Raw genomic sequence first — 139,534 nt, 5'->3', positions numbered from 1 at the left:
CCTAACCCTAACCGGAACCCTAACCCTAACCTGAACCTGACTCTGACCATAACGCTGGCCATAACCCTAACACATGTTTAACCATAAACCTAAACTTCACCAAAGCGGTAACCTAAGCCTAACCCTAACGCTAAGTCTAATGCTAAACCAACTCTAATCCTAACCCTAACTGTAATCCTAACCCTAACCCTAACCCTAAACCTAACCGTAGCCGGAACCCTAACCCTAACCGTAACCTGATTCTGACCATAACTCTGACCAGAACCCTAACATATGTTTAACCATAAGCCTAAACCTCACCATAGCTGTAAACTAAGCCTAACCTTAACGCTAAGTCTAACGCTAAACCAACTCTAATCCTAACCCGAACTGTAATCCTAACCCTAAGCCTACCCCGGACCCTGACCATAACCCTGACCCTAACCCAAACGTAATTTTAACCACAACCCTAAACCTAAACCTAACCCTAACCTAGGCCTAACCCTACTGCTAAGTCTAACCCTAAAACAAGGCGAATCCTACCCCTAAACCTAACCCTAACCCTAAATGTAACCCTAACCCGAACCTTAGCCCTAACCCGAACCCTAATGCTGACCATGACCCTGACCATAACGTTGACCAGAACCCTAACATATATTTAAGCATAAGCTTAAACCTCACCATAGCCGTACACTAAGCCTAACCCTAACGCTAAATCTAATGCTAAACCAACTCTAATCCTAACCTGAACTGTAATCCCAACCCTAACCCTAACCCTAACCGGAACCCTAACCCTAACCGTAACCTGATTCTGACCATAGCGCTGGCCATAATCCTAACATATGTTTAACCATAAGCCTAAACCTCACCAAAGCCGAAACCTAAGCCTAAACCTAACGCTAAGTCTAATGCTAAACCAACTCTAATCCTAACCCTAACTGTAATCCTAACCCTAGCCCTAACCATAACCCTAAACGTAACCCTAGCCAGAAACCTAGCCCTAACCTGAACTAGACCCTGACCATAACTCTGACCAGAACCCTAACATATGTTTAACCATAAGCCTAAACCTCACCATAGCCGTAACCTAAGCCTAACCCTAATGCTAAGTCTAATGCTAAACCAACTCTAATCCTAACCTGAACTGTAATCCCAACCCTAACTCTAACCCTAACCGGAACCCTAACCCTAACCGGAACCTGACTCTGACCATAACGCTGGCCATAACCCTAACACATGTTTTACCATAAGCCTAAAACTCACCATAGCCGTAACCTAAGCCTAACCCTAATGCTATGTCTAATGCTAAACCAACTCTAATCCTAACCCTAACTGTAATCCCAACTCTAACCCTAACCCTAACCCTAACCGGAACCCTAACCCTAACCGGAACCTGACTCTGACCATAACGCTGGCCATAACCCTAACACATGTTTAACCATAAGCCTAAACCTCACCAAAGCGGTAACCTAAGCCTAAACCTAACGCTAAGTGTAATGCTAAACCAACTCTAATCCTAACCCTAACTGTAATCCTAACCCTAGCCCTAACCCTAACCCTAAACGTAACCCTAGCCAGAAACCTAGCCCTAACCTGAACTAGACCCTGACCATAACTCTGACCAGAACCCTAACATATGTTTAACCATAAGCCTAAACCTCACCATAGCTGTAAACTAAGCCTAACCTTAACGCTAAGTCTAACGTTAAACCAACTCTAATCCTAACCCTAACTGTAATCCTAACCCTAGCCCTAACCCTAAGTTTACCTCGGACCCTGACCATAACCCTGACCCTAACCCAAACGTAATTTTAACCACAATCCTAAACCTAAACCTAACCTAGGCCTAACCCTACTGCTAAGTCTACCCTAAAACAAGGCGAATCCTACCCCTAAACCTAACCCTAACCCTAAACGTAACCCTAACCAGAATCCTACCCCTAACTCGAACCGTAACCCTAACTTGAACCCTAACGCTGACCATGACCCTGACCGTAACACTGACCAGAACCCTAACATATGTTTAACCATAAGCCTAAACCTCACTATAGCCGTAACCTAAGCCTAACCCTAACGCTAAGTCTAATGCTAAACCAAATCTAATCCTAACTCTAACTGTAATCCCAACCCTAACCCTAACCGTAACTGGAACCCTAACCGGAACCTGACTCTGACCATAACGATGGCCATAAACCTAACATACGTTTAACCATAAGCCTAAACCTCACCATAGCCGTAACCTAAGCCTAACCCTAACGCTAAGTCTAATGCTAAACCAACTCTAATCCTAACTCTAACTGTAATGCCAACCCTAACCCTAACCCTAACCGGAACCCTAACCCTAAACGGAACCTGACTCTGATCATAACGCTGGCCATAACCCTAACATATGTTTAACCATAAACCTAAACCTCACCAAAGCCGTAACGTAAGCCTAACCCTAATGCTAAGTCCAATGCTAAACCAACTCTAATCCTAACTCTAACTGTAATCCCAACCCTAACCCTAACCCTAACTGGAACCCTAACCCTAAACGGAACCTGACTCTGATCATAACGCTGGCCATAACATTAACATATGTTTAACCATAAGCCTAAACCTCACCAAAGCCGTAACGTAAGCCTAACCCTAATGTTAACTCCAATGCTAAACCAACTCTAATCCTAACCCTAACTGTAATCCTAACCCTAACCCTAAACCTAAACCTAAACCTAACCCTAGCCGGAACCCTAGCCCTAACCTGACCCTGACCCTGACCATAACGCTGACCAGAACCCTAACATATGTTTAACCATAAGCCTAAACCTCACCATAGCCGTAACCTAAGCCTAACCCTAACGCTAATCTAATGTTAAACGAACTCTAATCCTAACGTGAACTGTAATCCTTACCCTAACCCTAACCCTAACCGGAACCCTAACCCTAACCGGAACCTGACTCTGACCATAACGCTGGCCATAACCCTAACACATGTTTAACCATAAGCCTAAAACTCACCATAGCCGTAACCTAAGTCTAACCCTAACGCTAAGTCTAATGCTAAACCAACTCTAATCCTAACCCTAACTGTAATCCCAACCCTAACCCTAACCCTAATCGGAACCCTAACCCTAACCATAACCTGACTCTGACCATAACGCTGGCCATAACCCTAACATATGTTTAACCATAAGCCTAAACCTCACCAAAGCCGTAACCTAAGCCTAATCCTAACGCTAAGTCTAATGCTAAACCAACTCTAATCCTAACCTGAACTGTAATCCTAACCCTAGCCCTAACACTAAACCTAAACGTAACCCTACCGGAATACTAGCCCTAACCTGACCCTGACCCTGACCATAAATCTGACCAGAACCCTAACATATGTTTAACCATAAGCCTAAACCTCACCATAGCTGTAACCTACGCCTAACCTTAACGCTAAGTCTAACGCTAAACCAACTCTAATCCTAACCCGAACTGTAATCCTAACCCTAGCCCTAACCCTAAGCCTACCCCGGACCCTGACCATAACCCTGACCCTAACCCAAACGTAATTTTAACCACAACCCTAAACCTAACCCTAACCTAGGCCTAACCCTACTGCTAAGTCTACCCTAAAACAAGGCGAATCCTACCCCTAAACCTAACCCTAACCCTAAACGTAACCCTAACCAGAACCCTACCCCTAACCCGAACCCTAACCCTAACCCGAACCCTCACGCTGACCATGACCCTGACCGTAACGCTGACCAGAACTCTAACATATATTTAAGCATAAGCCTAAACCTCACCATAGCCGTAACCTAAGCCTAACCCTAACGCTAAGTCTAATGCTAAACCAACTCTAATTCTAACTCTAAATGTAATCCCAACCCTAACCCTAACCCTAACCGGAACCCTAACCCTAACCGTAAGCTGACTCTGACCATAACGCTGGCCATAACCCTAACATACGTTTAACCATAAGCCTAAACCTCATCATAGCCGTAACCTAAGCCTAACCCTAACGCTAAGTCTAATGCTAAACCAACTCTAATCCTAACCCTAACTGTAATCCCAACCCTAACCCTAACCCTAACCGGAACCCTAACCCTAAACGGAACATGACTCTGACCATAACGCTGGCCATTACCCTAACATATGTTTAACCATAAACCTAAACCTCACCAAAGCCGTAACCTAAGCCTAATCCTAATGCTAAGTTCAAAGCTAAACCAACTCTAATCCTAACCTGAACTGTAATCCCAACCCTAACCCTAACCCTAAACCTAAACCTAACCCTAGCCGGAACCCTAGCCCTAACCTGACCCTCAACCTGACCATAACGCTGAACAGAACCCTAACATATGTTTAACCATAAGCCTAAACCTCACCAAAGCCGTAACCTGAGCCTAAACCTAATGCTAAGTCTAATGCTAAACCAACTCTAATCCTAACCCTAACTGTAATCCTAACCCTAGCCCTAACCCTAACCCTAAACTTAACCCTAGCCAGAAACCTAGCCCTAACCTGAACTAGACCCTGACCATAACTCTGAACAGAACCCTAACATATGTTTAACCATAAGCCTAAACCTCACCATAGCTGCAAACTAAGCCTAACCTTAACGCTAAGTCTAACGCTAAACCAACTCTAATCCTAACCCTAACTGTAATCCTAACCCTAGCCCTAACCCTAAGCCTACCTCGGACCCTGACCATAACCCTGACCCTAACCCAAACGTAATTTTAACCACAACCCTAAACCTAACTCTAATCTAGGCCTAACCCTACTGCTAAGTCTACCCTAAAACAAGGCGAATCCTACCCCTAAACCTAACCCTAACCCTAAACGTAACCCTAACCCGTATCCTACCCCTAACGCGAACCCTAACCCTAACCCATACCCTAACGCTGACCATGACTCTGACCGTAACGCTGACTAGAAGCCTAACATATGTTTAACCATAAGCCTAAACCTCACCAAAGCCGTAACCTGAGCCTAACCTTAATGCTAAGTGTAATGCTAAACCAACTTTAATCCTAACCCGAAGTGTAATCCTAACCCTAACCCTAACCCTAAACCTAAACCTAACCCTATCCGGAACCCTAGCCCTAACCTGACCCTGACCCTGACCATAACGCTGACCTGAACCCTAACATATCTTTAACCATAAGTCTAAACCTCATCATAGCCGTAACCTAAGCCTAACCCTAACGCTAAGTCTAATGCTAAACCAACTTTAATCCTAACCTGAACTGTAATCCCAATTCTAACCCTAACCCTAATCGGAACCCTAACCCTAAGCCGAACCTGACTCTGACCATAACGCTGGCCATAAACCTAACATATGTTTTACCATAAGCCTAAACCTCATCATAGCCGTAACCTAAGCCTAACCCTAATGCTAAGTCTAATGCTAAACCAACTCTAATCCTAACCCTAACTGTAATCCCAACCCTAAGCCTAACCCTAACCGGAACCCTAACCCTAACCGGAACCTGACTCTGACCATAACGCTGGCCATAACCCTAACACATGTTTAACCATAAGCCTAAACCTCACCATAGCCGTAACCTAAGCCTAACCCTAACGTTAAGTCTAATGCTAAACCAACTCTAATCCTAACCCTAACTGTAATCCTAACCCTAGCCCTAACCCTAACCCTAAACGTAACCCTAGCCAGAAACCTAGCCCTAACCTGAACCTGACCCTGACCATAACTCTGACCAGAACCCTAACATATGTTTGACCATAAGCCTAAACCTCACCATAGCTGTAACCTAAGTCTAACCTTAACGCTAAGTCTAACGCTAAATCAACTCTAATCCTAACCTTAACTGTAATCCTAACCCTATCTCTAACCCGAAGCCTACCCCGGACCCTGACCATAACCCTGACCCTAACCCAAACGTAATTTTAACCACAACCCTAAACCTAAACCTAACCCTAACCTAGGCCTAACCCTACTGCTAAGTCTAACCCTAAAACAAGGCGAATCCTACCCCTAAACCTAACCCTAACCCTAAATGTAACCCTAACCCGAACCCTAATGTTGACCATGACCCGGACCATAACGCTCACCAGAACCCTAACATATGTTTAAGCATAAGCCTAAACCTCACCATAGCCGTAAACTAAGCCTAATCCTAACGCTAAATCTAATGCTAAACCAACTCTAATCCTAACCCTAACTGTAATCCCAACCCTAACCCTAACCCTAATCGGAACCCTAACCCTGACCGTAACGTGATTCTGACCATAGCGCTGGCCATAACCCTAACATATGTTTAACCATAAGCCTAAACCTCACCATAGCCGTAACCTAAGCCTAAACCTAACGCTAAGTCTAATGCTAAACCAAATCTAATCCTAACCCTAACTGTAATGCCAACTCTAAACCTAACCCTAACCCTAATCGGAACCCTAACCCTAACCGGAACCTGACTCTGACCATAACGCTGGCCATAACCCTAACATATGTTTAACCATAAGCCTAAACCTCAACAAAGCCGTAACCTAAGCCTAACCCTAACGCTAAGTCTAATGCTAAACCAACTCTAACCCTAACCCTAACTGTAATCCTAACCCTAACCCTAACCCTAAACCTAACCGTAGCCGGGACCCTAACCCTAACCGTAACCTGACTCTGACCATAACTCTGACCAGAACCCTAACATATGTTTAACCATAAGCCTAAACCTCACCATAGCTGTAAACTAAGCCCAACCTTAACGCTAACTCTAACGCTAAACCAACTTTAATCCTAACCCTAACTGTAATCCTAACCCTAGCCCTAAACCTAAGCCTACCCCGGACCCTGACCATAATCCTGACCCTAACCCAAACGTAATTTTAACCACAGCCCTATACCTAAATCTAACCCTAATCTAGGCCTAACCGTACTGCTAAGTCTAACCCTAAAACAAGGCGAATGCTACCCCTAAACCTAACCCTAACTCTAACCCGAACTCTAACGCTGACCATGACCCTGATCGTAACACTGATCAGAACCCTAACATATGTTTAACCATAAGCCTAAACCTCACCAAAGCCGTAACCTAAGCCTATCCCTAATGCTAACTCCAATGCTAAACCAACTCTAATCCTAACTCGAACGGTAATCCTAACCCTAACCCTAACCCTAAACCTAAACCTAACCCTACCCGGAACCCTAGCCCTAACCTGACCTTGACCCTGACCATAACTCTGACCAGAACCCTAACATATGTTTAACCATAAGCCTAAACCTCACCATAACCGTAACCTAAGCCTAACCCTAACGCTAAGTCTAATGTTAAACCAACTCTAATCCTAACGTGAACTGTAATCCCAAACCTAACCTTAACCCTAACCGGAACCCTAACCCTAGCCGGAACCTGACTCTGACCATAACGATGGCCATAATCCTAACACATGTTTTACCGTAAGCCTAAACCTCACCATAGCCGCAACCTAAGCCTAACCCTAATGCTAAGTCTAATGCTAAACCAACTCTAATCCTAACCCTAACTGTAATCCCAACCCTAACCCTAATCCTAACCCTAACCGAAACCCTAACCCTAACCGGAAACTGACTCTGACCATAACGCTGGCCATAATCCTAACACATGTTTAACCATAAGCCTAAACCTCACCAAAGTGGTAACCTAAGCCTAACCCTAACGCTAAGTCTAATGCTAAACCAACTCTAATCCTAACCCTAACTGTAATCCTAACCCTAGCCCTAACCCTAACCAAACCCGGACCCTGACCATAACCCTCACCCTAACCCAAACTTAATTTAACCATAACCCTAAACCTAAACCTAACCTTAACCTAGGCCTAACCCTAATGCTAAGTCTAACCCTAAAACAACTCGAATCCCACCCCTAAGCCTAACCCTAAGCCTAAATGTAACCCTAACCCGAACCCTAAGCCTAACCAAAACCATAACCTGAACCCTGACTATGATCCTGACCGTAACGCTGACCAGAACCCTAACATATGTTTAACCATAAGCCTAAACCTCACCATAGCCGTAACGTATGCCTAAACTTAACGCTAAGTCTAACGCTAAACCAACTCTAGTCCTAACCCTAACTATAATCCTAACCCTAGCCCTAACCCTAACCCTAGCCGGAAACCTAGCCCTAACCTGACCCTGATCATAACGCTGACCAGAACCCTAACATATGCTTAAGCATAAGCCTAAACCTCACCATAGCCGTAACCTAAGACTAATCCTAACGCTAAGTCTAACGCTAAACCAACTCTAATTCTAACCCTAACGGTAATTCTAACCCTAGCCCTAACCCTAACCCTAACCAAACCCGGACCCTGACCATAAACATGACCCTAACCCAAACTTAATTTAACCATAACCCTAAAGCTATACCTAACCCTAACCTATGCCTAATCTTAATGCTAAGTCTAACCCTAAGACAGCCCGAATCCTACCCCTAAGCCTAACCTTAAGCCTAAATGTAACCCTAACCTCAACACTAACCCTAACACGAACCCTAACCTGAACCCTGACCATGACCTAGACCGTAAAGCTAACCAGAACCCTAACATATGTTTAACCATAAGCCTAAACCTCATCATAGTCATAACCTAAGCCTAACCCTAACGCTAAGTCTAACGCTAAACCAACTCTAATCCTAACCCTAACTACAATCCTAACCCTAGTCCTAACCCTAAGCCTAGCCGGAACCCTAGCCCTAACGTGACCCTGACCATAACCATAACGCTGACCAGAACCCTAACATATGTTTAACCATAAGCCTAAACCTCACCATAGCCGTAACCTAAGCCTAACCCTAACGCTAAGTCTAACGCTAAACCAACTCTAATCCTAACCCTAACTGTAATCCTAACCCTAGCCCTAACCCTAACCTTAACCAAACCCGGACCCTGACCATAACCATGACCCTAACCCAAACTTAATTTAACCATAACCCTAAACCTAAACCTAACCCTAACCTAGGCCTAATCCTAATGCTAAGTCTAACCCTAAAACAACCCGAATCCCACACCTAAGCCTAACCCTAAGCCTAAATGTAACCCTAACCCGAACTCTAAGCCTAACCCAAACCATAACGTGAACCGTGACTATGACCCTGACCGTAACGCTGACCAGAACCCTAACATATGTTTAACCATAAGCCTAAATCTCACCATAGCCGTAACCTATGCCTAACCCTAACGTTAAGTCTAACGCTAAACCAACTCTAATCCTAACCCTAACTATAATCCTAACCCTAGCCCTAACCCTAACCCTAGCCGGAACCCTAGCCCTAACCTGACCCTGATCATAACGCTGACCAGAACCCTAACATATGTTTAACCATAAGCCTAAACCTCACCATAGTCGTAACCTAAGACTAATCCTAACGCTAAGTCTAACGCTAAACTAACTCTAATTCTAACCCTAACGGTAATCCTAACCCTAACCCTAACCCTAACCCTAAACAAACCCGGACCCTGAACATAAACATGACCCTAACCCAAACTTAATTTAACCATAACCCTAAAGCTAAACCTAACCGTAACCTATGCCTAATCTTAATGCTAAGTCTAACCCTAAAACAGCCCGAATCCTACCCCTAAGCCTAACCTTAAGCCTAAATGTAACCCTAACCTCAACACTAACCCTAACCCGAACCCTAACCTGAACCCTGACCATGACCTAGACCGTAACGCTGACCAGAACCCTAACATATGTTTAACCATAAGCCTAAACCTCATCATAGCCGTAACCTAAGCCTAACCCTAACGCTAAGTCTAACGCTAAACCAACTCTAATCCTAACCCTAACTACAATCCTAACCCTAGCCCTAACCCTAACCCTAGTCGGAACCCTAGCCCTAACCTGACCCTGACCATAACCATAACGCTGACCAGAACACTAACATATGTTTAACCATAAGCCTAAGCCTCACCATAGCCGTAATCTAAGCCTAACCCTAACGCTAAGTCTAACGCTAAACCAACTCTAATCCTAACCCTAACTGTAATCCTAACCCTAGCCCTAACCCTAGCCCTAACCAAACCCGGACCCTGACCATAACCATGACCCTAACCCAAACGTAAGTTTAACCATAACCCTAAAAATAAACCTAACCCTAACCTAGGCCTAATCCTAATGCTAAGTCTAACCCTAAAACAACCCGAATCCTACCCCTAAGCCTAACCCTAAGCCTAAATGTAATCCTAACCTGAACCCTAACCCTAACCCGAACCCTAACCTGAAACCTGACCATGACCCTGACCGTAACGTTGACCAGAACCCTAACATATGTTTAACCATAAGCCTAAACCTCACCATAGCCGTAACCTATGCCTAACCCTAACGCTAAGTCTAACGCTAAACCAACTCTAATCCTAACCCTAACTACAATCGTAACCCTAGCCCTAACCCTAACCGTAATCGGAACCCTAGCCCTAACCTGACCCTGACCATAACCATAACGCTGACCAGAACCCTAACATATGTTTAACCATAAGCCTAAACCTCACCATAGCCGTAACCTAAGACCAACCCTAACGCTAAGTCTAACGCTAAACCAACTCTAATCCTAACCCTAACTGTAATCCTAACCCTAGTCCTAACCCTAACCCTAACCAAACCCGGACCCTGACCATAACCCTGACCCTAACCCAAACGTAAGTTTAACCATAACCCTAAACCTAAACCTAACCCTAACCTAGGCCTAATCCTAATGCTAAGTCTAACCCTAAAACAACCCGAATCCTACCCCTAAGCCTAACCCTAAGCCTAAATGTTACCCTAACCCGAACCATAACCTGAACCCTGACCATGACCCTGACCGTAACGCTGACCAGAACCCTAACATATGTTTAACCATAAGCCTAAACATCACCATAGCCGTAACCTATGCCTAACCCTAACGCTAAGTCTAACGCTAAAACAACTCTAATCCTAACCCTAACTATAATTCTAACCCTAGTTCAAACCCTAACCGTAGCCAGAACCCTAGCCCTAACCTGACCCTGACCATAACCATAACGCTGACCAGAACCCTAACATATGTTTAACCATAAGCCTAAACCTCACCATAGCCGTAACCTAAGACTAATCCTAACGCTAAGTCTAACGCTAAACCAACTCTAATCCTAACCCTAACTGTAATCCTAACCCTAGTCCTAACCCTAACCCTAACCAAACCCGGACCCTGACCATAACCATGACCCTAACCCAAACTTAATTTAACCATAACCCTAAAGCTAAACCTAACCCTAACCTATGCCTGATCCTAATGCTAAGTCTAACCCTAAAACAGCCCGAATCCTACCCCTAAGCCTAACCCTAAGCCTAAATGTAACCCTAACCTCAACACTAACCCTAACCCGAACCTTAACCTGAACTCTGACCATGACCTAGACCGTAACGCTGACCAGAACCCTAACATATGTTTAACCATAAGCCTAAACCTAATCATAGCCATAATTTAAGACTAACCTTAACGCTAAGTCTAACGTTAAATCAACTCTAATCCTAACCCTAACTGTAATCCTAACCCTAGCCCTAACCCTAACCAAACCCGGACCCTGACCATAACCCTGACCCTAACCCAAAAGTAAGTTTAACCATAACCCTAAACCTAAACCTAACCCTAACCTAGGCCTAATCCTAATGCTAAGTCTAACCCTAAAACAACCCGAATCCTACCCCTAAGCCTAACCCTAAGCCTAAATGTAACCCTAACCTGAACCCTAACCCTAATCCGAACCCTAACCTGAACCCTGACCATGACCCGGACCGTAACGCTGACCAGAACCCTAACATATGTTTAACCATAAGCCTAAACCTCACCATAGCCGTAACCTATGCCTAACCCTAACGCTAAGTCTAACGCTAAAACAACTCTAATCCTAACCCTAACTACAATACTAACCCTAACCCTAGCCGGAACCCTAGCCCTAACGTGACCCTGACCTTAACGCTGACCAGAAACCTAACATATGTTTAACCATAAGCCTAAACCTCACCATAGCCGTAACCTAAGACTAACCCTAACGCTAAGTCTAACGCTAAACTAACTCTAATCCTAACCCTAACTGTAATCCTAAACCTAGCCCTAACCCTAACCCTAACCAAACCCGGACCCTGACCATAACCCTGACCCTAACCCAAACGTAAGTTTAACCATAACCCTAAAACTAAACCTAACCCTAACCTAGGCCTAATCCTAATGCTAAGTCTAACCCTAAAACATCCCGAATCCTACCCCTAAGCCTAACCCTAAGCCTAAATGTAACCCTAACCTGAACCCTAACCCTAACCCGAACCCTAACGTGAACCCTGACCATGACCCTGACCGTAACGTTGACCAGAACCCTAACATATGTTTAACCATAAGCCTAAACCTCACCATAGCCGTAACCTATGCCTAACCCTAACGTTAAGTCTAACGCTAAACCAACTCTAATCCTAACCCTAACTACAATCCTAACCCTAGCCCTAACCCTAACCCTAGCCGGAACCCTAGCCCTAACCTGACCCTGACCATAACCATAACGCTGACCAGAACCCTAACATATGTTTAACCATAAGCCTAAACCTCACCATAGCCGTAACCTAAGACCAACCCTAACGCTAAGTCTAACGCTAAACCAACTCTAATCCTAACCCTAACTGTAATCCTAACCCTAGTCCTAACCCTAACCCTAACCAAACTCGGACCCTGACCATAACCATGACCCTAACCCAAACGTAAGTTTAACCATAACCCTAAACCTAAACCTAACCCTAACCTAGGCCTAATCCTAATGCTAAGTCTAACCCTAAAACAACCCGAATCCTACCCCTAAGCCTAACCCTAAGCCTAAATGTAACCTTAACCTCAACATTAACCCTAACCCGAACCCTAACCTGAACCCTGACCATGACCCTGACCGTAACGCTGACCAGAACCCTAACATATGTTTAACCATAAGCCTAAACCTCACCATAGCCGTAACCATTGCCTAACCCTAACGCTAAGTCTAACGCTAAACCAACTCTAATCCTAACCCTAACTATAATTCTAACCCTAGCCCTAACCCTAACCCTAGCCAGAACCCTAGCCCTAACCTGACCCTGACCATAACCATAACGCTGACCAGAACCCTAACATATGTTTAACCATAAGCCTAAACCTCACCATAGCCGTAACCTATGCCTAACCCTAACGCTAAGTCTAACGCTAAACCAACTCTAATCCTAACCCTAACTACAATCCTAACCCTAGCCCTAACCCTAACCCTAGCCGGAACCCTATCCCTAACCTGACCCTGACCATAACGCTGACCAGAACCCTAACATATGTTTAACCATAAGCTTAAACCTCACCATAGCCGTAACCTAAGCCTAACCCTAACGCTAAGTTTAACGCTAAAACAACTCTAATCCTAACCCTAACTGTAATCCTAACCCTAGCCCTAACCCTAACCAAACCCGGACCCTGACGATAACCATGACCCTAACCCAAACTTAATTTAACCATAACCGTGAAGCTAAACCTAACCTATGCCTAATCCTAATGCTAAGTCTAACCCTAAAACAGCCCGAATCCTACCCCTAAGCCTAACCCTAAGCCTAAATGTAACCCTAACCTGAACCCTAACCCTAACCCGAACCCTAATCTGAACCCTCACCATGACCCTGACCGTAACGCTGACCAGAATCCTAACATACGTTTAACCATAAGCCTAAACCTCATCATAGCCGTAACCTATGCCTAACCCTAACGCTAAGTCTAACGCTAAACCAACTCTAATCCTAACACTAACTACAATCCTAACCCTAGACCTAACCCTAACCCTAGCCGGAACCCTAGCCCTAACTTGACCCTGACCATAACCATAACGCTGACCACAATCCTAACATATGTTTAACCATAAGCATAAACCTCACCATAGCCGTAACATAAGACCAACCCTAACGCTAAGTCTAACGCTAAACCAACTCTAATTCTAACCCTAACTGTAATCCTAACCCTAGTCCTAACCCTAACCCTAACCAAACTCGGACCCTGACCATAACCCTGACCCTAACCCAAACGTAAGTTTAACCATAACCCTAAACCTAAAACTAACCCTAACCTAAGACTAATCTTAATGCTAAGTCTAACCCTAAAACAACCCGAATCCTATCCCTAAGCCTAACCCTAAGCCTAAATGTTACCCTAACCCGAACCCTAACCCTAACCCGAACCATAACCTGAACCCTGACCATGACCCTGACCGTAACGCTGACCAGAACCCTAACATATGTTTAACCATAAGCCTAAACCTCACCATAGCCGTAACCTATGCCTAACCCTAACGCTAAGTCTAACGCTAAACCAACTCTAATCCTAACCCTAACTATAATCCTAACCCTAGCCCTAACCCTATCCATAGCCAGAACCCTAGCCCTAACCTGACCCTGACCATAACCATAACGCTGACCAGAACCCTAACATATGTTTAACCATAAGCCTAAACCTCACCATAGCCGTAACCTATGCCTAACTCTAACGCTAAGTCTAACGCTAAACCAACTCTAATCCTAACCCTAACTGTAATCCTAACCCTAGCCCTAACCCTAACCCTAACCAAACCCGGACCCTGACCATAACCATGACCCTAACCCAAACTTAATTTAACCATAACCCTAAAGCTAAACCTAACCCTAACCTATGCCTGATCGTAATGCTAAGTCTAACCCTAAAACAGCCCGAATCCTACCCCTAAGCCTAACCCTAAGCCTAAATGTAACCTTAACCTCAACATTAACCCTAACCCAAACCCTAACCTGAACCCTGACCATGACCTAGATCGTAATGCTGACCAGAACCCTAACATATGTTTAACCATAAGCCTAAACCTCACCATAGTGATAATCTAAGACTAACCCTAACGCTAAGTCTAACGCTAAACAAACTCTAATCCTAACCCTAACTGTAATCCTAACCCTAGCCCTAACCCTAACCCTAACCAAACCCGGACCCTGATCATAACCCTGACCCTAACCCAAAAGTAAGTTTAACCATAACCCTAAACCTAAACCTAAACCTAATCCTAACCTAGGCCTAATCCTAATGCTAAGTCTAACCCTAAAACAACTCGAATCCTACCCCTAAGCCTAACCCTAAGCCTAAATGTAACCCTAACCTGAACCCTAACCCTAATCCGAACCCTAACCTGAACCCTGACCATGACCAGGACCGTAACGCTGACCAGAACCCTAACATATGTTTAACCATAAGCCTAAACCTCACCATAGCCGTAACTAATGTCTAACCCTAACGCTAAGTCTAACGCTAAACCAACTCTAATCCTAACCCTAACTACAATCATAACCCTAGTCCTAACACTAACCCAAGCCGGAACCCTAGCCCTAACCTGACCTTGACCATAACCATAACGCTGACCAGAATCCTAACATATGTTTAACCATAAGCCTAAACCTCACCATAGCCGTAACCTATGCCTAAACCTAACGCTAAGTCTAACGCTAAACCAACTCTAATCCTAACCCTAACTGTAATCCTAACCCTAACCCTAACCCTAACCCTAGTCGGAACCCTAGCCCTAACCTGACCCTGACCATAACCATAACGCTGACCAGAACCCTAACATATGTTTAACCATAAGCCTAAACCTCACCATAGCCGTAACCTAAGACCAACCCTAACGCTAAGTCTAACGCTAAACCAACTCTAATCCTAACCCTAACTGTAATCCTAACCCTAACCCTAACCCTAACCCTAACCAAACCCGGACCCTGACCATAACCCTGAACCTAACCCAAACGTAAGTTTAACCATAACCCTAAACCTAAACCTAACCCTAACCTAGGCCTAATCCTAATGCTAAGTCTAACCCTAAAACAACGCGAATCCTACCCCTAAGCCTAACCCTAAGCCTAAATGTTACCCTAACCCGAACCCTAACCTGAACCCTGACCATGACCCTGACCGTAACGCTGACCAGAACCCTAACATATGTTTAACCATAAGCCTAAACCTCACCATAGCCGTAACCTATGCCTAACCCTAACGCTAAGTCTAACGCTAAACCAACTCTAATCCTAACCCTAACTGTAATCCTAACCCTAGCCCTAACCCTAATCAAACCCGGACCCTGACCATAACCATGATCCTAACCCAAACTTAATTTAACCATAACCCTAAACCTAAACCTAAACCTAACCTTAACCTAGGCCTAATCCTAATGCTAAGTCTAACCCTAAAACAACCCGAATTCTACCCCTAAGCCTAACCCTAAGCCTAAATGTAACCCTAACCTGAACCCTAACCCTAACCCGAAACCTAACCTGAACCCTGACCATGACCCTGACCGTAACGTTCAACAGAACCCTAACATATGTTTAACCATAAGCCTAAACCTCACCATAGCCGTAACCTATGCCTAACTCTAACGCTAAGTCTAACGCTAAACCAACTCTAATCCTAACCCTAACTACAATCCTAACCCTAGCCCTAACCCTAACCCTAGTCGGAACCCTAGCCCTAACCTGACCCTGACCATAACCATAACGCTGACCAGAACCCTAACATATGTTTAACCATAAGCCTAAACCTCACCATAGCCGTAACTAATGTCTAACCCTAAAGCTAAGTCTAACGCTAAACCAACTCTAATCCTAACCCTAACTACAATCCTAACCCAAGTCCTAACACTAACCCAAGCCGGAACCCTAGCCCTAACCTGACCTTGACCATAACCATAACGCTGACCAGAATCCTAACATATGTTTAACCATAAGCCTAAACCTCACCATAGCCGTAACCTATGCCTAAACCTAACGCTAAGTCTAACGCTAAACCAACTCTAATCCTAACCCTAACTGTAATCCTAACCCTAACCCTAACCCTAACCCTAGTCGGAACCCTAGCCCTAACCTGACCCTGACCATAACCATAACGCTGACCAGAACCCTAACATATGTTTAACCATAAGCCTAAACCTCACCATAGCCGTAACCTAAGACCAACCCTAACGCTAAGTCTAACGCTAAACCAACTCTAATCCTAACCCTAACTGTAATCCTAACCCTAGTCCTAACCCTAACCCTAACCAAACCCGGACCCTGACCATAACCATGACCCTAACCCAAACTTAATTTAACCATAACCCTAAAGCTAAACCTAACCCTAACCTAGGCCTAATCCTAATGCTAAGTTTAACCCTAAAACAGCCCGAATTCTACTCCTAAGCATAACCCTAAGCCTAAATGTAACCATAACCTCAAAACTAACCCTAACCCGAACCTTAACCTGAACCCTGACCATGACCCTGACCGTAACGCTGACCAGAATCCTAACATACGTTTAACCATAAGCCTAAACCTCACCATAGTCGTAACCTAAGTCTAACCCTAACGCTAAGTCTAACGCTAAACCAACTCTAATCCTAACCCTAACTACAATCCTAACCCTAGTCCTAACCCTAACCCTAGCCGGAACCCTAGCCCTAACCTGACCCTGACCATAACGCTGACCAGAACCCTAACATATGTTTAACCATAAGCCTAAAACTCACCATAGCCGTAACCTAAGCCTAACCCTAACGCTAAGTCTAACGTTAAACCAACTCTAATTCTAACCCTAACTGTAATCCTAACCCTAGCCCTAATCCTAACCAAACCCGGACCCTGATCATAACCCTGACCCTAACCCAAACGTAAGTTTAATCATAACCCTAAAGCTATACCTAACCCTAAACTAGGCCTAATCCTAATGCTAATTCTAACCCTAAAACAACCCGAATCCTACCCCTAAGCCTAACCCTAAGCCTAAATGTAACCCTAACCTGAACCCTAACCCTAACCCGAACCCTAACCTGAACCCTGACCATGACCCTGACCGTAACGCTGACCAGAACCCTAACATATGTTTAACCATAAGCCTAAATCTCACCATAGCCGTAACCTATGCCTAACCCTAACGCTAAGTCTAACGCTAAACCAACTCTAATCCTAACCCTAACTACAATCCTAACCCTAGCCCTAACCCTAACCCTAGCCGGAACCCTAGCCCTAACCTGACGCTAACCATAACCATAACGCTAACCAGAACCCTAACATATGTTTAACCATAAGCCTAAAACTCACCATAGCCGTAACCTAAGCCTAACCCTAACGCTAAGTCTAACGCTAAACCAACTCTAATCCTAACCCTAACTGTAATCCTAACCCTAGCCCTAACCCTAACCCTAACCAAACCCGGACCTTGACCATAACCCTGACCCTAACCCAAACTTAATTTAACCATAAACCTAAACCTAAACCTAACCTTAACCTAGGCCTAATCCTAATGCTAAGTCTAACCCTAAAACAACCTGAATCCTACCCCTAAGCCTAACCCTAAGCCTACATGTTACCCTAACCCGAACCCTAACCTGAACCCTGACCATGACCCTGACTGTAACGCTGACCAGAACCCTAACATATGTTTAACCATAAGCCTAAACATCACCATAGCCGTAACCTATGCCTAACCCTAACGCTAAGTCTAACGCTAAACCAACTCTAATCCTAACCCTAACTATAATCCTAAAACTAGCCGGAACCCTAGCCCTAACCTGACCCTTACCATAACCATAACGCTGACCAGAACCCTAACATATGTTTAACCATAAGCCTAAACCTCACCATAGCCGTAACCTATGCCTAACCCTAACGCTAAGTCTAACGCTAAACCAACTCTAATCCTAACCCTAACGGTAATCCTAATCCTAGCCCTAACCCGAACCCTAAACAAACCCGGACCCTGACCATAATCATGACCCTAACCCAAACTTAATTTAACCATAACCCTAAACCTAAACCTAACCCTAATCTATGCCTGATCCTAATGCTAAGTCTAACCCTAAAACAGCCCGAATCCTACCTCTAAGCCTAACCCTAAGCCTAAATGTAACCCTAACCTCAACACTAACCCTAATCCGAACCCTATCCTGAACCCTGACCATGACCTAGACCGTAACGTTGACCAGAACCCTAACATATGTTTAACCATAAGCCTAAACCTCACCATAGCCGTAATCTAAGACTAACCCTAACGCTAAGTCTAATGCTAAACCAACTCTAATCCTAACCCTAATTGTAATCCTAACCCTAGCCCTAACCCTAACCCTAACCAAACTCGGACCCTGACCATAACTCTGACCCTAACCCAAAAGTAAGTTTAACCATAACCCTAAACCTAAACCTAACCCTAATCTAGGCCTAATCCTAATGCTAAGTCTAACCCTAAAACAACCCGAATCCTACCCCTAAGCCTAACCCTAAGCCTAAATGTAACCCTAACCTGAACCCTAACCCTAACCCGAACCCTAACCTGAACCCTGACCATGACCCTGACCGTAACGCTGACCAGAACCCTAACATATGTTTAACCATAAGCCTAAACCTCACCATAGCCGTAACCTATGTCTAACCCTAACGCTAAGTTTAACGCTAAAACAACTCTAATCCTAACCCTAACTACAATCCTAACCCTAGCCCTAACCCTAACCCTAGCCGGAACCCTAGCCCTAACCTGACCTTGACCATAACGCTGACCAGAACCCTAACATATGTTTAACCATAAGCCTAAACCTCACCATAGCCGTAACCTAAGCCTAACCCTAACGCTAAGTATAACGCTAAACCAACTTTAATCCTAACCCTAACTGTAATCCTAACCCTAGCCCTAACCCTAACCCTAACCATAACCATGACCCTAACCCAAACTTAATTTAACCATAACCCTAAACCAAAACCTAACCATAACCTAGGCCTAATCCTAATGCTAAGTATAACCCTAAAACAACCCGAATCCTACCCCTAAGCCTAACCCTAAGTCTAAATGTAACCCTAACCTGAACCCTAAACCTAACCCGAACCTTAACCTGAACCCTGACCATGACCCTGACCGTAACGCTGACCAGAACCCTAACATATGTTTAACCATAAGCCTAAACCTCACCATAGCCGTAACCTATGCCTAACCCTAACGCTAAGTCTAACGCTAAAACAACTCTAATCCTAACCCTAACTGTAATCCTAACCCTAGCCCTAACCCTAACCCTAACCAAACCCGGACCCTGACCATAACCCTGACCCTAACCGAAACGTAAGTTTAACCATAACCCTAAACCTAAACTTAACCCTAACATAGGCCTAATCCTAATGCTAAGTTTAACCCTAAAATAACCCGAATCCTACCCCTAAGCCTAACCCTAAGCCTAAATGTAACCCTAACCTGAACCCTAACCCTAACCTGAACCCTGACGATGACCCTGACCGTAACGCTGACCAGAACCCTAACATATGTTTAACCATAAGCCTAAACCTCACCATAGTCGTAACCGATGCCTAACCCTAACGCTAAGTCTAACGCTAAACCAACTCAAATCCTAACCCTAACTACAATCCTAACCCTAGCCCTAACCCTAACCCTAGCCGGAACCCTAGCCCTAACCTGACCCTTACCATAACCATAACGCTGACCAGAACCCTAACATATGTTAAACCATAAGCCTAAATCTCACCATAGCCGTAACCTAAGCCTAACCCTAACGCTAAGTCTAACGCTAAACCAACTCTAATCCTAACCCTAACTGTAATCCTAACCCTAGCCCTAACCCTAACCAAACCCGGACTCTGACCATAACCATGACCCTAACCCAAACTTAATTTAACCATAACCCTAAAGCTAAACCTAACCTATGCCTAATCCTAATGCTAAGTCTAACCCTAAAACAGCCCGAATTCTACCCCTAAGCCTAACCCTAAGCCTAAATGAAACCCTAACCTGAACCCTAACCCTAATCCGAACCCTAACCTGAACCCTGACCATGACCCTGACCGTAACATTGACCAGAACCCTAACATATGTTTAACCATAAGCCTAAACCTCACCATAGCCGTAACCTATGCCTAACCCTAACGCTAAGTCTAACGCTAAACCAACTCTAATCCTAACCCTAACTACAATCCTAACCCTAGCCCTAACCCTAACCCTAGCCGGAATCCTAGCCCTAACCTCACCATGACCATAACGCTGACCAGAACCCTAACATATGTTTAACCATAAGCCTAAACCTCTCCATAGCCGTAACCTAAGCCTAACCCTAACGCTAAGTCTAACGCTAAATCAACTCTAATCCTAACCCTAACGGTAATTCTAACCCTAGCCCTAACCCTAACCCTAACCAAACCCGGACCCTAACCATAACCATGACCCTAACCCAAACTTAATTTAACCATAACCCTAAACCTAAACCTAACCCTAACCTATGCCTAATCCTAATGCTATGTCTAACCCTAAAACAGCCCGAATCCTACCCCTAAGCCTAACCCTAAGCCTAAATGTAACCCTAACCTCAACACTAACCCTAACCCGAACCCTAACCTGAACCCTGACGATGACCTAGACCGTAACGCTGACCAGAATCCTAACATACGTTTAACCATAAGTCTAAAACTCACCATAGCCATAACCTAAGCCTAACCCTAACGCTAAGTCTAACGCTAAACCAACTCTAATCCTAACCCTAGCCCTACAATCCTAACCCTAGCCCTACAATCCTAACCCTAGCCCTAACCCTAACCCTAGCCGGAACCCTAGCCCTAACCTGACCCTGACCATAACCATAACGCTGACCAAAATCCTAACATATGTTTAACGATAAGCCTAAACCTCACCATATCCGTAACCTAAGACTAACCCTAACGCTAAGTCTAACGCTAAACCAACTCTAATCCTAACCCTAACGGTAATCCTAACCTTAGCCCTAAACCTAACCCTAACAAAACCCAGACCCTGACCATAACCATGACCCTAACCCAAACTTAATTTAACCATAACCCTAAACCTAAACCTAACCCTAACCTAGGCCTAATCCTAATGCTAAGTCTAACCCTAAAACAGCCCGAATCCTACCTCTAAGCCTAAGCCTAAGCCTAAATGTAACCCTAACCTAAACACTAACCCTAACCCGAATTCTAACCTGAAACCTGACCATGACCTAGACCGTAACGCTGACCAGAACCCTAACATATGTTTAACCATAAGCCTAAACCTCACCATAGTCATACACTAATCCTAACCCTAACGTTAAGTCTAACGCTAAACCAACTCTAATCCTAACCCTAACTACAATCCTAACCCTAGCCCTAACCCTAACCAAACCCGGACCCTGACCATAACCATGACCCTAACCCAAACTTAATTTAACCATAACCCTAAACCTAAACCTAACCCTAACCTAGGCCTAATCCTAATGCTAAGTCTAACCCTAAAACAACCCGAATCCTACCCCTAAGCCTAACCCTAAGATTAAATGTAACCCTAACCTGAACCCTAACCCTAACCCGAACCCTAACCTGAACCCTGACCATCAACCTGACCGTAACGCTGACCAGAATCCTAACATATGTTTAACCATAAGCCTAAATCTCACCATAGCCGTACCCTAAGACTAACCCTAACACTAAGTCTAACGCTAAACCAACTCTAATTCTAACCCTAACGGTAATCTTAACCCTAGCCCTAACCGTAACTCTAACCAAAACCGGACCCTGACCATAACCATGACCCTAACCCAAACTTAATTTAACCATAAACCTAAAGCTAAACCTAACCCTAACCTATGGCTAATCCTAATGCTAAGTCTAACCCTAAAACAGCGCGAATCCTACCCCTAAGCCTAACCCTAAGCCTAAATGTAACCCTAACCTGAACCCCAACCCTAACCCGAACCCTAACCTGAACCCTGACCATGACCCTGACCGTAACGCTGACCAGAACCCTAATATATGTTTAACCATAAGCCTAAATCTCACCATAGCCGTAACCTATGCCTAACCCTAACGCTAAGTCTAACGCTAAACCAACTCTAATCCTAACTCTAATTACAATCCTAACTCTAGCCCTAACCCTAACCCTAGCCGGAACCATAGCCCTAATCTGACCCTGACCATAACGCTGACCAGAATCCTAACATATGTTTAACCATAAGCCTAAACCTCACCATAGCCGTAACCTAAGACTAACCCTAACGCTAAGTGTAACGCTAAATCAACTCTAATCCTAACCCTAACTGTAATCCTAACCCTAGCCCTAACCCTAACCCTAACCAAAACGGGACCCTGACCATAACCCTGACCCTAACCCAAAAGTAAGTTTAACCATAACCCTAAACCTAAACCTAACCCTAACCTAGGCCTCATCCTAATGCTAAGTCTAACCCTAAAACAACCCGAATCCTATCCCTAAGTCTAACCCTAAGCCTAAATGTAACCCTAACCTTAACCCTAACCCTAACCTGAACCCTGACCATGACCCTGACCGCAACGCTAAGCAGAACCCTAACATATGTTTAACCATAAGCCTAAACCTCACCATATCCGTAACCTAAGACCAACCCTAACGCTAAGTCTAACGCTAAACCAACTCTAATCCTAACCCTAACTACAATCCTAACCCTAGTCCAAAACCTAACCCTAATCAAAACCGGACCCCGATCATAACTCTGACCCTAACCAAAAAGTAAGTTTAACCATAACCCTAAACCGAAACGTAACCCAAACCTAGGCCTAATCCTAATGCTAAGTCTAACCCTAAAACAACCCGAATCCTACCCCTAAGCCTAACCCTAAGCCTAAATGTTACCCTAATCCGAACCATAACCTTAACTCTGACCATGACCCTGACCGTAACGCTGACCAGAACCCTAACATATGTTTAACCATAAGCCTAAACCTCACGATAGCCATAACCTATGCCTAACCCTAACGCTAAGTCTAACGCTAAACCAACTCTAATCCTAACCCTAACTATAATCTTAACCCTAGCCCTAACCCTAACCCTAGCGGGAACCCTAGCCCTAACCTGACCCTGACCTTAACGCTGACCAGAACCCTAACATATGTTTAACCATAAGCCTAAACCTCACCATATCCGTAACCTAAGACTAACTCTAACGCTAAGTCTAACGCTAAACCAACTCTAATCCTAACCCTAACTGTAATCCTAACCCTAGCCCTAACCCTAACCCTAACCAAACCCGGACCCTGACCATAACCATGACCCTAACCCAAACTTAATTTAACCATAACCCTAAAGCTAAACCTAACCCTAACCTAGGCCTAATCCTAATGCTAAGTCTAACCCTAAAACAGCCCGAATCCTACCCCTAAGCCTAACCCTAAGCCTAAATGGAACCCTAACCTGAACCCTGACCATGACCCTGACCGTAACGCTGACCAGAACCCTAACATATGTTTAACCATAAGCCTAAACCTCACCATAGCCGTAACCTATGCCTAACCCTAACGCTAAGTCTAACGTTAAACCAACTCTAATCCTAACCCTAACTACAATCCTAACCCTAGTCCTAACCCTAACCCAAGTCGGAACTCTAGCCCTAATCTGACCCTGACCATAACCATAACGCTGACCAGAACCCTAACATATGTTTAACCATAAGCCTAAACCTCACCATAGCCGTAACCTGAGCCTAACCCTAACGCTAAGTCTAACGCTAAAACAACTCTAATCCTAACCCTAACTGTAATCCTAACCCTAGCCCTAACCCTAACCCTAACCAAACCCGGACCCTGACCATAACCCTGACCCTAACCCAAAAGTAAGTTTAACCATAACCCTAAACCTAAACCTAACCCTAACCTAGGCCTAATCCTAATGCTAAGTCTAACCCTAAAATAACCCGAATCCTACCCCTAAGCCTAACCCTAAGCCTAAATGTAACCCTAACCTGAACCCTAACCCTAACCTGAACCCTGACCATGACCCTGACCGTAACGCTGACCAGAACCCTAACATATGTTTAACCATAAGTCTAAACCTCACCATAGTCGTAACCTATGCCTAACCCTAACGCTAAGTCTAACGCTAAACCAACTCTAATTCTAACCCTAACTACAATCCTAACCCTAGCCCTAACCCTAACCCTAGCCGGAACCCTAGCCCTAACCTGACCCTGACCATAACGCTGACCAGAACCCTAACATATGTTTAACCATAAGCCTAAACCTCACCATAGTCGTAACCTATGCCTAACCCTAACGCTAAGTCTAACGCTAAACCAACTCTAATCCTAACCCTAACTACAATCCTAACCCTAGCCCTAACCCTAACCCTAGCCGGAACCTTAGCCCTAATCTGACCCTGACCATAACGCTGACCACAACCCTAACATATGTTTAACCATAAGCCTAAACCTCACCATAGCCGTAACCTGAGCTTAACCCTAACGCTAAGTCTAACGCTAAACCAACTCTAATCCTAACCCTAACTGTAATCCTAACCCTAGCCCTAACCCTAACCAAACCCGGACCCTGACCATAATCATGACCCTAACCCAAACTTAATTTAACCATAACCCTAAAGCTAAATCTAACCTATGCCTAATCCTAATGCTAAGTCTAACCCTAAAACAACCCGAATCCTACCCCTAAGCCTAACCCTAAGCCTAAATGGAACCCTAACCCTAACCCGAACCATAACCTGAACCCTGACCATGACCCTGACCGTAACGCTGACCAGAACCCTAACATATGTTTAAGCATAAGCCTAAACCTCACCATAGCCGTAACCTATGCCTAACCCTAACGCTAAGTCTAAGGCTAAACCAACTCTAATCCTGACCCTAACTACAATCCTAACCCTAGCTCTAACCCTAACCCTAACCGGAACCCTATCCCTAACCTGACCTTGACCATAACGCTGACCAGAACCCTAACATATGTTTAACCATAAGTCTAAACCTCACCATAGCCGTAAACTAAGACTAACCGTGACGCTAAGTCTAACGCTAAACCAACTCTAATCCTAACCCTAACTGTAATCCTAACCCTAGCCTTAACCCTAACCCTAACCAAACCCGGACCCTGACCATAACCATGACCCTAACCCAAACTTAATTTAACCATAACCCTAAACCTAAACCTAACCCTAACCTAGGTCTAATCCTAATGCTAAGTCTAACCCTAAAACAACCCGAATCCTATCCCTAAGCCTAATCCTAAGCCTAATGTAACCCTAACTTGAACCCTAACCTGAACCCTGACCATGACCCTGACCGTAACGCTGACCAGAACCTTAACATATGTTTAACCATAAGTCTAAACTTCACCATAGTCGTAACCTATGCCTAACCCTAACGCTAGGTCTAACGTTAAACCAACTCTAAGCCTAACCCTAACTACAATCCTAACCCTAGCCGGAACCCTAACCCTAACCTGACCCTGACCATAACGCTGATCAGAACCCTAACATATGTTTAACCATAAGCCTAAAGCTCACCATAGCCGTAACCTAAGACTAACCCTAACGCTAAGTCTAACGCTTAACCAACTCTAATCCTAACCCTAACGGTAATCCTAACCCTAGCCCTAACCCTAACCCTAACCAAACCCGGACCCTGACCATAACCATGACCCTAACCCAAAATTAATTTAACCATAACCCTAAACCTAAACCTAACCCTAACCTAGGCCTAATACTAATGCTAAGTCTAACCCTAAAACAACCCGAATCCTACCCCTAAGCCTAACACTAAGCCTAAATGTAACCCTAACCTGAACCCTAAACCTAACTCGAACCCTAACCTGAACCCTGACCATGACCCTGACCGTAACGCTGACCAGAACCCTAACATATGTTTAACCATAAGCCTAAACCTCACCATAGCCGTAACCTATGCCTAACCCTAACGCTAAGTCTAACGCTAAACCAACTCTAATTCTAACCCTAACGGTAATCCTAACCCTAGTCCTAACCCTAACCCTAACCAAACCCGGACCCTGACCATAACACTCACCCTAACCCAAACTTAATTTAACCATAACCCTAAACCTAAACCTAACCCTAACCTAGGCCTAATCCTAATGCTAAGTCTAACCCTAAAACAACCCGAATCCTACCCCTAAGTCTAACCCTAAGTCTAAATGTAACCCTAACCTCAACACTAACCCTAACCTGAACCCTAACCTGAACCCTGACCATGATCTAGACCGTAACGCTGAACAGAACCCTAACATATGTTTAACCATAAGCCTAAACCTCACCATAGCCATACCCTAAGCCTAACCCTAACGCTAAGTCTAACGCTCAAACAACTCTAATCCTAACCCTAACTGTAATCCTAACCCTAGCCCTAACCCTAACCCTAACCAAAACCGGACCCTGACCATAAACCTGACCCTAACCCAAAAGTAAGTTTAACCATAACCCTAAACCTAAACCTAAACCTAACCTAGGCCTAATCCTAATGCTAAGTCTAACCCTAAAACAACCCGAATCTTACCCCTAAGCCTAACACTAAGCCTAAATGTAACCCTAACCAGAACCCTAACCCTAACCCGAACCCTAACCTGAACCCTGACCATGACTCTGACCGTAACGCTGACCAGAACCCTAACATATGTTTAACCATAAGCCTAAACCTCACCATAGCCGTAACCTATGCCTAATCCTAACCCTAAGTCTAACGCTAAACCAACTCTAATCCTAACCCTAACTACAATCCTAATCCTAGCCCTAACCCTAACCCTAACCACACCCGGACCCTGACCATAACCATGACCCTAACCCAAACTTAATTTAACCATAACCCTAAACCTAAACCTAACCCTAACCTAGGCCTAATCCTAATGCTAAGTCTAACCCTAAAACAGCGCGAATCCTATCCCTAAGTCTAACCCTAAGCCTAAATGTAACCCTAACCTTAACCCTAACCTGAACCCTGACCATGACCCTGACCGCAACGCTAACCAGAACCCTAACATATGTTTAACCATAAGCCTAAACCTCACCATAGCCGTAACCTAAGACCAACCCTAACGCTAAGTCTAACGCTAAACCAACTCTAATCCTAACTCTAACTACAATCCTAACCCTAGTCCAAAACCTAACCCTAATCAAAACCGGACCCCGACCATAACTCTGACCCTAACCCAAAAGTAAGTTTAACCATAACCCTAAACCGAAACGTAACCCAAACCTAGGCCTAATCCTAATGCTAAGTCTAACCCTAAAACAACCCGAATCCTACCCCTAAGCCTAACCCTAAGCCTAAATGTTACCCTGATCCGAACCATAACCTTAACCCTGACCATGACCCTGACCGTAACGCTGACCAGAACCCTAACATATGTTTAACCATAAGCCTAAACCTCACGATAGCCATAACCTATGCCTAACCCTAACGCTAAGTCTAACGCTAAACCAACTCTAATCCTAACCCTCACTATAATCTTAACCCCAGCCCTAACCCTAACCCTAGCGGGAACCCTAGCCCTAACCTGACCCTGACCTTAACGCTGATCAGAACCCTAACATATGTTTAACCATAAGCCTAAACCTCACCATAGCCGTAACCTAAGCCTAACCCTAACGCTAAGTCTAACGCTAAACCAACTCTAATCCTAACCCTAACGGTAATCCTAACCCTAGCCCTAACCCTAACCCTAACCAAACCCGGACCCTGACCATAACCATGACCCTAACCCAAACTTAATTTAACCATAATCCTAAACCTAAACCTAACTCTAACCTAGGCCTAATCCTAATGCTAAGTCTAACCCTAAAACAACCCGAATCCTACCCCTAAGCCTAAATGTTACCCTAACACGAAGCCTAACCTGAACCCTGACCATAACCTCAACCCTGACCATGACCCTGACCGTAACGCTGACCAGAACCCTAACATATGTTTAACCATAAGCCTAAACCTCACCATAGCCGTAACCTATGCCTAACCCTAACTCTAAGTCTAACGCTAAACCAACTCAAATCCTAACCCTAACTATAATCCTAACCCTAGCCCTAACCCTAACCCTAGTCGAAACCCTAGCCCTAACCTGACCCTGACCATAACGCTGATCAGAACCCTAACATATGTTTAACCATAAGCCTAAACCTCACCATAACCATAACCTAAGACTAACCCTAACACTAAGTATAACGCTAAACCAACTCTAATCCTAACCCTAACGGTAATCCTAACCCTAGCCCTAACCCTAACCAAACCCGGACCCTGACCATAACCATGACCCTAACCCAAACTTAATTTAACCATAACCCTAAACCTAAACCTAACCCTAACCTATGGCTAATCCTAATGCTAAGTCTAACCCTAAAACAGCGCGAATCCTACCCCTAAGTCTAACCCTAAGACTAAATGTAACCCTAACCTCAACACTAACCCTAACCCGAACCATAACCTGAACCATGACCATGACCTAGACCGTAACGCTGACCAGAACCCTAACATATGTTTAACCATAAGCCTAAACCTCACCATAGCCATACCCTAAGCCTAACCCTAACGCTAAGTCTAACGCTAAACCAACTCTAATCTTAACCCTAACTGTAATCCTAACCCTAGCCCTAACCCTAACCCTAACCAAAACCGGACCCTGACCATAACCCTGACCCTAACCGAAAAGTAAGTTTAACCATAACCCTAAACCTAAACCTAACCTTAACCTAGGCCTAATCCTAATGCTAAGTCTAACCCTAAAACAACCCGAATCCTACCCCTAAGCATAACCCTAAGCCTAAATGTAACCCTAACCTGAACCCTAACCCTAACCCGAACCATAACCTGAACCATGACCATGATCCTGACCGTAACGCTGACCAGAACCCTAACATATGTTTAACCATAAGTCTAAATCTCACCATAGCCGTAACCTATGCCTAACCCTAACGCTAAGTCTAACGCTAAACCAACTCTAATCCTAACTCTAACTACAATCCTAACCCTAGCCCTAACCCTAACCCTAGCCGGAACCCTAGCCCTAACCTGACCCTGACCATAACGCTGACCAGAACCCTAACATATGTTTAACCATAAGCCTAAACCTCACCATAGCCGTAACCTAAGACTAACCCTAACGCTAAGTCTAACGCTAAACCAACTCTAATCCTAACCTTAACGGTATCCTAACCCTAGCCCTAACCAAACCTGGACCCTGACCATAACCATGACCCTAACCCAAACTTAATTTAACCATAACCCTAAACCTAAACCTAACCCTAACCTAGGCCTAATCCTAATGCTAAGTCTAACCCTAAAACAGCGCGAATCCTATCCCTAAGTCTAACCCTAAGCCTAAATGTAACCCTAACCTTAACCCTAACCCTAACCCGAACCCTAACCTGAACCCTGACCATGACCCTGACCGCAACGCTAACCAGAACCCTAACATATGTTTAACCATAAGCCTAAACCTCACCATAGCCGTAACCTATGCCTATCCCTAACGCTAAGTCTAACGCTAAACCAACTCTAATCCTAACCCTAACTACAATCCTAAACCTAGTCCAAAACCGAACCCTAATCAAAACCGGACCCCGACCATAACTCTGACCCTAACCCAAAAGTAAGTTTAACCATAACCCTAAACCGAAACGTAACCCAAACCTAGGCCTAATCCTAATGCTAAGTCTAACCCTAAAACAACCCGAATCCTACCCCTAAGCCTAACCCTAAGCCTAAATATAACCCTAACCTGAACCCTAACCCTAACCCGAACCCTAACCTGAACCCTGACCATGACCCTGACCGTAACGCTGACCAGAACTCTAACATATGTTTAACCATGAGCCTAAACCTCACCATAGCCGTAACCTATGCCTAACCCTAACGCTAAGTATAACGCTAAACCAACTCTAATCCTAACCCTACCTACAATTCTAACCCTAGCCCTAACCCTAACCCTAGCCGGAACCCTAGCCCTAACCTGACCCTGACCATAACGCTGACCAGAACCCTAACATATGTTTAACCATAAGCCTAAACCTCACCATAGCCGTAACTTAAGACTAACCCTAACGCTAAGTCTAACGCTAAACCAACTCTAATCCTAACCCTAACTGTAATTCTAACCCTAGCCCTAAACCTAACCCTAACCAAACCCGGACCCTGACCATAACCATGACCCTAACCCAAACTTAATTTAACCATAACCCTAAACCTAAACCTAACCCTAACCTAGGCCTAATCCTAATGCTAAGTCTAACCCTAAAACAACCCGAATCCTACCCCTAAGCCTAACCCTAAGCCTAAATGTAACCTTAACCTGAACTCTAACCCTAACCCGAACCCTACCCTGAACCCTGACCATGACCCTGACCGTAACGCTGACCAGAACCCTAACATATGTTTAACCATAAGCCTAAACCTCACCATAGCCATAACCTATGCCTAACCCTAACGTTAAGTCTAACGCTAAACCAACTCTAATCCTAACTCTAACTACAATCCTAACCCTAGCCCTAACCCTAACCCTAGCCAGAACCCTAGCCCTAACCTCACCATGACCATAACGCTGACCAGAACCCTAACATATGTTTAACCATAAGCCTAAACCTCACCATAGCCGTAACCTAAGACTAACCCTAACGCTAAGTCTAACGCTAAAGTAACTCTAATCCTAACCCTAACGGTAATCCTAACCCTAGCCCTAACCCTAACCCTAACCAAACCCGGACCCTGACCATAACCATGACCCTAACCCAAACTTAATTTAACCATAACCCTAAAGCTAAACCTAACCTTAACCTATGCCTAATCCTAATGCTAAGTCTAACCCTAAAACAGCACGAATCCTACCCCTAAGCCTAACCCTAAGACTAAATGTAAACCTAATCTTAACCCGAATCCTAACCTGAACCCTGACCATGACCCTGACCGCAACGCTAACCAGAACCCTAACATATGTTTAACCATAAGCCTAAACCTCACCATAGTCGTAACCTATGCCTAACCCTAACGCTAAGTCTAACGCTAAACCAACTCTAATCCTAACCCTAACGGTAATCCTAACCCTAGCCCAAACCCTAAACCTAATCAAAACCGGACCCCAACCATAACCCTCACCCTAACACAAAAGTAAGTTTAACCATAACCCTAAACCGAAACGTAACCCTAACCTAGGCCTAATCCTAATGCTAAGTCTAACCCTAAAACAACCCGAATCCTACCCCTAAGCCTAACCCTAAGCCTAAATGTTACCCTAACCCGAACCATAACCTCAACCCTGACCATGACCCTGACCGTAACGCTGACCAGAACCCTAACATATGTTTAACCATAAGCCTAAACCTCACGATAGCCATAACCTATGCCTAACCCTAACGCTAAGTCTAACGCTAAAATAACTCTAATCCTAACCCTAACTATAATCCTAACCCTAGCACTAACCCTAACCCTAGCCGGAGCCCTAGCCCTAACCTGACCCTGACCTTAACGCTGACCAGAACCCTAACATATGTTTAACCATAAGCCTAAACCTCACCATAGCCGTAACCTATGCCTAACCCTAACGCTAAGTCTAACGCTAAACCAACTCTAATCCTAACCCTAACGGTAATCCTAACCCTAGCCCAAACCCTAACCCTAACCAAACCCGGACCCTGACCATAACCCTGACCCTAACCCAAACTTAATTTAACCATAACCCTAAACCTAAACCTAACCCTAACCTAGGCCTAATCCTAATGCTAAGTCTAACCCTAAAACAACCCGAATCCTACCCCTAAGCCTAACCCTAAGCCTAAATGTAACCCTAACCTGAACCCTAACCCTAACCCGAACCCTAACCTGAACCCTGACCATGACCCTGACCGTAACGCTGACCAGAACCCTAACATATGTTTAAACATAAGCCTAAACCTCACCATAGCCGTAACCTATGCTTAACCCTAACGCTAAGTCTAATGCTAAACCAACTCTAATCCTAACTCTAACTACAATCCTAACTCTAGCCCTAACCCTAACCCTAGCCGGAACCCTAGCCCTAACCTGACCCTGACCATAACCATAACGCTGACCAGAACCCTAACATATGTTTAACCATAAGCCTAAACCTCACCATAGTCGTGACGTAAGACTAACCCTAACGCTAAGTCTAACGCTAAACCAACTCTAATCTTAACCCTAACTGTAATCCTAACCCTAGCCCAAACCCTAACCCTAACCAAACCCGGACCCTGACCATAAACCTGACCCTAACCCAAACGTAAGTTTAACCATAACCCTAAACATAAACCTAACTCTAAGCTAGGCCTAATCCCAATGCTAAGTCTAACCCTAAAAAAAACCTGAATCCTACCCCTAAGCCTAATCCTAAGCCTAAATGTTACCCTAACCCGAACCCTAACCCTAACCCGAACCATAACCTGAACCCTGACCATGACCCTGACCGTAACGCTGACCAGAACCCTAACATATGTTTAACCATAAGCCTAAACCTCACCATAGCCGTAACCTATGCCTAACCCTAACTCTAAGTCTAACGCTAAACCAACTCTAATCCTAACACTAACTATAATTCTAACCCTAGCCCTAACCCTAACACTAGCCGGAATCCTATTCCTAACGTAACCATGACCATAACGCTGACAAGAACCCTAACATATGTTTAACAATAAGCCTAAACCTCACCATAGCCGTAACCTAAGACTAACCCTAATGCTAAGTCTAATGCTAAATCAACTCTAATCCTAACCCTAACTGTAATCCTAACCCTAGCCCTAACCCTAACCCTAACCAAACCTAGACCCTGACCATAACCATGACCCTAACCCAAACTTAATTTAACCATAACCCTAAACCTAAACCTAACCCTAACCTAGGCCTAATCCTAATGCTAAGTCTAACCCTAAAACAACCCGAATCCTACCCCTAAGCCTAACCCTAAGCCTAAATGTAACCCTAATCTCAACACTAACCCTAACCCGAACCCTAACCTGAACCCTGACCATGACCCTGACCGTAACGCTGACCAGAACCCTAACATATGTTTAACCATAAGCATAAACCTCACCATAGCCGTAACCTATGCCTAACCCTAACACTAAGTCTAACGCTAAACCAACTCTAATCCTAACCCTAACTACAATCCTAACCCTAGCCCTAACCCTAACCCTAGCCGGAACCCTAGCCCTAACCTGACCCTGACCATAACGCTGACCAGAACCCTAACATATGTTTAACCATAAGCCTAAACCTCACCATAGCCGTAACCTAAGCCTAACCCTAACGCTAAGTCTAACGCTAAACCAACTCTAATCCTAACCCTAATTACAATCCTAACCCTAGTCCTAACCCTAACCCTAGCTGGAACCCTAGCCCTAACCTGACACTGACCATAACGCTGACCAGAACCCTAACATATGTTTAACCATAAGCCTAAACCTCACCATAGTCGTAACCTAAGACTAACCCTAACGCTAAGTCTAACGCTAAACCAACTCTAATCCTAACCCTAACTGTAATCGCAACCTTAACCCTAACCCCAACCCTAACCCTAACCTGACCCTGACCCTGACCATAACGCTGAACAGAACCCTAACATATGTTTAACCATAAGCCTAAACCTCACCATAGCCGTAACCTAAGACTAACCCTAACGCTAAGACTAACGCTAAACCAACTCTAATCCTAACCCTAACTGTAATCATAACTCTAGCCCTAACCCTAACCAAACCCGGACCCTGACCATAACCCTGACCCTAACCCAAGCGTAAGGTTAACCATAACCCAAAACCAAAACCTAACTCTAACCTAGGCCTAATCCTAATGTTAACTCTAACCCTATAACAACCCGAATCCTACCCCTAAGCCTAACCCTAACCCTAAACGTAACCCTGACCCGAACCCTAACCCTAACCCTAACCCTGACCGTAACACTGACCAGAACCCTAACATATGTTTAACCATAAGCCTAAACCTCATCATAGCCGTAACCTATGCCTAACCCTAACGCTAAGTCTAATGCTAAACCAACTCTAATCCTAACCCTAACTATAATCGCAACCCTAACCCGAACCCTAACCCTAACCTGACCCTGACCCTGACCATAACACTGACCAGAACCCTAACATATGTTTAACCATAAGCCTAAACCTCACCATAGCCGTAACCTAAGACTAACCCTAACGCTAAGTCTAATGCTAAACCAACTCTAATCCTAACCCTAACTGTAATCGCAACCCTAACCCTAACCCTAACCCTAACCTGACCCTGACCCTGACCATAACGCTGACCAGAACCCTAACATATGTTTAACCATAAGCCTAAACCTGACCATAGCCGTAACCTAAGCCTAACCCTAACGCTAAGTCTAATGCTAAACCAACTCTAATCCTAACCCTAACTGTAATCGCAACCCTAACCCTAACCCTAACCTGACCCTGACCCTGACCATAACGCTGACCAGAACCCTAACATATGTTTAACCATAAGCCTAAACCTCACCATAGCCGTAACCTAAGCCTAACCCTAACGCTAAGTCTAACGCTAAACCAAATCTAGTCCTAACCCTAACTGTAATCCTAAACTTAGCCCTAACCCTAACCAAACCCGGACCCTGACCATAACCTGACCCTAACCCAAGCGTAAGTTTAACCATAACCCTAAACTAAAACCTAACTCTAACCTAGGCCTACTCCTAATGTTAAGTCTAACCCTAAAACAACCCGAATCCTAACCCTAAGCCTAACCCTAAGCCTAATGTAACCCTAACCCTAACCCGAACCCTAACCGTAACCCTGACCATGACCCTGACCGTAACGCTGACCAGAACCCTAACATATGTTTAACCATAAGCCTAAACCTCACCATAGCCGTAACCTATGCCTAACCCTAACGCTAAGTCTAACGCTAAACCAAATCTAATCCTAACCCTAACTATAATCCTAACCCTAGCCCTAACCCTAACCTGACCCTGACCATAACGCTGACCAGAACTCTAACATATGTTTAACCATAAGCCTAAACCTCACCATAGCCATAACCTAAGTCTAACCCTAACGCTAAGTCTAACGCTAAACCAACTCTAATCCTAACCCTAACTGTCATCCTAACCCTAGCCCTAACCCTAACCAAACCCGGACCCTGACCATAACCCTGACCCTAACCCAAGCGTAAGTTTAACCATAACCCTAAACCTAAACCTAACCCTAACCTAGGCCAAATCCTAATGCTAAGTCTAACCCTAAAACAACCCGAACCCTACGCCTAAGCCTATCCCTAACCCTAAACGTAACCCTAACCCGAACCCTAACCCTAGGCCGAACCCTAACCCTAACCCAAACCCTAACCCTGACCGTAACGCTGACCAGAACCCTAACATATGTTTAACCATAAGCCTAAACCTCACCACAGCCGTAACCTAAGCCTAACCCTAACGCTAAGTCTAATGCTAATCCAACTCTAATCCTAACCCTAACTGTAATCGCAACCCTAACCCTAACCCGAACCCTAACCCTAACCCGACCCTGACCCTGACCATAACGCTGACCAGAACCCTAACATATGTTTAACCATAAGCCTAAACCTTCACCATAGCCGTAACCTAAGCCTAACCCTAACGCTACGTCTAATGCTAAACCAACTCTAATCCTAACCCTAACTGTAATCGCAACCCTAACCCTAACCCCAAGCCTAACCCTAACCTGACCCTGACCATAACGCTGACCAGAACCCTAACATATGTTTAACCATAAGCCTAAACCTCACCATAACCGTAACCTAAGCCTAACCCTAACGCTAAGTCTAATGCTAAACCAACACTAATCCTAACGCTAACTGTAATCCTAACCCTAACCCTAACCCTAAACCTAACCCTAACCCAAACCCGAACCCTAACCTGAACCCTGACCATGACCCTGACCGTAACGCTGACCAGAACCCTAACATATGTTTAACCATAAGCCTAAACCTCACCATAGCCGTAACCTATGCCTAACCCTAACGCTAAGTCTAACGCTAAACCAACTCTAATCCTAACCCTAATTGTAATCCTAACCCTAGCCCTAACCCTAACCCTAACCAAACCCGGACCCTGACCATAACCCTCACCCTAACCCAAAAGTAAGTTTAACCATAACCCGAAACCTAAACCCACCTAGGCCTAATCCTAATGCTAAGTCTAACCCTAAAGCAACCCGAATCCTACCCCTACCCCTAAACCTAACCCTAACCCGACTCTGACCCTGACCATAACGCTGACCAGAACCCTAACATATGTTTCACCATAAGCCTAAACCTCACCATAGCCGTAACATAAGCCTAACCCTAACGCTAAGTCTAATACTAAAACAACTCTTATCCTAACCCTAACTGTAATCTTAACCCTAACCCGAACCCTAACTCTAACCTTAACCCTAACCCTGACTGTAACGCTGACCAGAACCCTAACATATGTTTAACCATAAGCATAAACCTCACCATAGGCATAACCTAAGCCTAACCCTAACGCTACATCTAATGCTAAACCAACTCTAATCCGAACCCTAACTGTAATCCTAACTCTAACCCTAACCAAACCCGGACCCTGACCATAACCCTAACCGTAACCCAAACGTAAGTTTAACCATAACCCTAAATCTCAACCTAACCCTAACCTAGTCCTAATCCTAATGCTAAGTCTAACCCTAAAACAACCCGAATCCTACCCCTACCCCTAACCTATGTTTAACCATAAGCCTAATCCTCACCATAGCCGTAACCTAAGCCTAACCCTAACGTTAATTCTAACACTACACCAACGCTATGGGAGGTAGACCTGGGGTCCCGGGGTGGTGGGTATACCTGAGGCCCCCGGGGTGGGGGGTGGACCTGGGGTTCCTGGTGGGGGGGTAGACCTGAGGGTCCTAGGGGGTTTTGGGGACCTCCACTTAGCTTTCAGAGTGCCAAGGGACCGAATCCATCTTCAACAGAGGAAAACGCCACGTGCGCGAACGGCCGTCTTCCTGCATCGCCAGGTTCACAGAATCACAGAATCAACTGGGTTGGAAAAGACCTCAGAGATCATCGAGTCCAACCCTTGGTCCAACTCTAGTCTGTTTACTAGATCATGGCACTAAGTGCCATGTCCAACCTCACTTTAAAAACCTCCAGGGACGGCGAGTCCACCACCTCCCTGGGCAGGCCGTTCCAATGCCTGACCACTCTCTCTGTAAAGAATTTCTTCCTAATATCCAGCCTAAATTTCCCCTGGCAGAGTTTAAGCCCATGCCCCCTTGTCCTATTGCTGACTGCCTGGGAGAAGAGACCAATCCCCACCTGGCTATAACTTCCCTTCAGATAGTTATAGAGAGTGATGAGGTCACCTCTGAGCCTCCTCTTCTCCAGACTAAACAACCCCAGCTCCCTCAGCCTCTCCCCATAGGTCTTGTGCTCAAGTCCCTTCACCAGTAGTGTTGCTCTTCTCTGGACCCACTCCAGCACTTCAATGTCTTTCCTGAACTGAGGGGCCCAGAACTGAACACAGTACTCCAGGTGGGGCCTCACCAATGCAGAGTACAGGGGAAGGATCACTGCCCTTGTCCTGCTGACCACGCTATTTTTGATACAGGACAGGATTCCATTGGCCTTCTTGGCCACCTGGGCACACTGTTGGCTCATGTTGAGCTTCCTGTCAATTAGTACCCCCAGGTCCCTTTCTGCCTGACTGCTCTCCAGCCACTCTGTTGCTCTTCAGTGTCTACAGGAACATGAGAAAACACACGCTCGCTAAGCCGTGCCGGCACACGGTATCGTGGGGTAAACGCCGACCCCTTCCGCAACACCCACCTCCTGCTAAGTTCCACGGCGTTCCGTTCGGCGCGTCGTGCCACGGGCGCGGTCACCAACCCCCATCGCTCGTGACGCCTAAGACGGCGAGAAGGAAAAGAACTGCAGCGCCTGGAACGAGTCGCCGGCCCCAAGGTCCTCGCCCCCAGCTCGGCTCACCGCAAATGCTCCTCCCAGTCCAAAGGGCCCATGAAGCACCTGCAAAGTGAGAAGGAAACGCTGAACCCAGTCACCAGGCAATACCGGGCTCCTCCACGCCCTCCGCCGCCTCACCTTCTCGGCTGCCGGCCAGCCTGCGCATTCGCCCCTCGCAGCTCGTCTGCGGCACCTGCAGAACCAGAGGCACGCGCTCGGACGCCGCCCGAAAACACAGGCTTCCCGCAGACGGTCCCATCTCGCCCTCCCTTACCTGGGCCGCTCACCCAGCCGGCCGCCCTTGCTTTTGCCTGCCACGCTGTTGACCACGAAGACATTCTGCTACCGCCTGTAAAACGCAACCAAAGGACGCTCAGACCTGCACCAGCAACACGGGACCTGAAACCAGCTGCCACTTCAGCCCAGCACTCCGTGTTCACCTTGCCCGAGGAGCTGCACTGCCGATACCCAGCTTTCCTCTCTGCTTCACACCTAGGAAAGAGAGAAACGACCGAGCTCAGCGAGAGCCACACGGCACAGCTTCCCTCTGGCGCCACGCACCGACCCACCTGCTTACAGCGCGCAGCTCACCTCCTCCATCGCTCTTCCGTGCCAAGTTGTCCCTCTGCATCTGAAATCAAGGTATTCAACAAGTCACCCAGGAGCTCATCAACAGCTTGACCATCCCACAGGTCTGCTTTCTATTCAGGAATCCCACCAGAATGTCTAAGTCCCAAAGAACACTGGGGAAGGGACAGTCCCCTCCCCTGCCCACAGCTACTCCATCCCAGATAACTGCACAACCTTTGCCTACGCAGTTTAACATGTCCACAGATTAACTGTGCACCCCTAGAGCTCGGTCCACCCACCCCTGACTCCACGCCTCCGGGCAGAGCAGCTCCAGCCAAATGCGCACGTGCACAGACAGACCCTCCACACAACGTTATAGACGACACCATGGCAACATTACCAAAAACGCTCTATAACAAGAACGACTCCAAACCAGAGACTGCATCGACCAAAAGAACCTGCAGGGAGGCAGCGGTGAGGCGAGGAGCCTCTACTGCGAGCCCAGAAAAAAATAAGAGCCGAACATCATGGCCCCTTAAGAGACAGCGGCGCTGGCGCACACACACACAGAGACGGCAGCGCTGGCGCAAAACACACACAGAGACGGCAGCGCTGGCGCACACACACAGAGAGACAGTGGTGCTGGCGCACACACACACAGATACGGCGCAAATACGAGAAGCTGCTGCAAGACTTAAAACCTTCAAGATGCTGGAAAGAAGTGCCACTCCCTTAGACTGGATGGGTAGAAAGCAGAGCAGCTGTTGCAGCCCAGAACTACACCGTAAAACACAACTGACCAGAAACGTTCAAGTAAGCAGTTACAATAAAAAAATCAGGACCCTGGAATTTCCAGGAAAACCCACCGCAGCGCCTCAACGTGTCCAGAGACTGTCGGTGCCAGCTCCACCAACAACGCGTCCAACGAACCCCACGGTGCTGCCGAGGCTGCGGCAGCGTGATGGAACTGACCAGAGCGCGGGGAGGAGACTCAGCCCAGCAGGTACCGCACGCAACGTGAAACACCGGGCAGCGCAACTTCATTTCAGAGGAACACACACACGGAGCACAAAGGATGTTCGACGCTCTGTCCTTAACAGTTGCACAGCAACATTGTGACTTGGAGATCTGGTGGCAAATGAGGGAGCTCCGCACGTTGCACCTTTCAAACCTGCACACGGTATCATACTTCACCCCACAGGTGACACCAGAAACTAGGAAGCCTCCAAAAAGCATTGACAACCCCACACCCAAACCAGTTCCACTCACCTCCACAACCAATCCTGCTCTACACACATCTCCTTCTCCTTCACGTACCCTTCCACAGCCAGATCCACAGCCGTCTCCTGACGGTCATTGGCTGCACTAAACGCAGTGAACGAAAGCTAAAGGAAATGTATTAAAAACTCCCTGTGGTTTTTTTCGGTGGCATTTTTGGCGTTATTTTTGTTGCGGGACACATTGGGGTATTTTTAATTAAGGAAACTGCTGTTTGTTGAAATAAATAACTTACGCTTTTTCTATGGATAAACAACTTTTAATCCAATTCCTTAATTGTATTCCTTAAACACGTGTTCATTAGAGCACAAGCAAAACAGCGCTGGGTGCGCGGGGGATTCGCTCCGCCCAACACGCACACCTTTAAACAATAAGAGCTGTGCTTAAATACAGTAAGGTGTTACATATTCATAATGACCCCAGGAACGCCTGTACATATCCATAACCTATCCCAATTCTCATTAAAGTGAGTCTCAGAGAACCATTTCCATAGACGCTCCCCTGTTGGCCTGCGCAGTGCCACTTGGTGAATTTGAGGAGGGGTCTTTGGATGAAGCTCCTTCAGCTTCATCACAGTGAACTTTGTACCTTTGGCTCATTATGTTGAATTGACTGGGACCCGAGCGGCCAAGTCGATTGAAACCAGACTGGCGCCCCTTTTTGCTGTAAATCTTCGTTATCTTGTCTCCTCAAGTTTACAGCTGGTGCAGTAAAACTTGTTATCTTGGCATTCAATGGGGTTCTGTTCTTCTCAACACAAAGCTCTAAACTAAGCATTTATTGTGTGGCTAAGCCTTAAAGAGTTAGTTCGTTAGCAGGCACCCATTATATGTTTAGTTAACTGTCGCGGTTGAGACGGACAAACGACATGGACAAAATGAAAGAAATAGATGCCATTTATTGCTACAAGTGCATTTTCATACAATTCTACCAGTTCAAGTGTCTTTTCACTGTTGGTTACAAGTTACAGCACTAACTAATAAATCCTGCAAGAATCCATCTCTAAAATACTGTAGATCAACTATGACAGTCGTAAGTCACAGAGACTCCTCGTTTTCTCTCTGACTCTCACAACAGTAATAAGTAAGTCCCGAAGGATGGAAAACACCAGGATCGGCTGGGAACAACAACAAAGGTAGGTCAAAGAAGGTAAATGGGGGCTCTCGGGGCAATGGAATGCTTACCTGTTGATAGGGACAGATTCACATCTTGCAAGAGGGGCAACAAGAAACAGGTGACCAAGAAACTGACCAACTGTGTATAACATCCCATTCACGTGAATACTTCATACAAAAGTGGGAGATCACGAGGATCTTGTCCTCTTGGCCCTTTTTGGTCCCTTCTGCTTATGGTGACATTGGGAGAGGACCTTGCTAGTCGTCCCTGCGAACTGAGGCCTAGTGACAGACTGAATCCAGCTCCAGTTGGCTGCAGAGTCCAGTCCAGGGCTTCGGGTGCCTGCCCTGCAGTTGCTGAGACATTCGAGATTGGGTTTGTATATATTGTATGATTTTCTCTATACCTATTAGTAGCATTAGGAAAACATGGAGGAGCGCAGGATGAGAGCGCGGCGGGGACGAGAGCAGAGCCAGGACGGGAGTGGAGCGGCGGGGACGAGAGGAGCACGGCGGGGACGAGAGGAGCACGGCGCAGATGATAGTAGGGCAGCGGGGTCGGGAGCGCGGCGGCGGATACAAGAGCGCGGCGGCGGATACAAGAGCGCGGCGGTGGGGACGGGGGGAGCGCGACGGGGACGAGAGGGGCGCGGCGGCGGGGACGAGAGGGGCGCGGCGGCGGAGTCGGGAGCGCGGCGGCAGAGACAAGAGCACGGCAGCGGGGATGGGAGGAGCGCGGCTGCGGGGACAAGAGGAGGACGGCAGGAATGAGAGGAGCACGGCGGGGACGAGAAGAGCGCGGCGCAGATGATAGTAGGGCAGCGGGGTCAGGAGCACGGCGGCGGAGACAAGAGCGCGGCGGCAAGGACGGGAGCGCGGCAGCGGGGACGGGAGCAGGGCAGTGGGGACGGGAGAAGCACGGCCGGGACGGGAGCGCGGCGGCGGAGACGGGAACGGGGCGGCGGGGACGAGAGGAGCACGGCCGGGACGGGAACGGGGCGGCAGGGACGGGAACGGGGCACCGGGGACGGGAACGGGGCAGCGGGGACGGGAGGAGCACGGCCGGGACGAGAGGTGCATGATGGGGACGGCAGGACCACGGCGGGGACGGGAAGAGTGCGGCTAGGACGAGAGGAGCGCAGCCGGTAAGAAAGGAGCGCGGCAGGCACGAGAGGAGTGCGGCGGGGACGGGAGGGGCGTGGCAGGGACGGGAGGATCGTGGCGAGACAAGAGTAAGGCGGCAGGGTCTGGAGTGCGGCGGCGGGGACGGGAGGAGCGCGGCGCAGACGGGAGAGAGGCGGCGCGGACGGGAGCAGGGAGGCGGGGTCGGGAGCAGGGAGGCGGAGACTGGAGTGTGGTGGCGGGGTCGGGAGGAGCGCGGCTGAGACGAGAGGAGCACGACGGGGATGGGAGAGGCACGGTGGAAACAGGAGCGCGGCGGCGGGGACGGGAGGAGCGCGGCGGCGGGGACGGGAGGAGCGCGGCGGCGGGGACGGGAGGAGCGCGGCGGCGGGGACGGGAGGAGCGCGGCGGCGCGGGAACGGGGCGGCGGGGACGAGAGGAGCGCGGCCGGGACGAGAGTAAGGCGGTGGGGTCTGGAGCGCGGCGGAGGGGACGGGGGGCGCGCGGCAGAGGGGACGGGAGCGGGGCGGGGACGGGAGGAGCGCGGCAGCGCGGGAACGGGGCGGCAGGGACGAGAGGAGCGTGGCCGGGACGAGAGGAGCGCGGCGGGCACGAGAGGATCATGGCGGAGACAAGAGTAAGGCGGCGGGGTCTGGAGCGTGCGGCGGAGGGGACGGGGGGCGCGCGGCGGAGGGGACGGGAGCGGGGACGGGAGGAGAGCGGGGACAAGAGCGGGGCGCCGGGGACGCGAGTGGGGCATCGTGGACGGGAGGGGCACGGCGGGGAGGAGAGGGGGGCAGCGGCGGGGACGGGGGGAGAGGGGCGCGGCGGGGACGGGGGGAGCTGGGCACCGGGGACGCGAGGGGAGCGGCGGGCACGGGAGCAGAGGGGACGGGGACGGGAGCAGAGCAGGGCGGGGACGGGGGGAGCGAGGCGGCGGCAGGGACGGGGGGAGCGCGGCGGGGGGCGACGGGAACGGGGCGGCGGGGGCGACGGGAACGGGGCGGCGGGGGCGACGGGAACGGGGCGGCGGGGGCGACGGGAACGGGGCGGCGGGGGCGACGGGAACGGGGCGGCGGGGGCGACGGGAACGGGGCGGCGGGGGCGACGGGAACGGGGCGGCGGGGGCGGCAGGCACAAGAGTAAGGCAGCGGGGTCTGGAGGGCGGCGGAGGCCACGGGGGTCGCGCGGCGGAGGCCACGGGGGTCGCGCGGCGGAGGCCACGGGGGTCGCGCGGCGGAGGCCACGGGGGTCGCGCGGCGGAGGCCACGGGGGTCGCGCGGCGGAGGCCACGGGGGTCGCGCGGCGGAGGCCACGGGGGTCGCGCGGCGGAGGCCACGGGGGTCGCGCGGCGGAGGCCACGGGGGTCGCGCGGCGGAGGCCACGGGGGTCGCGCGGCGGAGGCCACGGGGGTCGCGCGGCGGAGGCCACGGGGGTCGCGCGGCGGAGGCCACGGGGGTCGCGCGGCGGAGGCCACGGGGGTCGCGCGGCGGAGGCCACGGGGGTCGCGCGGCGGAGGCCACGGGGGTCGCGCGGCGGAGGCCACGGGGGTCGCGCGGCGGAGGCCACGGGGGTCGCGCGGCGGAGGCCACGGGGGTCGCGCGGCGGAGGCCACGGGGGTCGCGCGGCGGAGGCCACGGGGGTCGCGCGGCGGAGGCCACGGGGGTCGCGCGGCGGAGGCCACGGGGGGAGAGCAGGGACAAGAGCGGGGCGCCGGGGACGGGAGGGGCGCGAGGGGAGCGGAGCGGCGGGGACGAGAGGGGAAGCCGGGGCGCGAGGGGAGCGGAGCGGCGGGGACGAGAGGGGAAGCCGGGGCGCGAGGGGAAGCCGGGGCGCGAGGGGAAGCCGGGGCGCGAGGGGAAGCCGGGATGGGTGGAGCACGGCGGGGACGAGGGCAGGTTTACCCCCCACCCCGGGGGCCCCCAGGTCTACCTCCCCTGGGGGGCCCCCAGGTCTACCTCCCACCCCGGGCCCCCAGGTCTCTCAGCAGTCTCATGGAGTCTCTAAAACACTGGGGAAGGGACAGTCCCCTCCCCTGCCCACAGCTACTCCATCCCAGGTGACTGCACAACCTCTGGCTACGCAGGTTAACAGGTTTACAGATGAACCGTGCACCCCTAGAGCTCCGTCCACCCACCCCTGACTCCACACCTCCGGGCAGAGCAGCTCCAGCCAACTGTGCACGTGCACAGACAGACCCTCCACACAACGTTATAGACGACACCATGGCAACATCACCAAAAACGCTCTATAACAAGAACGACTCCAAACCAGAGACTGCATCGACCAAAAGAATCTGCAGGGAGGCAGCGGTGAGGCGAGGAGCCTCTACTGCGAGCCCAGAAAATAATGAGACGGCGGCGCTGGCACAAACACACACACAGAGACGGCGGCGCTGGCACAAACACACACACAGAGACGGCGGCGCTGGCACAAACACACACACAGAGACGGCGGCGCTGGCACAAACACACACGGCTGCTGCACGACTAAGAACTTCTTCCCAGCATCTTGAAGGGCCAGTCCCTTAGACTGGATGGGTAGAGAGCAGAGCTGCTGCTGAAGCAGCCCAGAACGATGCCATAAATCACAACTGACCGGAAACATCCGAAATGCAAACACCATCCACACTCTCGGCTGCTGATACAAGAAAACCAGCACCCAATTGGCGCTACGTCAATTGGCACCGGTGTTCCAGATCCCGGGACGGCACCCGAGATGCCTTTCGTGGCCCTTGAACTCAACGAGACCCCAGCATCGTCTGACAGGCGCAAGGCAGGCTTACCGAACTACACAACAACTCAGACACAGGCTGGAGCTGCCCTGCCCGGCACACGGTGGCATCGCACTGTAAGGTTCTCGGGGCCCTTTACACGCCCAAAGTGGACTGTTCCTGGACGGCCCTTTCCTTTATCAGAACTTTACCCCTGTCCCTGCGATTCCAGCCCCTTGCCAGCCCCTGTGCCTCCACTTAGCTTTCAGAGGGCCAAGAGACCGAATCCATCTTCAACAGAGGAAAACATCACGTGCACGAACAGCCATCTTCCTGCATCGCCGGGTTCCTCTTCAGCGTCTACAGGAACACCTAGGAAGCAGAGAAACGACCAAACTTAGCTAGAGCCACACGGCACAGCTTCCCTCTGGCGCCACGCACCGACCCACCTGCTTACGGCGCACGCCTCGCCTCCTCCGTCGCTCTTCCGTGCCAAGTCATTCCTCTGCATCTGAAATAAAGTTATTCAACAAGTTACCCAGCAGCTCATCAACAGCTTGACCATCCCACAAGTCAGCTTCCTATTTAGGAATCCCACCAGAAGCTCTAATTGAGTCCCAAAAAACACTGGAGAAGGGACTGTCCGCTCCCCTGCCCACGGCTACTCCATCCCAGATGACTGCACAACCTTTGCCTACGCAGGTTAACATGTCCACAGTTAATCGTGGTTTCCTAGAACTCCCACTCCTGACTCTACACCTCCGGGCAGAGCAGCTCCAGCCAAATGTGCACGTGCACAGACAGATGCTCCACACAATGTTGTAGACGACACCATGGCAACAGCACCAAAAATGCTCCACAACAAAAATGACTCCAAACCAGATACGGCAATGATCAAAATAACCTGCGGGGAGGCAGCAGTGAGGCGAGGAGCCTCTACTACAACCCCAGAAAAAAAATAAGGGCCCAACATCACAGCCCCTTATGAGACGGCGGCGCAGGCGCAAACACACAGAGACGGCGGCGCAGGCGCAAACACACAGAGACGGCGGCGCAGGCGCAAACACACAGAGACGGCGGCGCAGGCGCAAACACACAGAGACGGCGGCGCAGGCGCAAACACACAGAGACGGCGGCGCAGGCGCAAACACACAGAGACGGCGGCGCAGGCGCAAACACACAGAGACGGCGGCGCAGGCGCAAACACACAGAGACGGCGGCGCAGGCGCAAACACACAGAGACGGCGGCGCAGGCGCAAACACACAGAGACGGCGGCGCAGGCGCAAACACACAGACACGGCGGCGCAGGCGCAAACACACAGAGACGGCGGCGCAGGCGCAAACACACAGACACGGCGGCGCAGGCGCAAACACACAGACACGGCGGCGCAGGCGCAAACACACAGACACGGCGGCGCAGGCGCAAACACACAGACACGGCGGCGCAGGCGCAAACACACAGACACGGCGGCGCAGGCGCAAACACACAGACACGGCGGCGCAGGCGCAAACACACAGACACGGCGGCGCAGGCGCAAACACACAGACACGGCGGCGCAGGCGCAAACACACAGACACGGCGGCGCAGGCGCAAACACACAGACACGGCGGCGCAGGCGCAAACACACAGACACGGCGGCGCAGGCGCAAACACACAGACACGGCGGCGCAGGCGCAAACACACAGACACGGCGGCGCAGGCGCAAACACACAGACACGGCGGCGCAACAAAAATGACTCCAAACCAGAGATGGCAACAATCAAAATAAACTGCAGGGAGGCAGCAGTGAGGCAAGGAGCCTCTACTGAAACCCCAGAAAAAAAAAAAAGGAGCCGAACGTCACGGCCTCTTATGAGACAGCAGCTCTGGCGCAAACGCACAGAGAAGCTGCTGCAAGACTTAAAACCTTCAAGATGCTAGGAAGAAGTGTCAGTCCCTTAGACTGGATGGGTAGAGAGCAGAGCTGCTGTTGCAGCCCAGAACTACACCATAAAACACAACTGACCAAAAACGTTCAAGATGCAAGAACCGTGCACCCTTTCGGCTGCCGATACAAGAAAAGCAGCAGTCGAATGGTGCTACCCCGATCGGCACCGGCTTTCCAGACCCCGGGATGGCGCTTGAAATTATTTTCGTGCCCCTGGAGCGCAATGATACCCAAGGATCGTCTGACAGGTGCGAGGCGGGCTTCCTGAACCACACGACAAGAGACACGGGCTGGAGCTGCCCTGCCCGGCACACGCTGGTGTGGCGCTGTAAAGTTCCCTGACCCCATTTATCTGCCTAAAGGGGACTGCTCCTGGACTGCCCTTTTCTGCCTGAGAACTTTAAAACCTCCCTGCAGTTCCCAGCCCTCGTGCCTCCACTTAACTTTTAGAGGGCCAAGGGATCAAATCCATCTTCAACAGAGGAAAACACAATGTGGGCTAACGGGGATCTTCCTGCAGTTGTCACTTTCTCCATCATCACCTACAATAAGGAAAGCAAGGACATGTGTACGATTAGGCACCCAAATAATATTTATCGGTAGTAGCCTACGAGTCATTGTTCACCTTGGCTGAGCTCCGGGAGGTACATTTGAATGATCTACCGGGGGCCGCTGCACAATGCAAAGGTCCTGGAAACAAAACACTCTTCTAGGAGAGGAGATTATATTAATAGCTATTAATACAGCAATACAAACCAAAAAACAACACTCCATCTTCATCGTGGTCAGGAATTCCTGGAAAATGCAAAGTACCTGGAACTGAATCAACAAATGAAACATAATGACAAACAACCTTTCTACTACAGCTGCTACTGAACCTTTGCCGCGCCCGAAGCTCTTACCTCAAACAGACACCTCTGCTTCTCCTAAGACATCTGCCCACGTAGCTTAAACAGCTCAAAAGCTGCCGACTGCTGAAGGAGCAGCACAGAACCAGCACTGAAGCTGTCCTGGAGCTGAATGAGCTCCCTACCCGGGGACTGAGGCTCAAATACCCTGAGCCCCGCCCACCCCTTCCCACAATCCCCTGGAAATGGGAGGGATCAATCACCCCAGGCCCCACCCACCACCCTTATCAAATTACCTGGAATCTCACTTGAAGTGACAGCACCTACACTTTATTACTGCTATTGCATCTACAATGAGACTCAGTATGGATGTCAACTTAGGTTTTCTAGGGAGCAGATAGAAAAGGAGACACAATAACCAATGCTCCATCTTCATCATGATCAGGAATTACTGGAAAATGCAAAGAACCTGGAACTAAATCAACAAATGAAACATAATGACAAACAACCTTTCTACTACAGCTGCTACTGAACCTTTGCTGCACACAAAGCTCTTACCTCAAACAGACACCTCTGCTTCTCCTAAGACGTCTGCCCACGTAGCTTAAACAGCTCAAAAGCTGCCGACTGCTGAAGGAGCAGCACAGAACCAGCACTGAAGGAGTCCTGGAGCTGAATAAGCTCCCTACCTGGGGACTGGGGCTCAAATACCCTGAGCCCCACCCACCCCTTCCCACAATCCCCTGGAAAGGGGAGGGATCAATCACCCCAGGCCCCGCCCACCACCTTATCAAATCACCTGGACCCTCACTGGAAATGACAGCACCTGCACTCCTGTCGGGCTCTGTCAGAGACTGTTGGTTTTTGTGAAGCCCTGTCAAGATCTCTTGGGGTCTGTCAGACTGTATCAGGCTTCGATGGGCTCTGTAGGGCTCTGTCGACATCTCTTGGGGCCTGTCAGGCTCTATCAGGCTTTGATGGGCTCTGTAGGGCTCTGTCGAGACCTCTTGGGGTCTGTCAGGCTCTACCAGGCTTTGATGGGCTCTGTAGGGCTCTGTCAAAACTTCTTGGGGTCTGTCAGGCTCTATCAAGCTTTGATGGGCTCTGTAGAGCTCTGTCGAGATCCCTTGGGGTCTGTCAGGCTCTATCAGGCTTCAATGGGCTCTGTAGGGCTCTGTCGAGACCTGTTGGGCTCTGCTGAGCCTGTCAAGATTTCTCAGGCTCTGTTGAGGCCCCCAGGACTCTGTCATACACATTGAGGCTCTGTCAGGAACTGACAAGATTTGTCAGGCCCTGACGTGTCCTGTTGGGCTCTGTCAAGCTTTGTCGGGCTCTGTGAGGATCCGTCAAACTCTCTCGGGCCCTGTCGGGCTTTGTTCAGGCAGTGTCGAGACCTGTCGGACTTTCTCAAGCTCTCTCGGGCCCTGCCTGGCTCTGTTGGTCTTTTGTGAGCTTTGTCTGCCCCTGTCATGCTGTCGGGTACATGGCTCAGCAGGGGAGGGGAAGAGTTGCAGGTCTATAGGCCACACCCCCTGCAGGGAGCCCACCAATGGGGGCGGAAGTGTGGGTCAAGGGGGAGGAGCCCAGCTGGGAGAGTGGTGCTTGAAAAGGGGGTGGGGCCTGGTAGGGGCACACCACTCCAGGAAGGAACATTGGGGAGAGCTTGGGAGGGGGGTGGGGTGAGCAGTGGCCATAAGTCTGAACCTCACCGTTGCAGTGACCTAAGCTTAACCCTAACACTAAGTCTAACGCGAAACCAAGTCTAATACTAACCCTAATTGTAATCCAGAACCTAACCCTAACCAAACTCTGACCCTGACCATAACCCTGACCCTAACTCAAACATAAATTTAACCATAACCCTAAACCTCAACCTAACCCTAACCTAGGCCTAATCCTAATGCTAAGTCTAACCCTAAAACAACCTGAATCCTACCCCTAACCCTAACCCGAATGCTAACCCTAACCCTAACCTGACCCTGACCCTGACCATAAGGCTGACCATAACCCTAACATATGTTTAACCATAAGCATAAACCTCACCATACCCGTAACCTAAGGTAACCCTAACACTAATTCTAATGCTAAACCAGCTCTAACCCTAACTGTAATCCTAACCCTAACCCTAACCAAACCCTGACCCTGATATTAACGCTGAACCTAAACCAAACTTAAGTTTATCCATAACCCTAAACCTCAACCTAACCCTAACCTAGGCCTAATCCTAATGCTAAATCTAACCCTAAGACAACCTGAATCCTACCCCTAACCCTAACCCTAAACCTAACCCTAACCAGAACCCTAACCCTAACCCGAACCCTAACCCGAACCCTAACCAAACCCTGACCCTGACCATAACCCTGACCCTAACCCTGACTGTAACGCTGACCATAACCATAACATATGTTTAACCGTAAGCCTAAACCTCACCATAGCCGTAACCTAAGCCTAACTCTCCCCAAACTCTCCCCCAGTGTCCCCAGGTCCATCACCAGGTCCTTCTACTGGAGCACCGGTGGGGGTGCTGCTGGTGTTTGACCTCACTAAATGTGCGTCCTTCGAGCACATCCCCGAGTGGTACCATGAGGTCATCGGGGACTGTTCCCCTGTCTTCATGCTGGTGGGACACAAGTGTGACCTGGTGGCCGAGCGCATCGTGTCAGCAGAGGAGGCTGGGGACCTGGCAGCCACCCTGGGCATGGCCTTCATGGAGACTTCAGTCCGTGGCAACCTCAATGTGGAGCTGGCCTTCCAGACACTGGCAGGGGACATCCAGTGGGCGCTGGGACAGGGGACTCTTGCCTCGCACTGGGACTGCGGTGGCATCAGGCTCATCCCCAGCCAGAGCGGCCTCTGGCCCCCAGCACGTGGGGAGCCCCAGGCATGGTGCCAGTGCCGACGGGGACATGAGACCCTCCCCTGATGGGTGTGGTTCTCTCTCCCTCCTCCTTGGGCTGCATCCCTACCCAGCCTTGAGTTTATTTCAAGCTTTAATTTGGGGGCTATGCAAAAAATAATGTCCTGTTACAAGAGTGTTTTTAATAAATCTGATGCTTTTCCATGCTAAATAAAGGTTGTGCTGAGCGCCAGACCCCTGACGACAACAAACTGCCATGCTCAGTCCATTACATGGGGGATACTCTGCTTTTGGGGGGTCGCTGGTGGTGTAAAGCTGCCCTGTGTCACATGGTAGGGTGATGGTTTTAAACTAAAAGAGGGGAGATTCAGGCTGAAATTGTTGCCCCTGCAGGTGGTGAGAGCTTGGCACCAGTTGGCCAGAGAGGTGGTGGATGAATCATCCCTGGAGACACCCTAGGCCAGGCTGGATGGGGCTCCGAGCAACCTGAGCTGGTGAAGATATCCCTGTCATGGCAGGGGGGGCACTGGGGGACCTGGGAAGGTCCCCTCAACCCAAACTCTTCTGTGATTCTATTGACCTTGTGTCACAGGGTGACCCCCTGGGAAAATGGGACAAGGCACCTCCCGAGTGCTTCCAACTGGATGAAACTGAGGAAAAAGGGAGCAAGGAGGCTCAGAATGGGCCACTCACTGCTCATAGCAGTGGGAACGCCTCCTGGGTGGAGATGCCGGGTCCTGCCTGCACATGCTCCCAGCACAGGGGCGGCAGGTCCCGGCAGCCTACGGAGGTGCCGATGGAGCTGTGGTGGCAATACCAGTTCCGGGTGATCATGCTGGGGGACTCTACGGTAGGGAAATCCTCACTGCTGCGGCGCTACACCGAGGGTATCTTCCTGGATGCTGTCAACCAGACGGTGGGGGTGGATTTCTATGTTCAGTTCGTGGAGCTGGAGCCGGGGCTGCAGGTGAAGCTGCAGTTCTGGGACACGGCCGGGCAGGAGCGGTTCAGGTGGGTCCAGGTTGTGGGGGGTGTGGGGGAGAGTGATGAAGCCAAGTGTCCCCCTGTATTTGGGGTGTGGGTGGGATGTTGTGATCTCAACCCCAGGGAGTTCCTGGGTACAGGTGTGTGTGTGTGTCCCCACCCCGTTTGTGAGGAACTGCAATGATGAGCCAAAGCCAAGGGTGTTCCCAGGAAAAGAGTCCTCGTCAGCCCTGGCTCCAGCTCCAAAGCGGGTACGGGACCCCCCTGCAAACTCCACTCTGCCCCCTCAGCTGCAGGGATCTGGGGGAAAAGACTGGGAGCCCAGTGGGAGCTGAGCAAAGCGGCTTCCCCAGCGCAGCTGCTGGGAGCCTTGGCACCTCATGGCTGGAGCTGCCACCACTGGCCAGGCTGCTGGGAACAGGAGAGTTTGAGGGACAAGACTGTGGAGATGGGAGAGCTCGAGGGACATGGCTGTGGGGATAGGACAGCTTGTGGGACATGGCTGCTGGGGACAGGGGAGCTCAGGGGCTGTGGTAGTAGGGGACAGATGAGCTTTGGTGGCTGAGTAGGGATAGAGCCACCCAGACCACTTGCTGATAGAGCCAAAGGGATAATTCTCACTCTCAGGAGCAAGGTGACAGTTGTGGGCGGGAGGAGATGCTGGGGTTGCCCTGCATCAGGGGAGATGCTGCCCAGGGCAGCACTGGAGACCCTGAGGGGAGTCTTACCCCATTTCTCTTCATGTCCCAGGTCCGTGACTCGCTCCTACTATCGCAACTCGGCGGGGGGGATGTTGCTCTTTGACCTCACCAACCGTGCGTCCTTCGAGAGCATCCGCCGGTGGCACCGGGAGGTGACAGAGACAGTCCAGCCATTCCGCATGGTTTTCTTGCTGGTGGGGCACAAAAGCGACTTGGTGGGGCAGAGGCGGGTGGGCAGGAGGGAGGCAGAGAAGCTGGCAGCCTCTCTGGGGGTGCAGTATGTGGAGACCTCAGCCAAGGACGCCAGCAACGTGGTCCAGGCGTTCCAAACACTGACGCTGGGCATCTATCAGGCACTGCAAACGGGGCAGCTGGTGGCCAGCGAGGCATGGGATGGGGTGAAGAGCAGCATCCCGCTGCCATGCAAGGCTGCAGTGCCACAGAAGGAGGAGAAGTGGAAGAGATGCTTGTGTTAGAGCTGGTGACGCTGGGAGGGATGGGACACCCCACCGCGATGCACAAGGGAGGAGGCAGAGGTGGAGCAGCAAGCGCGGCTTAAACACCCCTGGTCATCTCTCTGCCTGCCCATGTTTTCCTGAGGAAGTGGCCATGGGAAGGGTGAATTCTGCAGAGACCCAAGTGTCACCCACCTTTCCTCTATTCCCTCTACAAACCCCTTTCTCCAAGGCTCTCCCCATCCCCCAGAGAGAAACTGTGGGTCCTCCCAGCCCCCCAGGGTCCCACATCAGATCAGTCTTGACCTAAAACCCTTTTTACTCCCTGTTTTATTCGCTCAGAGCTGGTCTCCATCCCCGGGAGGTCAGGGTGGGCTGGTTGGAATGGCAGCTCTCCCCAGGCACCCTGAGCTGGAGCAGCTGCTGAACAACCCCCACATTCCTACCAGCAGTGGCTGCAGTGCAGGAACAGCCCTACCTGGGGCTGTGTTTGTGTGTGTCACGCTCCCTGGCTTCTTCAAGGAGCCAAGGGAGCCCATACTGGTGTCTGAACTGGGAGCCCATACTGGTTTCCTAATTACCTCAGCCCCAGCGGTTTCCCTCATGGATGCCAAGCAGGGAAGACAGGTCCCAGTCCTGCCTGCGGGCACCACAAGACTCCCATAGCACAGGGGTTTGCAGACCTGCTCCCTCTGCTCCATGAGAAATGACTCTTGCAGCTTCTCCGATAAAAACTGGGTAGAGCAGAAACAGCCAGCAGGACGTGGCCTTTCCTTATAGAATCATTTTGGTTGGAAAAGACCCTCAAGATTACCAAGTCCAACCATTCCCCCACCCCTGGCACTGCCCCATGTCCTGAGAACCTCATCTCCATCTGTTCAACCCTCCAGGGATGGTGACTCCACCACTGCCCTGGGCAACCTGTTGCAACACCCAACAGCCCTTTGGAGGAGAAAATGTTCCCCAGATCCAACCTCAACCTCCCCTGGCGCAACTTGAGGCCGTTTCCTCTGCTCCTGGCGCTTGTTCCTGGGGAGCAGAGCCCGACCCCCCTGGCTCCAAGCTCCTTTCAGGCAGTTCAGAGATCAGAAGGTCTCCCCTCAGCTCCTGTTCTCCAGCTGAACCCCCCAGGTCCCCCAGCCGCTCCCCATCAGAAAAATCCTTCCACTCACCCCAGAGCCCAGGGCAGATCTCTGACCAGAACAAACCCCCCACCCAGACCAGAAAAGTGGGGCTTCCTGTTTCACCAGCAACTCCCCCACACACCATTAGAAGAGCACAAGACTTTCCCATGGTTTTAGATTAATAATTTCTTTATTCATGTAAAACAAACGCAGGTATTTATATAAACACTGACATTACAAAGTACTGGAGCAGGTCAGGGCAGGAAGGAGGAAACAAAAACCTCTACAGATGCTTCTAATACTGTCCCACACAAGATCAAACACTCTCTCCCTTGGATGATCACTTACACAATAAACCACTTTCAAGTCACAAATAAAAAGCCTTTGTTTTGCATTGTGGTCTTAGAGGGGGAAAAGGAAGAGGGAGTAGAATGTTTTTGGCAGATCTCATCATCAGGTTAAGATATTGCTGCACCATTAATAAAAAATATATGCTTCTCTGTAAAGCATTTAAAAAAAAATATCCCATGGATGGCATCGTGGAGAGGCAGACATCCCAAAACACAGAGGCATCTTCTCCTGGCTCTTCCCAGGAGCTATTTCTTGGTAGTTTTGCGAATCAGTGCCATTCTCTGTAAGAAGAGAAAAACGTGGGAATCTAAGCATCTCAGACAAGGTTACTGCAAAACAACTGTGCAGGAATAATGTATCTCAGGTTCTCTCGGGACTCTGCACAGGTCTGTCAGGTCTGTTTGAATCTTAATGGGATCCCAGAGGAAAAGGGAAACGTCTGCGCTCCTCAACACCCAGGGTTGGAAGGGCAACACCGACACTAGTGAGAACAGTGGGATTAAAGAGTGCCCGGATCAAACCCCACTTCACAGCGTCTCAGCTGGTTTTCAAACCATTCCGAGCTGAGCTGCAAGTTCTGCTGCTTCCCTTAGGGTGCAGCCACCACCAGAGTGGGGCCAGAGCAACCTCAGTCCTCTCTGCACAAACAGGCGATGAGACTATGGAAGTTATTTCAAGCCCAAACCACTTAGAAGAGGCTAAAAATTCATGTCATGCCAGGAATTTGAGGCCACCCTCCCCGTATCAGGCTTCTGCCCTGTGATGCTTGGTGTTGTTGAGGGCTCCTCACCTGTTTGTGAGCTTCTGTAGTGCAGGCTTTTTTGTAGGGCCGGATTTCTTCAGAACCAAAGCCTGGGATCCACATGTTCCACTGACGCTCTGGAAGAGAGCAGCCAGGTCAGCACGATCACTCCCAACAGCCCACCCCAAGGGCAGCCTTGTCCTCACAAACAGGCACAAACATCTTCCCCAGCTCAGGTTGCTCAGAGCCCCGTCCAGCCTGGCCTGGGATGTCTCCAGGGATGGTTCATCCACCACCTCTCTGGGTACCTGTTCCAGGCTCTCACCACCCTCAGGGCAACAATTCCTTCCTCATGTCCAGCCTGAATCTCCCCTCCTTTAGTTTAAAACCATCATCCCTTGTCCTATTGCAACAAGCCCTGCTCAAAAGTCTGTCCTCATCTTTTTTATCGTCCCCTTTTAAGTACAGAAAGGCCACAAATAAGGTCTTCCCAGAGCCGTATTCTCCAGCTGAACACCCCAACTCTCTCAGCCTGTCCTCCCAGCAGAGCTGTTCCAGCCCTTGGAACATTTTTGTAGTTACATATCACAGTATCACAGTATCACAGTATGTTCTGGATTGGAAGGGACCTCAAAAGATCATCTAGTCCAATCCCCCTGCTGGAGCAGGAACGCCTAAGTGAGGTTGCACAGGAACATGTCCAGGTGGGTCTTGAATGTCTCCAGAGAAGGAGACTCCACAACCCCCCTGGGCAGCCTGTTCCAGTGCTCTGTCACCCTTACTGAGAAGAAGTTTCTTCTCAAATTTAAGTGGAACCTCTTGTGTTCCAGCTTGATCCCATTGCCCCTTGTCCTATCATTGTTTGCCAACGAGAAGAGCCTGGCTCCATCCTCATGGCACTCATCTTTTATATATTTATAAACATTAATAAGGTCACCCCTCAGTCTCCTTTTCTCCAAACTAAAGAGACCCAGCTCCCTCAGCCTTTCAATATCTGCAGCTATTCGTGGGTTTCCAGCCCAACACTGCACGCAGCACTCAGCTGAGAAAGAAAAAAAGAAAATCACTCACCGAGATGCAACTGGACATCTTTCACTTCCAGGGTGTTCGACTTGCGATGCCGCGCAAGCTGGCAGGCCGCTGTCACCACGCTCTCGATGAAATCGTCAGCGATCTGCAACAGCATCTGCGGCAGGACAAGGACAACAACCTGTCTTGTCAGTACCGAGCAGCTGAAGTTATGCAGAAAGCATGAAAATGAGTCCTCAGAAGTCTGTATTTCAAAGGCGTTTGCTACAATCACTGGTTTAAAATGCTTTTTGATGCTGGGACGCAGGAACAGACACGGATGGCTGAAGGCTGCAGCAAACGTGAGAACACAGAAGCGTAAAATGAAGCAGCCGTCCCTGCTTTGGACAAAGGGCCACCAGTTTGTGACAAATCCAAGATTAGCTCTATTTTGTAGCCCCTGCCACGGGTTGGTACCTACTTCCTCCACATCTTCATCCAGCTGCTCGTTCGGATCCACTTCCCGCACCAGGTCCTGCAATTTCTTCTTTGTTAAAACCTGAGCGTGTGGGAGAAGAGAGAAGGATTTACCATGCTTCTTTAGCACAGACACCAAAAAACCTCCTCCCCTGCTACCCCTTCCCAGGCCCAAGTCACAGGTGTTGACACAGCCTATCAGCTCAAGAATGGCAGAGATAACAATTATCAGGTGTTAAGGAGCCATTTTCAAGCACCAGTGAACAAAAATGGAATGCAGAGGGTCAGGATAAATAAGTCTCCTGTGCTGAACTGGCACTGAGCTGCAGGCAAGAGGGGACAAAATTAGAAGTCTTAAGAGGCAGACAGTGACTAAATTTGTGCTCAGGGCACAAAGGAAGCATTTCCATGGCTGTAGCGCTTATCAGCTTTAGTGTTTCACAAGGAAAACAGCAAGATAGGTCAGTTCTGGGTTATTCTAGGGCAGAAGTGGTGGGGAGTAGAAATTTTCCTGCTGCTGGACAACAACAGGACACTTCAGTCTTGTAGGATGTGGATAAAAGTTCTCAGCACTGATCCATCAATCTGGTCAGATGAACCAGACACCCCTGGAAAACCTCTTCCCGGTTCCCTCACACTGTGGGAAGAACTGCTGCATGTTTGTCAGGGGACACTTCCCAGAGAGGTGCCGGTGACAGTGACACTGCAGAGACATCAGGGAGGGTTCCTGGAGTGCTTGTGCATTTTATGCACTTGTTGTCCCACCAGGACAAGCAAACACACACAAATTAGCAGCTCCTGGCAGTGATGCTGCCTCTCACACTACCCCACTCAGATGCAGGCTACAAACTTTCAGTCTTCCCATCTAAACCACATTTAAAAAGAACTTCTCAATATACATTTTCCTGAGACTAAAAAAACCTCTACACTTACAGCATGCACACCCCATCCAGGGAAGAGAAACAATCTATGGAGACATTTGCTCACTCAGTCACTGATACGGACTTTTATTAAGTTTTTGTTTGTAATTTAAGGAAGAAAAGGAATTAAGCCTCGGGCAGGTCTGAGCATCTCCCCTGTTGTCCTAAAGCTGCAGATAAAATTACCTGGTTGCTCTCAGGACTGAGCCGTCCCCCTCCGCTCGGCGTCCCTGGCATCTTTGCCACAACCGTGCTGTTGGCCATGGAGCTCTGCGGGGGGGTGCTGGCAGGTTCGGGCTTTCCAGAAGAGAAGTTGGAGAGGTTGATCAAGGTCGATGGGCCAAACTGGTTCATAATCTGTTGGGCTTTAGCTTTTAGGTCGTAAAGTTTATCTAGGTCTTGTTTCTTCTTGGCGTTGTGGGGACCCAAACCAATCAACTGTAAAAGGATACAAATGCTACAAGTTAGCAACGAGAAGGGGTTTAATGGGGCGATTGCAGCTTTGTCTAGAGGAAACCGCAGTGTCCTGATAGGGCCCACGATTTTACAGCAGATCAGGTCTCTCCAGACACAGCAAGAGGGAGGAGAAATGTTTAGAAAAAGAGAACACATTCCCTGGGATATGGAATTTGCCAGTAGCAGCCGAGAGGCTGCAGGCAGCGCACGGACGAGAGGTAGCAGCTCAGCAGCTCCTTCCTGGGGCTGAATCCAACACAGGTGTCCCCCCTGCCCTTTTGAATGCATTTCACTTGGACCATAAACAGCTTCAAGGAAGAGCCCACAGAGATTTAATAACGGAGACAGGTTTGCTCCCATGGCAGCAGTGAAGGGAAGAGCAGGAGCAGCATTTGAGTCCTCTCCATGAGCCTGAGGACAGGGCGTTCATCTCCTGCGGTGTCTGCCACAGGGTGGACGCCTCATTTTCAGTAACACTGCACTCCAGGTCTGACTCACAGTGGTTCCTTGACAACAAAGGGTTCGTTTTGGGTTCTGAAAGCACAAGTCTGGGTTCTCAGAGGTAATGTGATGGAGAAACACTAGCGCTTGCCCACACCTTCAAGTTGTGCTTCATACAGCAAGAGCCACAGCCAGTACAGGCGGCTTTACTGATAACAGGGAACCAGAGGTGAGTTGGGGCAGCTTAACCGGTTACTCAGATCTTCCAGGTTCACCCTTAAGTTATTCAGGTTGTTGCCCACTGAGCCAACACACAGATCAACCAGCAGCTGTGGTGTTTCACGGCTGGAAGGCCCTAAAATCCCGGCTTGGTGACACTCTGTCCTTAATGCTATGCAAAAAGAAACTCAGCGAAACCCTGGACCTTCCACCCCACAACTGCTGTGGGCAGCAGGGACAGGCCTGTCAAGTGCAATGAGCATTTACGGAACAGTTTGAGGTAAAAATTCCTCGTGTAGCAGCTGCTGTTGGGCCTAGAGACAGCCAAGAAGCGGCTGCCACTTCCAAAAAGTCTAAGTGCTTGAGGATGAACTAACTTACAAGAGAAAGAAAAGAGTTTGAACAGCTTTACAGCACATTCACGTACAAAACAATGAACAGAGCATCTGCTACACAAGCTACAAACAGACATTTTCCCCTCATCACAGCAAGCTTGGTTAGTTTGGGTTAATTCACCCCAAATCACACACCAGGAATCACACCGGAGTGCTCAGAGGCGGTTGCTTTAGTGCTTCACTCCACGGCAAACTCATGCAATGCTGCACTCGCAGACACAGAGAGAATTTAGAATTTATGGCCGAGACGTGTTTCTGTGGCGCACTCAGCAAATTCTCAGCTTCATTTTAACTAATTAATGATGGAAAACCATTCCGTTCACACCCTAAAGCCCCTCAGATGGCGTTTCTGGACGAGGAGCTCAGCACAATATCAGGACTTCAGCCTATGCCAGGCTCGGTTTTAGCCTAGGCCGCTCTCAGGCCAGTCACCCCCACACCTCAGCCTACAAATCCACAAAGCAGGAATTCTTACCGACCATGGAGGGGAGAAAGCTCCAAAATCCTGGGGCCAAAAGCACTTTTATCACCATAAAGTTATTTTGTTTGTTTATTTTCAGATCTCATCACGTCCTTCGCGTGCCATTAAGATCACCAAACGCCAAGTTAACGGGATGGGTTGATTCCCAGGATAAAAATCCCGCATGCCAACCCCAGTGCTTTTTACTTACAGCTATCTGAGTGTCTAGATCTTTAATTACATCGGCAACTGCCATGGGGCCAGCGAACGGAGAGGCCATTTCCCAAAGCCTTCTCAGAACGTCAGTGATCAGCGTTAACCTACTCTCGCTTCCTCCTCTTCCATTTAACTCTCATTCCTACAGGAACACCAGATATTTTTTTGTATCACCCACTCTACAATCCGACCACAAGAGGAAAGTTTCACGCAAGAGAGGACGCACTGGCTGTACTGCAGCACGAGAGGGTTTATCTGTCACATGATCATGAGCTGAGGACGAGGCATCTCTCAGGATCCTGAAGAGGGAGTAGAAATTTGGCCAAATTTCATTTTTCTGTCAGAAAACAGAGTTATCTTGGGATCTGCTGTCAGCAGCAATGTGCGGGTGAGCCCAGAGCAGCTTCTCTCCATGGCAGGAATAGGGCTGGTGGCCTCAATTAGCACCACTTGTTAGGATTACAGCTGTAATTAAAGTCTATAGTAAAGCCAAACCAAACTTTGGCGCATTCCCTGGGGTGCTCAGGGGGACTTCCGCTTCTACCAAGACATAACGATTTGCACCAAACATTTAAATAGTTTTGCAAAGGGCCGTCTGGTCTGGGTGTATCTTTATTGTTAACAGGGAAAACTGAGAAAGTTCTTGGGTTTTGCTTTAGTTATTGCAAATGCGAGACAGTCGGTGACAAGCACTTATCCATTATGTGCACGCAAAAAAAATTTTAAAAGTCCTTTTTTTTCCCCCTGGATGTGCTTTTTTAGATGCCGATGGGACTCAAAGAGAGTTTACAGTCTTGCGTTTGAGCCTGGAAGCACCGACTCCCGCCGCCCCGGGAGGCCGCAGCTCCCGGGGGCGGCTGTTTCCAGCATCCACCCTCGGCCCCACAATCGCCCCCGGGAAACGCCGTGACGGGACCGAACGGAACCTCCCGGGATAAAACGTTTCCCGAGGCTGCCGGGGCGCCGCGGCCAAGGTCCCGGGGCCGACACCTCCCCCTGTCACTGCGCAGCCCCCGGGACCCCCTGGGCTGCTGACACTCCCCGGGTGGGGGTTTAGCCGCGGCCTGTCCCGAAGAGCGGCGGGACTAGCCTGTCGCGCCCATCCCGGCTCCCTCCCATATTTTAGGTTGTAAAATCCGGTATAAAACAGCCGGTCCCTCCCCTCCCACCGGGGGAAGGACCTCCGACCGCCGCGCCGGCCCGTACCTCCCCATGACCCGCGGGCGGACCGACGCTCCGCCGCCGGCTGCGCTCCTTCCGCCGCGCACCGGAAACGCGTCCAGCGCCACCAATCGGGAGGGCGCTACCTGCGCGTGCGCGCTAAGGTACCCGCCAGGAGAAGCCCGGGCTCCGCCTCGGGGAGGGCGCCGCGGGAAGGCGTCCCAGCATGCCCCGCGCGATTTGCATAGCGCTTGGGGCCAGTGAGGAAAGAATCGGTGTTTTCGGGGGAGAAATAAAGCAGAAATGGAGAAAAAAAGGGTGAAAATTAAGGAGGAAGAGAGGAGAAATGTGGAATTGGACACTATTTGTCAAAGAAACACTCGTGCTTCGCCGTGACCTAAGTGGTACCCTGGCGCTTTCCCCTCCCAACCGGCCGAGGGCTCGGTTTTAAAAAGGGCTTCTGCCGTGCGTGGCACGGGGGGGCTCTGGTGGCCGCCCTCGCGGAATCGACATCAAGAGATTTCGGAAGCACAATTTTTGTGAAAGGGGCCGCTGGTAACCGCCTGTTCCGGCGCCCTGGGTGACTGTCAATGGCAGAGGCGGGGCGGGGGTGGTTGTGCTGCCCGGGGGTGGTTGTATCGGGAGGGTCAGGATGCCTGAGTTTCCGAGGCAGGTTTTTGTTCCCGGAGCGGGGGTGCGCGAAGTGGGAGTCGCACGGGGCGTGCCCTCTAACACGATATATGTATTTAATACAGATAAATACGATCGTTTTTAGAAAATATTCTCCCAACGCTTGGAGCGTTTTTCTTTCCCAGAGCCCCTGCCGGTTCCGCCGGGTCAGGCTCCCGCTGCATCTTCACAAGGCCTCGTGGTACACGTGCGAGAGAGGACTGTCCTCCAGGGGCCCCTCCGCAGAGGGGATATCCCCACCGGGGCAGGCAGTCTGCTCCGCGCCGGGGGTCCTGCACGCCCCGGCGGGCAGCTCCCCGGCCCGCGGGGCGGGTGCATCGTACCGCAGCAGGGGGGAAACCGGGAGCCTTGGCACGCCGCAGGGGCTGTGGCGGGTGCTGGCGGGTTCGGGCTCGCTGAACGGTGTGGCGTACTCCGGCTCGGGCAGCAGCGGCTCTGCATACTCGTGGTATTTTCCCGGCACGTCGTAGTGGCTCACGACCAGCGGCAGAGTGTAGCCCTCGTCCGGGAGAGGCTTGAAGGTGGAGGGTCCCATCTGGCTGCTGGTGGTCACCTGCACCAGGTCTGGCTCAGCATATTCTGCAATGGGGGTGCAAGGCTCTGAGCTGCGGACTGTTCCCGCGGCGGTGTTGTTCCAGATGTGGGTGGGCTGAGGGCACCCATGGATGGAAAAAACAGGAAAAACCGGGCAGACGCATCCCAAAACCCAGCTGGGGCTGGACAGCTACCCCACAGGGACGGGCACGTCCCTCTGCACCAGCATGGAGTGGGGGTCCTGGTGCCCTCCAGCCGCCTTCCAATGTCCACATCCATATTTGATGCAGAATAATAATAATAAAAATAATGAAGATAAATAAGCCCTGCAAAGGTCTACCTTTTGTACAGGACCATGATGTGGGACGGGTCAGACCAGAGTAGTGCTGGGGGGCAATGGGCACCCCCAAGGTGCAGTGGGGGAGACACAGCTCCAGCTCTTGGCTGAAGGACCCATTTGTGCCTCAGTGTCCCTGTTACCTGGTGAAAGGGTCTGGTCGAGGTCCCCCGGCGCAGCCGTCATGGGGAACGAGGCCAGTGCAGAGCCAGAGGGCGGCAGGCTCTGCAAGGAGCACACCTGGCTCGGGCCCAGCTTGGGGTACCCTGAGCAAAGAGCAGAAGCCTCCGGTTGTCGTATGCCATCCCTTGTGGACAGGCATGGCAGGACCCCCAAGGGAGTTTGGAGGCTCTTTACCTTTCCTGATCCCACAGTTAAGCTCTGCCGCCAGCTTCCTGCAAGGGGGACAGTGAGGTGGGGGTGAGGGATCCCATCAAACCCACCACCACCCCACTCCTTGCACCCACTGCACAGGGGGCTGCACCACTCAGTACCTGGAGAGCAGCCAAATGGAGCCACTGCACTTTGGGGGGGCAATGCTAGGTCCCCCAGGGTGAAGTGGGGGGCAGGATGGGACCCACCTCTTCCTGTGGCAGAGGAAAACCAGCAGCATGAGGCTGGAGCAGAGGAGAATGAAACCGCCAATAAGCAGCATCACCAGCAGTGTGGAGCCTGGGGAGGGAGGACAGCATCAGCCTCCGGGTGCCCCATCCCACCCCTCTGCACCCACAGGTGACAGGAGTCCACCCACGGGTGACAGGAGCCCAGTCGAGGCCACCAGAGAAGGAAAATCAATGTGTCGTCGCAGGGGAATCTTAAAGTCCAACTGGGTCCATCAGTGCCTAGAGCATCCACAAAACAACGTTGCACCCCAGGAACAGCACCTCCCCCCCCAGCACCCACCTGCCTTCTCTGGGTCCAGGGCGATGCCAGGGATGGGTGTGTGACTGGCTGGGCGGCTGGTGGGGACAGGAACCTCCTTGGGGACACTGGGCACTGCAGGGCATAGCAGGGACTGTCAGTGTGGGACCACCACTGCGTGCACAGGGAGGTTGGGGGTCCCTAGGGGACGTTTGGGGTGTCAGGTGGTGTGCAGAGGGGCTCACCATAGGGTCGGGGCACGCGGACCCGTGCCAGCTGGCAGCCCACCAGGGCCACCTTCAAGGCCACATGCTGGTGCCAGCTCTGGGGTGTGACACGGACATAGCGGGCGACAATGGGCGGAATGAAGGCATTGGAGACCTCCCCTTGGCTGTCAGTGTTTCCTTCAAAGACCTGCCGGAGAGGGTGAAGAGGGTGCAGATGGCTACACATCCGTGGGCAGGGGGTCTGTGACCCCCCTATTGTCCTCCCCTGCATCCACCTTGTCCTCCTGGCTACTGCTGCCTCTGTAGGGTCTCCAGTTCTTCCCGTCACGGCTGGAGGAGACCCGGTAGGACGTCACGTAGTAGTTGTGCTGCTCGGATGATCCCTTCGTGATGATGCCTGTCAGTGCAGGAGTGAGCCCAAGGGGGGCCCTGCTGTCAGCCAGGGGGTGCAGGGCTGAGGAAGGGCTTGGGGGGGCCACTCTGTCCCCCAAAATGCCCCATTGCATGGGGCAGAGCTTTTCTAGCCAGAATAACCCCTATCTCTGGGACACCCAGCTCCATGATGGGAGGGGACCAAGGGACAGGACATATCACCCCCCTGGGAAGCCCCCTGCCAGGGGCTCCCTCCAGCCCTGGGAGGGGGTTTGGGTGGCAGATTTAAGTGTCAAACCCCACACTCTGCCCCAAGGAGCCAATAACCTCCAGCCCCGGCTGCGAGCCACGCATTCCTCCCTCCTTCAGCCTTCGGCTGGACAATGTCCCCATTTTCCTCGCCGCGGTCACCAGCCACTGCCACACAAAGCCCCCGCTTTCAGCAGCTCCAGCCGAACAAAAGGCGTGCACTGGCACCAGATGCAAGAGCATAATATTAACTTGTTCCTCCCAGAAATAGCTGCGGATGGCGGGGGGCTGGACAGGGACAAAATGGGGAGAGGGGAAAGCTGGGGAGGTTGACACTGTCTGTGTCTAAGTTTGCACCAGTATAACCATGGCCCAAGGAGCTCAAATTCCTCCTGGGTATTGCAACTGCTCTGGACAGTTTTTGTGGGGGGGGTCTGTGAGGCTGGTGCCCATGTCACCATAGGGAGGAGAGTGGTTAGGGTGGCCTGGGGACAGCACTCACCAGTGACATTCCTGCGGGTGCCCAGGTCCAGCTCCAGCCAGGCGGCCTCAGTGCCAGGTTCGGTGGCCCAGGAGTGGCCGGTGGTGCCCAGCGCTGCCCGTTCAGCCACCCAGGTTCTGTTTTGGCCCAGCATGTCCACCTCATGCCACCAGGACGAGGCATTGAAGGCAGCCACCTCCAGCGCATCATCACAAGCTGGACATACAGACAGCAGGTTGGGAGCCAAAAATATGGCTTAATTTCAGGGGAAATGGGAAAAAAATACCTTTGTGGAATATGAGCCGCTTCTCAGAGAGGGATCCCCTGCGGGCAGAAAGCATGGGGAGCATCGGACATGGGAGAAAGGGCCCCAGGTGAACAAATCTGTGGGGTCTCCAAAATCAAGCGGTGGCAGGTCCCCAGTGTCAGCACAAATGGGTACGGAGTGCAGCCAGGACCCCAGCCCCACCCACCCACCTTTTGGAGTGGAGCCCATTGGCGAAGGCTGACTCGTAGAGCGTGATCCCCTTCTCCCGGGACAGGGTGACCTGCCCGCCCAGCTCGTCCGCGATCACCCCAGCGTGCACGGCCGCCTTGCACAGTACTGAGGTCTGTGGGGAGCAGGGACAGGTGAGAGCAGCCCGACTGGGCACTCCATGGCCAAACCCATCCCCTGTAGTCTGCTGGGGAGTGACAAGCAGTGGCCATGCGTGCCAGGAACCATCCCTGGTGGGTGCACCCATGGGGCAAGCCGGGCTCTGCACTTACGTCCCGGTAGCCCTGGCTGGGGTTACCCCAGATGTCCCCGTCGATGTCCTTGCAGCCCGCGGGACAGTACACACTGAAACACATGGCGACGGGGAGTCAGGGCTCGCTCCAGTCCAGTTCCCCTCTGCACACCCGTTTGGTGCCCATCCCGCCGCAGCTGCACCCCCAAGCACCCAGGAGAGGAATGGGGATAAAACTGGGGTAGATGGGGACCAGCAGCAATGCCAGGGTGAGGGACACCAAAGCGGGGACCACTAACTCCCCCAGCCACTCACCTGACATGCTCCTGGGTGTAGTGGGTGCCTCGTACCAGGCAGGAGACCAAGTCTGCAAGGCAGGGACACCCCAGGGTGAGGGACCCCCACCCACCCCAGGGCAGCCAGAGGGACAGGGGAGGCTGGTCCCTCGGTCCCTGCAGCCATTGGCCCCACGCCTGCATCTCTGCCTGGGACTGGGGTCCCAGCTGACCTGGGGGTCCAGGGTGCTGTGGGGGGTCCCAGTTGGCTGGGTGGTCTGGGGGTCTCTCATTTTGGGTCTTCAGTGAACGCGGGGCAATTGGAGCCCACCCTGGGGTCAGCAAGGAGCTCCCTCCACCCCCGGCTGTGCCTCCCCATGGGCCAAAACATGGCCTGGGGGGGTTTCTGCATCCCTGAGGGATGCTCCCCCCTACCTGGGTGCTGCGAGGTGGCGTAGGACAGGAGGAGACCTCGTCCTGAGTGGTGGCTGGTGCTGTTGAACAGGACGGTGACAGTGCTGGAGTTTGTCACCAGAAGTGGGGTGGCGGGGACAGCATTCCTGCAGTAGGGCCCTGCAGAGAAGGGGCCATGGAGGGGACTGGGGCTCCCCGGAGATGGGCACAGGCACCCAGACCCTGGGGTGTCACCTCCCCTGGCCCAGTCCTTGTCAGGGCTGGGGGTGCTCAGGCATTTGGACTGTGCTTAGGGTGGCCCCAGCCCCAGGATGGCCCCATGCCAGGCTGGTCCCAGCTCTGGGGTGGTCCTATCCTGATGGTGGTCCCACGCCCAGGGTGACCTTGTGCCCAGGTGGCCCTGTGCCAGGGTGGTTCCAGCCACAGGGTGGCCCCATCCCCAGACGAGTTACATCCAGGCTATGGGGGGGGGGGTAACTGGGGCACAGTCCCCACTGTCCCCCCACAGCCACGTGCAGCACCGGGGGGGACACAGCCCTCAGGCATGAGGTCAGAGCTGGACCAAGCTCCCAGGGTGGCACCCCAAGATGTCCCCACCTCCCTGAGCAGGGACAGATGAGCTTCCAGCCAGGCAGGGACTGTACCCACCTTCCAGAAATGCTTCCCCCCGGAGCTTCTTTACTGGCCCAAGTAGCCACCAGCTTTTATTCGGCACTTGCCGCTCTTCCCCTGATGCCATGGCATGGCCCCATGGGACCCCAAAATGGGGGCTGCATCCCTGTCTCCTCCCCATCTCCCCTTTCACAGGCACTGCAGTAGCTGCCTCCTAAATCCCCCCATTTAATCCAAATCAATTTGCAGTCTCCATCTCCCTGATTAAAACTTCAGCTTTGCGGACAGGCAGGTTCCTTGGGGACAGCCCTGGTCCCAACCAGGGACAAGAGGTGGCCCCAGTCCCCAGACTGGCATCACCCCCACGCGATTTCTCTCTGTTCTGCATCGTGTCCATCACCAGGGAGTCGGGGCACCCAGAGATGCTTTGAGAAAATGAGAAAATGCCATCGTTGCCCTGGGGACAAGGAGCTGTGTCCCCATGGTGCTGGCAGTGACACCTCCCTGGCAGAGTTGTGTCATGCCTCAGTTTCCCCACCCCAACCTGCACCCTCACCCTGCCTGGGTCCTATTTAACCAAGAGGTCAAGCCCAGGGGACATGGGACATGTGTGTGTGCAGGGATGTCACAAACTCATGGAAGTGACAGGGGCTCTGCGTCATATGCAAATGGCATGCATATGAGATGCAGATGACATGTGTGCACAGATTTTCCCACCCACTGCCAGATGCCAGCGCTGTCCTGGACAGATGCTGCAACATCTGGCTCACTGCCCACTCCGTCAGCAGTTCCAGAGACCCTTGGGGTGCTGGAGACTCATCAGTTGAGCCTCAGGCTGCCACCCCCATGGGGACCCCAACGTGTCTCCAGCCCAAGCACCAGGAACCAGCTCTGAGTCAGCAGGAGGGAGCCCACAGCCTCCACTTCCTGAAAAACATCTGGGACTTGTCAAGGGCTGGCGTCAGCCGCGCATGAGCGAGCAGCACTGTGGCACACACCCAAAGGGGCTAAGGGTGCCCCCCACCTCCGCCAGCCCCCCACGAGCATCATCGAGGGTCTCCCCTGTCCTGTGCTGCTCTGGGACCCCTCAGACTGGTCCAAGTCATGTCTGGGCTTTGGGATTCTGGGAGATGGGGATAAAAGTGTCCCCGAGGTCATGGCAGAGGAGATGAGGGACATCACGTGCTGTCAACCCTCTGTCTGCCAGCCTGGAAAGGGCAAAAGCCCTGGAAAACAGGGAAAAATGCCAGTCCTGGTAGAGCTGTGGGGAATCGAAACTGGCTCCTTTCCACCCCACATTTCCCACAGCATCCCCTGCCCCTCACCCGGCCCCGTGGCTGCTCCTCCATCCCACCCCATGTACACCCCAGCAGTGATGCTTTCCCCCCCAACCCAAGATGTGTCCCCCAGCACCTGCCACGTTCCAGGTGCTGTCAAATCCCTCCAAGACCATTAAATTTCTCCAGGAAAATCCTGGAAGCGTTTGGGCAGCAGCTCCAGAGACAGAACTAATTAATCAGCAGCTGCATCTTTGGGCACCCCATCCTCAGGTATCCCCCTCTTCAAGCACTCCTATCCTCAGGTACCCCCCTCCTTGGATATCCCCCTCTTCAGGTCCCCCCATTTCAGGTACACTCATCCTTGGGTACCCCATTCCTTAAATATCCCCATCCTCAGATATCCTCATCCTCAGATACCTCCTTCCTCAGATATGCCCCCTCCCATGACAAAACTAGCTAAAAAGACGGATTTTCCTGATCTTCTCCTTATCCAGGATGTTACATAAAGCGATATCACCCCTCCCCCCTCCCCATCTGCAGCTCCTTGGCAGGTGCTGCCTCAGTTTCCCCCAGGAACCACCTCTTACCATAGGCAGTGCCAGCCTGGGGGTTGGTGAGCAGCACAGAGCTGCGGGCACAGCGCTCAGAGGGTTCCAGGTCCACGTCCCCAAAGGCCAGGAGGAGGGAGGTGCCCGGGGGCGCACGCAGCCACCAGCGGCAGGAAGTGTGGTTGGGGTAGGTGCCTGGGTAGTTCTTGGAGCTGAGGGTACCGCTGTGGGGTGCCAGCAGCGTGTGGCCGCAGCCATCGCCTGTGGAGAGACGGGGTATGGGCTCAGCCAGGCTGCTGCCTGCCTCAGTTTCCCCACTTGGTACAGTCACCAGGGACACCCCATGGGCACCCGGAGCCCTTTCAAATGTTTTCCTTGGTTGAAACATCATTTTTTGTGGCTTTTCTGGCTGCTCTCTCCACTGGGGACCGTCCCCAGGGGGACCCAGGGGTGAAGCTGCCTCAGTTTCCCCCACAACCACCCAGTGCAGACCTGTACCTCCAGCCCCTCTCAATCCCCAGCCCAGGAGGATCCCAATTTTGGGGGCTACAAGAGGATGCAAGGAGGAAACACTCCCCCTCCACAGGGCTGTACAGCTCCAAGCAGCCCCTGAGCACCCTTGGCTGTGGGCTTGACCTTGAAGATGACCTTGGGCAGCTGCATCCCCATGGCCACCTCCCCGGGTCAATGCCAAAACCCCCACAAAAAGGGCCTTTCTCTGGGCTTGCTGCCCCCAGGCACAAGCGAATATTCTGGAAACTGGAGTTGAAAGCACCCGGCGTCAAGCACCGTTTGGGCAGGACTGGTGAAAGGAAGTACACCACCGCGCCCCCCTGCATGGCTGCGGGGGAGAGGGCTTTGTTCACTCCCCTCCCAGCCCCAAAAAGCTGCTGATCCTGCCAAGCATCATCCCAGCACAGGCAGAAAGAAAAGTGATAGGCTCGGCTTGCCCCTGCCTTGGCCGCCATCACCGTCACCAGGAGACAGCACAAAGCACCGGCGCGAGAAAATCCTGCGGGGATCAAAAAAGAGGGAGCTGGAGGTGGAAGATGCCAGGCCCTCCCCAGAGCCCGCTCCTGGCCAGACTGTGGGAAAGGCTGGGTCCAAACTTGGAGGAGGGGGGTTTCCTGTGAACCCCCCTGGGCAGGCATGCGGGACTGAGCGAAATCGTCAATTTCCCACGCCATTATAGCAAAGCTGGGAAGGATCAGGCCCTGAGGGGCTGGCGGCGGGGGGCACTGGGTGGGTGTAACCCCTCTGGGGCTGCCAGGAAAGTGGCTCCCAGAGGGGCTGCTGTGCCACAGGGGAAGAAATTTAGGGTATTTGGGGGGAGTTTCAGACAAGCACGGTCAGAGCCATCAGGATCGGCACGGAAAACCCTCTCTGGCCAGGACACCTTGGCATGTGCACCCAAGCTGGGGGTCCTGGATGGACACCCCCGGCTCCAATCCCACCGCCGGTGGGTGTGGAGGGTCTGGGGGGGGGGGCCCAACCCAGGAAAAACCCATCCTGGGAAAGGAAACGCTCGATAAAATGGCCAGTGTGGCCAGCGCATGCCGGGTGGCAATGCCAGAGAGAAACCAAGAGCTACACATGCACACTCGATGATTTGGCTCCCAAGATACTACCAAGGGAATGGAACAGCAAAGGCAGAGCCATGGGGGGTCTTGTCTCTGGCTACAGGAAAATCCCCAGCCCCAACCCCAAAAAAGGTCAGTTGCAAAAAAATGGGAAAACTGGATTTCCACTGAGTGAGGGCAAAGCCGCAGCGTTGGGACCATCCCTGCCAGGGGGGTTGTTTGTTTTCTCAGAGGATGCAGGACAGACACAACAGGGCGATGCTCCACGAAAAGCCCTGGTACGGTCCAGGGCTGGGAGGGCTCCACCGAGGGCCTTGGGAGCCAGCGGGAACCCGCTGTGGGATGTGTACCAAATCAAACAAGTGGGGAACGCAGTGGGGGTTCTGCCCCCCGTGGCCACGTCCTGGCCGTGCCTCAGTTTCCCCTCGCTGGACGTGATGCTTTGGATGTCCCGTTCCCCTCTCCTGACGCTCAAATGAGTTGGAGATGAGCGACGCCGAGAGGAAGTCCTTTTTCAGGATGAGGTTTTGGCTGAAGGTCCCCCCGGGGCCTTTCCCAGACACCAGAGGCTGCAGTTCTCCACCCCGGAGCAACGCTGCCGGGACCCGCAGCATCCCCCGGGATGGAGCCGCTGCCCGACTCTCCCAGCTGTGCACCGTAAGCCCCAGCGATCCTCTTAAACCAGGGCAGAGCCGGGCCGCTGGGGATTAGGGGTTCCCGGGGAAGCAGGGCGGGAGGGACAGAACCGACCCCGGGACCCCCGGCGCAGGCGGCACCCTGGTACCGGGAGCGGGGGGCACAGGGGAGCACGGCGGGATCTGCGAGGAGACCACCGGGTGCGGGACCGGGGCGGTCCAGAGGTGGTGGAGGCAGCGGGGAGCTCGTCCTGCCCGGTACCAGAGCAGAAGCATGGCGGGGACGCCGTCCCGGATCGGTACCGGGACAGGCGGACCGCGGAGACTCAGTCCCAGTGTGGTGGCGGTCTGGGGACAGCGGGGACCCGTCCTGGATCGGTACCGAGGAGCCCACCCTGGTCTGGACACAGTGAGGAGCCTGTCCCGGATCGGTCCCGGGACAGAGGAGAGCCCGTCCGGTCCCTGGTCTTCATCCCAAACCCAGTCCTGGGCGCGGTGTACGGCCCATCCCAGCGAGGGAAGAGGAGCCACGGGGGTGTCAGCGGGAGCAAGACTACCGGTGCCGTGTCCCGGTGCGGGGTGCCCCGCCGCCGGTGCCCCACAATCCACACTCACCGTCCTGTCCGCCGGCCGGGCGCAGCCCCAGCGGTCCCAGCAGGAGGCAGCGGCGGAGCAGCGCCAGCGCCAGCGCCCCCCGCGCCGACCCGCCGCCCGCCCGCATCCTCCCGCCGCCGCCGGTCCCGCCGCGCCCGCCGCCCGCCCCCTCCTGCCCTGCCACGCCCACTGGCTGCCGCCGCCCTGCCTCGCGCCGCCATTGGGCCGCCTCGCTGTCAGTCAGCCGGCAAGGCCCGCAGAAGGGAGCGGGCGCGGCGCGGCCGGGGGAAGCGGGGGCTCGGCCGGGTCGGAGGCCGGGGGGCGCCTCGTGGGGCGGGCTCGCTCGTGGCTGGGGGACGCGGAGCCCAGAGGCGGCCCTGGGAACGGCCCCAGTGCGCCCGTAGGGGCTGCGGGACGGACCCGCTGCGAGGGTACAGAGCCCCCGGGCCGGGCTGGGGTTGCCCGGTACCGCTTCCCACTGCTCGCTCTTGGCATTCCCGGCAGCGGCCGGGAACCCCCCGGTGCCCCCGCGCCGTCACCGCGGGGCGGTGCCACCGGCCGCCGCTAGGAGGCAGCACGGCGCCGCTCGCGCGGGTCCCGTCGACGGCGTTCCCTTTAAGGCAGGCGGGCGGCCGGAAGTGCTGGCGGCCGAGGCTGCGGTGGTTACTGCGCTTGCGCTCTCCTGCCCGGCCCGTTTCCCCCCCCCCCACCCCCTTCTCTCAGCCCCCGGACTCGGCCGCTCGGCGACGGTAAGGGCCGGTCGGCGCCGGGCTACGGGAGCCGGGAGGAGCCAGGCGGACGCGCGGCGCGTCGGGGCGGGGCGGCCGGGGCGGGGCGGGAGGGGGGGCCCGTCCCGCCGGGGAGGGGAGGGGGCGCCCCAGCGCGCGCCGCCGTACGTGCCGCTGGCGCGAGGGCGCACGTCGCGCGCCGCGGGGGGGCGGAGGGGGGGCCGCGCCACTGCGTCCGCCCGCGGGGGGGGAGCGGGGGGAAGAGGCCACACCCCTCCCCTGGGCAGCCCCACCCCGCCGGGCGCCGCGGGGGGGTCCGCGCCTCCGTGACTCCGGGCATAGGGGGCTGCTGCGGCCCAGGGGAGGGGGCGCTGACCTCTGACCCCTCGCCTCGGTCACCCCCGCCCGCCGTGGGGGCCCGAGACCTCTCCTGAGCCTGGCGGTGCCCACCAGGCCTGCGAGCTGCCGGGGCGGTGGGACCCCCGGCCCCGCACCCCAAGGCCTGGGCTGGGCCTTTGCCCGGTGGCGGTCACCGCCGGGGCTTCTCCGTGCCCCTCGGTCCCCCGGGGCGGAAATCCTGAGGAAGCTGCGGCGCAGAGGGGTCCCGGGGGAGCAGCAGAGGGGTCCCGGGGGAGCAGCAGAGGTGATCTGGGCTGCCCAGGGCGGCTGCAGGCGCGGTGCGGAAGCTGCAGCGCGTCCCCTGCACCCGTGGCTTGCCTGCGGCCACGGAGCACCGTGCCCTGGGGGGTTCTGCCCCAACACAGGCGCTTGCAGAGGCTCTGCCGCCAGGACCACCGACTCCTCCACAGCACGGGCGCAGTGGGAAGGGTCAGTGCCCAGTACCGAGGGGCTCAGAGCATCTCCGAGGCAGCTGGAAGCGCTGCCGGCCAGGGGAAAAAGCTCCATCCCAAAAAACCTTGTGCTCTTGCTGAAGTCCACCGTGTGGGTTTGCTCGGCCAGGGAGAGCCCAGTGGGGGTGTGAGCGGGACGGCACTGGCAGGATCAGCCTCATGTTGGTTTAGTGTGGTCGGATGAGAAATCCCCTCCATCATGGTCGAGAAGGAAGGAGAAACCCCCCTGTGTGTTGACTTGGTGAATTTAAAACACCTGGTCCGCTGGCCCTGCAGTGGGACTGGGTGATTGTGCTCACACCCCTGCCTGCACCCCTGCCTGCACCCCTGCCTGCATTCCTGCCTGCACCCCTGCCTGCGTGGGCAGTGGTGCAGCCGCGCCACAGACCTGCCTCCACTGTGCCCCCCGCAGAACTACGGCTTCATGTGAGAGATGGCAAACGCCGAAGTGAGTGTCCCTGTGGGCGATGTGGTGGTTGTACCAAGTGACGGCAACGAAGGGGAGAACCCGGAGGATACCAAAACCCAAGTGATCCTGCAGCTCCAGCCAGTGCAGCAAGGGTGAGCTGGGTGGGACCAGTGTGACTGGGAGGCGCTGAGTGGGATGGGGGGAGCTGTCCCTGTGGATTTTTGTGATGTGGGGACTGAGCGTTGCTACATTTTCCAAGTCTGCATTGGTTTTGTGCCACGCACGGGAGGGAGAAAAATACAATGCGAAAAAGCTTTTATGCATGTCACTGTCATGGGGCTTCCAAGGAAAGAAATTGTCCTGCAGGGACGTATCCGGGTGACACTGTCTCTGGCAATGTCAGTGGGCAAGCGGTCATGGTGCTGCCCTGGCCGCACATCCCCTCAGTCCCCTTCTTCCCCCTTCGGCCCCAGTGTGGGTTTTTGCCATACTGCAGCTGCTCTACGTGGTGATCTGTCCCCGTGTGTCCAGATCTGCACGTGCCTCTGCACCAGCTTTCCCCTAAAATCCTCCTCCTCTAAAATACAACTGGGATGCGGGAGGGAATTTTGTGGTACTCCTGGCAGCTTCTGCAGAGAAGCAGCTGCCACCAGGCACTTTGTCTTAGCTCCAGATCAGTCAGGGCACAAAAATACCATCTTGTTTGATAAATATTCACAGAGCAGGGCAGCTGTAGGCCGACAGTGATTCTTCCCTATGTCATCACCTGTGCTGCATGTCACACAGGGCTGGGAGGGAGATGCTGGACCACTGAGCTCTGCTTCCCATTGTCGTGGGTATGGGAGAGCAGAGGAGGGACAGGGAAGCGCAGTGTGCAGCTGCTTCGGTGGCACTGGCGAAGCGGAAGGTGCGTTGGCAGGACTGGAAATGGCTCCATGTGTTTCAGTCTTTTGGGATTATTATCATATTTTCTTATGTGCCAAAAAATGCCTGTGATTGCAACTGTATCAAACAAAATTCAGGTCCCTCGAGGACAGGACAGAAAGAAACAGAGTTTTTACCCCTGTGCTGTGAATCTTAATTTCCTGTGATTTATATAGTTTGTTTATGGATGGATGTTTTCACAACAGGATTTACCAAGAGGGCTCAGAGGCCAGCGCTGCCGTAGTGGCCGTGGAAACCCACACCATCCACAAGCTGGAAGAAGGGATTGGTGAGTTCCCGCTCGGAGTGGTGGGCATGGTCCCCTCCTCCACAGGGCTGGTGGCTCCGGTTCGCTGGGCTTCCCTCTGGCTCTGCCCCTGCAGATGCTGTTTCCCAGGCATGGATGTGGGTGCAGGGTCTGGGCATACTCTGGAATAAAGAGTCTGCTGGTACTGCTTGGGCTCAGAATCCTGGAACGGAGATCCTGGCTCTCCCGCGATGACTGGTAAGGGCTCCCACGGGGTCCAGGGGAGCCGGGAGTTCACCCTGGTCTTGGTGGGTGACACTGTGATGGTTCCAGTTAATGGTTCTGAAGTCTCAAACTCTGCTGGTTCTTTGCTGGATGAACACCCTGATGGTTTGGGTTGGATGTTCAGAAGAACTGAGCAGGTTGGCTCCATGTGCTCCCTGCCATCCCAGGGAGTATGTGTGAAAAGGCTCCTGTCATTAGGTGCTGTCTTAACGAGATCTTAACGAGTTTTCCACTTTGTGCGTGGGTGTGTGGGTCTTTTGGCAGTATTAGCAGAAACTTTGCTTGTGAAGAGAATATATTATCAGCAAATAGCTGTTATCTCTGCTAAAGAGATGCCAGAGCTCCAAGAAATCAGAGAGAGGTCTGTGCTTCAAATTTGAAAGCATTTTTTTTCCACAAAGATTATTCTTGTTGACCCCTCTCTTACAGATGTGTTATATTTCTGCTCTCACGTTGTCCTGAGAGATGAGCTTCATTTTGAGTGTTGTTGTGTTAAAAAGCAGATGCCAGTTGCTGTTAGAGCCAGTAATTAGACTAAGAGGGGACTGATCCTGGACTGGGAACAGCCTGTCATTGGTTTCCTGAGTGTAGGTCTCACAACTTGGGAGTGTTCAGCTCCCACCTTTGAGCTTCTTGAGTGTAAAGTTTCATTTTCACCCCTTCTTCCTTCAGACCCCAGTACCATTGAAGCGAATGAGGAGATTGAGATTGCCTATCCCATCACCTGCGGGGAGAGCAAAGCCATTCTGCTCTGGAAGAAGTTTGTCTGTCCAGGAATTAATGTCAAGTGCGTAAAGGTAAGGGAGTTTTCTCAGTGGATTCCTTCTCTGCTCTCAAGCTCTGGCACTTGACTTTCTTACTTTTTGCATTTCACCTAAGCTTTGTCCTGGAGCCGAGGGACTTTGCCTTTGCAGTGTGCTGGATTGTTTGTGCTGAAGTTGGTTTTGGCATGAGGAGAAGCAGGGGAAGAGTGGGTTAAGGACAGGCTGCCCATGGCAGTGGGGGAGCCACCATCCCTGGAGGGGTTGAACTGACAGAGATGAGGTTCTCAGGGACATGGGTTAAGGCCAGGGTTAGGTTAATGGTTTGACTCGATGACCTTGAGGGTCTTTTCCAGCCAAAATGATTCCTGCAGTGATCTCCAAGATGTGTAGAAGTGGAGACTTAGATGAGCTGCAGACTGGCTGTGTTGGATGTCCCAGTACAGTCTTCTGAAGCAGCGTTACCCTGTGTTTGCTGAGCCTTTCTTTGTCTCGTCAGTTCAATGACCAATTGATCAGCCCGAAACATTTTGTTCACCTGGCTGGGAAGTCTACCCTGAAGGACTGGAAGAGAGCTATTCGCCTCGGAGGAATCATGCTGAGGTATTTGACTCGCCTCCCATCGTGTGCGGCTTCAGGGCTTCATCTCTGCAGCTGCAGGAACCCGAGAAGGTGTTTCATCTGCTTTGCAGTCCCTGGGAGATCTCTTGGAAGTGCATTACCTGGCCAGCAGCCTGCAGAGATCCTGGAATAGACAGGACAAGGGTGGTGGTTTTAAACTAAAGGAGGGAAATTCAGGCTGGATATGAGGAAGAAATTGTTGCTCCTAAGGGTGGTGAGAGCCTGGCCCAGGTTGCCCAGAGAGGTGGTGGATGAAACATCTCTGGAGACATCCCAGGCCAGGCTGGACGGGGCTCTGAGCACCCTGAGCTGGTGAAGATGTTCCTGCGCATTGCAGGGGTTGGGCTGTATGAGCTGAGAAGGTCCCTTCAACCCAAACTATTCTGTGATTCTATGTGAATCTGGTGGTTGCTTATATTTGCCATTTGAAAGCCCTGCAGGAGATGTTTTGTGTGTAGAACAGTGCTGGGTCTCCCTTTTTCCATCCTTCCCACGGCTGTATCATCCCTATGTGGAATACTCCCTTTTGTCTCCAGGCTGAGGTTTGACCTGAGCTTGGTTCTCTCCCCACTCCCTGCACAGGAAGATGATGGACTCGGGGCAAATCGACTTCTACCAGCACGACAAAGTTTGTACCAACACTTGTCGAAGCACCAAGTTTGATCTGCTGATCAGCAGCGCCAGAGCTCCAGTGCCAGGGCAGCAGAGCGTGGTGCAGACTCCTACATCAGCAGACGGTAGGAAACCAGTTACTGATGCCATGGGAGTGACACACGGCTCCCTCCCCGGGATAATCAATTCAGGTTGACCCCATACACACGCACTTTATACCTTCTCCCCAGGCACAGCAGGGTGGTCCCAGGAGACTGCTCTGGTTCCTGGGAAGGAAAATGCTTCTCGTGTCTGCTCAGAGGCCTTGGCAGCATCTGGCAGGGAGTTGTGTGCTGTGGTAATGTGAGGACTGGTGTTAAGCAGCAACTAAAGGCTGCCTTGGGAGCCAGGGCAAGCTCACCTTGCAGGGATCCATGTTCTAGGGTCACCATGTGAGCAAACACTCTGACAGAGCTGAGATCTTTCCTATTTGAGGGTCTGTTACGAAGGCAGGAGATGGGCTGATGCTCAGGAATGACTTGAGGTGTGCTACCCTCCTCAAGCAGCCTGCTCACATCACCTGGACATCCTGTGGTGGCTGGGCATGCTGCAATTGTCATTCCAACTGCAAATTCCAGCAAATCCCAGAGCAGAAAGTGGTCTCTTTGCTGAGGTGAAGGGAGAAGACTTCTCCCAACCCTACCGTGCCGTCCAGCTGGGCAGGTTACGTTTCTCTAAGACTCAGGGCGGGTAAAGCAGCAGAGTTGTCCATAGGCAAAGGAGAAGCTCGTGGAAAGCATACGGTAAAACCTTAGAGTGGCTGCAGATTAGCTTAGTCCCAAACTTGATGTAGAAATTTAGGATTGAGTCAGATCCATTTCCCTTCTACAAACCAGCTTGGACTCTGACCCTCTCGTTTCCTGAGAGATCAGGGCATCTCTGAGATGCAGAGCTCCTTGTTGGTGATGCAGGAGTGGGAGAAGGGTGGCTGGGCTGAGGCTTATTTGTTCCCTAATTTATTCTGATGTCTTTCTGCTCCTTTTGTAGCAGGACTCCTGTTTGTTTTCTGGAGGGCACATGGTTTTCCCTTCAGAAGCCCCAGAGCCTTTCAGAATCACAGTTCTGATGAGAAGCAGCAGTCTTTGCTTTCAGCTCATTTGGTTGAACAAATGATACAAACGACCTGACCGGGAGGGTGAAAAAGAGCCTGGGAGGGGTGAAGGAGGGTGTAAAGCAAAGCAGGAATTCGGGGCTGTCGCTCCGGGAGCTACAGGGATGGCTGACAGTGCCTCTCTCGCAGGGAGCGTCACCCAGATCACGCTGTCGGAGGAGAGCATGGAGGAGGGGATCGAGTGGAACTCGGCTCTGACGGCTGCCGTCACCATGGCCACTGAGGAAGGCATGAAAAAGGACACAGATGAGATCTCGGGTAAGCTCAGGCTGCTGCTTGGCTCTTTTTTTTCCCCCCTTCCTCACCTGTTACATTCCAGAGACTGAAATGTGTAAAATAAGGAGAGTTTAGGCCATGACAGAGCTGTGCCTCAGCCCCTTGGCTGTCCTAGAAGCTTAGGCAGAATTTCCTCAAAGATTTTAAGCTCTGCATTCTATAGAGATGTGAAACGTTACCTTGGAAGTCATGGGGCTGTTTGAAAATGTTACTGCTTTGCTGCCTGGATCTGTTTTGCTTCTTTGGGTGTTTTTTGGTTTGTTTGGTTGGTTTTTTTGCATGTTATATCCACCCCAGCAACCAAATTGCCTGAAAGGTTGAAGGTCGTCTTGGGGGAAAAATGCCAAATCTTTGTACATGTTGGCTTCTTTTTGCCCTCTCCTTGTGCCAGAGGACACGCTGATGTTCTGGAAAGGAATAGCTGATGTGGGGCTGATGGAAGAGGTCGTATGCAACATCCAGAAGGAGATAGAAGAAGTCCTAAGAGGTGTCCAGCAGAGGCTGGGGCAGTCTCCCTTCCAGATGACGGGTAGGTTGTGAGCCACAGCCTCTGGCTCTGCAGCGGGGATGCTCAAAAAGGCAGCTTCCGGCAAAAATAAAAAGGGACAAGGCTTCATCCCCAACATTTAAAGATGTTGAGTCAGGATGAGACCATCAGGTGACTGCCCACAGCTCCCAGGCCTCATGAAAACCTGCATAGCTTCACCTCACAAACCAGGTTATTTGAACGCTTTTCTGTGTGGCGGTGCCTGCTCAAACAGGTCCTGTCCCCTCACTTCTCCTTCTATATTCACTTGTGCCAAGAAACCTGTTTCTGGGGCTAAACCAGATGAGGGAACTGATCTGGTTTAAAAATAACACCCCTCCTCTCTTTCCCGTTATTTTTAACCCGGATCAATTCCCTAATCCAGTTCAGCACATGCCCCTGTGAGCAGAGGGTTTGAGAGCATCTCTTGTTGATGCTTTTGCTGTGAGAACATCCATGTAGCCACAAACTTCATTTTACCCAGGATATTTTCCTTATTTTCTAATTTATCTTTGGGCTGGTGGATCTTTGTATCTGGTATGTGGCAGCTGTGAGTGATTGAAGTCCGTGGATTATAATAGAAATTTTATACAGCTTTCGGTGAAGCTGGCATGTTAATGACTCTGCCAGCAGCATGGGGTGATGATTTGTAGCAGGAGAGCTCGTTTGTATCTCTCTAATTGCAAATTATGCTTTCATTTGCAGCAATTTGGAGCTGCTTGGGTGACACATCTCTGTTTCATTTTCTTTATCATGTGAATGAGATTATTTAGTCCTTGGATGTCACAAGGATGAGGGAGCTGGGTCTGCCTTTGCCAGCCGTGTGAAAAAACAGAGTTTTGCTAAAAGCAGCAGAATTTTTTTGTGCAATATGAGCATCTTTTGAGTACCTGAGTCCACTGGTGGGACTAAGCGCTCACGCCCATGCGCTTTCCTTGCAGATGCTGCAGTCTTGAACAACGTTGCTCACACATTTGGCCTGATGGACACCGTCAAGAAGGTTCTGGACAACAGGAAAAACCAGACAGAACAAGGAGAGGAGCAGTTTCTTTACACACTGGCAGGTACAGTCAGTGCCCATTAAGGCTTCTCATCCTCTTGCTGCTCTTGGGAACTGATGTGATTTTCCCCAATATTTCATAGAATCACAGAATCGTTTTGGTTGGGAAGACCTTCAAGATCATAGAGTCTGACCATAACCCACCCCTAGCACTAACCCACGTCCGAGACCCTCATCTCTGTGTCTGTTCAACACATCCAGGGATGGTGACTCCACCACTTCAATACACACTGCCCCAAAACAAATTAGTCCCAGTCCCTTTCCATCCTAGAGCTTGAGTGGAATTTCCCCTCTGCTTTGCTTTGAGTGACAGTCACCTGAGGCATCTGACAGCCCGAAGTCTGTGCCCTTTGCTGCAGCCAGGCTGCTGGGGCTGCAACTCCGATTCAGTTGGCACTGGGAAATAGATACTGCGAACAAGAGTTGTGCCACCATCGTCTGAGCTGTGGGCAGCACTGTGCTGTGCCCAAACTAGTAAGGTTCTCCGCATACAGGGTGCTGACTTCTCTGCTGGTCTTGGTGCGAAGCTATCAGGTGTCTTGCATGGCTTCCCCTGAGCTGAAGCAAATAACCTGACCTGGATTCCCCAGAGCTGCTTGTGGGTTGTGTCTCCCTCCTCATGTGTCCTGTAGGAGCTGTTCTTATCTGGGATGTTCTAGTCCCCTACTGCCCCGGATAAGTGAGATTACTGGGCTACTCCTGACCAATGTTCACCCAGACCAGGGCTGAGAGAGATGTTTTACTGACCCAGTCTTGCTCCCTGTCACAGAATCATCATGGAATCATGGAATAGTTGGGATGGGAGGGGCCTTCCCAGCTCCCCCAGTGCCCCCCCTGCCATGAGCTGGAACATCTTCCCCAGCTCAGGGTGCTCAGAGCCCCGTCCAGCCTGGCCTGGGGTGTCTCAGGGATGGTTCATCCACCACCTCTCTGGGCAACCTGGGCCAGGCTCTCACCACCCTCAGGCAACAATTCCTTCCCCATGTCCAGCCTGAATCTCCCTCCTTTAGTTTAAACCATCACCCCTTGTCCTATTGCAACAGGCCCTGTTCAAAAGTCTGTCTCCATCTTTCTTACTGGCCCGTTTTAAGTACAGAAAGGCCACAATAAGGTCTCCCTGAAGCTTCTCTTCTCCAGGCTGAACACCCCAAGGCTCTCAGCCTGTCCCCCTGGGGAGGGGATCCAGCTGAGCCCAGAAGCTCTTCCTGCTGCCCAGGGGGGTTAGTCCACCCTGCCCTGTAGGTGGGTCTGTCTTGGGAGCAGAAATCCCCGTCTTCTCCTCAGTAGGAGCAGCCAGCCAGCTGGGACGGAGCATCGACTGGTTTGTATCCAGGCACTGGCAGCAGCCAAAGGAGCCTGAGCGGGTGCAGAATATTGACCAGGTCTGTGTGGGTGGCAGGAGAACGTGACCTTTTCCTTCAGCGCAGTTTGATCACAAGTGAAAACGCTAAGATCATGCTCAACTAGGTGCTTTGGAGACCTCCTCTCACAAACATGGGGCACAGCGGTTGGTTGTGGAGTCCCCCGCAGCCCTGGCAGTGTGGTGGCCGTGGCCCCGTCGCTGCTCAGCCTTTCTCTTTGCAGACCTGGAGCGGCAGCTGGAAGAGCAGAAGAAACTTGCCAAGGACCAGAAGGCCAAGTCCCAATCCATCCAGAACGTGGTGCTGATGCCCGTCAGCGCTCCCAAACCCCCCAAGAGACCCCGCCTGCAGCGCCCGGCCTCTGCCACCGTCCTCAGCCCCTCCACCCCCATTCAGCAGCCTCAATTCACTGTCATCTCCCCCATTGCCATCGCACCCGTCGGACAACAATTCTCCGTGGGCAACATCCCGGTGGCAACCATCAGCCAAGGCTCCAGCCCAGTGACTGTTCACACCTTGCCCTCCGGTTCCCAGCTCTTCCGATACGCCACCGTGGTGTCCTCCTCCAAAACTGGCTCCTCCGACACCGTCACCCTCCACCCGTCCTCCAGCCTGGCCTTGCTGAGCTCGGCGGCTGTGCAGGACAGCGGGGCCTTGGCCAACGTGGCCACTGTGGTCAACCCTGTGGAACTGGTGGCCATGGAGTCCGGGCTCACGTCCACCATCCAAGCTGTGGAAGGCACCTCCGACGACGGACAAACCATCATCGAGATCGACCCAGCACCAGATCCTGAAGCAGAGACAGAGGAGTCGGAGGGGAAAGCTGTGATCTTGGAGACGGAGCTGAGAACTGAGGAGAAAGTGGTGGGAGATGTGGAGGAGCATCAGCACCAGGTCCATAACGTGGAGATTGTGGTTTTGGAGGACTGAGTGGGGAAGGAGAGTGTTGGTTTGGGGAATTTGTTTTATTTTGGGCTTTTTTGTTAAGTATCTTTTCCAGCTACCCCATTTGTTTCCATGGATACTCTCATTGTACTGTATATTTTTTATATATATATATATATATATATATTATTTTTTTTTTTTTTAAGCTGGGGAAACACGTGAGACCTGGAAAGGGCTCCGTCTCCATGGAGCACTGAACAAATCTGCCTGTTCACAGGGTTGAGGAGAGACTGGATCTCTGCTGAACAACCCAAACTGGGAGGAACTGGACGAGGGCTCTGGCGCTGAGCGCGCGGCCCCGCCACACGTGGGGCTTCTGCTCCGGCTGCCCCGACCCCGTTATTGTATTTCAGAGAGACAAAAACCAGTGGCTGGCACGTTGCTGTGCTGTGGGAAAGGGTGACAGTTTTGGGGTGGAACAGGTACCTCATTTTTATTTTCCCCCAGGGAAGGGAATTCTGTCACCTCAACTGGGATATTTTTAATTATTATTCTTGCTTTTGGGGGAAACAATGGTAACCCTGGTTTTACTGTCTGTATTCTCCTCCTCCACACAAATTGGTTTTATATCTATATTTTTTGGTACGTTTGCTCTCTCCCTTCCCTCGTCCAGATTTCCCAGCTACAAAGCCCCTGTGTACCAATCCCTCCTCTTCCCACAGCACTTTTCCCCCATCCCTTTCCCCGCCGGTGCTGCAGATGCCACTTGGAGAGGCCGCGATCACTTCGGCCTTTTGCATAAAGGCAAAAAAAGGTCGAGCTTAAAACCGCACCGTCCCCCTGGGCTGCTCGGCGCTGCAGCGGCTTCTCGGGTGTACAGAGCATGTTGTGCTGTTGCTTTTCCGGGAGAACTGGACTCCGGATTGGGGCAGCTCCTGTTTACATCATGTGCTGGGGCTGCTCCGTGCTTGTCACTACTTGTTTGGTGGTCTTATTTATTTTTGGTTTTTTCTTTCTTCCTATAATCTCTTGGCAGGATTAAGAACTGGCAGCTGCTGAAATCATATGTGCTCTGCTGTTTTCCTTTTGTTCTTCTGGTGTCTGGGTGTCCCTTGGGGCTCAATTGCCATGGAAAGACAGAATGGGGGACACACGGATGCTGCAGTGGTTTGGGACGCTGGGATGAAGGGGGAGCTGCTTGGCTGGAAAATATTAAGCAAAACAACAGCAAAAGAGACACATTTGGGGTGGGGGGAAGGAAGATGTGTTTGCCTATTTTTTACATTAAAAGGAAAAATTGAACTACGCTTGAAGGGATTGTTCATGGTGGCAGTTCTGTCACCTCAGAGGCAGCCAGGAGGGGCAAGGATCCCTCTGGTTGCTGCTGCTCAGCCCCCCCCGGCTTGCCCAGTATCTGGGGGTCCTGGGTGGGCTGCAGTGGCCACTGCTTTCCCCCCCACCCCAGGATGCAGGGGAGCTCAGATATCGGGTTACGACGGAGTTGGGGTGTGGGGGCAGCGGCCGGGCCTCGGATTTGCCATTTTTTGTTGAAAAAATACAGCTGGGCAGCGGGGGTGCGTGGCCCTTTAAGAGCGGCCCGCCTTCCCCCCCCCCCCCCCGCCCCGCCCCTTGCGCTGCCGCGCCTGTTCGCGCGGGGGCGCTGAGTTCCCCTCCCAAGTCCTCCACCGGCCCGGCATGCACCGCGCTCCTTCCCCGCCATTGTGCCCGGGGAAAGGCCTGTGGGCGCGCGGCGGCGTGCGCCTGGGCCGGAAGGAGAGGCGAGAAGTGGGGGTGACGGCTGGCTAGAGCGTCAGCACGCCGCGGGCGGGTCGGAGTCAGCCAGGGAGCTGCGCCGCGCCCGCCGCCGGGTCGTGTCGGCCAGGCCTCCTGGAGCAGGCGGGAGCCTCCGCCGCCACCCCGTGGCCTTCCCCCTGGCGGCGCCAGGCTGGCCCGTACGCCAGGCCGAGGCTCGGGGTCTAGCGGCGCGAGCCAGGCCGGGGCCCGCCGCCTCCCTTCCCGTCCCTCGGGCCGGGCACACTGGGCCGTGCCCGGGCCTTGTCCCGCTCCCCGCCCGGCCGCACCGCTCTCCTCCTGCCCTCCCGTGCCGCCGAGCCAGGGGCACAAGGGCCAGAGCAGCAAAGGTGAGGGGCTGGGGAACGGGCGATCCCGCGGCGGGGTTGGCGGGCAGGGTCTGCTGGGCAGCTCCGGGTGTCTGCGCTTCCACACGTGCGGCAGGAAAACAACCCGAGGACGGCGAGACCCGTGGTCACTGCAGGGGCTGCGGAAAGTGCGCGGATACAGAGTGTTTGTGTGGCGGCGAAGTGCCTGTTGGGTTAAGCGTGGTGTATCCTGAACTAGTGAGTGGTAGTAACATTATATGGTCTGTCTTTAAGTACTTTTAAGTTGGTAAATGTTCGATTTTATCGGCAGAGTTCTTTCTAACGCTCTGAATCTTTTTCCTCAGGGCAAAACAGATCTGTGCACCAGAAGGGTGGGTTAAACGATGATGATTTTGAACCCTACCTGAGCCTCCAGGCCCGGCCGTGAGTGCGAGTACCTGCTGACGGGCAGGAAGCACCGAGAGCCCTCGGGGCCTCCTGCTGCTCTCTAGCGAAGGCGAATTTGGCATCTGTGCATTTCCCCATCTCTACTTACTATATTTTGATGTTTTCCACATTTCTTATCATAATATGCTATTTTATACGTGCCTTTCTCCAGGCAGAAAACAGTAGAAGTGGTGGATGAGGTGTAAAGGTTTTAGTAACTTTTGGGGGGGGTGTAAGGACTTAGTACAGTTCAGCTCGTTTTTTTCATCATAGCTGTCCTGAAGTTCTGCACTTTCAGTTTTACTGTTACAAGCTTCTTTCCTTGCTGGTTTCTGGTTCTTCGTGCTGTGCGAGGAGACACGTGCTGTCATGTTGTGAAATGACCTCACTCGGTGCAGTTATGCTCCCAAGGGCTTTTGGAGGATACGATCAACATTCTTGTCTCTCCACCAAGTAAACTAAAAATGTGTGTCATGGGGTTTTCTCGACTTTTTTCACCAGAAAAACCCCACAGAACACACATGTGATAAAGGCTGTTAAGACTTTTTGAGGGCTTTAGTTAGCAGTCAAGCTGGAGAGAGCTTTTGACCAGCCTCTGAAAGTCAGACTTCCAGGTACTTTTCCTCCTAACTTTCTGTTTAAGATCAGTTCTGCTGTTAACTGATTTTTGTTTTTCTTAATGAGCTGCAGGAGAGTGACACACAACAGATGGAGTTCACCTGATTAGATGGTACAAGTAAGCATTGCAAATAAAACATCTACAGTAGGACTGCAGCAGTTAGTTCATTCTCTTGGCTTCTCTTTCCAGCCGCGATTAGTAAAAAGAACCTGTTCTGCTTTTCCTTTTCTGTATTTTTTTTGATTGCTTTTCCTAGACAATGTATATTGTTCAGATAAATGATGAGTGTTTTATTGGAAACAAGAACAGGTTTCTGTCTGAGTTGAATTTTCAACAGGCATTTTGCTAGTTTGTGCTAAAGCTATGAGGCTAAATATCCTTTAAGGTCCTGTCAGCTGTTGTATAACCTTCAGAATTCAGCCTCTCCATTACGATAACTCACTGCCTTCAGCTCCCTAAAAAGTTACAAGCCTAAATTCCACCTGCATAGGGCAAGAGAGTGTGATTACTTTCTCAAGTCTTGAATAAAACCAGCTGCCTTCCTAGTAGCTGTCATTTAATGGGTTTTTTTTTCTATCCCAGAAGTTAACATCACAAATTTCCAGCCTCCATCTGAATGTGGACATATTTCCTGCAAAGTGTAGTTTTATTTAAACCTCCTAAAGGGAATGAAGGGTTACTATAGTGTTAAAAGCAACGTGGTATTTACCCTATTTTTCATGTTTGAAGAACAACCAACCAAACAGTTAATATCTCAGCTCAGCCACTGCCAAGGAGGGAACATGCTCTCCTCCACCAGTATCCACCCGGAGCAGCAACAGGCAGAGAGAGATAATAACCTCCTGCTTTTCTGGGGTGTTTTTTTTGGAAAAAGCTACAAACAAAAGACAAACAGACAGTGCAGTGCAGCCACAATGCGCTGGTCCCTCCGCAAACACCACAGCTCTCCCCATCAGCGCCACAGTGGGAGCCATACTGGATGCTCTGGGACTCACTGGGTAGTTGCAACATCACCCAGTTTCCGCCAGGTCCCTCCAGCTGCCCCGAACAGCCTGAGGGAAGAACCAGGAGCTGGATCCTCATCCCGGAGGAGTCAGGCTCAAACCACGGCCTCGGCAGCTGCTCCGTTCAGGAAGTGCCACGACATTCACTGGCACACGGGGAACTGTGCTTGGGCCAGGCACCTCATCCTCCTGTTCACGAGGGCCGGCGCCGACGCCGAGCGCAGCTTCAGTCTGTCGGCATCCACCTCATCATGGCCGCCCTCCCGCCGCGCCCACACATTGGGGTGCAGCCACTTGTAGTAGGCGGCTCTCAGCAGCAGCCCCAGCAGGTAGCAGGGCAGGGCAGCGCCCAGCAGCCGGACGAGGTACGAGCGCTCGTCTGAGGGTGACTGGCCCCAGAGCCAGCACAAGGCCAGCAGCATGCTGTCTGCCAGGATGAAGCTGTGATAGATGACGCTGCGGCCCAGCGTTCTCCCGGGTGCCACGTTGAACCAGCTGAAGTAGAGGATCACAGCCACAGTGGCCCGGTAGAGCTGCTCGGGGCCTGGAGACTCCATGAAGTCCGTGCCCTGCAGGCTGACCCAGAGGAACATCACCAGCCACACCAGCGGGAAGTGGATGGCCACGCCATAGGGCCAGAGCAGGGTGAAGAGAGTGACGGCGAGGACACGGGGGCAGACAAGGAAGAGGTTCCACAAGAAGTAGACGACGGAGGAGCTCGGCCTCAGCTCGTACTTGTCCTGCAAGAAGGAGCGCAGGGACTGGTGGTAGTCCAGCAGAGACCAGGCCACACACAGGAACGCCGTGCAGATTCCCAGGCCTGCGAACACAGCAGAGATGCTGAGGGCAGACCCCAGGGCGGCGCTGGGATGGGACCTGGGCGGCTCTGCAGAGCCCCTCTCCAGCTCAGGGAACCCCCAGCACATGGGGGCAGGAGGTCAGTGCTGGCACATGGCTGGGCTCCCTATTCACTGTAGCAACACTTGGCTCTTCCTCACCCCAGGATGGGCAGCAAAGTGCCCCTTTGGTGGGCTCCCCTGCACCCTCCACATCCACGTGAGCATCTTCCCACTCCCCAGCAGGCTCCCAACTTCTCTCCTGACCCTCAGCCGCTGTGGGGCACGTAGGGGAACGACCATGGGGTCCCTCAGTTCAACCCTCCCAGCCCAGGCCTAGGGCTGTGTCTCACATTGACAGAAGGAACAAGGAAGAACGACATCAGAGAACCTAAAGTAAGGACAGAACAGTGTCCTGGAGCCCCTAGACAGCCCGTCCTGTCCAAACCTGCTCTGATCCCAAGCCTGCGCCCCCCCCCACAGCTCCCCCCCCCTCACCCTGGGAGGGCTCTGCCTTGTTTGTCTGCAGGACTCCGTGAAGGAGCAGGACAAGCTGTGGGGTGTTCTCCAGGAAGGTCTCCAGAAGCCGCAGCATGCTGATGTCGTGCGAGAGGAAGGCCATGCGGCTCTGCTCCTCCTCCACCGCGGTCTTTGTCCAGCACACCTTCCAACCAACCTTCAGCGCGTGGAGGCACCTGCAAGCACGGGGACCGGTCGGGGATGCGGGGCTGCCGGGGGGAGCAATGCAGCTGAAAATAGCCCGATTTATGCGCAAACCAGCTCCCCGCCTTTCCCAGGCCAAGGGAGAGACGAGGGTTTTGGGGTGCCCACCCCAGCCTTGCTCAGTCTGGCAGCACCCAGAGATGGAGCAAAACTGCTGCTTTGGGACATGGCGGGGGGGGGGGGAAACGCAGGACCCGGGCGGCCCCGACCCGCGGCTGGGAAACACCGCGCTGCCCGGGGAGCCCCTTGGACATCCCGGCAGCCGGGGACGGGGGTCCCTGTGCCCAGCGGGGGGCACCGGGGGTGGGGGGAGGTACCGGAGAGATGCCCGTGGATGACCGAGGCGGGGAATCCCTACCTGAAGAGGAAGCCGAGCTGCAGGAGGTGCAGGGCGGCCAGCAGCCCCGTGGGCACGGCGGGGCGGAGCTCGAGCGGATCGGAGCGCAGCCAGAACCAGCTGCAGGCCTGGGTGGCGACCGAGGCGGCGGCCAAGAGCGCCAGCGCCAGCGCGGCCCGGCCGGGCTGCCCGCCCCGCGCGTACCCCGCCGCCACCCACCCGTCCGCGAACACGTCCAGCGCCGCCGCCGCAGTCCCCGCCGCCGCCAGCGCCAACTGCAGCGGCCCGAACCGCCCCGGGGCCCGCGGCGCCATCGGCGAGACCGGCCCCGGCCCGCGCCCGGAAAGGCCCCGCCCCGGACAAGCCCCGCCCACGCCCCGTGCAGGCCCCGCCCACGCCCCGTGCAGGCCCCGCCCAGTGCTGCAGCTTCCACCCCAGGGGTGTCCCCCGGTAACCCTCGGGGGCCCCTGCGCCCCCCCCAACCGTTGCAGCCCCGGGGGCAGGCGCAGCACCTGTCCGCAGTCACCCCTGCACCCCACCCCCTCGCCCTGCACCCCCAGGTCGCCCCAGCTCCACCAGCCGGGGGTCAAGTTGCAGTGCCCTGGTGAAGGAAGAAACTAAACGGGTGCAAGTCAAGAGACGACAGAAAGGAAGAAGCTGCTTAAGCTCAGCAACCGAGGGAAACATTAAAGCCCAATAACAATCAAGCTTCTTACCCATCTTAGTTGCTGACAGGTCAGTGACGCGACCTCAGAAGTCAGAGCAGAAAGGAGACAGCGCCAGCTGTGAGTCAGCCTGGCACAAAAAGACTTGGTAACAATCACATCCAGCTTTTCTGTAAGATTTCCAATCAACATCCTAGAACTTTTAGTAAAAGCCACTGATTCTGTCTTGCTTTCCAAGTAAGTTCTCAGAGCCAAGTGCATTCACAGCTGCTGATTCATGTGAATTGCGAACCTGCGCTCTCTTTGTTTATCTTGCTCTGTCATTACAACACTTGCTGCAGAATAATAAAGTATAACGAAGTCCAAACACCAGTGACAGCAGTGGCAGAGCTGCTGCTTTTAACACACTCATCGTATTTTGCAAAATCCACCTCCCTGATGGCACAAACGTGATCAACGCGGCAGGACCCCCCGCACGGGGTCAGGTCGTATCTGACAGAGTTAAGCTCGTAGTACTGCTGCAGGTAGCGTGGATCCATCGATATCCTCTGCAGCACAGTCTGCATGGAGCTTGCAGAGCCATCGGGGACTCGGAAAGCTTCTGTCAGCCTGTACTCCTCCTCCCACGCCGGGAACTCTTCCTCCTGCACCGAGGCCACTGTGTTGGCACGAGTTAAGTTCAGGTAGTAAGTCACCATGTCCTGTCAGGAGAGAAAACCAGAGCTGATGTGGCCTCTGGTGAAGATGAGTTTGACACCTCTGACCTAAAAAAATAAAGTTTTGCACAACTTCTGTTCGCGGTCTTGCCCTTCTTCTCTCTGCTTCACTACATCCCACAGTGTATTTTAGCATTCATTTCTCATGTAAAGAGAGCACCTACAGAGCTGCTTTATCCATCACAAAGAAAGGCACAAACACCCCATCCTCTACCTCTTTGCAAATAAGAGACAGAGGAAACAGAAGCTGCTCCTGCAACTCACATAAATTCAGACACCATTACAAATGAAACAATTTAAGCAAGTAGGGGGGCCCAAATAATTTTCCACATGCTTAAAAATTCTGGGAGAGGGTTTGACAAGCCTGTCAGTCCCCAGAGAGAAGTTCTGCAATGCCCATCAGCTGGGTAGTAAAACAAGCATCGAAGGAGACGAGCTAAAGACATGAAGAACACGACAAAGCCTGTCATGTGCTGATGCTCTTACTAAATCCCTGTGCTAGCCACGGGGTTGAAATATCTTGGTTGAGGTCCTCCTGTTCATGGCCACTTGGCTCCTGCAGCCCTGCCTGTTAAAACCACTCAGAGGAATTAAAGCGCCCTCCTAGAATTGCAGCATGTGGGGAACCCCTACCAGCACTTGAAGGGTGTCTGGATCATATTCGATCACTCGAATCCCGGGGTTGTTGGCTCCATTGGTAACTCCAGGCAATGTTGTTTTCCAGGGAGTCACTCCAGGGGCCAGAAACATGACATTCATTGGAGAACCTTAACAGAAAGGCAAAACAACCCATGAACTCCAGAGATGGTGACTCCAGCACTGTCCTGGGCAGCCTGTTCTAGTGCTTCACAACCCTTTACAGGAAGAAATTGTTCCCAAGATCCAACCACAACCTCCCCCCGCACAACTTGAGGCCGTTTCCTCTCATCCTGTCACTTGTTCCTCGGGAGCAGAGCCTGATATTTTACAAACCTTTTCTGGCCTCAATAGCCAGTGAAAACTCTCATTGACAGTGATTTTCCTGGGGGTTGGAAGAGTTGCCACACAAAGGCTTGGGTGGCCAGAGCCAGTACCTGTATCACTGTAAAACATCCGAAAGCTGTCGGTGTGATGGTGCCCAAAAAACTGGGCGGCGATCACCCTGTGGTGCTTCTGCACAATTCTCAGGTACCGTTCATTGAAGCCGCTCCGGAACCAGGGCTTGCCTCGTTTCTTCTCGAAGAAGCCAGGAGGGATGTGCCCCATGATGTAGACCTACCAAAGCAAGAGTCTGCAAAATCGCGTCCCCCAGAGCACGGCCCTGTTGTGAACGCACCAAGGGAAGAGCGGCAGCGAGAAGAGCTGCCAGGCTGCAAGAAGCCCCTCTGTAAGTGTTCCTTATTAATTTCTTTTAATACCATTTCATCTGCTCTAGCAGCATTGCTCAGGGTTTCCTCCAGCCACTGGAACTGCCCAGCAGGATCTTCCTCACCAGCAGTCTCGTCGTTCTGGTCGTAGTACAGGTTGGTATTGAGGACAACCACGCGCCCCCTCGTACTCGGGCTGGGCAGCTTCTCGCTGTAGAAAGCTCCTGAAAAATGCAAGGGGCATGGAAAGAGCTGGAGGTCTGGTCACAGTGGCTGCTGTGACCCCAGATCTCTTTGTTTTTGTCACTCTCTGCTCTCACAGCAGAGTCACCACCTGGATGAGGTGCCAGAAATCAGCATTCAATTGGACCCTTTCCCTGAAGATATTCTATAAATGCTGTTGCTCTGGGCACAGAAGCAGGGAAGACCATTCCTGGCGTTCTCCTAAGCACCCCCACCTCCCGGGGCTGCTGCCAACATGAGAAGACGAGCCGTACCCACTCTAAAAAGAGGAATGGACGCATCATCCAGCCAGGCACGCCAGAGTTCAGCTGTTCGGTTGTAGATCCTGTGCTCCTTCCCTGGAAACTGGTTCTTGGGGTGGAAGTCATGATTGCCCATGGCCGCGTAGACTTTAGTACCTAAAGACAGAGAAAAGGAGGCATGGAGGAGTCCATGCTTGCTGTTGGGCTTCTCAGCACCGAAGACTGTCCCTCCTCAGGACGTGAATGAAGCACAAGGAAATCTTGCAGCCTTTTCTGCCTTAATGACTAACAGAGAAACATTTCTTTTCTTCTGAGTTAGCGTGAAACGATGAGCGTGCATCAGATGCGTCAGTTCAGACACACCTCATGCCACAAAGCAACTGGGAAGAGGACAAACAACTCCCAACAGCCCTTCTGTGCCTTTCCCCTTCTCAGTTCCATCGTTTCTCCACCCTGGGAAGCTCTTCCCATGAGACTCTGTGCCTCTCTCTCCTTATGCCCTCAAACCCTACCTGGAAACGTCTCTTTTATCAGAGAAGTCAGGTTTTCTATTATATGCAGAACCTTTTCTTCTCCAAGCTTCTCATCAGGGACGTGAGGAGTGTCATCTCTAGAAAAACAACAGCAACAGAAACAAAGGCATGGCTCCCACAAGGCTGTGATCACCAAGGTCTGCCTGAGCAAGCGCAGCAGACAAACGCTGCTGTGTTTTCACCAACATGCTTATGGCATTTGTAGAGGATAGAATGATTTTGGTTGGAAAAGACCTCAAGATCATCAAGTCCAACCATAATCTGACTCTGGCACTGCCCCATGTCCCTCAGAACCTCATCTCCATGTCCAGCCCTCCAGGGCTGGTGACTCCAGCACTGCCCTGGGCAGCCTGTTCAATGCCCCACAGCCCTTTGGGGAAGAAATTGTTCCTAAATCCAACCTCAACCTCCCCTGGCGCAACTTGAGGCCGTTTCTTTGTGTCCCTGTCTCCCCTCAGCTCCTGTTCTCCAGCTGAACCCCCAGGTCCCTCAGTCTCCATCACATTGTGCTCCAGCCCCCTCCCTTCTCTGCACTCTCTCCAGCACCTCAATGTCTTTCTTATGATGAGTGGCTCAAAAATGAACAAAGGATTTGAGGTTTGGCCTCACCAGTCCAGGGGTTGGTCACTGCCCAGAGCCTGCCGGCCACACTATTCCTGATACAAGTCAAGAGCAGGTGGCCTCTTGACCACCTGGTCACACGCCAGCTCGTGTTCAGCCGCTGTCACCACCACACCCAGGTCCTTCTCCTTTCCAACCACTCTTCCCTGAGCCCGCAGCGTTCATGGGGTTGTTATGACCCCAAGCCGAGCCCCACCAGACAGCGCCTTCCGAGCCCGCGCCCCCGCCGGGACCCCGCCCGCCGGCCCCCTCATCCTCACCCGGTCCAGAGCACGAAGTCCGGCCGCTGCAGGCGGCTCTTCATGGCGCGGGCGGCCGAGACGAGCAGGCGCCAGGGCGCGTCGCACAGGTAACTGCCCCAGGGCCCGGCGGGGGGCACGGCCCGGGAGCCGCCCGACGGACACACCTGCCCGCCGCTCGCCGCCGCGTTGTACTCGGGGTCCCAGTGCAGGTCGGTGACGTGCCAGAAGCGCCCCGGCCCTGCCGAGAGGCGGCGGGCGCGCGGAGCTGCAGCCGGGTACAGCTCGGGGCCTCCCGGCCGGCCGGGGAGCGGGGCACGCTGCCCGCCCGCACCGGGCAGAGCCGCGGCCAGCGGGAACAGCAGGAGGAGCGTGACGGGCTTCATGGCGGCTGCCCCGGTCTGCCGGACACCGGCCTCCCCGGCCCGTCCCGCGCCCCGGGCACATCCCGGCCCCGCCCCTCCGCCGCCGGCCCCGCCCATCCGTCTCTCGGTCCCGCCCCTCCGCCGCCGGCCCCGCCCATCCGCTTTCGGCCCCGCCCATCCGTCTCTCGGTCCCGCCCATCCGCTCTCGGCCCCGCCCATCCGTCTCTCGGTCCCGCCCCTCCACCGCCGGCCCCGCCCATCCGTCTCTCGGCCCCGCCCATCCGTCTCTCGGCCCCGCCCCTCCGCCGCCGCCACCGCCCATCCGCTCTCGGCCCCGCCCATCCGTCTCTAGGCCCCGCCCCTCCGCCGCCCGGATCCGCCCCTCCGCAGCCTTCCTCACCGCAGCGCCCACACTCAAAATGGCGCCTTCCGCCCCCCCGCGGCCTCCTCGTATTGGAAGGAACTGGAAGACGGAGAGCCGCGATTGGCTGCCGGCCAGCAGAGCAACGTCCACGGATTGGGCGAAAGCCGGCGGCGCGGGGAGAGGCGGTGCGCGCGGGCTGGCTGGGACCCCCGTTCGGCCGGCGCCATGTGGAGCGGACACGGTGCGGGCCGGGCCGGGCCGGGCCGGGCCGGGCTGGGCTGGGCTGAGGGCGGCGCGGGGCGTCCGAGCCCGCCGGAGACGGCGGGTCCGTGGCCGGCGCCTCGCACTGTGATGGCGGAGGCGTTGGGGCCGGAGGGCGCGTCCCCGCCGCCGCGTCACGGGCTCTCCCTCTTCCCGCTCAGGTACCTTCGATGGCGGGTACGGCAGCTCGGGCCCCGCGGGCGGGTACGTGCAGTCCCCGGGGGGCTTCGGCTCCCCCGCTGGCACCCAGGGGGAGAAGAAGCAGGTAAGGCCGGGAGCGCGCCGGGGCCGGGGCGGGGCCGGGCGCTCCCCGCGGCGCTGACGGCCCCGCCGGCCCTCGCAGCGGATCCGCTCGCAGAGCATCCTGCCCTGCACCGTGTCGCAGCTGCTGGCGGCCGAGCACGCGGAGGAGACGTTCCGGATCCGGGACACCGAGATCTCCCAGGTGCGCCCGGGGACGCGGCGGCGGGGAAACTCCTCCCGGTTTCCGAGGGTGGACGTGTCTTTTCCCTCTGCAGGTCACCATCGTGGGGCTCATTCGGCACGCCGAGAAAGCGCCGACAAACGTTCTCTACAAAGTGGACGACATGACGGCGGCTCCGATGGACGTCAGGCAGTGGGTCGACACCGATGTAAGCACCAGGTTCCTTATGGACGTGCTCAATTTTGAGGGAGAACTTCTCAGAGCAGCCACAACTTCTTGATAACTGTTTTAGGAATAACACGCCTCTGCAGGCCAAGGGAGGTGCAGCCGCAGCAGAGACCACCAGTATGGTTTATGACTTTTCTCCTGTTTTGTAATTCATATGTGGTTCCACAATAATTTGAATACTTTTTTAGACTTTAGCTGCTGAAGCTCAACAGTTAATTCATAACTGAACTGAGGGGTGCGTGCTCAGTATCTTTGTCTAGGACAAGAGAAAACGGCCTCAAGTTGCGCCAGGGGAGGTTTAGATTGCATATTAGGAAAAAATTCTTCATGGAAAGGGTTGTCAGGCATTGGAACTGGCTGCCCAGGGCGGTGGTGGAGTCACCAGCCCTGGAGGGGTTTAAAAGGCATTTATGTGGGGTTCTTGGGGACGTGAGTTAGTGCTGGAGTTGGGTTATGGCCAGACTTGATGATCCTGAGGGTCTCTTCCAACCGAAATGATTGTATGATTCTATGAAATACGAGGAGAGGGAGTGAACAGAGGTGTTTCTGTGTGGCCAAGTGATTAAGGCAAAGCCGTGTACCAATGGATATTGTCTTGTTTTTTGATGCATGCTGATAATTTTCACTGCTAGTATAGAAGGCCTGTGAAACTAGCCCATGTTATTTTTCTCTATTTTCCATTTACCGTTATGTCTACCTAACTGCTCTTGCTGGACGCAGGAATGCATGTTGTTTGTCTTTGCTTGAGATAAGCCTCTTTTCCTAAGTCATTTATTGTGATAATTGAGAAATGAAAGTGTGCATCAGCAAAACTTTCCTTTCTCCATTAGGAGGCAGGTAGTGAGAACGTTGTGGTGCCTCCAGGAACTTACGTAAAAATAGCTGGTCATGTCCGGTCGTTCCAGGTAAGATCGTGGTGTGAAGGGTCGGTGTTGGTGGGCTCCCTGTAGAATATCCCCTTAGTTGTGGTCTTTGCTCATCCTTTCCTGTGGGCAAATCCTCAAATTATTTTTGCCAGGGCTGTACTTAATAACACTTTAACTGTTCTTAAATGCAAAGGACAGGGGACCCACTTAAAATGCTGTTCTGCATTGGCACGTTGCTCGTGGCAGAACAGACCACTGGCTACCAGCGTCTTGGGTGTTTGAGCTGTAGAGCTGCGAAGAGGTTCTGTATATTATCACGAGCTTATTATGTGATCCAGTTGCCTCACAACTAAATATTCTAACTATAAATATTTGAAGAAATATTCAAATAATGGTGCATACATTAAAGCAAAGTGCAATTATTTACCAGAAAGAGAAGTTACCCTGTTTGCATTGTCTTACAAAATCACATATGAAAATGTAAGTCAGAAAACGTTGGATTAGTTCTATGCAAACAAGCTCCTACCACCGCTGTCCCTGTTGCTGGAGAGGACGGTTGGGCTGGCTGTTAAACATGTTGCTGTGATGTTATTTTTTTCTGATAGAATAAGAAAAGCTTGGTGGCATTTAAGATCATGCCTCTGGAAAACATGAATGAGTTCACCTCACACATACTAGAGATTGTCCACGCACATATGGTCCTCAGGAAAAGTCATATGGTACGTACTTGAAGATCCTGATTGCATCTTGGTCCTTACTGGGTTACCGGTTATCTCCCAAAGAGAGAGGCTTCTTGGTTTGTTGCAGAAACTGTATATGAGTTGTGGGGCTGCAAAGCCTGAAGCTGTTGAAGAGCTTCGGTGAAGATGTGACAGGAATCCTGGCTTCCCTGGGGAGGCTGCGGTGCATTTCAGCTGTTTATTTTGGGGAATCAACTTCTAATTACTGTCTTTCTGAAATAAGACCTAGTCTGTGATGCCATGTGTCACCGCAGCGTTCTTATTCTCGTGACTGCAGCCAGCATCGAGAGCCCCTCAGTCGTTTTCCTCTGCTGGGACGGTTGACGTGGAGGGCTATGGAGGAGGCAGCAGCCTGGCCGTGAATGGACTCACAGCCCATCAGAGCCAGGTGGGTAGGAGCAGCTTCTCCAGGAACATGGCAGATGCTGCTGCAGCATCATGTGTGACAGAGAAGTGCAAGCTCAGTTACTCTAAAAAAGACATAGTTCTTCCTCGACCTTGCTGTCCATTGGTGTCGGAAAAGCTTGGCTATGTACTAACGGTGGTTCTTGCTTTTCCAGGTGCTGAACTTGATTAAAAACTGCCCTGTCCCCGAAGGGATGAGCCTGCAAGAGTTGAAGCTTCAGCTCCAAAATATGAGCATGTCAACAATCAAGTAAGTTTGTAGAAACAAGGGATGTTGTGGAAATCCAGATGGTCCTTCCTGGAGTCTGATAAAAGACAGAGGAAAACAGCGGACAACCCTGGATCTTTACTTCTTCAACATTGCCAGTAATTTCACATGTTCCCAGTAGGCAGCGAGCCAGAGCTTCTGGAGTCTGTAGCCACTTAGAATGAGCCATTGCCAGTGGAAGGGGTGATAAAAGCTTCACTGCCTGTTTTCAAAACAAGCTGTTGAGCAGTTCAGTAGCAAAGCAGGAGGTACCTGGCAGTCCTGCGGTGCCTCCAGTATTTTCTTCTTTTCAAGGACAACCCTGCTCTTTGCCCACTAGTCAAGATAGAACAGACCGTTTCTCCTTTGCTGTTTCTTGTTTTTTTAAGCCTCAGGGAGAAGTTACATTGAATTCCAAAGACAGTAATTAATACAGGAGGGAACAGCAGGGATGGGGTCTATAAATGGGAAATCCCCGAGAGAAAGGTGTTGATAGGAACTACTTAGCAATTGTTTGTGTTTTTTCTTCTAAGGCAAGCTGTTGAATTCCTCAGCAGTGAGGGACACATCTACTCCACTGTGGATGACGATCACTACAAGTCCACAGATACCGAGTGAAGAGACTTCCAGAGGGATTTAGTTCTAAGCAAATGCTTGTCTGTGTATCGAGTTACCCTGCCAAGCTTTGCAACGCGGACGGTGGTCTTTGCTCTTTCTAGCCTATGAAGGTCCTGGTTACTCTGCGAGTGCCTCCTTGGAATTCAAGGACAAGCAGAAAGTCTCTTAACTGGACTCAATTAAATGCTGTGATGATGTGACTGAAAGCATAAACAGCCATAAGAAAACTGAACTCCTCAAAGCTTCAGAGCCTTGAGTTTGGTTTTGTGTCCTCAGAGGGTGCCTGTGTTAGAAAGGAGAACCTCTTTCTAATACTGTCCTGGGCCAATTGTCTTTTGTTTCTAGAGCTGTTTCTCCTAACTCAACTTTTCATTCCACTTAATTCAAAGTGGGGTAGCAAAGGGTAGTATTCCACTCATGTACAGTAATCATGAATAGATTTTTAATTGGTTTAGTTTATGCATTTAAATTTATATTCGTACTAGGAGGTGATCTTGTTACCAGAGCTTTTGAACGTTTCCAATAAAGTTTAACTGCGGGAGTCTTGCACGTGTGTGGTTCAAGAGGCTTTTCTTCTGGAAGATTTTTTTTTCTTTAAACTATTTTTCAAGCATGAGAGAGAAAAACGCTAAGTCAGGAAGCAGTAGGGTTGATACTAGTGATGTATCTGGGTGGAGGTAACAGATTTGCATCTCCTGTCACCATCCCTGGAGGGGTTGAACAGACAACAGAGATGAGGTTCTCAGGGATAAGGGTTAGTGCCAGGGTTGGGTTATGTTTTGACTTTATCTTCAGGGTCTCTTCCAACCAAAATGACTCAGTGATCCTAAACAGGGAACAATCCAAGTTACTCCCTCATGCTTTACTTAAGCCACAGTCCAGCAATGAGTTTTTCCCCCTGGAGAAGGAAAAACTGGATTCTGGGGTGACTTAAGCACCTGTTGGCCTTGCCACTGTGGTGGGTCTCTTGGTTGAAGCCTTGTACATCATACGAAGCCACAGAGAAAGGCTGAGAGAGTTGGGATGGTCCAGGCTGGAGAAGGCTTTGGGGAGACCTTACATAGAAAATGGAGAGGTGTTTGAATCAAGCTGAGCTTGAATGGACAGAGTCCGACAGGGCGTGGCGGCCCAGGAGGGCTCAACATAGCCTGGCAGAGCCCACAGGGCCCTGCAGGGCACAAAGGAGACCCAGAGCTCGGGACAGGGCCCAACGGTGACCTCCAGAGCTCGACAGAGCCCTCCAGGACTCAGCGGAGGAGAGGCACCCAAAACCTCAGGTGGAAGAAGCTGCTCGCGTTTCATGAGTCAAGTTTCATCCACATCACCCGGCAGGATGAGGATCCTCAGCACCACCCACCCCTGAGGGCCAACATACCCAAACATGAGCACAGGAGACTCCGCAAGAGTTTCAAGTGATTGTGTTTATTCATCCTGACAGTCTTCTCAAGAGAAAACTCCACAGAATGGATGATTCTTCCATCCCAAGTGTTTAAGAAAGCGCTGGAGAAGGACAAAGTCATCCGCTGCAGCACCAAAACCCTCAGGGAGCGGCTCATCTCAGCTCCACACTCAGACCTGTAGAGGGGATAAAAAAATACAATCCAGTCTGAACAAGGAGCAGCTTGACTCAGTTTTGATTCAGGTTTCACCTGGGTTAAGGAATTCCACGCCAATGCCTCTCCCTGCAATATTATTTTGGCTGGTTCCTGCCTGGCCTCAGCCCCATATCCGCAGGATTCATCCAACAGTCTCCAGAGAAAGGAGTCATCACGGACCAGGCTGCGCTCAGAGGGCACTGATGCTCTGCCCTACAAATAGCCTACCCAATTAAGAACCTTTCCAATGAATCTATCATTACTAATATCAGGCATTGGAACAGGCTGCCCAGGGCACTGGTGGAGTCACCATCCCTGGAGGGGTTGAACAGACCAGAGATGAGTTTCTCAGGACACGGGGTAGTGCCAGGGGTGGGGTAACGGCTGGACTCAATCTTAAAGGTCTTCTCCAACCTAAATGATTCTACAATTCCCCTACGAAGCCCAGACTATGGGCTGGCCACTCCCAGCACAGGCATCTTGAACTCTCCTTTGTCCTCCGGGACCCGAGAGATCCCACTCAAAACACCCACCACCCGGCAGTTACATAAAGACACTCACGTGCTTCCCCTGCGATTCAGGCCTTAAGGAAACGGAATCCACTGGGGGCTCATGAGCTCTCGGCTTTTTCCACTAAGCGAGTAATTCCTGAAAAAACACAGAGCTCCTAGTAAGTATCTGGAGTCAATGGGCTACTGTTCACCAGGAATCAACGCACCAGATCCAGCCAAGCAAACACCGGCCTGCAAATCTTCATAGCACCTCCACACCCAACCTTTATGCTGCCTCGAGTGGGAGTTGCGCTCCCATCCCAGCCTTCCCGCAGGAGCGAGGCCAGCATAGACTGTCTCCAAACTGGCCCTTCTCACAGCAGGACTGCACCAGCAAAGAGATCAAGACCAGTCTGGATCTTATTTTTCCTCCTTTTTTGACCACAAGATCGGTACTCAGATCTGATGGGAAAGGGATCTGGAGGGACGAGCCACGGCGCTGCAACACGGGGCTACGTTCTCACCTCGCGTCTGTCAGGTGGAAAGGCCATGGGCTGAGCGAGCTCCAGAACATCAAGCGACCCTGGAACACATCACGAACACCCAAATGTCAGCAGCAAGCTCACCAGAACAAGTCACCCACACAGCCCACTCTAGAACCACGGCACCTTGGAGGAATCGACACCCTAATTCCTGAAAATATATATAGGAGGGGCGAGTGACAGCAACGGGCAGAAGAGGCCCAGCAGTCAAAGACCTTCCCGTTGCTCTTGCATGTAGTTGGAGACCTGAGGCTACTGCAGGGAGCCACAGCTCTTGGATAAACATGCAGAGTCATGGCCACCCTCGCCTGGGAAAGCTCCAGCACCACAGATGCAGCCGAAGCATCAATCGACCAAGGTCTGATTCCCAGTTCTGCCACCAGCCAGGTCCAGTGACACTGGAGAGATCAATTTATTTTATTCCACATATGTGGAGATTTTAGAGCCTGAATCTCACATCTTACCTGCCCCACGCTGCCGAGCCGCGGCCATCACCAGCCGTCTCATGCACCATCATCACCTTTGATGCCAGGATGCTGCTGGGTAAAAGCAGAATCTTGAGCTTCAGGACATTTTTAAGATGGAAGAAGTATCTTAGAGCAGAAAAGCTGCAATATCCACCACCTCCCACCTTTGTACACCAATGTGGACCCCAGAAGCAGGTATCTGGCCTCCACACAGCCTCCCAGCCCATGTATTTTCCTGAAATGTTGCCGGACAGTTACAGAGGCTCAAACTGAGCGGCGACCGTCAAGGAAAAACCTTTTGCTCTCGGCTCCTTTTTGACCACATCTGCCACATCACCGAGACAGACGCAGCTTCGATAGGGCCGCCCAGGCCTGCACGGCGCCTCCGGCCCGCGGTCGCCTCTCCCGGGGTGGGTCTTTTTAAACTCATCCCGCTGCGAGGCCACTCACCCACGGCGGGCCCGGCATCCTCCCTACACGCCGGGCCAAGGCCCTCCCGCAGCCGCGCTGCCCCTCCGCAGCCCATCGGAGCGCCCCCGACCTGTCGCGTCGATGTGGCGGGGCCGAGCGGCGGGAGAAGCCCGGTAGAGGGCGGATGGCGGCGGATTGTCCCTGCACCGCTCGCCCCGCACGACCCCCCGGCCGCCATCACAGACAGAGGCAGAAGGCGGGCCGCAGTGACCCTTTATAGGGCAGCAAAGCGGGCGCTGATTGGCTGTTGGGGCTGCGTCCTCCCGCGGGGCCTTCTGGGAGTTGTGTTTGGCGCTGCCGGCGGCCGCGCCGCCATGTCCCCGCACTGCGCGGACGTTACCGCGCCCTCCTGCGGCTCCGGCGCGGCAGGCAGCGGGAATCGCACCCCAAGCGCCCCCGCCGTGATCTGCAGCCGCCCCATTTGCTCTGCAGGCTGCGCCACGCTCCCTCTCCCCACCCAAAATAATCTCCATATGGGACAAACCCCATTTCTCTCCTTTCTTCCCCAAAAAGTGGAGGTCAGGGGTTGCTCTTCAAAAAGATGAAGGCAACAGCCACGTTTTTCCCATTTGTTCCTCCTTTTTGGAAGGCAAGGGGGCACACCCCACCCTTGGGGAATGGAAATAAAGTTTCTCGGAAACAAAAGTGTTGCTGTCAAATAATACCTGTCCTGGCTCCTGATCCGTAGCCAAGGGAAAGGATTTCAAAAGAGCATTTTTCAGCGGGGTGGACGGGACTGCCGAAGTTTCTGCTGATGCTGAAGCTGTGGCCACTGTGAGAAATCAGGTTGAAAAACCCTCAACTGCTTCCTGCCCTGGCGACAGTGCAAAAGGGATGAGGAAAAACAATATTTAGTTTTTAATCTGTTCTGTGCAAAACTGACAATCAAAAAATTCACAGTGCTCAGGAATCACCCTTTCAAGCTGGTAACCCCACCACAAACATGGATTATTACCAAAAAAACAATCTCGATGCCTGTTTAAAGTAGAAGTCAGTCTGGAAATGAGCCTCAAAGCTTGCATGACCAAACTCTTCTGAAAACAGCCCCTGTGGCAGCTGAGGGGCCCGGTTAGAACGGCCCCGTCCTCCGCAGAGCCCACAGCTGCTCTGCCAAGCCGGGACGCGCCGCCCGGGCAGCCTGGACTCCCTCAGCACAGCAAACCTTGACCTCTCCCTGCCAGACCCCAGGGCAGCACAGAAACCAGGGGCTCCTTGTAACAAAAATCCCCAAAACAAACCCCTCCCCAAAAATTCAAACCTTGGTAAACACCAAGTGTTTGGGAAGAGAATCTTCCAAATGCTAAACAGGCAGAAACCCCAAAGAACAATACCAAAAACCGAATGATGCTCAGCAGACTTCAGCCCATCATGAGAAGATGGACAGAGAGAAGATGGAGCAGAGAAAAGCCCTTTGCGTGTCTGTGGTGCTCGACCACAAGGTCAGCGGAGCCCTGATGGCACCTGGGAGCATCACACCGGTCTGTTCCACATGCGGGACGGGGAGCGAACCCGGCAGAGGCTGCAGCTGCCCCCGCAGGAGAGGCGGGAGCAGGCAAACCGCAGGGAGCGCTCTGGAAAATACAGCAAGGAAAAGTATTAGTGAATGATCCGGGTGGGCTGCGGTACCTCAGGGATCCAACACGTGAGGGGACAAGCCGCAGCCACACAGAGATCTCCATCTATAGCATCGTAACTGTGTTATCTACCATTGGTTTGGCCCTGGAAATTTTACAACAAAAGCAGCACATTGAGAAAAACGGGGTGTGCACCAACCAGCACCCCAAAACCCTCCTTACAAACTGACTGTGCTTGGTAAAACCATTTTGATAACTTGAAAAAAACAACAGAGATATTTTCTGAAGAAATGCTCTCACCAGGCAAAGAGGTCAAGCGAGCTTTGTCAGAGCGGTATTTTCTGAACTAGGTCTATCAGTTTCTAAATGCAGCTGTTGCATTTAAAATTCATATCCTATCCTGATTTTGAATTAATTTCATGTCTAAACAAATCCCTAGTTAAATCCAGAAACTGGTGTATCCAGTATGCTGAACAAGATACGCTGGCAGATAACAAGGCTGGAAGGTAAAAATTCCTCCCAGATCTTGTTGTGCAGAAGCTGAGGATTAGCGAGGCAGTAACAAGAAACTGAGTACGTGAAGATCAAACATCTCCATTCCCCAAAAAGGATTCAGAGAAATACCTGAGGGTGTTTGGTGCTTCTCAGTGTGTGGGATATGAACCTGTCTCCTGAAACTGGTCCAAGAACAGGAATTTTCTCTAATCACACACAGAAAACATCATCGCCAGCCCCCGCCAGACCCCTCGACCCATACATGGGGCTGCACTGGCACAGACTCGCATTTGCTAAAGAAATGGCTTCAAACTCCTCATCCCGCTGGAAACCGGTCCGTATTTCTCACAGGCCACCCCGTCAAGCTTTTAATTAAACGCATGTTAACGGCAACAGGGAAGCCTGCAGCCTTGCAGTTTGACACTATGGAAGTTGCCGCTCCATGCCCAACAGGAATGACGCCCACATCTGTGCAGCTCTGCAGCTGGCTCAGCATTTGTCAGTCTGTGTAAATCAGACGGTAATCCCAGAGTCCCTGAATTTCCCAGCACTCTAAATTGGCTCGTGACAGCTTCGTCAAGAACGTTTGAGTCGTTTTTGTAATTGCTAGGAAATGTTGCATGCTGAAAGGCAGAACGCTCCATAATCCCTGTCACAGGTTTTGATGCAATTTTCAAGAATTACATAATCCCAGTCAGCTGTGTTATCATCTGCCTTGGATTTCTTGCCTTTAGCACATGAAGATAAAAGCAGAATTTACCTTACCACACGGAGTCCTTGTCTTTCATCTTGCGTTGTGCTAAATGGTAATTAATCAGGGCTTTCCCTGTAGCCATCCACGAGAAATAAAATCCCACATTCTGTTTATCTTGGATTCCAAAACGCAAACCCTACAAAATCCAGGTGACTGGCTGGTTTGTAGCTCCACATAAAAGTCTTCTCTGTGCTTCAGATGCTGCAATAGTGGCCGGGAGCTGAAAATGAACATTAATAAGTGATGCACAGAAAAAAATTCAGAGGGATTAACAGCTCAACAGCACATTAGCTGAGATTCTCCCAAGCAATCCCAAAAGGCTGGCTCACACATCAAGGGACCATGGCCTAAAGCCTCACATCAACCTCTCTCCTAAAAGGAAATGTTTGAGCTATTTTAAGCTCTGCAGCATCAGTAAAAACAAGCTGCAGTGGATCATCTTTGCTGGCCTCTCTACACCAAAAATCATCCTCTGCATAAGGGCTCAAGGGTCTCTACAAACATAGTTCTCCTGGACACCAGGGGATGCCACTTGTGATGGCTCAGACTCATCATTACTAGCTTTCTGCCACAAAAACAAAAGCCAAGAGCTGCGTGTTAGGAAATATTACACAGGGCAGCAACGCTGGCAAGCCTTAGAACAGCAGCATAAACTTAGAGTGATAAAGTGTGGCTTTAGGTCACCTCACGTAGCAAATGAGAAGGGCTGCATTATAAAAGCTAAAATTTGGGGGGATAGGGAAAGGCAGGTCAAAAAGAGGAGAATTCAATGGGAACACAGTAACAGAATAACTAGTCCAGAAAGCATTAAACAGCAGAACATAAAGAAATCCTTCTTTACATCACCTCTGAAACGCCGCTCCATGGAACAGGCACTTTTCAAGAAGCAGGACATCACCTGAGTGTCCAGCCCCACTGAACAGCTGCATCAGAAGGAAAAAAAGGCACTTTGCTCTCTTCCACCTCTCCGCTGCCTCCGAAACACAACCAGCACACGCAGGGAACATCCGTCTCCCTAAATTCAGAGGAACAGGGGGTTAGGACACTGTGAACAGCACAGTCAGACGCACAGGAGGAGAAAAAAATTCACAGCAGATCAGAATGCAGGGGGCCAGTAGTCCAGTCCCACTCATTCACAAATACGCTATTAACAAACCCGGCGTATGTCACCATTCCCCTCAAATTCACAGTACGTTCACCATTGCGGTTGATAAAAAGACGACAGACTGACAAGATATCATAATTATGGACACAAACAAAGGTGTGGTAGAAGTAGGCTTTATGAAAGTATTTAAATTTTGTGGCAAACCTCTGCATCAACATGGGCAGGGAGGCAATTAAACGCTTTGCAGTCGCAATTTCAGTTACCAAACTATTTCTGGGATAGACATTTATTACAGGTAGTTTATCTGTTCCTATTTCTCAAAGAGCTTAAGGCACAAAAGCCTGAAAAGGGCTTATAACACATACATAAGTGCTATTATTTTCACTGTCACCTCTAATGCAACATAATATTAGCTTAAATATATTGCTTGTCCATTCGGCTTATACAACATCCAGTAGAAAACCATTTTCCATGTCAGCAACAATTTGTTGCACAATATATCGATTAGATTGCTCTGACCCGTTTTTGCTGCAAGATCTTCAGTTTCACCATATTCCCTCTGACAGGACAGCGGAAGACGCTATGAAATCTGAACATCTCAGTGAGACTATCAAGGGGTGTCCACAAGGAAAAAAAAAGGCATGATACACAAAATAACATTTAAACAAAGTTGCTGGTAAAAATGTTTTAAACTGGTTGGCTGATGGGGATTATTTCTTCATACACAGATGGAGAGGAGAGGCAAATGTGCAAGAGACCACCGGGCAGAAAGCACCGGTTTGCAGTAGTTTCATAATGCTCCTTTCTGTCTTTTCTCTCCAAAACATTCTTCAGGTAGATTCCTTATGAACACCAAGCTACAAACTTGCCAGCTCAAGATCACATCTTGATTAAGGTTAAGCAGAACATAAACTTTCATCTACATGATTCTTTCCTGTGCTCAAGTTACAGCAACCTCACCCAGCCACTGAAAAAGCTTTTGAGACATTTTCGTGGTATCCAGCAATGATTTTTTTAAAATAACACATTCATGAGAGTTGGGTCAAATGACTGAAGACAATTAAATGGGCAGCAAAACAGAAGGATGGGCAGGAACCAAAATGCAAAGGGTAATTTTACTTAAAAGACCAACATTTTTATTGTACGTTGGAGTAGAGTCTTTCCCCTGTGCCATTTCATCTGAAGTTTATAAATTACAATTTCCAAGAAGAATTAAGAGTTCATTTCAAGACAAAAGGAATCAAACTGTTGCAGTTCTAACTTCCACCATGAATAGAAAGTACCATGATGCTCCTACAATACTCATTCCGTACAGGAAAGGCCACAGTCCTCCTGTACTTTGAGTACCAGACCTGGGTGGAGAAAAGGGCCACCCCCGACTGCTGCGAGATCCGGGTGCAGCACGACGGTCCGGAGCACGCTGGCGGCTTTGTCACCCAGACGCAGCGCCTCAGCAACGAGGCTATAAGACGGCTGGAATCTCTGACGAGACAGTGTCCAAAGGCTGCCAATGACAGTCCATCAAGGCATCGTAGAGCTCTTCGCTCTGTTCCATAAACTGTTTATTTGCTTCGTGCACGTCCAGCTGAGGTGTCGGATCTAAAGGTGGAAAGATAGACACGAATAGTTAACACATCAAATGTATCAGGAAAAAACCTCACCCTGTAAACATTTTAGTTTTATTATAGAATTATAGAATCATTTTGGTTGTAAGAGACCCTCAAGATCATAGAGTCCAACCGTTACCCCACCCCCGGCACCAACCCACGTCCCTGCGAACCTCATCTCCGTCTGTCCAACCCTCCAGGGATGGTGACTCCACCACCGCCCTGGTGGAGCCTGTTCAATGCCCAACAACCCTTTCCAGGAAGAAATTTTTCCTAATATCCAACCTGAACCTCCCCTGGCGCAACTTGAGGCCATTTCCTCTCATCCTATCACTTGCTACTTGAGAGAAGAGACCAAAACAAATATGGGGGGAGTCACAAAACATTCCCAGCACTTGCCCAATCATGAACCTGACCAGGTCAGCCCTAGTAAATCTTCCTGCAAAGGGATAAGAAATAACTACATCCTAATACATCCCTCTTTGCAGCGGTGATTGTCCCCATAGCAGAGTCAACAGAGAGAACGCATACCTGCACCTCGCAGCCCAGGGGAGCCACCTAAACTGCCCAAGAAGGTGGGTTGGCACTAAGGCACCGGACTGCGAAGTGGAGGAGTGGAGACGCAGGCACACGTTCCATTCTGCTACCTCCACTACGGGACCAGAGTGGATGGTTGGGGACGGTAGATCCTACGCTGCTGCAACAAGAGTCACCAGAGCTTGTCTGCCAAAGCCGCAAACACCTCAAAGCAGTTCACAGTTAGTAACCGAAGTGTCAGCAACACCCAGTGAATTACATACAAATATATCCCTTATTTTACAGTTGAAAGAGATGTTTGTGAAGTACTTTGGAGCTGGATACAACTCTGCCGCTACCAATGCACACATTTGGCAATAATCAACTCATCATACTCCCCAAACCACTTGTAGGCTGTAAAGCTCACCTAGTAACACCCACAACCTACAGCTCAGGTTATCAATTAGTTTCAGTCCTGAGAAGCTTCAGGCTAGGAACAGCAGCTATAAAATAAGGATGCTATTGCACTAGGTGATTGTGACCCACTAATCTTCTCAGACCTCAGATTTACCCAAAGATAAAGGTATATTATACACTGCAATTAAGGGTCAATTTGAGAAAGACTATCTCTAATCAGTGCAGAACAACGACTTCGATATCAAATTAAAGAAACATACCTTCCAACGCATCCTCACCAACTTCTTCATATGTCTGCAAGGAAAAAATAAACATTAGGACAGCAGATATTTATATTTTCTTTTATAAATATCATCTGTTGATTACTGCTGTCATATACTGACTTCTATATCTAAGTGATTATAACAGAATTCTTCTTGTATAAGCCCCATGTTCCTCTCCCAACAGACTCCACAGGGGAAATCCCACACAACTTTTAACAGAGGCAGCAGTTCTTCAATAACCCCCACCCCAAGGCAAGATACATACCAGGCTCTGCTAATTAGTTTTGTTTCCTCATCAAGCAGTTCCAGTAAGACCCCAGAAGTTGACAAGAAAATGTGTTTATCACCCTTTTTTTTAAGCTTCATTGTGTTTCTGTACTGACAGAGAAAGGACACCGTGTTCTCCTACCTGCATTGTGCTCTGCGTGTAGCCGTACTGCGGGTAGCTGTAGCTGTAACTGCCCGTGTTCTGGTCATAGCCCCACTGGGCGTAGTAGTTGTGATATTGTTGGTAATATTGGTTATAATTATAGTTGTACATCTGATTATACTCCATTGATTTCACACGATTACTTTAAAAAATAAAGCAGGAATAAGTTGCAAATAAGGCAGAAGAATTACAAACAAATAAGAAAAAAAACAGTAGAAGAGCTTGAGATAAAATATGGTACATAGACAAGGCTTAGTCTAACATGCAAATTTCAGTCTTTACAATACATTCACTATTTACTGCAGCAGTATTTATCATTTGCTTACATTTGCAGAAAGAAATAAGTGGTTTAAATTTAACGCCCTTTCCTGTATTCGTATTCACCTTCATTAATAAAGATTGCTTCCAATCTTTATGAGTTAATTTAGTTTCACTTCCTGGCTTTGGGAAGGAGAGTTCAGGACTGTGAGCCTCAGCTTAGAACAATCCTGAACCAGGATCCAGATTCTGGGGTCCCTTTTTCCTTCTGATAAATAGGATGAAGTTAAGTACTCTGCAGCTTCCTGACACAAGGTATTGAGTTTGCTTTACATAAAGAGCTAAAGACTTCGAGCCTTGGAAAAGAACTGGGGTTTGCCTTACTAAAAATGGACAAAAACCTCTTCCTTCTGCCACAGACACCCAACCAACAACTGGCTGTCCCCATCCCCACTGAACTGGGTGGTCTCCAATGCATAGTTGGAAGAGCTCACGAAGTAAAAAGGACTACAAGTAATTAAAGAAATACACTGAAATAGCCTGTGAGCTGAGCAAAATTCCCATTCCTTGCCATAAAGTGGCAGCATTCCCAAGGAACTGGGAATCTCACCTATCAGCAAGATTTGAAGTAATGAGATGACAAATATTGTTTGGAAATGAAAATGTCACACATCAAGCTATGTCTAATGATGAAATTAGTGAGAAGTAGGAAGAAGGAAACAATCTTCTCACCATGATACACCCCTTTTTCCTGCTTTTCTCTTCCTTATCCCCCCAAGACTTCTGAGGTTACTGAAAATCTAAATATTATTCAAATAGGGAGCAATTACTATTATTCATATTACCCTAGTGCTATGAGCCCCAAGTCAGACCAGGATCTCATTGTATCAGGTTCTGAACAAACACAGAAAAAAAAGTTAATCTCTGCCCCAAAAGACTTATATTTAGTAGACATTATAATAGAATTAGCAAGGTAATTGAGCTTTGTGATCCAGAAATCAATAAGCAGATTCAGACTACTTCAATTTAATGCAAAGGAACACATACTTTAAAAATAATAATATTTAAATACAGTGTGTGTACATGTGTGTGTATTTAATAATGTATACAATTAAAAACAGTGTAAAATGCTTAGTCTTGATCTCATGTCATATTTTTTTTAAATTCCTGTACATTCTGATTCTCCAGCTACTTTGCTATATTTGTGAGTATTCCTTCACTTTATGATGGAAACATCCAGGAAATGCACCCAAACCACTAAAAGACATTTATAAATACATGTGATTTCACATCATCTGATACAAACGCCTGGCTGCACTTATACTCACGCTTTTGGTATAGCCACACTCAAGCGTACAGGTTTAGAGCCCAACCCCACAGCTCCTTGACACTCTGTCAGCGCCCTTTTCTGTTCCAGTTCGTCCGTGAATTTCACGAAGCCATAACCTCTGCAGAGATACAGGGTAACTCATATAAAACAAGAACAAAAAGCCATGCCACTTTAAAAAAAATATTTACAGTGAAGTCAAAATTCGTTTTGAAAAACACAGTAAATGAAACACTTTTGCTGGGGCTGTCCCTGCTTTTAGTAATGGCTCTCCTTGCATCTCTGAGTATTGAAAATTCTACTGTTTCATGGTCGCTGTGCCCCAGGCGGCCTCCAACCACTACATCTCCCCACCAGCCCTTCTCTGTTTGTGAACAGTAGGTCCATTGTTGCAGTGAAGTGAAAGAATGAATAAAAGATGACTTACCTGGATACTCCTGCCTGGTCCAAAACAACTTTTCCACCTCTACATGATGGATAAACTTTAACAAAAAATTCATATAACATGCCATCATCCACATCAGGAGTCAAGTCTCCCACAAAAAGTGAATATTCTGGACTAAAGAAATCAAAAGAAAACTTCTTGAGCACAATCATACAAGAGAAAGGTCTGCTGAGTAACAGCGAACAATTTCCAACATATTGTTCTTAAATTATATGAATTAGGATACATAGATGCTAGAAAGTTTAAATATCTCAAAAGACACTCCTGACAATCTGGTGTGCCAAAGGTAAAGCATAAAACCAAGAGGCAGCCTAAGTTATCCTCCCTCTGCTAAAGACAAGCTGCTGGAATCAGAAAGGTTATGCTATCCATCTGTATTTTCAGAGTAAAAAGAACTGCTAAGAATTAGTTACCAAATGTAAATCTCATTCTTGTCCCTGTCTGTTGTGCCTTGATTCTAATCTAAAAAGATTTTTAAAAAGATCTATAATCATCTAAAATAAAAATATAATTGCTGGAATATGACTAACTCTAATAACCTGCAGGACTGTGCTGCTTTCACCCTTTTACACACCTGCCCAAACTGGTGTTATTGTTACTTTGACTGTGTGAGCATTTCTGGGCAGGCGTTACGAAAGGGACTTGCGTTTTTAATTACGGGCTTTAGTTATCTGGCACTGCTGGACGAAATGGTACAAATCTCATGAGTGCTCTCCTATGCAAATTTTCTAGCTGTATGTCTCACCAAGCTGTTATGAATTTGTAGTTTTATATGTTTTGAATCCTCTTTGCAAGGTAATTGATAAAGAGACGTTAAGGAGGCAAAACTAATACTTGAATATTGAGTGTTTACCTGTTATCGGGTTGTTTTCCATACGTTGCATAATTCAATTTAAATCGCTTTGCCTGAAACAAGGCAAAAATGAATCCATACATACATTCAAATGTGCTCATTTAGTAAGATCTAAAACTAAGGTTTTTCTGAAAGCCTGACCTGCCATTGAACACTGGAGGCCTCCCTAAACTTTGCACCTGGTTTTCTTTTTAAACAAGTTTCCCAGGAACCCACATTTGTGCCCCTTGGCACATCTGGAACTTCCCACCCCCAGCCTACCAGGGTTCAGCAACTTGTATTTAAAAGTAAATAAAAGAGTGAGCTACATTCGGTTTTCTGCAAACAAGAGAAAAAATATCTAAACACAAGAGATGAGCTGGACAGCTGCCTGCTCAGTGCACGGATTCAGGCTGCCCATGCTGGACCTCTGTAATTCTCTCCATGTGTTATATAAATCAATTAAATCATTGAATTAATTCAACCAGTTTACCTTCCTATAGCAGACTGTAACCCAGATTATTCTAGAGCTGCTGTGTGAACCAGTCACCCCAGTGACTGCAGCCAACTCCTGTGGGTACAAGGGACAGCTGTGTCCGCCGTCCCATTTTAATCTACCACACACTCGAGTCAACATCCTAAAATTAGCCTCTATGACCATTCCTCCTCTTCTTCCTAACTACACAGCTTTTATGTATCCGAGACATTTGTTACGTGTTGCAATTATACCACGGACTAGCTCTTTCTCCACTGCAAATGGGTTTTAATAACTTTTGTTTGCTAAGGGCCCAGAATAATGTAAGGCATAAAAGTCATGTTTCTCTTGCAAATCAAAGTTGCTCAAAACCCAGTGAGAACTTGCAAGTTCATCCTGTACATCTATAACAACATACACATTGTAACAAATTAATGTGGAACTACAAATGAAGAGAGAGGGAAGGATGGTGGTGGGTATAGTTAATGTATCTCTTCCTTGTTCTTCTCTGCTTTCTCATTAGTCCAACTTTGCTAACAGTAGAAAGGCTCAGAAATAAAAAGAAAACCACCTCACATTTCTGCACCTGGATTTTATCCAGACATTCACACAGAAATGAGTATTTTTCCAACAATTTTCTGAGCAAGAACATTAATAGTTTTATGTTTATTAATGAAACTCTAGAGAGAAGAAGGATCCCAGTGTGCCAACTACAAATTTGTCTGCAATCATTCAAAATACAGATTCTACAATATCTATTCCTTCCCAGTTTTGCTTCCCAACTGGCTGATTTCACTTACTTACCGGTGTAGCACCAGGAAGCGGTTTTCCATTGATTTTGTGTAAACATTTCTCTGCAGTAGCTAGATCTGCAAATTCTACAAAGCAATAGCCTGCTGGAATTCTGAACATAGACACAGAGAGAAAGATTTCAGATTTAAAACACATTTGAGGAGGAATATTATATTTTTATATAACTAGTAGGGAATTTGCTATAGTTGCAATACTCAGAACAACTTCTTTTTCATAGTATAAACATTAGCTACCAAAAAGAAGCTGGGAAAGTCATCTTGGCTCTTAAGCAACAGCTCCTACTTACCAGTAAGTCATGTCAACATAACATAGAAAATAGTTGTGGTCACAATTCTTTTACTTCTTACTTTCACTGACTGTATAAATTTCACACTCAAATTTAAACAATTGAAAACTGAAATTATGACATTTACAAGAACAAGAAACTATTCTGCCTATGCTCACTCCTTTTATTCCAAATGAATTCAAAGGGCCCTCATATGGCTCCTTCTAAAGTCAAACTTCCCTTGGTTTGTTGATGAGGAGGTCGAAGAGCCAATTGTCCTCTCCATTGCTATTACCAATACACTCGTACCGTAGGCAGCAATGGCAAAAAGCTCAAAGGGAAGATCATTGTAATATGGGCAGGACCAAAGTGATGCCACGCAGAGGGCAAAGGGTTCAATCCAAATGCAAACTGAGAACAAGCATAAACAGTTACCCTGTCAACCTGTTTCGAATGATTTTTACACTCAGTACAAGCTCTCCCATGGTGGCAAAAGCTCTTGAAACAAAGTTTTCATCCATATATGGCTCCAGCTATAAAAGCAAAAAAAAAAAAAAAAAAGTTAGACCAAGGCATCTACAAATAGGAGAAAATATGTGTCAATGTCACCCTAAGCAGTTAAAACATGATTGAGAAGTATTTTACCCTTACACTTCAAAAAGAAGACTCATTTAAGAGGGTCGATGCCACTCAAAACCAGCAGGCATGCATGAACCAGGCTCAACAGTCTGCAAAGTGGAACCCAAGAGACAGCATGAATTTCAGAGAACAGGGAGCTTTCACAGAAGGACAAAAGCCACTCAGAAACATACAGCAACAAACAGAGCGGTCACTACACAGAGCAGGGGACAAGGAGATGGCAGGCTCCTCCTCTGTCCGCACAGGGAGGTTGGGCCAGCACTATCAGTACGCGAGGTGGGGCACAGCCTGCGGTGCTGCGACGCTGAGTACCACAGCCCCCACTGAGCTGGGCAGGGACCTGCAGAGCTGTGTCCGCTGCAAGTAACTGCGGAGCAGGGCAGCGCTTGGAGGGGAAACCTCGACTCACGTCCCGCAGTAGGTCTGTGACTTGTGCTGCAGGTGGGTGCACTGACCGTGTCCATGTCACAGGTGAGAGGGTGGCAGTGTGTATGTCAGAGTGTATGCGAAGTGCAGGGCAGCGGTGCTGTGGATTTAAAACAAAGTATGAAACAGCATCGCGATTTGCACCAAATCTGTGATGGACTGAGACAAAAGGATGAAACAGAAAGTAGAGGAGGGAACTAACTGAAATGCAGGTTTTGTGCAATACATAGACTGATTGGGAGCACTGCAGGTGACAGCTAACACAAGGCTGGGGTGTGGGATATATATACCTATATCTCCACATATATCCGTATATACACCTGCGTAAGACAGATGGCCTCGTGGTAACTGACAACTCTCGAGCATGTTTGTGTGTCTGTCAGGTACCAGGTGGCTCTGTCACTTGTGTGTGTGACAGAAGGCGGGGACTGGTGTAGTATGCAAGAGCAGGTGACCATATTGCACTCGCACATGCAAAAGGAGGTGTGAGCGCAGAGCAGAAAGGGCTCTGTCACCTGTGTCAGAAGCAGGAGGTGGCACTATTCTGTACAGTTGTGCCTGTGGTGTGTGTGTGCAGGAAAGCCAGACTTGTAACAGCAACAGGTAACTGTCGCTTGGAGCTGTAAGTGTGTGTTTCAAAGAGCTTGTGAGAGAGCTAACTGAAAAAGAAGATGACCTTATGGTGGAAAGGTGGTAAATGATAACTCTTTGTGTGGGTAAAGAGAAAAGAGACTCTACAGAGCATGTCTGCAGGAGTGGCAGGGAGCAGAAGACTCCCTGATTTGTCAGTGTTTGTGTACAATGCAACGGCAAACTTGTTGTGCATGTACAAGAGAAAAGCTGTGAGTGGGATCCTCAGTGATGTGCTGGGTTGTGTGTGCACACGTCTGAGAGAGGCTGAGGAAGACTATAAGATGCATGCGAATGTGCAAACAGGACTGTGCAACGTGCTGGTGTGAGTCTGTAAGAAAGTGGCTGGAGAAAGATGTACATGGAAGTTAACTGGCAACATGGGAACTGTGATACACTGGTGTAACTGCATGTGCACGTCTGTATGTATGTGCAGGTGTATACAAGCATGTGGCAGGCAGCAAGGACACTATGGTACAGCAGTGGGATTGCATATGGGACTATGTAAAAGTGGCAGCGAATGCAGACACTACAATACAGCATAAGCACATTTGGGCGTGTGCGTGGGTGGCAAACCACAATATGCTGGGTGTGAGTACACATCTGCATGTATGAAAGTGTGTGTGTACAGCAGCAAGAAGGGACACAAGTGCACAAGTATGAGGAGGCGTGCAAAGGGCAGACAACAAGGGGCATCATCTGAGTGTGCCCACAGTGAGCAGGTGAGCAGACAGTGAGAGGCACCCGCAGGTGAAGGAGTGAGTGTGAGCGTGCTGCCAGGCTTACATGCAAGCAGGAATGATGGAAACACTGGGGTGAGTAAGTGCTTAGGAGTGTCTGTGCACGCAGGAGAGTGCAAATCCTTATAGGCGTGTGAGGGCATCTACATGTGTGCACGGCCAGCAGTGAGGGATGTTCTTAGGTGCCTACAAGCGTGCGAGCACAAGCATAAGTGCCTACAAGTGTGAGCACAAGCATGTCAGCCTAGTAGCATGAGTGCAAGCATGAGTAAGTGCCTTAGAGCCTCTGCCTGTGAGCATGTAAGTGCCTAAATAAACCCTAACAGCGTGTGAGTGTACAGGCTAATGAGTGTGTAAAGGAGTGTGTAACAGAGCATAGGCAGGGAAACGTGGGGACATGTCAGTGCCCATGAGCGTGCCTGCCCACTAGCGTGAGCACAGGCAGCAGGGGACACTGGTGTCAGTGCCACAAGTGTGCCTGTCACCCTGGCAGCGGGCAGGTAAGGGGGGTCACGCAGCGGGGTGTGTGTGTCTGACTGTGTCTGTGAGCACATAACTGCTCACAAACACACCTGCTGGGCTGGGGTTGGCATCTCTGAGTGTGTGTTCATGTGTCAGTGTGTGTCAGACTGCATGAGCCTGACAGAGTGCAAAGGAGTGCGTGTGGGACAGTGTCAGCTCGAGAGTTAGTGTGTATGTGGCTGTGTCAATGTGTGAAGGTGTTGGTGTGAGCGTGTCAGTCAATTAGTTTGAGGGTGTCAGTCAGTCAGTGTGAGGGGGTCAGTCAGTCAGTGTGAGGGAGTCAGTCAGTCAGTGTGAGGGGGTCAGTCAGTCAGTCAGTGTGAGGGGGTCAGTCAGTCAGTCAGTGTCAGTCAGTCAGTGTGAGGGGGTCAGTCAGTCAGTCAGTGTCAGTCAGTGTGAGGGGGTCAGTCACTCAGTCAGTGTCAGTCAGTCAGTGTGAGGGGGTCAGTCAGTCAGTCAGTGTCAGTCAGTGTGAGGGAGTCAGTCACTCAGTCAGTGTCAGTCAGTCAGTGTGAGGGGGTCAGTCAGTCAGTCAGTGTCAGTCAGTCAGTGTGAGGGGGTCAGTCAGTGTCAGTCAGTCAGTGTGAGGGGGTCAGTCAGTCAGTCAGTGTCAGTCAGTCAGTGTGAGGGGGTCAGTCAGTGTCAGTCAGTGTGAGGGGGTCAGCCAGCCAGTCAGTGTCAGTCAGTCAGTGTGAGGGGGTCAGTCACTCAGTCAGTGTCAGTCAGTCAGTGTGAGGGGGTCAGTCAGTCAGTCAGTGTCAGTCAGTGTGAGGGGGTCAGTCACTCAGTCAGTGTCAGTCAGTCAGTGTGAGGGGGTCAGTCAGTCAGTCAGTGTCAGTCAGTCAGTGTGAGGGGGTCAGTCAGTGTCAGTCAGTCAGTGTGAGGGGGTCAGTCAGTCAGTCAGTGTCAGTCAGTCAGTGTGAGGGGGTCAGTCAGTGTCAGTCAGTGTGAGGGGGTCAGCCAGCCAGTCAGTGTCAGTCAGTCAGTGTGAGGGGGTCAGTCACTCAGTCAGTGTCAGTCAGTCAGTGCGCCCCAGCCCGCGGTCGCCCCAGGCCCAGCCGCCCCAGCCACTGACCTCCCGCCTCCCGCCCGCCAGGCCGCCCCGGCGCCCGCCTCACAAAGCCCCGCGCGGGTCCCGGCCGGACACTCACGTCCCCCATCCATAGGCTGGCGGCCATGCTGCTCCCGCAGGCCCCGGGGCGGCCTCAGCAGGGCCGTGGCTTTCGCCTCCCGGCTCGGCCCCGCCGCTGCCAGCGCCGCCTCACGCCGAGCCCAGGCCCGCTCCGCCGCCGCGCTACCCCGCCGCCTCCTCCGCGGCGCCCGGCGGGCGGACAGAGCGGCGGCCCCGCCGCCACGGGCGCCCCGGCCCGCGGCAGCGCCCCCTGCCGGCAGGAGGAACGACAGCGGCGCAGGCAGGGCGCGGGGGCGGGGCGGGAGGGAGGGCGCACGGTGGGAACGGGTGTGAGGAGGGGAAGAGGGCTGGGGATGTTTGCGGAGGTTTGGGGCGGCGGGAGGAGGTCGTTTTGGGGTTCTTAAAGGAGGCTTGCGGTGTGTGGAGGTGGTTGGGGGTGTGGTGGGGTTGTGAGTGGGCCTGCAGTGGGGGGATGAGATGGGGGGTCCGAGGCTGGTGCTGTTGGTGCCGGCACGCGGTTTACAAGGACGCACCTTGCTGGCCATGTCAGCGGAAGGCGACAGCCTCAGTGCGGCTTACCGAGCTGAGCAGGTCAAACTGCGAGAGGGTGCGAGATGTGGTTACGTGCTCCGGGCCGTGTGCGTGTGAGCCGGTTGGTATTTTGGCATCACCCAACACTTTGTAAGCCCTGCACCCTCTTTTGGAAATCCAGGCACGGGGCAGAGCTGCCCAAGCCCTGGCTGCGCTTGTGCAGCCACTGCAGCCACCGTAAATCCCGCCGATGGTGACAGGGACACCGCAAACCCGCGCTGCTCGTTGCCTGTGTGGCTGCAGCGCCCCCGCGGGGGGACCTCGCCGCTCCGCTGCCGCCCGTGCGAGGGCAGCACGAGCCCGCTGGTTCCTGGCCGGGGGTTTTCAGCCGTGGAACGGGGCGTTGTTACCGTGGGATGTGAGCAGCACTGGGCGATGGAGCCAAACCTCCGAGCCTTCGGAAGACACGTGTGAACTTTCCCGCGAATCTTGCCCTGGAGCGTTCTCATTTCAGTGACTAATGTGTGAAAACAACCAGGAGTAGAATGAAAAGTTGTTCACTCCGCTTTTCGCTGCAGATGAAAAGTGAACATTGACTCTCACTGCGTTTCTGCAGGAGACAGTGAAAATCCTTGGTGCTGGGCAGGACCTGTGTCTCTCTCATCATCCTGCAGCATGGCCAGTACTGATTGTTCTAGAACACCAACTCTTCAGTAATCGTGGGTGTGCTAGAATCATCAGATTAAAAACATATTCACAATTGTATTTATTTTCTGATTTTTAAGTCCCTAGGGCACCCTCAGGTCATTTTTCCAAGCTCTTCCCTACAACATTGCAAAATCTGGCATAAAATCAAGATAGCTAGTAAGACCCGCAGCTGGTAGCCCTGTTGAATAAAGACAATCTGTTATCAAGTCGCACTTTTTGTGCCTTGGTGTCACTGGCAACCTGATCTCTTGCAAATTCACTCTCTCTGGAGTCCCTGCCTTCCAGAAGTGTATTTATAGTAAGAACAATGAAGATTTATAGAGTAATGATAGTTGCAGTGCTCCTAGCCTAGGAACTCTCTGTTGAACAGAGTGATTGAATGTTTGACTTTTAAAAAGAGAGGAAAAAAAAAACCCAAACAGATGAATAATGAAAAACAAATCCTTTCTCTGGTGAAAAGCCAAACCTATGTTTTAAAAATTAAATGCTTTTTTGGGTTAAGCAGTGAAAAAATGGATTTGATCTTTGCAACAGCTTGGATTTATTATTGGAACCGGTTGGCTGTGCCGTAGAGGAGAGGAATTTTCTGGTAATTAGAACAAGAACCCAGGAGTCAGAAGTGGTAGGTTCTGCTTCTGGCTCGGGCACTAGCACACTATGTAGCCTTGGGAAACATGCTGCCTCATTTGTACCTTGGCTTTCCCGTCTTCAAAGTGGGGCTGAGGAAATAATTCAACCTCACAAATTACATGTATTAATTAAAGGACATTTCCATGACACCTTGAGGTCTTTACTGCTAGAGGATGGATTTTCACAAGCACATACTTCAAATGCTTTTGAAATTTCCTGCCCTAAACATTTACAAACCTGATGGCCCAGATTCCTAAGTCTCCGCATGGGCATCTGATTGAAAAGGATCTGATTTCCAGAAGTTTGTCTGCTGATGAAAAAGAACATAGAATCATAGAATCATTTTGGTTGGAAAAGACCCTCAAGGTCATTGAGTCCAACTGTTCCCCCAGCCTGTCCCTGCCCCATGTCCTGAGAACCTCATGTCCGTCTGTCCAGCCCTCCAGGGCTGGTGACTCCAGCTCTGCCCTGGGCAGCCTGTTCAATGCCCCACAGCCCTTTGGGGAAGAAATTGTTCCTAAATCCAACCTCAACCTCCCCTGGTGCAACTTGAGGCCGTTTCCTCTGCTCCTGGCGCTTGTTCCTGGGGAGCAGAGCCCGACCCCCCTGGCTCCAAGCTCCTTTAGGCAGTTCAGAGATCAGAAGGTCTCCCCTCAGCTCCTGTTCTCCAGCTGAGCCCCCAGGTCCCTCAGCTGCTCCATCACATTGTGCTCCAGCCCCTCACCAGCTCCGTTCCCTTCTCTCCACTCGCTCCAGCACCTCAAGCCCTTTCTTGGCGTGAGGGGCCCAAAACTTTCCCCAAGATTCATGGTTTGGCCTCCCCAGGTCCCAGCACAGGGACAGTCGCTGCCCTGGGGCTGCTGGCTACACCAGTGCTGGTACCAGCCAGGATGCTGGTGGCCTCGTGGCCACCTGGGCAAATGCCAGCTCATGTTCAACTGCTGTCACCAACACCCCCAGATCCTTTCCTGCTGAACCGCTTTCCAGCTACTCTTCCCTGAGCCTATAGCATTGCACAGATACAGCTTCCTTAGGAAAGCAGCAGTCAGAATTAATTTGAGTAATATCTGCACATCCTTACTGGAGTCACCACCACTATCCCTCAGGCCCCATATCTAATTTGGCTTGGTCTTCTGGTGGTTCAGTCTTTAAATCACCATTTGTCAGTGTTAGAGCTATTCAGCTGCCCCTTCCTTCAGACATCACTGTGGCCGGTGAAGAAAAAGAATGTCATTTGCTTTGGATGCCATCCCTCCCCGAAGCAGAGGAAATGTGTGTCGACAGGACAGGAAATTCTCGTGAGCCACGAGGACCTGGAGCTTGCTTCTTGCTTTCCTGTGGGTCTTACCTAACTTTCAGCCTGGGTGTTTGAAGATTGTTAATAGCAATAGTTACATTAACAGGTTTATTTTTTTCTTCTTCTGTCAACAAAGTTATTTTTTCAATTGAAACTTTCTGGTTGTTTTTATTCAAAGGAGTCAGAGGTGGACCCAAGAATGTGGCAGTACTGCAGCACAATGATCCCTTCAAGTTGCTGGGCAGCCAAGCAAAGATTTTGCTTTACAGAAGGCTCCCAGTCAGGAGTGGACAGGCTCTCAAGTCTCCAGTGCAAAACAAATACCTCCAAACTGGGGCAGGCTTAACACGGGGCAGGATTTTGTTTTGCAAGTATTTCTTTCCAGCAGCAGCGCACTTCTAGAATGCCATTTTCTCCTTGCTGAGGGTGAGGGTTCCTGTGCCTGCTCTGCTCCCCTCTCCTGCCATACCTGTGAGGGCCCGGCTAGGAAATTAATTCAAAAAGAAAAAAGAATAAAATTCCCCCTTTGTTGGTTTTCTTTCTGTTAGATTATTTTTATTGCAGGTCAGTTCCTTAATCCATATTTCAGCTGCAGAAACAAGTCATGAAGACAGTGAGAGGGTGACAAGGGGTGGAAATGTGCGCGTTGCTTCTAGTGGAATGAATGCTTGTGCAATAAGAGGCTAAGCCCGGACTAAGAGAAGCTCTTTTGTTCTGCTTTGAGTCATGGGGCCTCAAAGTGAGTCTTGGCTGCAGGAGTGAGCAAGACTTATGTGTGTGGTTGGGTGTTTGTGTCCAAGGAGACAGTTTGTGTCTTCAGGGTTTGGTCACAAGGTAGAAATCCCTGCTGTTTGGTGGGCATGAAAGCTCTGCCATGGTCAACAAGCTCACAGACTGGCTCTAGATTTTCAGGAAAAACCAGGTCGTATGGAGATTGGAAAGTGCTGGGTTCACTGCATTTCAGGAACATGACTTTTTAAAGTTAAATCCTGCATGTTCAAAAATTAGGGTGTTACTTTTCATTCTTTGAAGTGCACCTCTTTGCATAACACAATGACGTGTGCTAAGGTAGGAAAGGAACTGGTCATCATCACAGACACAATAGTCAATGTATCTGACTAATGGTCCAACAGGTGACAAGTTTTTGGTGGTTACTGGTGAATGCATAAAGGTGTTGTCATAAAATCCCTGGGGTACAAACATTTGGGTACAGGGAAAAGAAGTCCTAGTTTTCAGTTGTGCTAAGCCCTTCCTGAGAACTAATGATTTAATCTTCTCCTGCTTTCTGCTGCAGCTGCTGGCGCTCGGTGCCTACCAGAAGAGATCCACAGCTGTTCTGCTGTCTTTGGGAAAGGTGTGTTTTGTCTAGCGAAGCAAGGGAAGGAGCGCTGGGAAACACCAGCACAGCTGAGTAGCATGCAGGATGAGAAGACTGTCCTCCACAATGTCTGCGCTGATATTCACAGCAAGTTAAACAGGCCTTATGGGGTAAGTAGATTGTGAGCTGGTTCTTACTTGGAAAGACTTGTTCCCAGGGAAAAGGACAGAGAGGAGTAAGAGTTCAGCTTTGTTTATCCCAGGTTTATTCTGGAGTGTAATACGCATTGTAAACAACTGTCTTCATAGAAAAGTATGTGTGTGAAGCCTGTTCTGACTTACTTTCTCTTTACTAAAAGCAGGATTGGCCTACAAAATCTAGAATACACTTTTTCTATTGTTTCCTCGCTGTCTTGGTAATCCCAGAGACTAGTTAGAAACTTTTGTAGTGGGTTATTTGGGAGGACAGATATCCCTCCAGTATAAACTGTGTTTTGAAATATCTTGGCTCTCTTTAGCCCAGAAAGGTTATAAATACTGTTCCCAGGACAAACATTCTCCATGTCTGTGAGCTAATGAGCCAAACAGCTGCTCTGCGCTATCCACCTCTGACACCAGTAAACACTAAGCCATGTGAAAATGATTTTAACGTGCCCAGACACTCTGATCTAGGAGGTTGTACAAGTGTCTAAAATGCAGTTTTCTTGCCATATCCATTTTGCACCTTCAAAGGAAAAAATGCTTTACTGACCATCTTTGACACCTGTAAATGTCAGAACAAGATGGGCACAGACTGTCATCTCCCTGACACTGGTGCAGATCCAGCTGTTCTCAGTAAAATGCCTGATGTTTACGGAAGGAAGAGAGCACCAAGTGTCACAAACATCTCTCCTAGGGAAATACGCACTTTTTGTAAGGATCCGTTGGAAATGTGCCATGTGCAGACGGTATTCACTGATATCCTCTGGCTGTCTGAGCAGCTTGAAGTCCAAAGCACCAGCAAATCCACTTTAACTGGCCGACTAAACTGGATTTACAGCTGCTTTGTGCTACCAGAGCATTGAAAGGTGTCCTGGCTCATGCTGACACATCTGAACTCAAGTAGAAAAGAATTTGTAAACAGGATCTGGGAGCCATTCAAAGAATCAAATAACCTTGTCCATAAATTTGTGTCAACACAACACAAATGTCCACGGTTCACTTCAGAAGTGGCACAAGCAGGAGACTTAAGTGTATGTCAAACCTAAATTAATCAGAAGAAGTGTGCACGGGATCCTCCTCTGGGGCTGTGGGAATGGTCTTTTTGCCTGATGTCTGACCCATGTTGACTTAAACCCAAATGACTTTTAGTTCAGGCCATGTCAAGGCAAAGTTGCGAACAGGACCTTTTCATTCATGTTCCCAGTAAGCGTGTATCTTCTTAAAAAAGAAAAAACCACATATAAACTAGGTCAGTTGAGCAAGGTAAATTGTTTTGTCTTTCTTGTTTGGGGCTTTAAAAAAGTGTCCCAGTTGCTTAAGTGAAAATTGCTGCAACTTAGAGAAATGTGTCCCAAGGCTCCTCTTTTGTTTGCCTGTTTGCCATTAATTATTGTAAAAGTTTCTCTAAGAAATGCAGTTGGTCAATTTGCTTTGAGTTGCTCGGGGTTGGGTGCTGCTCTTAGTTTCTCTCCTTGCATCTGTCGTTAGTCTGCTGAATTAAGTGGAGTGACTCAGGATTTATAGTTGTGTAAATGAGAGCAGATGTGATCATCTGAAGCCCACTTCGTTCTTTATCATCTGGAGAAAATTACATATTTATTAAAAATAATACAAAACAACCAAACATCTAGTGATAACTGTTCTTTGACATCCCAGTCATGACTTTCTAACAGGGAGACAGGGCAAGTGTGGGAAGAGAACAAAAGCAGTGGGGGGGGCAAAGGAATTAAGAAATCTGGCCCCCATATGCTCATAGAAATGGGCAGGATCTGCTTCTCATGCTGGGTTCTCCCTGCTCCTGGCCCCTTAGGTTCAGTGGAATTACTCCTGATTTACACCCATTTGAGTGGAACAGGATCACTCCCGGTTTTTCTTCAGCAAAACAAACATTTGTTACTTGGAAAGAAAAACAGAGGAATCTTCAAATGTGACCCACAGCTGAGCGGAAATTCTCAGTAACGCAAGAATTTGGGTTTCTTTAGTTTGTAAACAAAGAAGGAGCACGTTGATTAATGCCACGGGGGACTGCGGAGGGACAGATCCTGCGGCCACAGAGCCGGTGACTCATCCTGCTGCGGTCACGGCAGTGCCAGGTATTTGCCGTGGGAATGTGGGGGAGCAGGATGCTCTGCCAGAGGAGGGGGTCGAGCTTTGGGGTGCTGACAGTGGCTCCTCTGCTGGCTCTGAGCCCTCTGGGCAGCCAAAACCTCCATCAAACAGCCCAACTGCCAGGAGAAAGGGAGAGGCAGCGCTCAGCTGAGGGTAGCTGGGGTCTAAAGGTGCAGCTGAGGAGAGAGCCTGGTAGAGAAGAAACATGGGGACTGATGATTGCTGGCTGTTCCTGCCATGGCTCTTCTGATGCCCTCCAAAATCCAGAGGTTCATGCTGCCCGTCAAGCTCTTACCTGGGGCAGAACAACCCTGGATACTCCAGAATTAGAAGCTTCTTGAAAGCTGCACGTGGAATTGTCTGCCCAGGAGCGCCAGGGCAGATATTTCTCTCTTGGGAAAAAGAAAGAACCTGGTTCTGGTCTTGTAGGAGAGATCTGACTAATGCAGAGGCTGAGGTGACAGTGGCACTGAAGAGACTGGGACAGACCTCTTGTTGCTCCCTTGTAGCTTCACCCTGCCGTGAATTGATGGCAGATGTTGCTGACTGTGCAAAAGGGGTAAAACTGAAGGGTCTGCTCTCCCTCCCTCCTTTTGAGTGAGCTGCAAAGAGCTGTAAAGCTGTCCAATTAAAACAACTCTGGGACAAAGATAGGATGGGTGAGTGCTACTTTAAAAACAAAACAATTAAGCAAATCCTATCCCTTCCCCTCCCCGGAGGCTCCTATGGAAGAGCCAGAAATCTCTGCTGAGTTGGGTATTTCTGGCATTCGAAACTAAAGTGAGCACTGACCTCCCAGTGCTGGCTGTGCAGGAGAGGCTGCACCGTGGCAGCAGACGAGATGGAGCGCGCAGGTACTGACACGTCTCCCCTAAAGGCTGGTGATGCTGTAGCCTGTGGAACAGCAGAGATGGGATTCCGAGTGTGGGAAAGAGCTGAGCAGTCCCTGGCACAGGCTGCACCAGCAGCCGCCAAGCCCCGTGGGGGTCTGTGCAGGAAACGCCATTTTGGGCCTTGCAACTGAGAAAGGAGAATGTATTTGGTCTTGAGGTCACAGATCTGGGTCCGGGTCACTGAAACCTGGCGTGAACACGGCCCCGTGGACTGAGATTGTTGGAACTCCTCTCCAGAAAGCTGAGCTGTGTGGCTTTGCTCTTAGCAGGGCTCCTCACGTCTGCGTGTGGGGACCGGCGGCTGCTGGTGGAAAGGCTCACGGGCAGGAGATGCGCTGGCAGAAGGTTTCCATAATCTTTTTGCAATGCCTTGCCGACCAAACACTGATTTGAATGTTCTGTACCTCACAACACTTTGTTTGAGCTGCGGGATGACAATCCATGAAGTCAGGCTCAAAATGTCCAGAGAAGGAGCGACTGCCAGCGCTGTGTGAGTAACCTCGAAGTTCAGCGGTCAGTGAACGCATCCCTGAGCCCCTCTGCCAGCTGAAGCCATTCTCTGATGGAACCAGGGACTGGCATAATCACTGTGCAGTTGCCACAGGAATGCTAGGGGTAAAGTTCTGGCTTTAGCTATATCAGTACAGTGTCCAATTAACCTCATGCTTCTGTTCCTGAGGTCCCTTTGTTGCAGGCAATCTTTCTGCCACAAGATTCTTTCTTGCAACTCTGGTTTTAGTCCATGTGAAGAGTGAAGAAGGGTCTTAGATCCTTGTCATGAGGCTGGTACGTGGGATTCCCCCCGACTCAGCACAACCTGGCCTCTCCAGCCGCGATCCCCTTGAAATCCACCTACAGCCTAAAATATCATCACAAGCTCTTTCCCACGTACACTCTGGTAAAGTGAGCAGCCCCAGCGCGACCTTGGGAATCTGTCTCTTTCCTTTTGTTTCTCCAAATTCTTTTTACAGGATAGCAGCACAGACTATGCTGACATATTATTTTGAGAAGAATTTGAGAAGCTGGAAGTAATTTTGTTTGTTTCCTTGGTTCTAGGAACCTCCTTGTTTGGGGCAGAATGAGCAGGCTTGCAGGAATTCAAGCAGCGTCCCGGCCCGCGCTGTTTCCTCTGCAGGAGGACGAGCGCAGCAGAGGAGGAACTCGCTGCTCGTGGAGAGCGAGCGCGAGTTTCACTGTTTCAGCGCAAAGGCGACGACACGGGTGAGTCTGTGCTGGTTGGTGGTTTCCTCGCTCGGAACACCAGGGACACACAGAGTTCTAACAGTTAACACCAGGGTCAAGAACGTCGCCAGTGGTTTTTGAAGGTGTTGAGTGCCAAGTGACCAAGAGATGCCCTGGCAGGAAGAGGCTTCTTTCCTGGCCTCCTTGGGACATAGCCAGGCTCTGCAGTTTTCATTTCTTTTTTTAGGGGTCAGAACACCTTGGGCTCAAAATTGTAATAATCTCTAGAATCTCTCTTGACCTCACAGATTTGCCTGTCTCTGCCAGGCAGATCATAAACTTCCAGTCTAATGCACAAGGGAGAACATTGTGAAATGACTGCAAAAAAAGGCATTAGAGTAAAGATGATTTCGGGCTACTTGCCTGGCAAAGAAATTGAACCAGCTACAGCTTCTCTTTTACCTGATTGATGGCTGCGTTGCAGGGATCAGACTGGGAAAACAAACAAACCAACCAAAGCAAGTGAATATTAGTCACCTAAACTCTGCTTTCAAACCCATATCTGTTGCCAGATGACATCACGCTTCTGACGGTGAAATGGTTTAAACTATAGAGATGAAAATTATCAGTTCAAATAACTTCCTTAAAACAGCAACAACAACAGCAGACTGAGGCTTTGTAAAGCTTATTTGAAAAAAATCTGTTGCTGTATCTCTGAGGTAAAATGGCCTTCGCTGTAAGAGCTTTAGCAGTCTGTCATAGTCGTTGCTTTACCAGCAACAGGGTATTTAAAAGACAGCGTGGCAAAAGCCATACTGAAAATGAAGGCTCTGAACTTTAAGTGGTTTAAGCGGGTTTGTAAGAGTAATGCTGTTGTATCTGTACATAAAATAGTATGAAAAAATGCAGCGTTTGTAGGCAGAACTAATAACGTTCCACTACTAGCTAATAAAACTGTCACCTCTAAATTTATCAAGAGGGTTTCTAACATCACATGAGTTTCTGGGGAAGAGAGCCATTCTTATAACAGGACTGTTCATGGAGCTTGAGACTTGTCTTTTCTTAACATTTGTGATGTGAAACTTGGAAAAAATCTGTTAGGAAGGAAAGATCAACTCACAAATATGTGCCTGTAACAAAAATTAAGAACAAGCAAGTGAAAGTCTCACACTTAACACATTATTTTTCATCGGTGTGTAACTTACAGCAGTGTGTGCGGACCAGACGACCTTCCAACCTAAATTCTTCACTAATTCCATGTAATGAGCTGGAACTTTTCCAAAAACCTGAATGGGAAAGGTGTGGGCAGGCTCCTGTTTGAATCCCAAATCTCTAATGAGAGCTACACAGGTCCTGGGGGGCACCCACCCCTCCGGGTCCTGCCCGCCTGGCAGAGCCCAGGGACCTGTTGCTGCCTGTTGAGTCTGCGTGAGATGTGAGATTAGGGAAGCCCGACTGATTTCCGCAGAGTTGTTTTGATATTGATTTCAGCAGTGTTATTTTGATGTTGATTTCAGGAGAGTTATTTTGAGTGAGGGGCTGAGTCCTGGATTTTCGGGCAGACATCCCTTGAGCTTTGGTGATGCCAGAGGTCTTTGGAGAGCTGGGATCCAGGGGACAACTCCTGCTTGCGCCCCCGAGATGCAGCTGTACAGACAGAGCAGTGCCTGCCTTATGTGTCAGAAAAAACCGGCGATCATGGCACAGTGGCTGCTTATTCAGGGAGCGGCAGAGCCCAGTGATGGATGCCATAGCCGATAACTAGAGCGCCCTCAGGTCAGTCCCCCCTCTTTCACAAGCTGTATTACTGAGCACATCATTTTGTGCTTCTTCTGTGCGGGGATCACATCCCATAAAAGACAGAGCATATTCAGATACATCAGAGCACCAGAGGAGTCTGCAGATCAGGCAGCTTCCTTATCTGAGCTGAAGTCCACCTTAAGGTCCCCTCCCTCCCTGCAGTTTTCCTTCAGGATAATTAAGCATGCAGTAAGCTACGAAGTGGAAAAGCTCCAGGAAGCATCCATTTCACAGGTGGGTGCAGTTGGCTCTTTCCTCCCAGGGCCTGTTCCTCCCGCCTTGGCACAAACCCTCCTGACTTGATGGTGACTCACATTCATACCCAAATGTTGCAGTTGTTAAGGGTATCAGAAGATCACCTGCTGTTGCGCTGCCACAGGGAGACCTGCGCTGGTCTGCAGGCTCACCGTGCCTTGGCAAACCCGGGGGCACAGCACGATTGCCCGCAGCTTTCTCTGCGCTGCCCTCCAGGTCTGAATTTCCACGTGGACCTCAATGCTGAGCCACGGGGATCCTTTTCCTTCGGGAAAGCTACTGGTTGGGGATGGTGAGTGAACACAGGACGTAACAGGGTGGATTAAACACCCATTATTCTTTGCTTGGGGGAGATTTTAAGCAGGGTTGACATCTTTATCCCTTTGCTTGAGGCAGCTCAGGCAAAAAGAAGAGACACAAATCGGTGTTAACATGGGTGTTTCCTCCCTTTGATCATTCTGAGTCACTCAACCTTCACGTTCTTCTCTTGCTTCTTGGCAAGTGGCCCGTCCGGTAGGTGAACAGTTCAGGTGCTTGCATTAGGGGTGGTTTTGGTTGTCCCAGGACCCTAAGAAAATCTTGACCCAGGGCTGTAGGGAGCTCCCTAACACTTGTCCTTCATCCTGCTGCTCTTCTGCTTTTTTCTTATTTAAAAGGTGCCTTTGTGGCAGACCCGCTCTGTGCTCCAGGAAGGTACTGGTGCAGGATGCTGGTTTTGTTCCCCAGTAAAGGAGCTGGAGTGGATCCGGGTGCTCCTCTCCTGTGAAGGCAGCGACACGGCTGCCGGACCGCAGCAGAGCTAACGGGGCTTGAAGGCTGAGCAGGGTTGCAGCTTGGTGCATTTTATTTATGCTGCTGTTCCGAGAAAATGAAAACATTCAGGTGGATGATGGTGAGCAGCTCGGTAATGATGTTTTATAATAGAATTATTCTTAATCAGCCATCATAATGCTGGTTTAGTGCTGAATATTCCCCATAAAAGTCCTGACAGGTGAGCGAGTGTTATGATTTGGGTTGAACAGTTCATTTGAGGTCATGCAGCAAGCTGAAAGAAATTTTCAAAGCAGAATTTGGCAGATTATGGCTCAAGGTACATTTGCTGCTTCTTGGACAAGGAGCAATGTGTGAATCAAACCATACATTAAGCAATGTCCTTTTTAAAAGGCACAATATAACACCTTCAGGTGCCCCATGTAGCTTGGAGTTCAGCTTCTTGCTGTGTGAGAAAATGAGAGCAGAGGTGTGTAGCACTTTATCCCCATCTTATTTACAAGCAGTGGGAGAATGTCTTGCAAAATGTGAGCAGCTAATTTTAGGCGACAACATATTTTAAGGTGCCAAGCCTTCCCAACAGGGAAGGAATGTATATCCAGCTAGACTGCCTTTACCTCCCAGCTGCTCTAGGACACTGGATGTTTATGCCACCTCCAGTACATAAAGTCTTTCGTGCAGAGGCATAATCCTTTGTTGTGACATTCGTAGAGGTAGCCAGTATGGAAATGATTGTGAAATCCCTCGTCGTATGGAAGAGGAGGAGAAGGAGGTGCATCCGAGGTGGTTCGCATGGCACTAATGCTCTCCGGCCCCAAATCCCAAGGGACTTTCCAAGTGCTAATTAGTTAAGAGTCAGAGTTATCTGTTTTCAGCAGTGGACAAACAAGTGGCACAGGGAGTGTGGAGCCTGATCTGGTGTTGCACAGGGACCTAAGAGGACCTGAGTGAAATGCAGGGCTTGACTCCCAGCCGACAGCTTCCCTGGGAAAGTCCCTGACTCAAACACATGGCTCCATCTTTTTACAGCCACTTGGTGAACAGCACAGGGGTTCCTGTCCGGTGCGCAGGCCAGCAAGGGAGCACAGGGGTTCCTGTCCGGTGCACAGGCCAGCAAGGGCCCCGAGTCCCCTCCGCTGCACTCCTCCTCCCCATCCCTCCACGGCAGCGTTCCACCTGCTGCTTGGGAATAAACAAAACAACCCTTTCATATTCTAAGTCTTTTTGTGCAGGTTGTGCGGAAGCCTGGTTCTATATTTCAGCAGCAAATAGAAAAGATTATGTCCTGATATAAAATATATATATATATATATATATACATATTCTGCATCAATCCCGAGGTGCAATTAAAGCACTGCAGGGAACTGCTGTCCTTTATCAATAACCTTCACCCTGGAGCGTTTCATTGCCTCGTAAAACAAGCAGCTCCTCCTTGCAGTTCAGACAGCAGCTTTTATAATCATGAAACTTTCATTTCTTGAAGTTGGCAGCAGCGAGTGCCGGTGATGCACAGTTGGTTGTGGGACTCGTTTGCACCCACAGCGCTGAACCTTCCGTCCCTTCCTCCCGTTCAAAGGGAAAACACTGAGCACCACAAAGCTCTGCTTATTTAAGTCCTCAGTTTCTTGCAGCCAAAAAGGAGTGGACGTAGGTGGGGAATGGGGGGTTGTGTCAAGAAAGCTGTCTCAGGATTCATACTTCTGGAGTTAGAGAGAGGAAACAGTAAAAAACAACGATGATGCTCATACGAGGATTTGATTTCCTCGCATGGGCAGTGACCGAGCTGCGGGTGAGCCGGCAGCCCCGCAACCGCCGCGGCCACGGGAATCTGCTCGTGTTCCCGGGAATTGGGACATTTTTGTGGCACCCACTTCAGCCCGCTTTCCAGACTGTCACTCAAGCACGGGGCACGCCCCCTTCAGGAGGCTATTTAAAGAGGAGCCGGTGTGCTATCTTCTCCAAAGAGAGAGGCGAAACTCCGGAGGAGTGGGGCAGAGTCATTTGGCAGCCTGAGTCCCCGCCCCTCCCTTTCCTCGGGATGCTTGGCACCCTGGGGACAGCGACCCGGACCCTGTTCCTCCTCCTCCTCGCCCCTGGCTGGGTACGTACCGCGCGGCAGCAGCTCCGTCCGCCGCCCGGGCGCTGCAGCCTCTCGCTGCGATGCGTTGGACGCTTCAGGCTGAACGGCTCCCCCGGTGCCCGCGGGGCCCGCCTGCCCGCGGAGCGCGCGCTCGGAGCCGCGCCGCGCGTGGGGAGTCCAAACGGAGTTTGTGTCGCCGCGCTGGGTGAGCGCGGGGGCGGCCCCACTTTACTGGGGGCGGGAGAGAACGGAGAGAGGGGAAGTCTCCGAGTTTATGCCGCTGCAAAGAGTGAATTCTCATACCGCAGTTCCTTAGCATCACCGTCCTTCCCCCGCTGCCACTGGATCCACCCAAAACCAAGGGGAAGATGGCCTGACAGCCTCTCCAGAGCAGGATTTGTGCCTGGTTTTGTGTTAATACAAGTGCTTGGCAGAGCAGCTGATTCTGCTTAGGACTTCTGTATGCAAGTGCAGTGCCAGCAACAGCAGGAATATTGCTGCAGTCATTAATGTATCTAAATTGCAGTAAGTGCCTTTGGATTGGTGAAGAAATCACTGCTGTTCCTTGCAGAGTTTATTATGCTGAGAGATGCAATAACCTCCTGGGTGACAAGGTCTGATAGTTCCTGGCAGCACCCAGCATGTTCCAGCCCCTTCCCACTAGGCAAGGTGCCCTGTGCACCCCACACTGCTGAGACCGGGGGGTAATTCTGTGATTTGGGATGTTTGTCTGGTTTCTTGCACCGACCCAGCTTTGGCAGCATCATATGGGTCATATAAATGACAGGGATGCTTTGTGACGACTCTGAGATGATGTTGTTTCCTCTAAACTTTCCAACTGCCTTGGAAATGGGACTTGTGGCATTCTTTGAGCTCTGAGAGCGATGTTTAGTGGATCGTGCAGGGAAACAAGAGCTGTTGACCTGAATCTGCCTCCTGTGTTAACCCCTGGCTCCCAAACAGCGCGCTCAGCCTCCAAGCCCTCCTGTCCTGGCCCTTTGAATGCGGTTATTTAAAAAATCCTCTTTGGCTTGGCCCTCGTAGCCGATTCCCTGGGCTCATGTGGACATTGATCAGGACTGAGAAGTCCTGATGATGCCACAGAACTGCGTCCCTCCACTCCTTCCTTCCCGAGGGTGTCGAGGAGGAGCTTTTATGTGAATATGAAGCAGGAAGAACATTCCCGTTTTCTCTTTCCGCCCAGGTTTGGTGCTGGCAGTTGGGAGGAAGCTTGTTCTGGCTTGTCAGGGAGCAGATAGGACCTGGGAGCGGGGTGGGGAGGGCGTGCGGAGCACAGGCGAGGGAATCCTCCCGTTTTTGCTGGTTCAGCTGCGGCTTGGCCGCGCTCGGGGCCGTGGGAGCGGCAGATTCAGGAGCGGCGTTTGGGATCGATACGGGAGCTGCCAGCAAAGCCGGAGAGCCCATGCTCTAGGCTTTAGCACTTTCTTTAACCTACAGCCTTGATCTCTAATCCTGTTCAGTTCTGCTGCTCTCGAAGTTCACGGAAACACGCCGCTAACCCCAACAGAAACGAGGTCAAAGCTACAGTGAAACTGATGTGAAAACCCTGTTCAGTGAAGGCAAAAGTGTCATTCTGGGGACAGACCCTTCTGCAGAGGAAAAGGAAATTAAATGTTCTCTGAGCTGAATTCCCCTGCACCCAAGTTGGTGGCATCGTATGTGGAAATGCCGGTGTTTGTGGGACGTGCAGGTCTGAGTGTGAGGCCTTGCTGCTCTTTGGGACAGTTTGGGCAGTTTCCACACTGTATTGAACCAGCTCCTAGAAGCAGCCCCTGAAAATCGTGCAGGATGCTCCATGCAAATGCCATATAATCCATTATTTAGCCTGTTAGAAATTGCTGTGAAAGCGAATTAACTCATGGAGAACTCCAGGAAGCTGGTTCAACGTTGACTTTCTACCAGCTGTTCCCAGCCCGAGGAGTTCCCCTGGTCGGCCGGGTCTGCAGAGCTCACTGCGGAGGGTCCACGAGCCCGACTCCGCGGCCGCTCGGACTCTCGTCTCTTGGGCTGTGAGAGGAGTGGGAGTTACAATAGCATGAGCCAGCTTTGCTCAGTAATAGCACAAGCAAACAGCCCCGTGACAGCAGGTGCACGGGGTGACGAAAGGGGCAGGTCTGAGCCGACCGGTGGGAAAAACTCAAAATCCCTGCAAGTACGGGTGAGTTGGGCTTTTTCAGCCGTGCTTGTGCTTGGAGGGGGAAAATGGGGCATGAGAGATGTGGGGGTGCACAGTCACCCAGCAGCTCGCTGGGACAGCAGAGATCTAGATCCAGATGTTCTCATGCTGAAAAACAGCTGTAATAGAAGGAGGAAGTGGAACTGGTTGTAAACAGAAGGTAAAACCAGGTGGTCTGGTTTCTTTGGGTGAGTTATTAAAGGAAATAAACGGTGCCAACAATGATTAACAAAGGCAAGAAAGAAAACTCAGTCACGCTTAATTTTGTCGCACTCCCCGTTACCCTGAAAGAGCTTGTTTTGGTTGGTTTCTCAGCAGGAGAGCTATTTTGAGAGCATTTCTTTATATGGCCTGTGGCTGACGCTGCATTGGAAAATCCTTGTTGTTGTTATTTTTTTTTTAAGTGCATGAATTGCATCTTAATATAGGTCCTGTGTTACGAATGCTTCGCCTCTTTTATGATCTCATGTACCCCCCACCCACCCATCCGCAGCTGAACAACACGTCCTGCTGGCAGCTACGGCAGTTGCATACATGAAAAACAGAATTTCTGTATATTTAGCGTCTTGTTAATGCCCTTGAGCGGTGGGGAGGGCCCTGCGCCGTGCCAGCACGATGCGGCTCCGGGAGCTGCAGCCGGAGACGAGCGCCTCCAAAGTGCTTTGCGCTTGGAGCCGTTGAGGAGAATCCCGCCGGCTCCTGCGGGGCGGGGGGAGACTCGGGGAGGGCTCGTGAGCAAAGGTTTAACCTGATCTCTGTCATGCATCGAACTGTGCAGATTTTCACCGAAACACAGAGCATTTGGCATCTCCTGACCCCACGTGAGCTCAAGTCAGAGAAGCTGTTTTGAGCAACAGTCAAAACAGCTGGAAAAGTTTGACTCGTGTTATTAGTGGCAAACACAATATCCGAGGAAGCTGTCTCGCAAGCAAGGGCTGAATGGGATGTAACAGGTGCAAACTGAGCTCTGAAAAGATGTTTTTTGGCCTGTGTTCCAGGTGTGCCCCCTCCCTGGATCAACGGTTGGCCTCGGTGATCCTGAGGGTGTTTTCTCCTGAGCTGGGAATTACTGCTCATAACGACTAGTTTAGTGCTTCCAGGGAAGCAGGGGCTGAGCTGCGCGTGGGACTCCAAGATACCTCTTGTCCTCTTTGTTTTGCCCTTGCTTCCTAGAGGCTTTTTTTTTTGTTTTTTAATTTCCTTGAACTCCAGATGAATTAGGGATGAGAAAAAGCTTAATCTTGCTTAATGCCCTGCAGCAGGGCTCTCTGCTCGAGAGCCAGGTCGTTCTTCCCTCCTCTCGTGGGGTGTCTGAACCTTGTTTTTCATTCCCGTGCCTGCGGACACTCGTTCTCCCCGCGGTTTGTCTCCCTGCAGGCGGAACCGCCGGCCTGCCCGTCGCCGTGCCGCTGTCCCCCCCCGGCTCTGCAGTGCCCCGCCGGCACCAGCCACGTCTTGGACGCCTGCGGCTGCTGCAAGGTGTGTGCCAGGCAGCTGGGCGAGCTCTGCTCCCTGCAGAAACCCTGCGACCATCACAAGGGACTCTACTGCGACTTCTCCAGGATCCACAGAGGCAGTGGGATCTGCTTAGGTGAGAGCTGTGCATTCTGTTATCACCGGGGTTGTTTTGTGGGCCCTTCTAGATCTCCCAGAAAACGTCATCAGAAGTTCCCGGAGCACTCGGACCTTTGTCCAGCGCCACGTTGTGTGGTCTGTGCCAGCCCCACGAGGCAACCGATTCACTGATAGTGAGACAACCCGCTTCCTCCTGCAGCGAGGATGTTTCCAAAGGCACCAGTCGGGGTTTGAAACCTTCCCTTGGTCCCACGATGGTTTTAGGAGACGTCCTCCAGCCCTGTAGTGTCTATGGATAGATATCTGGGCTTTTGCTGGGAAGCACGGCTGCTGGTGAGGTCTCCCCGGGCCCCGCTGGAGGTCAGCGCCGGGCCCAGCGCCTACATGGGAGAGGGAAACAGGACTTCTGGCTGCGGCACGTGGGTGGAAAGAGCCGAGCAACTCCTTTGCAAAATAGCATGTGTGTAGAACATGAGAATTACTGAGCCAGGCAAATACAAATGCAGACTTGTTTGCTCCGAGTTAATCTTGGTGCCTCTTTTCAGCCAGAAAAGACTTTTTTTTTTCTTAGTAGCTATTTTTAAAGCGCGCAAAAATTATTTGGGTATATTGTATTTCCTCAATCTTTGCTTGAAAACAAGACTCCTGTGCCCGTCTGTGCCGGGAGCTGACCATGTTTTTAATCCAAGCTTCCAAAGTAGCGGGAGAGCTGCAGAGCTGGTGGGAGCCCTGGGGAGCGTTTGGCTGCCGCGCGGGGCAGCTCTGGGAGCGCCGCACCCGTCCCAACAGAGGTTTGCGCGGATGCTGCGGGGTTTTTAGTTGTATTTTTCAGGGGTCGGGATTGCAGAAAGCAGCAGCTGATGAGAACCCAAAAGCAGGATTTCTGTCCTGTGAACAAATCTGAGATTTCAACAGTTCATTTCGGGCTGAAAGAACAACAACAAAATTCTCAAAACTCTCCATGAGTTATTTAGGATAATAGTTTGGCTGTGTCAAAAAGTTCCACTTCCATTCTATCAACATGTTTCATCTTGATCTTTATAGTATCTAAAATTATTACCCGAGCACAATGCTTCCCCCTATGGAGACTGTCCAACAAGTATTTTGGTTGAACCATTGTAAGAGAATAAAGGAAATCTTTGATAGCAAATTGCAATGCTTCAGTTGTTTCTCATGAAAATATTCCTGGCATTGATCTGTGCCTGCAAAACTCCCAATCAAATGAGAGCTTTCTGCTGGAAAATTTCCACTGGAAAACATCTTTGGCTCACAGAGACGAAAGAGCTCGCGAGCACGGCCGAGGGCGCTGCCGCGTGTCGCGCGGCGGCGCGCTTCCTTTTCCCTCATTAGGTTTGATCGGGACGGAGTGACGGACGCATAGCAGGGGTGGAGGAGAGACCAGCTCAGAACAGAGAGAAACAGGAAAAGTCGTGGCTGGAAGGAGGAAGAGCTTCCTGCATCTCAGAGGAGCCAAAAAGGCCACAAACCCAAAGCGTTGTTTTCTTTTTGTAGGTACCTTTAGACACGTGGGGAACCAGCTGCTCCTCAGAAAACGTTGCCTTTTGGTCTTGCAGGAGTGATGAGGAGCAAAAGCCGCAAACCCACGTGTTGTGTCAGGAGTGGATCTCGCATACCAGAGCTGACCGGGCACTCCGAGAGAGGGACATGTCTGATGGGAACGGGCTATAGAGACAAAGTCCCGCTTAGCAGCTCCCCCACAGCGGAGAAGAGATTTTTCTAGAAAACGTTGGGAGGTCTGGCACAGCTGGAGCCAACCTCCCAAAACTGGTGTCGGGAGTAACCTTGAGTCCAGGGAGCCAAATACTAAATGTGCTCAGCATCTCCTCCTCTTCCTCCTTCCCCAGCTCATGAGGGCGCGACTTGTGACCTGCTGGGCAAGATCTACCACAACGGGGAGAGCTTCCAGCCCAGCTGCACGCTGCAGTGCATCTGCATGGACGGGGCCATCGGCTGCATCCCCCTCTGCTCCGACGACCTGCGCCTGCCGTCCCCCGAGTGCCCCAGCCCCCGGCGCGTGAAGTTTCGCAATAAGTGCTGCGAAGAGTGGATCTGTGAGGAGGGCAGCGAGGAAAACCGCTTTGAAACGGCCATGGCGGGTGAGCAGCGGACAGAGGTGGCGGGGCCAGGAGCTCTCTGCGGGGGGGTAGGAGAGAATCCAAACTGCCGGTCAAGAGCGGTGTCCCCCAGGGCTCAGCATTTGGTCCAGTTCTGTTTAATCTCTTTATCGGTGGTCTGGATGAGGGGATTGAGTGCACCCCCAGTAAGTTTGCAGCCTCCACCAAGCTGGGTGGGGGTGTTGATCTGCTGGAGGGTGGGAAGGTTCTATAGAGGTTCTATAGAGAAGGTTCTATAGAGGGATCTGGATCGATGGGCTGAGCCCAGTTGTCTGAGGTTCAACAAGACCAAGTGCCGGGTCCTGCACTTGGGTCACAACAACCCCATGGACGCTGCAGGCTCGAGAGAGAACGGCTGGAAAAGGACCTGGGGGTGTTGGTGACAGCGGCTGAACACGAGCCAGCGTGTGCCCAGTGGCCAAGAGGCCACAACATCCTGGCTGGTACCAGCACTGGTGTGGCCAGCAGGCCCAGGGCAGCGACCGTCCCTGTGCTGGGACCTGGGGAGGACAAACCATGAATCCTGGGGGCATTTTTGGGCCCTTCACGCCAAGAAAGGCCTTGAGGTGCTGGAGCGAGTGGGGAGAAGGGAACGGAGCTGGTGAGGGGCTGGAGCACAAGTGTGATGGAGACTGAGGGGCCTGGGGGTGTCTTCCTTCTGCTCATGGGATGGATCAGACCTTTGCTACTGTCCCTGGAACATTAAACAGAGTTGGGAGCAGCCTCGGGAGCTGCCACACTCTGTCCTCAGCCCTGAACCTTGCTTGGTGTCTCTTCCACACGGCTCAGTTTTCAGGGAGGATCCTGCACACAAGCCAGAGCTGAACGATCTGCAGAACTGCTTGGTGCAGACCACGGAGTGGAGCGTGTGCTCCAGGAGCTGCGGCATGGGCATCTCTGCCCGGGTGACCAACGACAACCCCCAGTGCCGCCTGGAGAAGGAGACGCGGCTCTGCATGGTCCGGCCCTGTGACTTCCCCATGCAGAAGACCAAGGTATGGAACCTGGGGAGTGACGGAGACAGAGCACAGGCCTGGGGGGAGCCTGTCATGTTTTGGAGTGCAAGTGTGATGGGAGTGTCTGAGGGACCTGGGGGTGCAGCTGGAGAACAGGAGCTGAGGAGAGACCTTCTGATCTCTGAACTGCCTAAAGCAGCTTGGAGCCAGGGGAGTCGGGCTCTGCTCCCCAGGAACAAGCGCCAGGAGCAGAGGAAACGGCCTCAAGTTGCGCCAGGGGAGGTTGAGGTTGGATTTAGGAACAATTTCTTCCCCAAAGGGCTGTGGGGCATTGAACAGGCTGCCCAGGGCAGTGCTGGAGTCACCAGCCCTGGAGGGCTGGACAGACAGACATGAGGTTCTCAGGACCTGGGGCAGGGACAGGGGTGGGGTAATGGTTGGACTCAATGAGCTTAAGAGCTCCTTCCAAGCAAAATGATTCTGTGAGTCTATGTCCTTGTTAACCCACCTGCTCTCTCTAGAAGGGGAAGAAGTGTGTGCGGACCCCTAAGCCGCGCCGGAGCCTCCGCTTTGAGTTTTCTGGCTGCACCAGCACCCGTTCCTACCGACCCAAGTTCTGCGGCAGCTGCACAGATGGTCGCTGCTGCACCCCGTATGTCACCAGCACCGTGGAGGTGGAGTTCCGCTGCCCCGAGGGGGACTTCTTCCAGCGGAAGATGATGTTCATCAAGATGTGCTCCTGCCACTACGACTGCCCCCGAGACAATGACATCTTCCTGGCCACGTATCACAGGAGGATGATCGGAGACCATGTCAAGATGGAGAGGCAGTAGCCCCCTCGTGTCAGATCCACAGGCCAAGGTGTCAGGAGGGCTCTGCAGCGCTTTCGTGGCTGTTTTCCCGGACAACGCAGCCTCTTCCCCCTCTGTGAGGGGCTGTGCTCTTCAGAACAGCACCAGTGGTCCCTGTGGCCTTCCGAAAAAGCTGAAGTGTGGGGGGATCAGCCCCATCTGCCCCAGGCTCCTGACCTTCCCCCATGGTGCCGCGAAGGTCAGCGAGGGAACCAGAAACAAGCGCATAGCTCTGGTGAGGCCACCAGCGCCGGTACTGTCAGCCCAGCCTGGCTGGCGCAGCCGGCAGCGACGTGGCTCCGTGTGCCTGGTACCTCTGAAAACTCACCCGTTGTGTTCAGTGTCTGCTGATTTTTAGCAGAAACATCCAGGTAGGAGCCCGATCTCATTCCTTAAATCTTCCTGGCCTTTCACCGCTGGAGATCACGGTGGATTCCCGCTCGTGCCGGAGCGGGGGCCGTGCCGCAGCGCCGAGGCTTTGCCCGCGCACCGCCCAGCCCGGGGCAGAGCGCGGGGCCGGGGCCGATCCCGCGCCAGCAGCGCCTGCCTCGCAGCCCGTCGTGCCGCCGGAGCGCTGGCGCGGGGCCAGGTCTCCCCTCGGCCCCTCTTTTCTTGCTCGCTCAGCCTGCGGAAGCTCGTGAGCTTTCAGCCTCTTTTACCTGTAATCAGTTTGAACTGTAAATAATTTATCTGATGTTTTTCTTTTTTTTTAAGGCTTTACATGGTTTTTATGTCCTTTTAGCATGACCTTGCTCAGGGCTTCTCCTCCCTTTGCCCTCTGGGTCTGCTCTGAACGTTTCTCCTGCTGTTTACACAGCTCCTGCGTATAAAACTACACTGAGGTTGCACTTTACTCAACGCTAATAAATCTATCTTTATTTTTTATACCCCTGGCAGCCATCCCTCTGTGCGAGGCTTCTGCCTGGCACCCCCTCTGGCCTTTCCCCAGTGTCATCGGCTCAGTGGCACCAGTGCTGGGACCCTCCGCAAAGCTGATGGCTGCGTGTGGATGGGAAGGGGGTCCTGGGGGGGCCTATTCCCCCTCCCAAACAGCAGCACGGCTGCAGCTCTGCCTGCTTAAGGCCCCAGAAGTCCTTAATACCCGGTTAAAAATAGCCCCAGGAGCAGATGTGAGCAGAATCGGCGATAATGGGGCCAGAACATGAGGGGCTTTGCAGTGGCTTAACGGCTTATGGACTCATCACATTAGCCAGGGGCTCCCCCTGCAACCCCGGGGTGGGAGGCTCTTTCTCCCCTAAAACCTTCCTCCTCCTCCCCTGGGGTAGGTTTAGGACTCTGGGG

The 139,534-nt window shown here is 51.2% G+C and overlaps 9 protein-coding genes and 1 long non-coding RNA gene across 27 annotated transcripts; 4 read left to right on the top strand and 6 right to left on the bottom strand.

Moving 5' to 3' along the window:
• Nucleotides 1–51,898: 51,898 nt before the first annotated feature.
• RAB42 (RAB42, member RAS oncogene family) lies at nt 51,899–53,263 on the top strand (the record flags this gene model as incomplete). Its single annotated transcript, XM_080357651.1, has 2 exons — nt 51,899–52,113; nt 52,837–53,263. 2 exons carry the CDS (start codon nt 51,899–51,901, stop codon nt 53,261–53,263), a joined length of 642 nt encoding a protein of 213 aa, XP_080213777.1.
• A 1,271-nt stretch (nt 53,264–54,534) lies between these two features.
• TAF12 (TATA-box binding protein associated factor 12) lies at nt 54,535–61,332 on the bottom strand. Of its 4 annotated transcripts, none has more exons than XM_080357627.1 (7): nt 61,258–61,332; nt 60,047–60,193; nt 58,051–58,302; nt 56,949–57,026; nt 56,531–56,645; nt 55,508–55,596; nt 54,535–54,998 (listed from the first exon to the last, which is right to left on the bottom strand). In XM_080357627.1, exons 2-7 carry the CDS (start codon nt 60,113–60,115, stop codon nt 54,963–54,965), a joined length of 639 nt encoding a protein of 212 aa, XP_080213753.1. In that variant the 5' UTR covers nt 60,116–60,193; nt 61,258–61,332; the 3' UTR covers nt 54,535–54,962. The 4 variants fall into 4 exon arrangements, with proteins under 4 accessions (XP_080213753.1, XP_080213754.1, XP_080213755.1 ...); XM_080357628.1 differs by lacking the exon at nt 61,258–61,332 and adding an exon at nt 60,278–60,367; XM_080357629.1 differs by lacking the exon at nt 60,047–60,193 and having other exon boundaries at nt 61,258–61,328.
• A 736-nt stretch (nt 61,333–62,068) lies between these two features.
• LOC308048455 (discoidin, CUB and LCCL domain-containing protein 1-like) lies at nt 62,069–72,697 on the bottom strand (the record flags this gene model as incomplete). Its single annotated transcript, XM_080357613.1, has 17 exons — nt 62,069–62,481; nt 62,917–63,039; nt 63,131–63,168; nt 63,355–63,445; nt 63,677–63,769; nt 63,880–64,048; nt 64,137–64,258; nt 64,985–65,179; nt 65,250–65,287; nt 65,441–65,574; nt 65,732–65,804; nt 66,007–66,058; nt 66,402–66,539; nt 68,860–69,081; nt 71,651–72,052; nt 72,099–72,311; nt 72,526–72,697. The coding sequence occupies 17 exons, from the start codon at nt 72,695–72,697 to the stop codon at nt 62,069–62,071; spliced, it is 2,688 nt and encodes an 895-aa protein (XP_080213739.1).
• GMEB1 (glucocorticoid modulatory element binding protein 1) lies at nt 71,858–83,389 on the top strand. Of its 4 annotated transcripts, none has more exons than XM_080357523.1 (10): nt 71,858–72,378; nt 73,621–73,769; nt 74,748–74,830; nt 75,746–75,870; nt 76,334–76,437; nt 77,038–77,192; nt 78,347–78,475; nt 78,885–79,022; nt 79,961–80,083; nt 81,664–83,389. In XM_080357523.1, exons 2-10 carry the CDS (start codon nt 73,642–73,644, stop codon nt 82,368–82,370), a joined length of 1,692 nt encoding a protein of 563 aa, XP_080213649.1. In that variant the 5' UTR covers nt 71,858–72,378; nt 73,621–73,641; the 3' UTR covers nt 82,371–83,389. The 4 variants fall into 4 exon arrangements, with proteins under 4 accessions (XP_080213649.1, XP_080213647.1, XP_080213648.1 ...); XM_080357521.1 differs by having other exon boundaries at nt 76,334–76,506; XM_080357522.1 differs by lacking the exon at nt 71,858–72,378 and adding an exon at nt 72,686–73,185 and having other exon boundaries at nt 76,334–76,506.
• Nucleotides 83,390–86,089: 2,700 nt separating this feature from the next.
• XKR8 (XK related 8) lies at nt 86,090–88,704 on the bottom strand (the record flags this gene model as incomplete). The annotated part of the gene is made up of 3 exons (XM_080357612.1): nt 86,090–87,234; nt 87,829–88,006; nt 88,412–88,704. The coding sequence occupies 3 exons, from the start codon at nt 88,702–88,704 to the stop codon at nt 86,638–86,640; spliced, it is 1,068 nt and encodes a 355-aa protein (XP_080213738.1). The 3' UTR covers nt 86,090–86,637.
• Nucleotides 87,988–93,454, bottom strand: SMPDL3B (sphingomyelin phosphodiesterase acid like 3B). Its single transcript, XM_080357818.1, has 8 exons — nt 93,017–93,454; nt 92,115–92,212; nt 91,615–91,758; nt 91,169–91,341; nt 90,845–91,025; nt 90,405–90,538; nt 89,107–89,756; nt 87,988–88,025 (listed from the first exon to the last, which is right to left on the bottom strand). The coding sequence occupies exons 1-7, from the start codon at nt 93,379–93,381 to the stop codon at nt 89,379–89,381; spliced, it is 1,473 nt and encodes a 490-aa protein (XP_080213944.1). The 5' UTR covers nt 93,382–93,454; the 3' UTR covers nt 87,988–88,025; nt 89,107–89,378.
• Nucleotides 93,455–93,755: 301 nt separating this feature from the next.
• On the top strand, nt 93,756–98,062 carry RPA2 (replication protein A2). 3 transcript variants are annotated; one of them, XM_080357779.1, is made up of 9 exons: nt 93,814–93,965; nt 94,147–94,250; nt 94,329–94,430; nt 94,504–94,617; nt 95,468–95,542; nt 96,109–96,222; nt 96,521–96,631; nt 96,804–96,898; nt 97,429–98,062. In XM_080357779.1, the coding sequence occupies exons 1-9, from the start codon at nt 93,950–93,952 to the stop codon at nt 97,511–97,513; spliced, it is 816 nt and encodes a 271-aa protein (XP_080213905.1). In that variant the 5' UTR covers nt 93,814–93,949; the 3' UTR covers nt 97,514–98,062. The 3 variants fall into 3 exon arrangements, with proteins under 3 accessions (XP_080213904.1, XP_080213906.1, XP_080213905.1); XM_080357778.1 differs by having other exon boundaries at nt 93,756–93,965; nt 94,329–94,617; XM_080357780.1 differs by lacking the exons at nt 96,804–96,898; nt 97,429–98,062 and having other exon boundaries at nt 93,756–93,965; nt 94,329–94,617; nt 96,467–96,589.
• Nucleotides 95,604–101,254, bottom strand: LOC308048571. The gene is made up of 6 exons (XR_013923152.1): nt 101,059–101,254; nt 100,606–100,677; nt 100,124–100,182; nt 99,670–99,756; nt 98,889–99,088; nt 95,604–95,623 (listed from the first exon to the last, which is right to left on the bottom strand). It is a non-coding gene; the product is annotated as an uncharacterized lncRNA (long non-coding RNA).
• A 2,676-nt stretch (nt 101,255–103,930) lies between these two features.
• Nucleotides 103,931–116,921, bottom strand: TRNAU1AP (tRNA selenocysteine 1 associated protein 1). Of its 8 annotated transcripts, none has more exons than XR_013923144.1 (11): nt 116,764–116,921; nt 113,091–113,188; nt 112,382–112,481; nt 111,124–111,176; nt 110,253–110,384; nt 109,827–109,946; nt 108,220–108,382; nt 107,808–107,841; nt 106,360–106,606; nt 104,749–104,917; nt 103,931–104,122 (listed from the first exon to the last, which is right to left on the bottom strand). XR_013923144.1 is itself a non-coding variant. In XM_080357702.1 (9 exons), exons 1-9 carry the CDS (start codon nt 116,788–116,790, stop codon nt 106,470–106,472), a joined length of 864 nt encoding a protein of 287 aa, XP_080213828.1. In that variant the 5' UTR covers nt 116,791–116,921; the 3' UTR covers nt 105,209–106,469. The 8 variants fall into 8 exon arrangements, 1 of the variants encoding a protein (XP_080213828.1); XR_013923148.1 differs by having other exon boundaries at nt 113,091–113,383; nt 116,764–116,887; XR_013923150.1 differs by lacking the exon at nt 116,764–116,921 and adding an exon at nt 113,301–113,320.
• A 13,467-nt stretch (nt 116,922–130,388) lies between these two features.
• On the top strand, nt 130,389–139,260 carry LOC308048388 (CCN family member 2-like). 3 transcript variants are annotated; one of them, XM_080357529.1, is made up of 5 exons: nt 130,389–130,539; nt 134,093–134,306; nt 136,156–136,407; nt 137,215–137,420; nt 137,903–139,260. In XM_080357529.1, exons 1-5 carry the CDS (start codon nt 130,477–130,479, stop codon nt 138,212–138,214), a joined length of 1,047 nt encoding a protein of 348 aa, XP_080213655.1. In that variant the 5' UTR covers nt 130,389–130,476; the 3' UTR covers nt 138,215–139,260. The 3 variants fall into 3 exon arrangements, with proteins under 3 accessions (XP_080213655.1, XP_080213654.1, XP_080213653.1); XM_080357528.1 differs by lacking the exon at nt 130,389–130,539 and having other exon boundaries at nt 133,752–134,306; nt 137,906–139,260; XM_080357527.1 differs by lacking the exon at nt 130,389–130,539 and having other exon boundaries at nt 133,752–134,306.
• The last annotated feature ends 274 nt before the right edge of the window (nt 139,261–139,534 follow it).

Source organism: Nesoenas mayeri (assembly GCF_963082525.1).
Source record: "Nesoenas mayeri genome assembly, chromosome: 21".
Classification (NCBI taxonomy): domain Eukaryota; kingdom Metazoa; phylum Chordata; class Aves; order Columbiformes; family Columbidae; genus Nesoenas; species Nesoenas mayeri.
This window is presented reverse-complemented; position numbering and strand designations above follow the sequence as displayed.

What these genes read in the sequence shown, in the direction of transcription:
- GMEB1 (XM_080357521.1), top strand. Translation starts at nt 73,642, where the DNA reads ATGGCAAACGCCGAAGTGAGTGTCCCTGTGGGCGATGTGGTGGTTGTA. An exon ending in CTCCAGCCAGTGCAGCAAGG is followed by an intron (nt 73,770 to 74,747) that starts GTGAGCTGGGTG and finishes TTTTCACAACAG; the next exon opens with GATTTACCAAGAGGGCTCAG. An exon ending in TTAATGTCAAGTGCGTAAAG is followed by an intron (nt 75,871 to 76,333) that starts GTAAGGGAGTTT and finishes TTGTCTCGTCAG; the next exon opens with TTCAATGACCAATTGATCAG.
- RPA2 (XM_080357778.1), top strand. Translation starts at nt 93,780, where the DNA reads ATGGCGCCTTCCGCCCCCCCGCGGCCTCCTCGTATTGGAAGGAACTGG. An exon ending in CGCCATGTGGAGCGGACACG is followed by an intron (nt 93,966 to 94,146) that starts GTGCGGGCCGGG and finishes CTTCCCGCTCAG; the next exon opens with GTACCTTCGATGGCGGGTAC. An exon ending in TCCTCAGGAAAAGTCATATG is followed by an intron (nt 96,223 to 96,520) that starts GTACGTACTTGA and finishes TCGTGACTGCAG; the next exon opens with CCAGCATCGAGAGCCCCTCA.
- SMPDL3B (XM_080357818.1), bottom strand. Translation starts at nt 93,381, where the DNA reads ATGAAGCCCGTCACGCTCCTCCTGCTGTTCCCGCTGGCCGCGGCTCTG. An exon ending in CTGCTAGAGCAGATGAAATG is followed by an intron (nt 91,026 to 91,168) that starts GTATTAAAAGAA and finishes TTGCTTTGGTAG; the next exon opens with GTCTACATCATGGGGCACAT. An exon ending in CAGACACCCTTCAAGTGCTG is followed by an intron (nt 89,757 to 90,404) that starts GTAGGGGTTCCC and finishes CTCTCCTGACAG; the next exon opens with GACATGGTGACTTACTACCT.
- TAF12 (XM_080357627.1), bottom strand. Translation starts at nt 60,115, where the DNA reads ATGGCCTCTCCGTTCGCTGGCCCCATGGCAGTTGCCGATGTAATTAAA. An exon ending in AGATGTCCAGTTGCATCTCG is followed by an intron (nt 55,597 to 56,530) that starts GTGAGTGATTTT and finishes GCTCTCTTCCAG; the next exon opens with AGCGTCAGTGGAACATGTGG. An exon ending in CTACAGAAGCTCACAAACAG is followed by an intron (nt 54,999 to 55,507) that starts GTGAGGAGCCCT and finishes CTCTTCTTACAG; the next exon opens with AGAATGGCACTGATTCGCAA.
- TRNAU1AP (XM_080357702.1), bottom strand. Translation starts at nt 116,790, where the DNA reads ATGGCCGCCAGCCTATGGATGGGGGAC. An exon ending in ATTCGAAACAGGTTGACAGG is followed by an intron (nt 112,482 to 113,090) that starts GTAACTGTTTAT and finishes GTCTATGTTCAG; the next exon opens with AATTCCAGCAGGCTATTGCT. An exon ending in CGCTTCCTGGTGCTACACCG is followed by an intron (nt 111,177 to 112,381) that starts GTAAGTAAGTGA and finishes GCCTTGTTTCAG; the next exon opens with GCAAAGCGATTTAAATTGAA.
- LOC308048388 (XM_080357527.1), top strand. Translation starts at nt 133,964, where the DNA reads ATGCCCTGCAGCAGGGCTCTCTGCTCGAGAGCCAGGTCGTTCTTCCCT. An exon ending in AGGCAGTGGGATCTGCTTAG is followed by an intron (nt 134,307 to 136,155) that starts GTGAGAGCTGTG and finishes CTCCTTCCCCAG; the next exon opens with CTCATGAGGGCGCGACTTGT. An exon ending in TCCCCATGCAGAAGACCAAG is followed by an intron (nt 137,421 to 137,902) that starts GTATGGAACCTG and finishes TGCTCTCTCTAG; the next exon opens with AAGGGGAAGAAGTGTGTGCG.